The sequence below is a fragment of the Tetrao urogallus genome (genome assembly GCF_951394365.1).
Source record: "Tetrao urogallus genome assembly, chromosome: 1".
NCBI lineage: Eukaryota > Metazoa > Chordata > Aves > Galliformes > Phasianidae > Tetrao > Tetrao urogallus.
In genome coordinates, this window is record NC_136813.1 from 169,136,698 (window position 1) to 169,280,876 (window position 144,179).

At 40.7% G+C, this 144,179-nt stretch overlaps 1 protein-coding gene across 2 annotated transcripts; it reads left to right on the top strand.

The window, feature by feature from the left end:
* Positions 1-51,252: 51,252 nt before the first annotated feature.
* On the top strand, positions 51,253-120,677 carry MET (MET proto-oncogene, receptor tyrosine kinase; the record flags this gene model as incomplete). 2 transcript variants are annotated; one of them, XM_079549530.1, is made up of 20 exons in its annotated part: positions 51,253-52,464; positions 66,214-66,405; positions 79,214-79,348; positions 80,730-80,903; positions 86,256-86,416; positions 87,602-87,704; positions 87,913-88,049; positions 90,199-90,363; positions 91,221-91,320; positions 100,307-100,525; positions 106,011-106,157; positions 108,178-108,334; positions 109,118-109,258; positions 111,495-111,725; positions 114,016-114,096; positions 114,715-114,896; positions 116,523-116,632; positions 119,122-119,287; positions 120,177-120,313; positions 120,467-120,677. In XM_079549530.1, the coding sequence occupies 20 exons, from the start codon at positions 51,265-51,267 to the stop codon at positions 120,675-120,677; spliced, it is 4,149 nt and encodes a 1,382-aa protein (XP_079405656.1). The 2 variants fall into 2 exon arrangements, with proteins under 2 accessions (XP_079405656.1, XP_079405655.1); XM_079549529.1 differs by having other exon boundaries at positions 51,265-52,464; positions 90,178-90,363.
* Positions 120,678-144,179: the final 23,502 nt, after the last annotated feature.

Below are 144,179 nucleotides of genomic sequence, written 5' to 3' on the forward strand. Positions count from 1 at the left end.
GATTTAAAACCTCGCTGTGCGGGATTTATTGCTGAGGCCATTAACTGCTATACTCAACTACAAAAACTAATGAGACCATTAAGGAGAAAACTAAGGAAAGAGAGACAACTTGACTTTAGTAACTTACTGCTTATAACTGCTTTGTTAAGTTGTTAGTGTTGCCACTTAGTACACATTTGCTGGATTTAGGCAATCTTGTTTGGACTTTGGAGCCATTAGTGCAAGGTAACAGAAGAAACTACTGGTCAACATAACTGAGCACAGTCTGCTAGGAAGAAAGAAGAGCCTGAATCTCTCACTAAGAATCATGCTAAGCGATGATTCCCATGTTGAATGAAATGATAGGAAATGTTTAGCTAATGAAATTCAGATTAGCAAGCTATCAACAGACAGCTTTGGAAGTTGTTTGCTGCTGAGTATAAAACATATCTGACAAACAGCTGTCATCAGCACTGATTCATAGAACAGTGATAGTGCAGCTAACACTTCTGCTCATATCATCCTCATTTCCCTGAAGTATAAGACTGCAGTACTCTGACAAAATCCCGTGCAACTGTAGATTGCAAGCTGGGTTCATGCTTGGAAGTTTTTCAGTGGTATCTCTAAGAGGTCTTTTTAGGACATCAGCAGCCCAGGGCCTAAAGAGAAGATTCTGCAGCTGTTTTAAGAGCCTAGTGATTCTCAAAAGATTCATACTGGGTGCCAGAAGGGGCAAACATAGACCTAATCCTGAACTTCTGGTTGCAGTCGTTGCATACAGGCTTTGGTTGTATCCTCTACAGTGTGGAGAGAGAATAGCAATGAAATGTCAAGGCTTTGTCAGGCACTCGGAAGACATCTTCTTCAGATCTTCTCTGTGGTGAGATTTTTGCTTTTGGTCCTTGAGCTGCAGAAAAGATAAGAGGTGACAGGAGCTGCTGTCACTATCGGGTGGCTGCTGTGCCAGGTCAGTGCTCCAAGCTCAGAGGGCAGTGCTCAGGCTTTGCTGGCGCTAGGGGGCAAAGCTGAGGCCCTTCGCTGTCTCAGCCTGTATCTTCAGTGAAGAAGGGTTCAGCTGCTCTTTCAGAGATTTTTCTGCATCTAGATCACTGCTCTTGGACTTTTAGGATTGCTCCAGGTGTCAGTGAGAACCAGGGACCTCCAGTAGCCAAAGGGAGTGCATTTCATTGCAATTATACTGTGGCTGTGCTTCAAAGGTCAACAATGTGATCAGTTTGTGGGACAAGTGTATCATATTTTTAACCACTGTTATGAACAATCCAATGTTGTTTTGCTGTTGATACAATTGGCAGAACTTCAAAAAGTGTCATGCAAAATTGAAAGCTTGCAAAAGAAATTTCCTTCTATGTTCACAAAATTTGTGAAGGAACATTTTACTTCTGTGTTTCCTTAGAATGCTAAGGTCCAGAAAGTTGTCCCTATAGCTAGGAAAAGTCTCATGTGCTTTTAGAGAGTGGAGCAGGAACAATTCTGAAAAGAAGGGCCACTCTGTGAGCTGTTTGCCAGCGCTATCGTATCTTAACCCTTTTCTTATGATGAGAGACTAACTCCAGTCATAACTGAATGGGAGCAGTGAACAGTTTAATCTTTAATGCTCCACAGTCTGTAAATGTGTAGATCTCCCTTATGCTAGCTACCATCTTCTGGCTCTAGCAGTAGGGATTCACAGTCTTCAATCTCTGCAGAAGAAGGGCATTCCTAGGCCATCTCTGACCTACATTTTAGTATTTCATTTCATTTCCATAGTAAAGAAAGTGACCAGCTTAGAGCCTCAGCATTTCTTACAAAGCATCAAGGACAGTGTTATTTATTGTCTTCAGAATTCTTGAAAGGTATTTCAGGTTAACATGAAACAGGCTTTTACACGTAGTTAGAAAAATGCTATGTATTTGCCTAGCTAGGGCTATAGTTCTTCAGCAGATCTTCTCCACTTATGAACTCAATGCAAATGTAGATTTTATTCATGCTTACATGAGGACAGATAGGCCAGGTAGCCTCTTCTCTTCTCCCTTCTGGTGGATATCAAGCACCTGTGCTTAAAATTGATTCGTTTTAATCTTTCAAGCATGAATATCTTGTGGGTCTTTGATAATCTTATGAATCACAGGCTTTTTGCCTTCTGAAAGAGTGGTGAGGTTTTTTTTCCCCACCGGTAATTAATAAAGGAAACACTCCTCAGCAACTGAAATGCACTTCCTGCCAAACAATATCCTCTGTTACCTTGCTGGTCATCCTGCTACAGAAACTGATGATAGAGTGTTGAGGTAAATCCTTAGTGAAATGTTTTATTTACAGTGTTTGCAGGCTGTCTTTCTTAGACACCTGAAGAATAAAAGCTTTACCAGAGGACAATGCCATGCACTTCTTCTGAAATACCCTACGTGGATTACCAACATCCAGCAAATATGCTTCAAAATTTCTCTTAAGAACGAGAATTTCAAGGTCAAATAGCCCCAGGAATCATTCTCAGGATTCAGTATTCCAATCACTGTTGTATATTTTACATCAGAGAGCTTCAGATACATCAAAATATTCTACAGGAACTTTTTAATTTCATTGGAATTGTAAATCAAAAAGACAGCCACAAATTAATTTCTGTGGTGTTGAAACAAGTCAGTTATCATTTCAGCTTTTCTGCTTCATATAACATGCATTTTCAAATGTTTTTCTGTGATCTGTTGCCTAAAATTATGAAAATTCCTACAGATCTGGAAGTCCTTACCCTGCCTTTAGAGTTGGCTTTAAAATGTGTAAGATAGAGAAATCTTTGCATGGATGTCTCTCTCAAAAAGTGTTGTTAGTTTTTTGGGTTTTTTTTCAGAACTTTTGTAAACAAACATAACATCTATTAGGCAGTGCTAGGACTGAAAAATAGAACAGGATAAAAATATTTGAATTACAGAATTACAGAACCACAGAATGGCTGATGTTGGAAAGGCCCCCTACAGACCACCTGGTCCAATGTCTGCTCAAACAAGGTTCTTTTGAAGATTTCCAAGGTGTAGATTCACAGCCCCTCTGGGGAATCTGCACAGCACAGAAATGCTTTCTGGTGTTCAGAGTTTCTGCCTACTGCTTCTTGTCCTAGCACTGGATACCACTGAAAAGAGCCCGGCTCCATCCTCCTTGCATCCTCCCATCAGGTAATTATATATAACTCTCACACATCCCAGTGCTGAGCCCTCAACAGCTGACCCATACAGATGCATCTGTCCCACTTTGGGAGTATTTAGAAATAGGTAATAACCCACTAAGGCTGAGGAGAGAAGAAAATTCAGGCTTTACTGATAGGAAAGACTCGCATCATGGGGAGGCAGGGAGGCTGTCAGAGCTGGGATGTGTCATAAGAATTTAATTACAAGATCTCTGGCTATCAGTGTCAAAATTTTGATTGATTTGTCAAGGGAAAAAAATGAATGTAATTGCTGTAGAATTAATGCTGTTTCAATTTGAAATAATACTTTGCTTATTTCATTAAATTAAATCATTAAAAAATGATAAATTGCTCATTGCAAAAATGCCATCATTGTTTATACTCTACCAAAATATTTGTGCCTGAAAGTGAATAATACTACAGTAATAGTTGTTCGTTACAAGGTACCTTATCCGTAGGTCTCAGCAGTGTGACCCACTATGAATAGGATGATCTTACAAAAGCACTTGAAAATGTTTATTAAACATTAATGAGTTTTGTCCAAAGCCCTTAGGGGGAGAAACGTGGTCTTCAACAATTTACCTATTGGATAAAGTAAGGTGGGTGATCTACGCAAATTATTAGGGGTCAACACAGGAAAATACCACATCTCTCATCTTGAATGCATTTGTCCTCAACAAACAGCTTCCGCACCCTTTGCATTTGTACTTTATTTAATTGAAGTTACAAAGACTCTTCTTACACACTGCTGCCACAGCTGCAAGCAAGGCAGCATCTGGGAAAATATGCAATTGATTAAATATGAATACATTCAAAAGGGCAAAATACAAGGCAGGCATCATGGTTCTGCAAGTCCCTCTTCAGAACCATTGGAGGCTGGGCATCATAGGTTATAAAGCAAAAAGAGGAATTAGCTGCTGATAACAGAAAGTTCAGTTCCACATCTGCCTTCTTATTTCATCCTGTATTCCTCCTTTTGTTGTTCATACATAAAAAAAAAAGAAAAAAAAGGAAAAAAAAAGAAAACAAAAGGAAAAGGAAAAGAATAGTCTGCCACCCAAGCTTAAATTGGAGCAGGTCAGTGACAATCTGCTGTGCAATCTCTTATATCCGGAATTTCTATATAAATCAGAACCATGGGTGGCTATCCCATTTTGCTGCTTTACAACAGCAGGTAGGGTAGAAAGGCTTTTCAGACATATTTTTATAATAAACAGGAAGAGGCAGAGTGCATGGATGCCTACATACGTGCCAAGCAAGAAACCCTCCATGAGGGCACTGCTGCTGGCTGTGGGGATGGTGGCAGGGCTGCAGCACAGGGCCCTCTGCTCACAGCCTGACAGATTGCTTGAAGGACTATTCTGACCTGTAAATGAAGTTATGCTTTTCATTTAGGCAGAGCTAACAGGCCTCGTTTCTACCAGGCAGTTTGCAAGGTGTTGAAGCACTGCTTGACAGGCAAGAGTGGTGACACTGCTGAAAGATTAGCACATTATTTATTTAGTATTGTACAGAAGTTGAAGGGGCTTTCCTGTGCAGGGATAAGTTTCTCTCACAGATTCAGCATTCTAAGTACTGAATATCAACTGGATTACTAGCAGCTGGAAGTAAGAATTAATTTACATTATGTACACTACAGTAAGAGTCTAGCAAGAAAACCTTGCTGATTTTTTGTTGAATATTCAGTTACAGATGCTAAGCCTAGAATATAAGCAGCAAGCAATTAAAAATGTCAATACTATTCAGTGATAGTCTCAGTAGTTTTATTTTCTTTAAATCTACCTAAGGAGTAAGGGTTCATGTCATGATTTTTAAAACACAGTCCAATTAAACATAAATAGATTAATTTTAATCTTCAAGAAGTTTTTTAGCAATTTTTTGTTTGTAATTGTTTGGAGACAATGAAATAAGCATCAAAAATGTCTAGGGGTTTGCTGTTACTGCAACTTTTTGGAAAGCAAAAATCAGCATTCTTATCTATGTTGGGCAGAACAGATGACTTATAAAAGTGCTATCCAAAAGGTTTGTCTGTTCTCCAAACTATGCCTGTACAGTAAATACATGGGTCTTTATGTTATTCAGAAAATGCCATGCTCTATTTAGCAGATAAATAACTGCTTATTTCCTAATCCCAATTTTTTACCGCAGAACCATTGAGGCACCTTCAGGGTCACGTAACTGTCTCTGCTCACAGCAACACAGCAGCAGCACAGCTGTTCAACAGGCTGCAAGTGCAGAATACGTGCAGGATTCAGGAGAAAGCAAACCTGTCTTGTCCATGCAGAAGGAAAAGATCTAGGTCTTTAAAGCAATTAGCATCTCTGAATGTGGGATTTGATCACACGTGAACAGAGAGAAAAAGTGGGAACTAACACTGCAGCTCCTGTGCTCACGTTTCATAGTATGGATGCCGGTTTGCTTACCTTCAGCCAGCCAATTCTAGCTCCTTAAATCAAAGGTAGATCACACACAATGTAGTCATGTATAACAAAGGAAGCCAGACCGACTGTGTGATAGATAAACCAATGGGCTTACCTATCTGAAAAGCAATCAAAATGAGTATTGTAAAGCAGCTGCTTCCAGAAATATCCTGAAGGCATCAGAGGGCTATTTTTCCTCGGCACAATATAATTACACAATACCACTATGAGAAAGACAGTTCCTGTATTTAAATTATCCTGGAAGATGTAGATTTGCTACAGTAGCTTTATTAAGGCAATCAGAAACTAATACTCTAAGTCATCTCAAGAGCCCAATTCAGCCAGGGCTTTCATCCCGTTGACATCAAAGGAGTCAGTCAGTGAGTGTTGTCTGCTCCATCAGTCTCAAAGGAGCAGGAGGGAGAAACAAAAGACTTATGAGGTACCATGGAAGGCACGATGGCTTGTTTATAGGATAAATACAACTAACATGCTTAAACTCCATCAGTCCGATCTTGGTTGACCTGAAACCTTGAAAATTTTACTCTTGGCTTCCACTTACCAAAGAACTCCTCTTCTACTGCTGGGGAATTAGAAAGGAGGGGCAGGAAGAAGTGAGAGTACCTCAGCAAACAGCTCAACTGACACTGAAAACACGTTTAACAGAGATCAGAAATGCATAAAGCGTTTCAGATAAAGCCATGAGGCCTGGCAAGATGTTTTGTTACAGGTGGAAAATCTTTCATTCTCATCGATGAAGCAAAACTGGAACTGAGCATAATGTACACAAACGCATTTTGAATTCACAGTGTGTATAGAACAAAATTTCTCCCCATTTTTTTCTTCTTGGCACTGTAAAACTTACTTAAGTGCCTGATTAAAAAGAAAAAAAGGTGAGGAGGAAAATCCAGAGAGTTTAACTCAGACAACTTAGAGACTTGCAATAAAGAGCTTGAATGCTGGAGAACATCCTATTTGTGCAAACAGCAGCATGAGCAACCTGAAGAGCAGATTGAACCTGGGAGAGGAGGGTAACTGGAAGTGCAACACCAGAACTGCTGCTGAAAGGCAGCTGAAGTAACACTGCAGGCTCTGAGTTAAAAACAACATATTTCTTTTAACGAAATCTAATAACATATCACACCAATAAGAACAAATGCAGAAAAACATTGATGCTATTCAAAGACAGTCATATCAAGCCCTGTAAAATTGTACCCAAGGAAGTTTAAAAAAAGAAAAAACAAGCATCTCATGCAATATCTTTAGGTCCATATGCCTTGAAAAAAAATCACTCTGAAATTGTCTGAAAGGAATTGTGGATTGTGTATAATGCTCAGTGTTACCAATCAGCAAAGTGGTTAACCTGCAGGTTCATTACACAACAGAAGAGTGAGCACACAAAAGCTGGTGGTCAGTTCATCTCCTAATTTCCATTGTGTTCGGCGCTCTGTTCATGTTTATTTCAAGTGCAGCCATTTATAATATCATAAGCATAAGTCTTACAGACATTGTTGTGGTTCAGCATAGACCAGCTCTATGACAGAATTCACATGGCTCCCTGGAAAGGAAAAGCAATTATTGATATGCAAACTCTTTTTATCACAGTTTTCTTATAGTCAAAATTAATTCCGTTTGTGTGAGAACTGGCCATTCACCAGACAAAACTAAATGTTTTTTCAAGAAACAGATTACCAGAAATCTAATTACTGCTGTGTTGGTTTTTCTTTTTTTTCCCCTTAACGTAGATTACCAGAAATCTAAATCATCTTTCTTTCTTTTTTTTCTTTTTTTTTTCTCCTTAAAAACCGAAACATCTCAGGATTGTCCCTGTGGTGGTTCATGAAAACTGTAGCTGTCTCCAGCCCCCTCTGTTTCCCAGGTTTCCTATCTGGGCAAGATATAATATGATGAGTCCCACAGCAGGTCAGTAAAAGGGAACAGTACACCAAGGGAGGAGCGGCTTGTTTAAGAAGCCCACACAGCTGAAGAGTTTGGAGCATGAGGCATGCAGACTACTGGTCTCATGAGACACTTGAGGTAACAAAACAAAACCATTCTCAATTGAAAACATGAGCTTCATTTTTCATCATAAAGCAGAATTTTCATTAAGAAAAATAATTTCCGAGCAGCTCCAATAACAACAGTCCAGTGGCAAACACAGTTCAATAGCTTATTAAAACTGAAGTGAGGAATTTACATGTTATGAAATTGGGGCATGGCCAGGATGTTCTCGGAAGAAAAGAGCTTGTGCTAATCATTAACAGCCACAAATGCCAGTGATAACACTTCGTCCAAAACCTGTTACCTCCAAAGCCCTGCACCTCCTAACATCTTGTGAAGTAGGAAATCAGGAAGTTTCATGGAAAACTCAGCAACAAATAAATGCTTACTTTCGCCAAAGCTGAGTAAAACTCCGTTCCTTTTCCAAGAAGCAAATTATTCAACATGCATACCTCATTCTCTATCAGCATGAGATGGAGCAGTCCTTCCTACATGTAATTGATGGTGTTATTAGTAAGTACTGAATCAACAGACAAGGTGCATGTTAGCATGAAAGGCATCACACTTTTTCAACACGAACTGAAGCAACTTCCCAAAGCACAAGTTTGAAGACCCAAATGCGTGAAACACAGCCAGTACTTTTAAGATTATTAAAATGCCTTTGTTCCTCAGCACTGGGCAGCTTGTAGTTGTTTACTGCCATCAGTTTATTGGCAGCTGTGAACTTGTGAAGGCTGTCAGAAAGCGGGCACTAGCTTACGGTCATGTTGCAGCATCGTAGAGAAGATTTTTCAGCAAAATATTTGCTACCCCATGGCTCTAACATTAGGAACCATTCTCTTCAGCACTCAGAGGGTCTGTGAGAGGTAGGATGACAGGAAATGGAGCAGCCTTAAGCAGCACCACCAGAAGGTGGGTGATAGTTGTAAAAGCAGCATGCAGAACTGGATCCAGCCCCAGCAGCTGGCACCCTGCCTGAGCACCGCTGTCTGCAGAGAGCTGTGGACAGACACAGCAGGGACAGACAGACAGCCACAAAGCAGCTGGGAGCACATCTGTCATTGCTACCACAAGCCCAATGCTTCATCAGCCCCTGGTGCGGAAGGGCCAGCTGAGGGCCTTAAGAAAGGGTCAGATAACAGAGACAGTGTCTTGCCAGGAGGAAAAGCCCCATGCAAAGAGGAAAGCCTCTCATAGCCAGTCAAATCTATATAATAGGTCTACAATCGGCAGGAAAAATGCCCCATTAAAGGATTACTGTCTGGTAAGAATATTTGAGCTGTACTATTCTGTCATTCACTACAAACTTCTATTACTTTTTCTAGGCCCTTTCAGTCTTTCAAGGTAGATGTTTTAATGACAAAAGCAAAAAAACAAACAAACAGAAAAAAATACCAGCAAGAAGCAAATGAGAGAAAGCGTGAAAAAAGATATTAGCCCCCAAAAGTTTATTTTCCAATCTCCCTGTGTTTACCTGTGTTGCATTTTTATGCCAAATTCATGAAGAGAATAATATATTTATAGTTTATAGTGCTTAGCTCTATTGCTTTGCTTTCATTCTGCCTTGGACCTTAGAAGATGTTACACTCCATCTATTTCACAGGACACCAGGCCTGTGTGAGGGTGTGTGGCCTGCACAGACGGTCAGGCACTGGGAGAGCGATTCTTCACAGTGTGCAGCACATCACTCAGCCACGCTCACACCTACTGCCTCAGGCAAGAGCAGGATTCTGAAAAATTCACTTTATTTGCAAATGTGCATAGAGCAGATTGACCAGGCACAACAGAGAAAAGTATTACGTGGGCACAGACCATCACAGCTCCTTGTGTCTGCCTAAGTCAACAGTAAAAAGTACAATGGTTAGGTGAAATTGCCGACTCCCTTGTATCTTGGTTTTAAAATATAATGCCAATATTGACTTCAGATCTTGCTCGATTGACTTTAATTTGAGCCAGGCCTCTACAGAAAGCTGTTGCCCGGGTAACAAATGCTGTGCACCATAATAAGGCAAATTGCTGTTGAAATAAATAATAATTATGGCCCAGGTTTCAAGAGTATTCTCTTTCCTTTTATTTTAAGCTTGCCCCGGGCAAGGCTGTAGACACTGGCTTTGCTGGGAGGTAGAGAATGTACTCCCCCTCTGCTCCCATTGCACCCCTGGTCATGCACATATGGAGACCTTCAAAATTGTATTTGTTTCCTTAAGGGTACATCAATACCAGGTGCAAACACCAAGAGAAAAAGCTGCTCTTATTTGAGCTCAATGTCTCTCACCAGAGGGTTCACAGAGAAGTACTGCCAGCCATGGCTCACCAGGACCTCGAGTCCTCTCCTGCACCCTGCAGGGCTCTGCCCTTGTGCACCAGCTCACAGCCCTGGGCGCAGGGGCTGTTCAGCACATGTGGCTTTCCATCTAACAGTTCAGTGATTCACAGACAAGTATGAGCTCGAAGGAGGGCAAGGGGTGACATGCTGTCATGCCTAGCATACATTAATTTGCACTCAGAGTATTTGTACTGGAAAAGCAGACGTTGAAGGGAATCCGGGTGGATGTTTGCACTTTTTCCCTTCTTCCCCAGTTTTTGTTGAGTATGGCCCTCTCATCACCTAACATAACCAGCCACTATCTGGATAATCTGTTGCTGAAAAAGGAGTGGGACAGCACCAGCCACAGGAATCATAGCTTCACTCACAGACCTGTTGCAGCCCCACATCCCATCTTGCTTTTTCATCACTAGGGATCAGAGCAACAAAGTCAACTGTCAAGTGTATGTGTGATAAGTAAGCTGCCATGAGAGTGCTCAAGAGACAGTATCCCCTCATTGCTGGTGGAAGCATCAGCAAACACCTCCACTGTAAGGCAGCGCACAGCCTCCATGCTTGGACCTGGTACCAACATCATGTAAGAACCACGCTCAGATTATCACTCCACACAGTTCCTCTACAATCTACGAGGTTTTCTTCTGCAGAGAGTATGGCACGGAGGACAGTCCTTCTATTCAGCTATAGAAAGTATCTGTCCAGAAAGAGTGATGGCAAGTCCACCCCTAGATATTTTTGCTGGCTTTTACTGACAGCAGTTCTACTGGCTTGTAATGAATTTTAAAAGTGAAGCCATGGTCCTCTAAGCCTGGCAGCACTCTCAAGTGGTGGCACTTTTCAAAATATCTCTCAATCAAACTATCTTCCCATATCTGTCAGGACCCTGAGCCTCTAGGAGAGGGTGTAGGGAGTGGTTTCTATCCCACTGTAACAGTGGAACAAGTCCAAGACTTCCTCATGAAATCGAATGTGTATAAGTCCATGGGGCCAGATGGTGTCCATCCTAGAGTTCTGAAAGAGATGACTGATGTGGTTGCGAAGCCACTCTCCATCGTATTTGAAAAATCATGGCTGTCCAGTAAAGTCCCCAGTGATTGGAAAAAGGGAAGCATTACTCCTATTTTTAAGAAACGGAGAAAGGAAGACCAGTGAGAAAAGGAAATACAGTCTGGTGAGCTTCAATCTGTGCCTGGGAAGATCATGGAGCAGATCCTCCTAGAAGCTATGTTAAGGCACATACAAGACAAAGAGGTGATTCAAGACAGCCAGCATGGCTTCACCAAGGCCAGATCGTGCCTGACCAATCTGTTGGCCTTTTATGATGAGTGATGACTTTGGTGGACAAGGGAAGGGCGATGGATGTCATCTATCTGGACTTCTGCAAGGCCTTTGATATGGTTCCTCACCACATCCTTCTCTCTAAATTGAAGTGATGTGGATTTGAAGGATGGACTGTTGGATGGATTAGGAATTGGCTGGCCGGATGCAGCCAAAGGGTTGTGAACAATGATTCTGTGTCAGGGTGGAGGCTGGTCACAAGCAGTGTCCCTCAGGGGTCAGTCTTGGAGCCAGCCAGCTCTTCAACATCTTTATAAGTAACATAGACGATGGCATCGAGTGCACCCTCAGCAAGTTTGCCGATGACACCAAGCTGAACAGTGCTGTCAATACATCGGAAAGAAGGGAAGGCATCCAGAGGAACCTGCACAGGCTGGAGAAGTTGGCCCATGAAAAACTAATGAGGTTCAGTAAGGCCAAGCACAGGGTGCTGCACTTGGGTCAGGGCAATCCCAGGTATTTATACAAACTGGGGGAAGATTTTCTTGAGAGCAGCCCTGCAGAGAAGGACTTGGGGGTCCCGGTGGACAAGAAGCTGGACATGAGCCAGCAGTGTGTGCTTGTAGCCCGGAAGGCCAACGGTGTTCTGGGCTGCATTAAAAAAGGGGTGGCAAGCAGGGAGAGGGAGGTGATTGTCCACCTCTACTCAGCTCTTGTGAGGCCCCATCTGCAGTACTGCATCTAGGCCTGGGGCCCCGAGTACAGGAAGGATGTGGAGCTCTTGGAGCGGGTTCAGAGGAGGGCCACAAAGATGATCAGAGGGCTGGAGCACGTCTGCTATGAGGAAAGGTTGAGGGAACTGGGCTTGTTTAGCTTGGAGACGAGAAGGCTCTGGGGAGACCTCATTGCAGCCTTCCAGTACTTGAAGGAAGCATATAAACAGGAGGGGGAATGGCTGTTTACAAAGGTGGATAGTGATAGGACAAGGGAAAATAGTTTTAAACTGAGACAGAGGAGGTTTAGGTTAGATATTAGGAGGAAGTTTTTCACTCAGAGGGTGGTGACGCAGTAGAACAGGTTGCCCAAGGAGGCTGTGGATGCCCCATCCCTGAAGGCATTCATGGCCAGGCTGGATGTGGCTCTGGGCAGCCAGGTCTGGTGGTTGGTGACCCTGCACATAGCAGGGGGGTTGAAACTAGATTATGATTGTGGTCTTTTTCAACCCACACCACTCTATGATTCTATCTATCTATCTATGATCTTCCTGTGATTTCCGTGGCATTTCCACTTCTGTTATATGTTTGCTTCTAGAGCTTACAGTCATTCTGCCTGATAAACTACTATAGATCCAATATTATTAACAGTGACAGCAGTGAGGGAAGTGAGAGGGTATGGAGAGAAACATTCAAAATGCCACTTTACTGAGGAAGATGTTTTCTTTCTTTTAGGAGCAGCTAAATGAGGGTGGACTTGGCCTTGGGAAGAATGTGTAAAATCAGTCCTCTTCCTGTCTTATCCAGCCTCAGAAGGAGCTGCGTCCATATGGAGACCCTTGCACAATTATGTCTTCACATCATATTTTCCAACATGATTCATACTTGGTCCAGATTCCTTTCAGATGGAGGCCAGGGAGATATTGTGTGCATCCTTACATGCCTGTTCCCAATAAAATTCACACACCTCTTCAGAAATTCAATAGGAGCTTTGAAAGCAAACTGAGCTGCTGCAGCTTACACTGGGCTTATGCCCAGACAATGTGTGCTGCTCAGTCAGACTTTGAGAAGTCTGAATTGAAAATAAAAAGATCAACTATGGAAAGTGAATTTTCACCTACTTTAGCTACTTTTTGAGACTACCAAAAATGCACAGAACATGGATTCACTGCCCCACTGAGAACGAATGACATTTTCTACAGCTATCAGCCCAGCTTACTTAATGAGCCCTGAAACCACTTAAAATGTGCGGGTGTGTGCATGCATGCATGTCCTGGAGGGCAGGGAGGCAGAGGGAACCAGAGACGTCTTATCAGAAAACACAGTCTGTTTGGCACACACAATCTTATCTAATTATTCAGAACATTTAACATCACCTAACTCCAGATAAGAATCTCTTTCCTCCTCCACCACCCTCTCTTTGCTGAAACTTAATACACAGAGACTAACACAGCACAAAACCATCTCATTGAACTTGGAGATGCAAGACGACAACTCATGACCTTTGCCATTGAGTACCAGCCAAGTTACATATGTCTGGGAGTCTCAGGAGGCCGACATTTGTCACCACACTGACAGTGAAATATGGCTGAGCCCATTGTTTCACAGAAGTGCAGCAGCAGCCTCAACCCTGGCTAGTGGCAACAAGGGGCAGCTTGCAGGCTGTCACACAGCGTTCCCTGGGAGACCCTGATGTGCTGTGCACCTAGGACAATTCTTTGGGCCTGGGAGAGGACACAGCCATCAGGATGATGGGAAAGCTCAGAACGTCTTTGGAGACCAGGACCTTCATCATTGCCAGCCCTGAAAGGGTGAACAAATGTCATGCTTTGAGAAAGGCTATTACAGCTCGGAAGAAAAAAGTCCTCCCTCAGCAAAGCAGTGCATTTCTGCAATAGGCTGCTACTTGTGAATCCTGTGTTCTTCAAACTGGGGGTTGCTGACTCTCCTGTGCACATTTCATTTAGCCAAGGGAAAGAAACTCTGAATCAGACTGTTTACTTGGGTGTAGCTGCTCTTCCACTGTGATGGCCAAATTTGTCTTGGAGACTTAGAAAAACAGCCAAAGGCCAAGCAGGCTGCCATATAGCTATTATTCATCATTTGGTGGCCACAACCAAATGGATACAACTGCAAGGACATTTTGCACTATGTTAAATAGACATGCACAAAAACCAAGTAGCAGGATGCTTAATCTGATTTCTGCTGTGTGGGAAAGCTCTGCCTCCAATTACTACCTTACAGCAAGGACTGAATTTAACTGGCTCCTGAATTAATCTCTCAAATCATTTGAATTTGAAGATATGTTTTAAAACAATCCTGCCTTTCCACATTTCTGCAGATGAGAATACCAGAACCACCTAGATTTTGACAACGCTCAACATTTGCGCACACATCTTTCACTTAAAGAGTAACATTGTTCCATTCTGGTACCAAGAATGTTGTGCCCTTGCCCATCATTGAGGACTGACAAGATAATTGAAAACATTACAGAAACCATGCTGTGATAAAGACACCAGAAAACACCATTAATGGGGATGCATTATTAATTTTCATTTTAAACACCTATCTGCAGCTATCTGTGATGACAGTAGTCTTTTTCTGTAAGCTAAAGTAAAGCTTTAAGTAAAGTAAAGCTTTTTTTCTGTAAGCTGAAGTAAAGCTGCAAGCCACATGCAACCAGATCAACACTCTGTTGCCAGCCGTATTTTCCCAGGCAGTGACAATCTCTGCCCCTGCTACTCTAACAACTACATTGCTGGATAATAGAAAGAAAGGCTCTCTTGCTTCTCCCCCATCTGAGGATACTTTCGATCACAGTGACTCCACAGGTTCCACCCTCACTGCTCTCCAAAAAAAAAAAAAAAAAAAAAAAAAAAAAAGAGAAAGAAATCTCTCTGAGCTGTTCATGAGAAATGAAATGGGATTATCCCAGCTCTTGTCATCACCAAGCTTTTCAGGCTTTCAGACACCAAACGGTACCATGAAGTTGCACTTTTCTTCCTTTCAGCATCCCGAACTGCCAGGTTTATCTCACTTCTGATACTGTACTTGAAAATATACCAGCAGACATGCAGTGATACAAGAAAAAAAGCATTAATTCTAAGTGCAAATATTTGCATTTCTGCTTCTAAGCACTGTAGTATTTGACTCTGCTAAAATTGAAGACCCAAGTGTTCATCCAAGGCTATGGTAGCACAGTATGAATACAAGCTTGCTTCTTTGTTTTTGAAGCAACCTTAATCATTCTCTTTCTAGAAGCAAAATTTCTTTTATGATTTTCTAATCGTAGATGCCTCTATGATTTCTGGCTCACTACAGGAGTATTGCTGTGATAAATCCAGTAGGAACACTCTTTTTTTTTATATGTAAAAGACTGACAATTCTTCTTTTTTGCGTTTAGCCATATGTCATTGTAGAGTAGAGGAACAAGGGTGTTGTTTTCACAATTTTTTCTTTTTTTTTTATCTTGGTCAGCAGACTTTTTTAAAAAAGAAAACAAACAATTATTAATCATGCTGAATTTTTTTATTCGTGTTTTTATTTCTGAACTCTAAAAATAGCTCAGTGTGTTAGTCCCCTTAAAAGAGGATTTCAATACTTTAACTGTAGAGTAGCAATCAGAAGAATACAATAAATAGTTCCCCGTGCATATAGATGGGTACACCCAGTTCAATATTCCGTCTGACAGCAGAGGCCTACAAAAGGGACTAAGACAAAGTCAGTGTGCAGTAATGCCCCCTCAGCCTCCAGCAATTTGAAGGTGCTTCAGTTTGTATAACGTAGACCTTGGTGGGTTGGGTGTTTCAGGAGGAAAAGTCATGCATAAGACTGGAAAAATACACTGAGGAAATGAGACAAACATCAGAACTCTGCTAAAGTCAACAGATTTACATTTGAATAAAACTGGTAGGAGAAGAAAAGTAAAGGTAGATTTTAAAATAGTCTGTGAATAAGCAGAAGAATTTATCTTGACTGAAAACAACAGGAATACATCATGGTAATTTTTATCCATCTCTGAGCCAATTCTTAGCTTCAGAGTGTAAGCTCTTATTACTCTATACATTTCTTACGTAGTGTTGAACAACTACACTATTCCATTTCATTTCACTTCAGTACATTTGGGACATGTTCTTCATAGGTAGAGATTAGAGCAGGAAATTCAAACCATCTCAAAGGTAGGAAGCTCCAGTCTACCCAATACAAGGAGATGCCTTAGTAGCGTATCACACCCCTTACCAAGCAGGCTAGCCACTTCTGGAGGGTGGGTGTGATGGCCCTGATATCTCCACCCATTTGGCGTTGGATGTCTATGAGAAAGCAAGGAAGCAGTGAGTGCACACTGTGTGTAATATTGTCTTGAATGTTCTGAGAGGTTCAGAATGGAGGCAAGAAGTCAGGGAGCCAGGGATGAGACAACCTGGAAGATAGCAATACAGGTCAGATCTAATGGTTAGATCTCTGCCAGCTCCCATGCCAGGATTCTCTGGAGGACCACCTGCAATCTGCTACTTTCTGATGATATGGTTGACTACTGTCTTATCCTTTCTCCTGAGAATTATCCAAGCTAGCAGAGACATGCCAGAAAAAAAACAGAAGGTCTGTGTAAAAACACAAAAATATTTACTTTTGGGTACAGCACTGAAATATCTACTATCACAGTACAAAATCAAACTGTGTCCTCCTAAAATTCCTTTTATATGTATGTGATCATATTAAAAAAAAAATAAATTAAGTAACTCCTGAGAAAAGGATTAATTCTGAGTGTCTTGGTGATGTTATAAGCACAGGGCACATCTCCATTGTCCTCTCTAGAAGTCATTCTAAGACTCAAGGGATGTTTCCAAACTTGTTTTAACTTAATTATGCTGAATACTGACAACAACAGAATTAAGGAAGATGAGCTATACCAAGTCAAAGTCCTTATGGTTCCTACTCATTTCAAAGTTCATGATGAAGCTTATTACAAGAACAGCAGTTCCTTATTGCTGAGAACACTAGTCATAGAACTGTGTAAACATGAAAAGGTTCAGTTCTGGGTATAACTATCCACCACCTGCTGCTTTCCAAAACCATTTCAAGAGCCCGGTTCCCAGTGAACGTGTCCATACCACAGAACCAGTCACACCTTGTACCTTCTCACATCTCCCTTGAGCACTTCCAGATGGGACACCCCTCTGCTCTGAGGCATAGTTCTGCCTGAGTACTGCAGGTCATCAGTGCAACAGTATTACAGAGGATGTAATTATGTTCTTCAGAAAGAGAGAAAAAATCATACTTACAGTGACATTGCTTCAGGGAGTAAAATTTGAAACAACCCCTCCTTGTTTCAAAGGTATAAATAACTCAAATATCTTACCTTTTGAATGCTATGAATGCTATAATGTGCTCCTCTCTTGCATTTCTCACAGTAACAAAAACAGTGCTTCAGTGAAGATAGGATAAACAACAGCAGACAAATCTTATCTGTGAACATAGTTGCATCCTTACAGCTGAAAAGTAATCAGAACATTAGTTATACAAATAGCCAACAGAAAATAATTGCAGGATTTGATTATGTACCTATATGACAGCTCCTCTAGCCCTCATATTCAAACAAAACCAGATTGCATAAGCAATGATCCAGTGAAATAAATTCCATCAGAGAAACAAGTATATGTTTATAGATTTGGAGATCAAAGCATAAAGATGATTTCAAGCAGAGAAACACTGGCATGTAAACACGATGAAAGTGTTCCTTCTGGTCTCAAGCAATGTCTTACAACACCCTTTGCAAACCTCTAAAGGAATACCTATGTGCAGGCCTGTTGGTGTTGTTTCAAAGAAAAAGAAACAAAAGTTCTTGTTAAACTGACAAGACTTGCCTGTGGTAAACAAGCAAGATGTTGAAATCTTTTTCTAATCCACTTCCAAAATGATTTTAAACTCTGAGATTTCTCCAAAATACTCTTGTTTAAAGCCTAGTTGTCTCCAACATAAAAAGAAAAAATGGTTATCAAGCCCTGCAATACACGGCTTATATGGTTGTCTAATCATAGAAGCCCTTACCGTTTCATCAGAAGCATTGCATCTCTTCAAATAGTCAAGTATAGTTTTAAGATTCACATCGAATTTATTTCACTTGGTTTTGGCTTTCACTTTTGCCGGCAGACTTCTATTTATTTGGTTAGTTTCTTTCTGTAATTTTACCCTATCCAGATTTTTCTGGAATTTATGGTGTCAGTCTGCCTCCAAACAGACTTTTATAGCATCTTTCCAGTGCCTGAAGTAGGATGGCAGTTTCTTCAGTTTATGTGAAGCACTGCATTCACCAGCTACTTTCTGTCTAGCAGAGCTGGACGCTGAGAGCAGATGTCTCGAGGCAAGGTCAGCTGTACAGAGCCCTCACAAAGCCCCAGCCTAAAGCACAGCCACACAGCTTCTGAGTATTCCAGTCCCAGCCTACTGGCTGGTAGGTAAGGCGTGCCCCAGGGGAAGATAAGGAAGGCAAAGAGCTGGAGTTTTATGGGGGTGCTTCTCACTGACCTCACCTCATCCTGCCTCTGAACTTCGAGCACGTGCCCAAACGTTCACACACCTTGCCTCTGGGAAGTAAGCTCTGATTCTGAAAGATGCTGAGAGAAGGCTGAAGCTGCAGGACAGTAAGAGCCAAGCACTATGTTTAATATCTGCTCTCTGAGAATCGCTGCTGACTTACCATTTTAATTTACATCTTTCTTGCTTGGACCTTTTTTAAGGCTGAGTTCATAGGTTCCACAAATATAATTCAAACACCACAACCACAATCTGCACTGGGCAGTGGCTTGATAACAGTTATGACTGTCCTCCCACTCCTGAGTTGTGTAGATCAGCTCAGAAGCACAGTAAAGAGTTCACTCCAGATGTCTTGAGAGGAATAATATGACTGGCAAGGTTGTCTCAGGTTTTCCCTCAGGCTTTTTCTTTGTGGAAGCAGCCCTGTCCCTTTAAAATAACATTGCTTCCTTTCTGAATATTATTCTACAATAGTACTCAGGATGGAATTGAACTGGCAACAAACTCTAACTTTCTAAAATGTCAACACTACAGCTGTTGTATGAGCTGCTGAGGCACGAGGAAAGTGAAATCTAAAATGGACAGAGTGGGTGCTCTCAAGATGGATCCATCCATCTTTCACTGACTACTGATAGGATTTCACTAGTTTACATTACATACCAGGCTTTCACACTCTTAAAATTAGGTGAGGTGAATCTCATTTTCAGCAATTACAGGAGCTTGAGCTTTATGTTTTGAATTCTGAGGTGATGAGCTCTATGAAAAACAGCTCATCAACAAAACTGGGGGTCTATGGCAGCTTAACAGCACTGGTGAGTGTCAACAGAAGGAAGACCCAAGCATTTGGTTTCTTCTGATTCTGATTGTGAATGGTGATTTTGACCAGCTCTTTCTGTCTTTACTCCATCTTTTATAACAAGTGAACAAGTGTTCTCTGAACAACCTTCATACTGTTACTAATCTGAGAAATACCAAGCACCAAATATCAAGAGTAATAACAGCAGCATTTTCAAAAACGTTGCAAAAATCTTTGCCAAAATATTTTGCACAGCAGAATAAACCAAAACTCTTACCCAGATGATAGCTCTGCTATACACATACAAACAACAAAAAGTTTTTTACCCTGTTATGGTGGTGCCTTGAGAGTAAATAAATTATCCCACTGCAGGCTACAGTTAAACCCGTTTTCTTCACACTCGTATTTTGCTGTGAAGGTGCTGACTAATTCAAGAAAAGCTGGTAGCCTGCCAGTACTTTCCCATAATTTCCCTTGAGGGATAAACAGATTCTCCCCAAATTGACTGAGAAAGTACAGGGCAAGGAATTATGCAGCCAGATCCATGCAACAAATTGTAAAAACAATGAAGAAACAATTACGCACATGTGAGAGCGCAGTTCACACCCAGCGTGCATTAATTTGTGTTCTGAGACCTGAGAGACCAACTCTTTCTCTGAAACTGAAATAAAAACATCCTGTAAGGGTAACCTGCATGTCCTTGAAATTTGAAATATTGTATCATTGAGGAAAGCTTATTAATTCTGAAAATACCTGTTGTCAAGGATTTCTGGGACTGTCACTAAAACACGGTAGAATAGTTCTGTCGAAGAGGTTTTGAATACAATGACAAGGATGATGTTCAAAAAAGAGACTAAATCAGCTGGGATTTACCAGCCTAGAGAAAGGACAATGAGGGCAAAATAGAAGCAGCACAAATAAGTGTAAGTATAAAAAAAAAAATACGAAGAGAGTTGTTCGTTATTTCTCAGAATGAAGGAATGAGAAAAGATCAAATGAAATAAAGAGGCAGAGGGATTAAAACAGGAGAATATGGGCTCTTTTCATGTAGATTCTAGTTAAACAGTAGAACTCATTGATGGCAAGAAGTGTCAAAAACACAGAGAGAGATAAGAAAAAGTCATGGAGAAAGCATCCATCAGGAACAAATGCCTGGGGAACCAACAGATGGCTCAGGAAGTCTGGGCAGCAAAACTAGGGAAAACATTCTTACTTGTTTGCCTTGTTCGTATGCTTTTTCCCCAAACATATGCTCTGGATGATTGTCAGATTTTGACAGGTTTTCTGCATTTTTGTCCTGACCCAATACAGTCTTTTTTTTACACACGTAATCAGTGTCTATCTTCGGATCTCTCTTTCATTGCTCTGTTTATAAATATTTTTTGAGGTTTTGCAGTGTAATATTACCTTCAAAGTGCATTTTTGTCAAGGCTGTTTTTTTAATATTTCATATGTCCATGTTTCTCAAGTTATCTGTTGGGTCTTTGTCTCCAGAAATTCACTGACTTTGTCATATTGAGGACTCTGATCTATATTTCTTGATAGAAGCTTTCAGACATAATGAGACTTCCTCTTCATGTGTGTTTTTTCTTAAACCTAATCAAAACAAAATTAATATTTTTTTGTGAGCAAAATAGAAAAAAATATTTAGAGACATTCTTGCCAGTATTAAACAATCAAACTGCAGTAATGAGTAAGCATGTTATGAATACCAAGTAAGGCTACATCAACGATTAAAATAAATAAACAGAAAACTCTTTTCAGCAATTTGAGGACCATATTTGATGCAATGCATTTTTTTAACTAGCCATCAGAAGTGTGAGTATGAGTAAGATGCAAGAGCTAAAAACAAAAACAATGAGCCAGTGTTCAGGCTTACAGAAGAAGGAAGTATGAGCGAGTTAAAAAGCAACAGAGAAGTGGTAAATAGGCAAAATAATAAATGCAAATAAATCACAGCTGCAGAGGGAATTACGGAAAGTTAAATGTTTGATGATGTGAAATCTAAGTAGTTTAATTCTATGTGTTAATTATTTTGAGTGCCTTTTGCAGCATGCTGAGTCTAGTGCAACAGTATGAATCACTGTCTAGGCTTAAATGTGAACCACAATGGATTTTATGCCAGTGATGGAGTCTGTTTTCCCATTTTAGTACTAAGCAAGTCTTCAGGAATTGTTTATTTAAGGCCCTTTGCTTAGCTTCTGGTTCATCTTTGTGCACATCAACAGTTCTCTTTTCACAAACGCCTCCATATCTCATTTTGAAACAGGCAAAAGGGCTATTTTTTCATTCCCCTAAAGAGGCGAGCTGTCTTGATACAAATATTGATATCACTGTCTTGCTACAGCTGATTTCAGAATGGGCTCATGCTTCATATTGCATCGCATCAATGTTCTGTGAGAAGCACTCCTTCAAACTCTGGCTCCTACACGTACAGGATTTTGACATCCTGGTTCAGTTCCCCGCAAACTCAAAACACAAGGAGGACACTGAAGTTGCTATAACGTATTTTGTGGATTTTTCTGCTTGTGCTATGATTCATTAGTTAGTAACTGATGATGAGCTGATGAAGTGGTTCAGATCCTTCAGGAAAAAGGAGATCTCTCTGGGTTTTTTTTCCTTTTTCTGAATTCACTCACTCCAATACAATAGGGAATTTCTTGGTCCATGTTATTTGTACGTCAACACACCAGAGCAGAAAAGATTTGAAAGATGCATATATCACAGACTTTCTTAGAGGTGAGTTATGGAATTCAGTTTAAATTACAACTTACAACTACAGGTTGTAGTGAACAAGTCCTTTAATCCTTGTATTAACAGCCTTCAATGAACTTCAAATTTATTCCCAAGCACAATTTACAAGGATCACTACTTCTCAAGATAGCATTAGCTTTCAGGGGTGGTAAAGTGGAACTGAGTGAGTAACACGTTTAGACTAATATTGCTTTTAAAGCACTGCTAACGTGCTTTAAAACAGAATGTGCTAAGAGCTTAACTGATGCAGGTGCTTACCACAAATCATAGCAGGATTCCTATCTATATCGTTAGTTAAACTGAATGTCTTAGTTTATAAAAATCTATATTTTTATATGCTATATTTTCTGTGGGAAAGAAACGAGCTATTAGTTGACCACGACGTGCCACACACATTTATGCCAATACCCAAATAATGACGGTATGATGTAGATATTATCTCGGAATCCACCAGGTGGCAGTGTCATGGTTTTCTTCTCATCGTGTCCTGAAACATTCGTTTTCTTTTAAAATATCTAAATGTCACCGGGAAATTTATCATCCCAATTTTGAAAAATCTGGAGAAGTTGTTGGGACATCTGCTTTATTTCCAAAAGCCAACAATGAGAAATGATTTTCTTAAGAAAAGGCAGAAGCCATTGTGCAAGGACGAGGAGCCTGGCTTCTTGTGAGGCATCTGTCGTGTTTCTGGGCACTCAGCACTGGGTGCCTGCACAGACTTGTGCAGGATGCTGAATTTAGGCGTGATCGTATCCTGACCAGAAATCAGAACATCATACCCTGAAAGCAGGCAGTCCTCAAAACCCATTTTCATTTTCAGTTGTAACAGAAATATTAAAAAGGAATGGCAATTTCTCTCTGTTTCTGTTTTATTTAGAACATCTTATCCTGGCTTTGTTATTTAGCAAACCTACCAAATGGTAGGCCTATGTTAATTTATATCAGATTTCTCTAATAAAATGCATCTTATTGGGAAAGTGGGATGCAAAATAAGACCATGAATATGCTCATAAAACACTGCAGTATATTTTTCAAAATGTTAGAAATGCAGAACAACTAATACCTAAAGAAAGACACAGCCTTGTCCTCTTCTAGTCTTCCCAGGGCAATACAACTTCCCTATTGCAAATTAAGGAAAAGGTCATACAGAATTTAACAAGTGGCTTCACTTGAATCCCCTGACTCATATCACCTTTGCACTCGTGCTGTGAGCAATTGCTTTCAGTGCTGGCTGTGTGCCAAGGCAAAGCAGGATGGCCCGTGAAGCTTCCATCACATGGGAAAGGTTGATGCCATTGGGTAGGTCCCATCCATCAAGACCTGTCTTTTCTCCTAGGAAGATGGCTAACTAATGCAATCTTATTCAAACACAATATATCAACTCCAAATTTTTGTACAACCAGCATGAGCTTTCCTCCCTTGTTCCAGCAAGCCCTGCAGCATCCACCAGGGATGTGAAGGCAGGAATACACAAATAGAGTTGTTCTCAGCAAATGCTGTGCTGCACTGCTGGCTGGCTCGACCATCAGCTCCTTGCCAAATGACAAGCTAATAAGCTCCATGGTAGTTAGACACTAAGGACATCCCCCTCCTGGAAAGTTTCTGATTGAAAAAATGGTGATCTGCTTCATATAAAGCAAATGTTAATCAGGTGCTGGAACATTCAGGATATAAACAGCAAAAAGAAACAGGATAGCCCAGGTGTCCGTTTTGAAACAATCTCCAACACCACAGTGGCAGAAAGTAGTCCAAAAGGACCTCATTAGCCCTGCCTTTAATGAAAACTTAATGAAGCTGTTAATTTTCACAGCCAGTAACATTATCCATACAAATTTTGCTGCTCCTTTACTCTGAAGAAGGAGAAAGGACTCTAAGGTGAGGGGTCTAATGTAACATTTCATAATGGAAAAAAAGCAACAGATGTTTTGAGACAAGAAATTTAGGAGAAAATTAGGAGCTGCGTAAGAGTTGGGGTTTTGTATTTTCATTTGTGGGTTTTGTCTGCTCTCTTTTTTGAAATAAAAATGATCTACTTCAAAATCTCTTGGACTAAACCACAGATAAAAAAAATTGAGCAAGAATATTTCTACTGAGTCTTGATCCAGATTAATTGGTTTGAAATCTCCATCTCTTGCATTTGCCTAGGTGCTTCCTTCACAGTAATCAGGCAAAAAAAAAAAAAAAAAAAAAAGCAGATTCTTCTTTTCTAACTACCAGTATTCAGCTGACAGATCCAGAGAAGAAATATGTATGTCATGTATCTCATGTGCAATATACGAAGAAAAACTGTTTTGTGTTTTAGATGAGCTGAATTACATTTTCAGATGTTAGATGTCAGACGTTTCCCTCTGTGCTGCCATTAACTATAAAAGGAGGCCAGGCTGAGGATTCCAGCACAAACACACCTGAAAGTGTGTTGTGAAAGTGTCTCCAAACACACCTGAAGTGAAGTGAGCAGAGTCTTGCCCAGGTGTGGGGAATGGAGCAAACCCCCTCCTAGCACAGAGGCCACCCCATGCAGGGGCAAGACTCTGGAGACCTTCCTTTCCTTCCTAAAAAGGAGCAGCCTTTCCTTTTAATCTCCAGCTACACCTCCACCCTGGCCATTCCCCTGACATGTTTGTGTTGGGATTAGGCCTCTTCCCTGATTAATGCCAATAGGATGTGTGTGGTGAGACACTTTGCAGTCTTCTAAGATAAATAATGTTAACAGTTATTACATCATTAGTGTCATTAAAGAGCACTAGCACATACCAGCAAAACATTGGTAATATGTTTTAGCTCTGAGAAAAGCATCAATAACTAATTTGAGATGTAAAATTTCTATCTATCGTTACACATTCAGAAACTGGAAACACCCAACCTGTAGAGAACATTTCCGGGGGGGGGGGGGCCTGGGTGCCTCCTGGTGTCCAGCTGAGCTCAAAAGCCAGCTCGTCTGAGTGACCAAGACGACCTGCTGCATTTGGTGACCAGGTGACCAGATGATCCAAATAACTAACTTCTTCCCTGAATCACAAGAAACACTTACAAACAGGCTATATAAGCAGCAAGATGCAAACAAGCTACTGACATACAGAGTAACAAGACAAAACAGAAGACTTGGCAAAAGGAAATATTTTCAGAATTGGCTGTGTAACCAAATGTCCTAACTTCCAAGTTGCCCTTTTAATAGTATTTTGACATCAGGCTTCCTTTCCTGACCCATTTAGGCAGTGAAAAGATGTTTTCTTTAGGACTGTTGGACCTTCAGAAAGAGAATTCTATGTAAGACCTACTTTCCTCTCCCTGCTTCTCTAGAGGTTGCCTACCTGTCTTGTTTTAGACACAGCAGTGGTTTTCTCTGTTCTGCAGTCCCTCCTTGGTAAAGTGAAGATGATAGTGCTTCTTATTTCAGAAGTAGTTCTTGGGGTAGATTAAGACAGCAGGATTTTGAGATGCTCTTCAGTGCATTAACATGGGAGACAGATATTGGTGAAAGAGCTTATGTAACAAAGAAGAAGAAAGAGTAAAATCTTGTCTCTTACCTGGGAGTCAAACTTTGGGAGCTAACGTGGGAGTCAATCAGAGCTGGATTTGTCCTGATGGTAATTGCAGCTTTTAGGGGATCATTTAAATTGTCTGTCAAATGAAAATATTTCTGTATAATGAGCATGCTATTAAAAACATCCCTGGCAGACCGAGGGCAGACACAGCCACCATACCTATGAGGGGCTGGCACAGGCACACGGCTCCAAACGAGTCGTGTGGGATGGCTGTGCCCAGTGCCTGGGCCACTGCCATGGGTATGCCTGATCCTCCACAAGCATTTTTTGTTCATATCAGAGGTAAAATGAAGCCAAAAGAAGTGACCAAAATCAGAATGCTTGCTCATTTTTTCCTCAGAGTTTGCCTTGAGACCACCTGCTAGAAAGACTCCACGTCATCAAGTAGAGGAAAGCAGAACATAAAACTACACTGATGGAGTAATCTCTTTTGGTTTGGCTCAGCATCACCTAGAAACTACTTATTTGATTTGAAAATGCTCCTAACTGCAAAATGAAACTTTAAACTCACCAGAGTGCTTGCTGTTGTGTTAAACGTGCCTTCTCTCTGGATGTCACACAGTGCTGCTAACAGCTCCCAGTGGAATACACAGGGAAAGTTTCATCAGCAGTACAGGGACACTCTGATTTTGTGTCTATTTGTAAAGAAACATTCCCATCAGTGTGGATGTATTGTTATATGCACAAGTATTTTCTGGCTACACTAACATGGGTGTGCTCCTGCCTAATTTTAAATAATGGGATTTTAACGTTGACTTCATTCCCTGCAGTATTAAATTCATAATCATCACATGAGTATAATTACATTATGAAAGTTATTGAAAGGAATAATCTCCTATCAAGATTCTTATGAGCTGGGCTCTATCCTAAACCAGCCTTATGAAATACAGCTCTTGGCAAATATCATACGCTTACATCATGACAGAATCAACAATGTTATTCTAAAGCTCACTTAAAAAATGCAGATTCTTTAATGATAATGGACAAATCTAGTCCTGACTTGCAATTGGCTTTGTCACACAATACTTTTCCTTAACTTTTAAAAAAAGTATTAAAGCAGGTATGTAAAATGTAACACCTTCTAAACCACATCTGGGAAATACCTCATATTTAATGACATTAAGTAAAAAGCATTTTTATAACTATGCTCTTCATGGCCAGGAGACATTTAGTACAATTTGATGCAGACGTGTGCATAAAGAACCAGATTTTATAAATCAATAAGTAATTCTGCATATAAGACCCTAGGGATGGTAAAAAAAAAATGCTGATAACGTGGATACAGCTCCCCAAAACAGGCAAATTCCCACTAAACTAAAGCAGCTGGAGGTTTTGCCAAAAATCTCCATTTTGGTCATTGTGGACAACTAAGACGCAAGCTCTCAGGACTGCAAATATTTATGGATAAGATTAATTTAATTCCTAAATGTTCTCCAACACTTCTTTTTCTTCTCACTTGAACGTTTAGCCAAGGAAACAAAAGTCAACATAGCATCTATTTTTCCTGTATTCCCTGGAATTTTATGGAACTTTTATAAGAATAATCTGTGTTTTAAAAGTGTTTTCCTCTCTCTCCCATATTGAAATAGCATAAAGAGCAAAAAAAAACTTCCAGTTATTCCGATGATAAGTAAAGTGCTATAAATGCAAGAAGTAAATGTGAGGAAAATAAAATGATTTTTTTCTCAAACTTTTCTGGGTTTTACCCATCTGGGATACTTACAGCAGCATTACCTGAGGCAGCAGTATCCTGAGATGCTTTCAGATAGAGGAGATATCTGAAGGTGACGGTTCTCTAGAAGCTTGCAGGAACTCAGTGAAGGGGCTAGGTGTGTAAACAGCGCCCTGTGGAGCTGCATGGTGAGCTGTGAGATTTGGCACAAGCACAGAAACCAGCCTGCAGATGCCCATGACACCATCAGACCCAGGTACGTGCCTCACTTTAGGTGTATGTGAATCTCTAGTGAAGCTTACATCCTTCCTGAATTGGCTGAACGAGGCCAAGCATCAGTTCACCCATGCTTACACGTTAGTGCAGGCACAGCCTCCCCCTGCCCACCAGGTGCACACATTGCTGGAGGCAGGACTTGTCCCTCTGCTTTTAAACAGGCAGATTTTCTATTTCCAGCCTGGTCAATGATCTGTCTGCTGTGACCTTTGTAAACACAAACGGCAAAGCAAAGGGAAAAAAAAAAACCAAAAACGCTGTGCTGCAGTCACAGCAGTCAGGATGAAAGGAAGCTCATGGAAACTTTCTAGCAGCCAGTGCGCAGAAAATCCTGCAATGCTGGAAATGGCACAAGTAGTGATTTTACTACAAGTGCTATGTCAGAATAAGGAGGGAATTTGTTAAAAATCTACTGAAAAGTATGTTCAGAAACAGTTATCAGACTTTTTAAAGACAACTGAATGCGTAATAACGCTGAAAATATGAATCTGATAGCAAATTCCTCACTGTGTAAACATCTTGCTTTTGACTATCATAGGGTTTGTTTCCAGTTAAATAAACAAATGAGCTACCAGAGTGGTACATGTATGATATAGGTTTGGGATTTTTGCCTCGTCTGTCTGAGACAGTTCACATGCTAGAAAAGTCTTGAAAAAGGCTTGAAAGCCTTCTCTCCTGCTGTTTGAGCTCTCCAAAGGCTCCGAGGGCTACTGCAGCTGAATCCATTTCAGGGATGTGAGCATAAAATCATAAAGGATATAGCTTTTCATCCATTAAATGATTTCTTGGTTTTGTACACTCAAAGATACTCATTCCAGGATTTAATGTGTTTCAACAGAGCTTGGAAGGGAAGCACAGCCGAAGTGGGAGCGGGGCTGCAATCCACACCATCTCCTCCCAGCTCCCTGCTGCTTTCCAGAGGGCGAGGAGCCACCACGCTTTAAATGCATATAAATCTCGGCTGCTGCGAGCCCACCCTCCTCCATGGTCCCTGACCCCATCCCTTTGCAAGCACTAGCACTCATGTTACTCATAGCAGATGCATGGAAGGAGCTGATCTGCCTGTAAAATAATCTTTGTTCTTTCAAGTGATTAATTTCTCCTGGATTCCTGAACTCTGTGTACCAGCTGCTCACATGCTCATCGAGCCCTGGGGCTGGTACAGCAGTGGGCAGACCCCTGGCCATGCAGTCTTCACGTGCAGTGACCACAGTCATACTTTCCTCTCTTCTCAGCTTCGCTGATGCCTGCACTGCTCGGGTTTGGGATTCACTCAGTTGTGGTGTTCAGTAGCAACATTAAATCTGGAAGGATAAACAAAGAGAATAAACATCACCACAAAAATTAAAAAAAAAGGTGTTTCCCTTTGCTCCATCAGTAAATGCAGAAAAGAAACCACAGGTGGGAATGTGTTCAGCTACGATCTTAATCTCAGCCTGGTGATTCCATACCAGTCAGACCTGCCCAGGGTAACTCAGTGGCCAGAGATGAGGGTTTCCACCTGGGGACATCTGCAGCCCTCAGCTGCAGGCTGAAATTCTCCTAGTGCCACTGTTGATCCTCTCACAGACAAACATGCAATACTTACTAAGCTTTCATTATCCATGGGCTTAGTTAATAAATACCTAAATAATAAATAAATAAATAAACATGAAGTGCAGGGATAACCAGATCTTCGGAAACTACACTTCAAAGTGTCAGTTGTGACACTTTATTTGGTAGGTGCTCTTGTCCCACTCTGAGCTGTGGTCGTGCTTCCTCCAGTGCCCAGCCCACGTGGGGGTTTTAAGCCCAGGAAGTACTGAAGCTAAGGATAGATTATATCAGACTGACTTGAAGTGATGAAATAATAGGAGGAAAATTTGCCTCAGGTACAACTCCTCCCCAGAGCTGCCCCGGAGCTTCACCAGCCTGCCTTGAACTGAGTGAAGGGCTGCAGCTATGACAGTCCCACATCACCCCACAGGTTGGCTACAGATCACTGTTCTGTAGGGCAGTTGGGATTAGTGCAGTCACCTAAGGCTCAGTTTTGCACCTTGAAGGGTGCTGCTGCAGGAGGCTGCCTGATACCCACCACTCAGCTCAGCTCTAGTGATCTTCTCCCATATTCTTAAGCTTTAAATTGATTCATTCTCACTGTCGTGCTCCTGGTGAAATCATTTACCCATGAGAAAGCCCTGCTAAGTCAGAAGTCTCTGGAGTCTCACAATGACATTTACATTTTATATTCGCTTCCAGAGGTGTGAGTGATGGCAGCAGAGGGCAAAGACTGAACATGCTGATAGTGCTGTATAGATGTGGTGCCATATAGCGTGATTTGGTTCTACATAAATGCATTTTTTTAATATATGATTGGTTTAAAAAGGGGGATAAGTCCAGATTCAGAGAGACAGTCAAATATCTTGTCCTTATTTAAATTAAATAAAAATCGAGTACCAAGGTGAGTCTGGATGTTATACTCCATCTTACCACCTGCTCTTAAGATAACCAAATCTTAAGCTCTGAGTAAGATATTCGTTCATAATCAGACCTGCTGGACTGAATCTGTCCTCTTATTAAGTTCCTGGTGCACTATTGCTAATGCACTGAAGTATAAATTGCACTGTTTTCTCCTTCCTCCTTGCATCTGAGAGATCAGCGTAAGCATAACCTTACAATTCATGTCTCTAACTGTACGACTCTTTTGTTGGACAAGTTGTTGTACTCCTCAGCTCCCTATCTCTAATCACATGAGAGCTGCATGTGCCCAGACTCCCACGGGTGAGCTCTGGCTCTCTGCTGAACACATCACATCGGCTGATGCTCCTTTAGACTTTTGAATTGCTTTCTTCCAGTGCCATCATGTTTCTGAACTGTGCCACGACCGCTATTTCTACCAGCACTCTTAGCAGTGTGCAGATGACCAGTCCTTAGAGACAGGCATGAGGGAAAGTTGTGGTGAAAGCACAGTGGTGAATAGCGAAGTAGCAGAGTAACTGCTTCACCTGAGCCTTGAAGATGCCTCGAGCCTCCAAGAAACTGCTCATGGTGCATACATACCACCGCAGGAATAGTAAAGGGAGGATTATCAGAGCACTGCTGCAGTGTGGCTGTCTCATGCAGCGAAGCTAAAATAACATGGCACAAGCATGGTCAGAATGGAAAGGAAACATCTCTTTCTCCCTTGTACATGAGTGACAATCCATTTGTTAGCTGCAGAATAACACTGGCTGTCCCACTGCTAAGGGCTGCGCGCTGGCTGCCCACCCCAGGCAGGTGTGTCAGTGCTGGGAGCAGAGGGGCTGTCCTTGTGGGGAGGACACCAGGCTGAGAGCTGTTTCTTTACCCCATTCTTTCAAAAGCAAGACGAGGGATTCATCCAAATTTGGTGTAACAGTATGGATGCACACTAATGACTTGATCAGGAATCAAAACCCAGTGAGCAGTACTATGCAGCCATGCATTTCCCACCATGGGCTGACATTCTGCTTCTCAGCCTTTCTTCTCTGACTACTGTTGAGTATTAATGGAAGTAAAGGTCACCAAAGCATGGACAGGTTCCCAGTGCCTCCAAACAACAGGATGGCATCACTGGGAACATTGCCTCACTGGTTACTTGTTAGCAATTTCAGCTCTCAGGGCACCGAAGAGACAGGCTTTGTTTTCTCTTGGTGTAGCTTTTCTGTGTTGCTAACTCACACTGGACAAGAAGACAGGAAGCACATCCCTCCTGTAGGCACTGCACCACTTTTATTGCCACGCGCTCTTTTTGCTATCTGTTGTCGGTAACAGATACTGAGCAGGAAGGATTTCACAACTTAAACACGTAAAAGGTTACACACTGTCTCAATTACATGTTTGCCTTTGCAGATAAGTTTAGTATAAATTAGTTATAAATTAGTTTATAGCTTCGTTCCACATCTTTATCACCACTGCCAAAAGCTCATAGGAAAAGGAGACAAACTGCGAGTGCTGCTGCAGCAGATTGGTGGCAGGGTGGCTCGCTGCTGCTGAAAGCACCATGCTGATGTGCAGCTCTGTGCACACACACATCACACGGACAGCCTGGGCCTACAGCAAACACATGCAATGCTTTATTTGATTTCCCTTTCAAAACGTTTTGAAGGAAGGGCTGACATTTTTCCCATGGTTAATCATGGAACTGGGCACCGCTTCATGCAGTTCCTCTCACTTTACTCATCCAAAACATTCAACGGTCCAAACGGTGTGATTAAGGGAAGGAGAAACGGGGCCAAAAAAGGAAACATGAGGAGTGAAAATAGATGTCTCCAATAACTTCTATCAGAACATGAAGCCCTTTGCTAAAAATCTGCTTTAAATCAGGAGCTGCTGAAACCCATCAGCCCGGGGAGATGGCTCTTGAGTGAGAGCCAGGCTGTTGGCCTCTCTCCATGCCTCAGTTTCTCAGCACCTGTGGGAGACACCTCGTGGGCATGGAGGGAGAGCCCCAGCGCCGGGCTCGGAGACTGGGGAATGACGTGAGGAGGCAGCTCGGTGCTGCGCGCCTGTGCGCAGTGAGGCCAGTTACACCGAGAGGCAGCTCGACAGCCTCTCGGGCGTTGACGCCACGACGCGGTCGGTGGGGGCTCAGCTCTTTTGCCGCCGTGCGGAGCAGGAAAAGGAGCGCAGGTGCCTCGGCCTTCCCTCCCTCCCTCTTGCGTGCGATTTTCTCATCCCTCGGACGCAGTCCCCGTCCCTGCCGGGAGAGGAACGGGGAGCGCCATCCACACGTGCGGGAGCCCTTTCCCTCCTTCCCCCCCGCCGACAGCCGAGCCGCGCGCCGCGGTGAGTCACCGGCAGGTCAGCCCCGCGCCTAGGGGCGGAGAGACCGAGGGGACCGCCGCCGTACCGCTGGGAGCCGCCACCAGCGCGCCGGAGGCGCCGGAGGGAAGAGCCGCCCCGCAGCTCAGGTGCCGCCGGGAGGCCCTCGCCCGCAGCACCGCAGCCCAGGTAGGGCGGCAGTACGGGCAGCGGGGCTGGAGAGGGGACTCAGAGAGGAGCGAAGGAAGGGGGCAGTCCCGGGGCGCGTAGGTGTGCCGGGCTGCGCCCCGCCCCGCCCCACCCGGCCGGGCTGGGCCGGGCCGAGCGCCGGAACGGGGAGCGGGAGCGGTTGCCCGCCCGCCGGCCGTAGCGCTCGCCCCTCCGGCGGCGGTGCCGCTCCGCAGCGCTGCTCCAGCCGCCGCGGTAAGCGCGGGGAGAGCCGGGGGGACCGGGAGCGGGGTGAGGTGGGGGAGAACGGGAGCCCCGCGAGGAACTCGGCGCTCCCCGGGATACGGAGCTCCGCGCCGGGCGGGGCAGGTGAGTGGGGTCGGGGCGGCTCGGTCGGTGCTCCTTCCCAGCCCGGGGGCGCGGGGTGTGACGGCGGCGCGGCCGGCGGGGCTCCGCGTGCGGTGAACGCGCCGGTGCGAGCCGCTGGGGATCCCGAGTTGTGCGGTTGTACTTCGCGGTTCTTCGGCGTTTGCGGTCTTTCTCGCGGAAGAATTGCTTCGGTTTTATTTATTTATTTTGAAAAGCGGGATTTGCTGAAAACGGTCAATAACTCGCGGCGTACGATAGCGTCCCCCAGCTGCTTCCGTGCCGGCATTGAATGAGATGGTCGCTGGCTTGAAAAGTGCGGCATACACTCCTCGGGAGCTGCAAGTTGCACGCGTGCATCTTAAACCGGGGACTGCTAACCGAGGAGCGGTGGTGTTGAACAAACCGCGTGTGTGTAACCTGCAGGAGGCTCCTCCGGCTGCGGCGCCTGCTCTTCCCAAAGAACCTGTGCGCGTGTGGTGCTTCGTCTGCCTCATCCCGAAAGCGCTTTTTGCATCGTCCACCAGCGAGTTCCTATCTTAGTTTTTAAAACGTGAGCAGTTCGTGCTCGTAGCCGGGCAAGGGAATGCGTCTCCCACGTCTCGTTAAGAGCCGGCTCGATGTTTACAGATCGCGGGCTGCGGAGCAAAAAGGCTCTGCCTTTGGCAGGAGCTGCGTGTGGAAAACAAAGTAACTTGGAGAGTGACTGTATCGTTTGTTCTTTGTGTGCCCTGCTGCCTTCAGAGCTGCGTGCTTCCTTCTCTGCCTGTCTCCTAAAGCAAACTGAATCACTGGGGGAAAGGAATACTCTGTAGAACACTCATCTCCCTATTTACAGCACATAAAATCAGTGTCCTACCCTTTCTGTTCAGGAGGGGATTGTCTGCTATCCTGTAGGGCTCTTTTTCCTTTCCATGTTTCCTTTCCCCAAAGGATGAGCACTGTGCAGCAAGCAGCACCTTACCTGTAAGCCAGGTTGCACGTGCTGGGTTGGAGGGGGCTCCTGGTGCAGCTGGGGGGCAGCGGTGCAACCTGATGGATGGAGAGCGCTGATTCGGGATGGGCAGCCACAGCCTGAACTCAGCTGGGTCTCAGGGAACAGCTCACAAACACAAAACCGAGCAGACCATGTCGTCCTGCTAGATGTGCCTTTCCCATGCTGATTTTCCTGTAGCTGTAGCTCTCTGGTACCCCTTAGCTGTTGGCCTGTAGCTTCCTCCCACTGACCCAATGCAGTGAAGAGAGCAGCCCGCCTTCTGTGATCCACAAGTGACTGCGCTGTACTTTCCAGCTTCAAGGGGAAATATGAAGCCTTGCGCCTCCCAGAGCTGGCTTGCAGGACCCCAGTGAGCAGCTCACACACTGGCTGTGTGCATAGCCACCATGAGCACCCATTGTTGGCCACACATGGGGCTGGGCTGGGGGAGAGTCCAAACTTCCCATGGCTGTTCATGTTCCATGGTGCTGGTGTGTCCAGACTTTGTTCCCTGCAGACAGAAAACGAGGGGACAGGCTGCATCGCCATGTATGTTTGTGCAGTGTGTAGCAGAGGGGAAATCCTGCTCAGGCTCTCTCTGCTCAGCAAAAGCATGCATCGTTTCTTGATTGGGAGAGCAGCAGTGTCCTCTGAAACAACCTGGGCAGAAAGGTGATACCCAGAAGGGAGCTACAAAGGAGGTGCGAGGAAGAGTGCTGCTGTGTGATGCTTCAAACGAACCTTCCTGAGATTATGGTTTGCAACCACACCTTGGTGGCTGGTTCCTGTGAAATCCTTGTGCCCAGGCTTCCCACCCCCACCTCCCCACCTCTGCCTCCGAGCTGCACTCCCAGCAGTGGAGCCATCAACCTGTACATCTTGTCTGCTGTGGCCACAGCCCATGATTGCCTCCCACATGCAGGTTTGCAGCCCATCGTTAAGCCCAGACAACTCACCACTAGTGGTCACACCACAGCAGCTCCAATGCAGCCCCATGTGGCATGCCACTGCTGCGACCAGGACCATGGCCCTGTGGGAGTACCCAAGTGGTGTTTCCCTGTGTGGTTTGCCTGACCCCAATGGAACCACCGCACCAGGAAGGTTTCTGTTGTTCCCTCTTGTAAAATTGTGTTTTTCTTGGCAATGGTTTTAACGAATCTCTATCTCCTACATGCTGAGTGATGCCAGCATGTTACCAGAAGCCATTTTTAAATCAGTTTCCTTACCCAGGGGAAATGCAGTATAGACAGGGCCTTCAGGAAGCGAATAATTAGGTGACCTTTTCCCCCCCAGAATATCAGGTCTGTTTTATGTAGAGCTGTTTGAAGTCACACAAATTCTCATTACTCTCCAAATCTCTAACCTTGCCTTGTTTAAGGTACCTTTTAGGAAATCAAATCAGTGTTTCAATCTAATTTCTGAAGGCATTCAAACACGTGGTATGTGTGCTAACTTGTTTCCTCCAGCATTAAAAAAATCTAGCAAATTGCCAAGCTATTTGCCTTCAGGAAAGCTATGATGTTGTACAAGAAGATAAAGTACTTTTTCCTCCAATTTCAAGCAGTAAAAAAACAAAGGAAAGGCAAAGTTATCAGACTACCTTGGCCTGGGATAGAACTCCTTTGAAGGCAACAGCACCAGCAAGTGGATGGACACCTGGAAATGGAAGCTTTTTGATCTGTTTTGGAACTTTTTAAATTGTTCTGCAATCCCTTTCTATCACTGGATGGTGACCCTTGCCTCAATCAGTCTTTCTTTGAATTGTCTGCGATTGAGGACACTGAATATCAGAGTGGGAAATGGGAGCAGAGGGAAAGGTCGGGAGGGTTTGTAGCAGGGCTGATGTCAGTGGAGGCAGAAAGTGAAGGCAGCGGCTGCATGTGTGCGCGTATCAGAACTTTTCATTTGTCAAGCAGGTGTCAGCAGTAGGAAATGTTCTCTAATGCTCAAAATACTTAAGCAGGATTCTTTCCTGTGCATCCTGCCACTCTGTGCTACCCCTTCTGCTCGTCCCAACAAAATTAACATGGTATTGCCCTTTTGTGTGGAAGCTGGTAGGAAGGGTCTTATTGGAATACATGATCAATTCAGTTGCAAATGGATGAGGAAGGAAAATTGCTTAATGCTTTTGGAAGATTTTCATTTTGCTCAAGCGTTTGCACCATGGCCATTGCCACGGCATTTGATAGCTATCCATTTTGTTGTGTGTGGTGCAGCTTTAACCTCTGTTTGAGGGGTCACATCAGCCTATCTTTTTTTCCTGTAGTCACAGAGAAATAACAATCCCTATGTAAGTTGCTTTTCTTTACTGCAGCTCCTTCGTTTTGACGTTTATCCAACCAAACAGTATTGAAATCTTGACAGGCACTGGTATGATTTCTGAGAACGATCAGTGACCTAGCTTGACAAATATAAAAAATCAGCAGTGTAACTAAATAGGTGACTTTTATTGAAATTCATTCTTTGTCATGGAGCTACTTTCTTTCAAAAACATTGAGAATAGCAAGGGATTGTGGATTCAATTTGATTAAATCTACGGTTGTTACCATTTCCCTTCTGCAAACTGATTCCCCCCCACCTACCTCTCAGCCCGATGTGCTTATTGATTAACAGCCCTGCCTTGGCTCAACATGTGATGTCTGTGTGCTTGTGCCTCCCATGCAAGTTGTGACAGGCTCCGAACCCTGTGAACTGACTATGCTCATGAGCTATTGGAATTGGAAGGTTACTTAGCAATTGTTTTACGCTATATGATGACACATCTTTGAACCCCATTGTATGAAGGAAAAATACCTTCTGACTGGAGAGAGATTTCCTGTTTATGTGTGTGTTTGCTGGAATTAAAGCTTCCCCTGTGTGTTGGCAAGTATTTTTTGTAATCCAAAATGGCAACACGGCAAGTCACCTACAGAGTTTATTTTTTGGACAGGATACAGGTCTTTTATTTTACAAAATAGAGTTATGATGAAGCATAGGGGCCTCTCAATTACAATTCAACAAACAGGCTCGATTAATTGAGGTTCCGCAGTTATAAAGACAGATAGATTTAGGCAACAAGTAATTAACTTTTATTGACATTTTTATGCAATGTAAATTGTTCGCTTCCCACGTGGGAAGTTTTTTTACTTCAGGCAGATGTTCTTTCAGCATAAGGATATGATATTAGCCAAATATATGTTCTGTGAAATGGTTAGAATGATAGTTTTGATTGTGACCGAAGGGAGTCCTTTAAGATCTTCTAGTATAGAGCAAAAAGTGACCCAGTTGCTGGTGTCCAAGCAAAGGCCAGTCTGCAGGAGGGCTGCATGCAGTACTTGAGTCTTCCAGCTGTGTGGACATGGAGCTGACTGGAAAACAAACCCTATGCGATGCTCCTGTCCCACGTATGTTGGCATTACAGCAGGCCTCAACACCCTGCATGCCAAAGTCAGACCTCCTTGAGGGAGGAGAGCTGCTTCCATAAGACTCAAACCAGGCATTTTGCTTCTAACAGTAACAAGACTGGACCACCCTGAACTTCAGCAGTAAAGTTATCATTATTTATTAAATAGTCTTTTAAGGTTTCTGGTTTGCTTCAACTGATGCTCATTTTAAACAACTGTCTGGGACTGGGAGAAACCTGAACTAATGTGCTGATTACGCGGAGTGTTCCTAAAGGCCGAGAGCTGTGTAGCCTCTAGTGTGGGATGTTCTGGGCCTAGCAGTGCTGCCCATGCCCTCACATGGCAGAACACCTTCCCTGGCAGAATTCCATCCCTTCCACCTCTGCCCCAGGCCTCAGACCCACAGAACGTGTAGGTCTCCAGCATCTTGCTTTTTCGGGCGGTGCCAGTTGCAGGGTTCTGTGAGCGAGGCCCCACAGCTGTCAGTGTGTGCTGTGCTACTGATTGTGGGTTCCATGTTTGCTGCGTGTTGGGTGTGTTTGCACAGTATTTGAAAGCAGATTTCCTTTCCTTCAGTGTAGAGGATTGAGGTATCTTTCACCATATGAAATTCCTTCAGCTAATATTTGTACAAATTGATAATTCCTGCAGGAATTATTCATTTCTATTTCCAGAAAATCTAGATTGATATCTTTTCTGAACATGTCTAATTGAGCAGTTGAAAATACTTGCTAGCTACATTTAGAATTCCAAACTTACTTATTTCTCCTTTACTTTACAATGAGTGTCCTTTTTTCTTTTTCTTGTAATTTTTTTAAGCTTGTTTGAACTGTATATCGAACTTCTCCTTTAATTTATACTTTTTCCCACATTAAAGGCATTTTAACTAGCATGATTTCAACCTTAATATACATCTGTAGTACCCTGTGAATGCCTAGTTGCATACATTTTTTTTTACTACTCTGTTGCTACATTTATTCGGATATTAGGCTTTGCTTCCCCCGCCACAAACACCCTCCTTGGATGATCTTATGGAGATAAAGTTAGCAGCTTTATGAGTGACCTCAGGCTTGGAGAAAATCCCCGAATCTGTGGGCTCTCCAGCAATACATGACAAGAAGACAACATGGTTTGCTCTGCAAAACTGAAGTAACTTCACAAGTTCATCATTTCTTTTCAGATACATGCTAGCATAACTAAGGCTTGGATTTCTATCTTCAAGGTTCTTACATAGTTAAAATTGTATTAGGGAATTGTATACCCTTTCACATGTTACTATATCTGCAATCATTTTATTATATCATTTTCTTGTGTGTCTAGATGACATGTCTTCTCATCGGAAAATACCAGCTTCTGTTAGCAACAGAAAAAAAGGGAAGCAGTTTTGCTGAAGACAATGAATGGTGTTGGTAGTTGAATTCATGTCAAAAGTAGATTAATTCCTCTTTCCTAATGTCATTGAAAATGTTAAATGAATTACTGGAGTTATATTCAGTTTTCCTGTTTACTTCTGTAAAGTGGATACTAATTTTAAGTATTGTATATTACTGTCTTTCAAAATGTTTGGTTAAAGTCTTTAGGATTATTGCTTTTGTTCTTTAGATTATAGACTAATATTTTTCTTAGCAAAAATTGATTTTTGTTAGTACACCATTCTTACAAATTCCCAAAGTCACAGAAAAAAAAAAAAAATCACAATATTAATAATGCTTTAAAAAAATAGGTAGAATGCAAATGGTATGGAACTCCATTGAAGCACTGAGCCAGTGCAGAGCTAGCTCACTGTGATTAAGCTCATCTGCATCAGAAAATATAATTCAGATTCCACCCTAAAAAATGTGCTTAGCATCCATACAAATCGGTGGAAGATACTGTTTGTTCGAGGCTGCAATTTAGCTCACAGTAGCTGATAAAAATTTTTATCTTAACTGTTGTTTAACCCCTGTGATGAAGGGATGCTTTGGCACACATGTTGCTGTTGCCTTCCTGTATGTGTTCAAGGACTGTGTTGTCTGATAAGAGTTTTATCCTTGTTTGTGTCTGTAGGGCTTCCAGATGACGAATCAGGTTGTTCCCCTAGGTTCTTACTTAAACTCAGGGTGTCACAGAAGCTATGAAAGTGCTGAGAGCAGGTTAGAAGACCCACATTTGGTCTGGGGCTTCACTTCTATGCGTTGCTTTGTTTTCACTGTTTCTTAGTATTTAGAGCTTATTAAGCATATGTGTTTAGATCTGAAATTGCCAAAAGTCTGCTTTTGCTGATATTGGAAACACTGCCCTTACAAATTCACCAGAGAATGTGGCACAGCAGCAACGTTTCACAGTGCCCTTTTGCCTTCTCAGAGGATTAAATAGTTACTTGCCTGGGGACGTCCTCTTCTGTGACATTCTCCAGGTCCCGCCGAGTCTGCAGCTTGGCTCATCAGACAGATTTCCACAATAAGAAAATCCACTGAATCTACTCAACGTAGGAACCTTACTGCAAGTTTTTAAACCATCCTATAAAATTTAATACTGATTCTCTTTTAGCTTTAGGATTGCACGATGTTAAAAACTGTGTTACCCTTTATGTTCTTTTAAAACCCGTAGAATCCAGCTACTCATTGATAAGATATTCCTTTGGATTTTGTCTGTATTGTCTTGATCTTGTATATATGAGAGAGATGGATGGCAAGGCATATCTGTTTGTGAGAAGGGGATGTTTCCCTCCCTCTTCTGCTTAAATTCAGGAAAACCTGCCCAACCATAGCCATTGTTTTCCTGGGTGACTCTGGAAGCCAATGCAACAGGAGGAGCTCTGAAAGCAGAGCAGAGTAACAGAAATTGGGAGAGCAGAGAGCCAGGCAAAAAGTATGTGAAGTGTGCTACTGCATGAAGAAAAACAAAAATTAAAAAAAAAAGATAATAATAAAAAAAAAATTACAGGTGATGTTCTAATTGCAGAAAATGATTCCTGTTTTTCCTGAGGGCTAAAAAAAGGAGAACACTGTACACAGTTGTTATCAGTCAGAAGGACTGTTTGCCATTTCCCTGGAGTTTTATTTCATTCCGAAAACACATTTACAAAAATAAGCACATGTTTGTTCTTCCCTAGATGTAAACTGCCATGATAAAATCAGCTTTCGGGTAGCTCAGAGATGTCTTTGCTGCTTCCTGAAAATTATTACATGTTTTTTCATTTGTTTTTCGCATTGAGTGGTTTTCATACAACATGCTTTGAAATAACTTCTTTAATGCAAATAATACCACAGTTCTCTCATAAGCCAACCACAGTCTGGGCCAAACTCTGCCTGCAGATAAGCATGCATGGCTTATAAGGTTCCCCTGACTTTATTAGGAGTGCTTCTTACTTATCTGAGAGTATTAGCCTAAAATCCCTTCAGGGCACACAAAAAAGGTAACAAACAGTGAATTGTTTTCACAGTACAAAAAGCCTTTCAGGAAGCAGCACTGAGCAATACGAGATGGTAGAAAATAACAGCATCCGTTTCCCTGTTGGAGAGTTGGTGTATCTTCTATGGTCTTTGGAGGTGAATCTGAACATAGGTTATTTAATGAGACCTCTATTGCAAGCTATTAATAGGGCTAAAAACCCACTGTTGGACTGGGCATTGTTTATTGGGATTTTAAAGACATATGAAAAGATAATGCCCGTGTCCATTAGTTCCTTGGAAATGCTGTGTAGGTTAATTCAGTATTTCTTCAAAGCGTAATGATTTTCTTCATTAACAATATATAAGATTTTTAAAGATTTGTCTTCTGCACCTATCACCCTTGTTAAGTTATGCCTTCTGCATCTCAGTGCTTATTCTGTGTCATCTATCGCTCATTTTAAATGAGGTAATATTGAGATTCTGTCATGTCAACAGATCTTCTGCCTTTCAGGCTCCTTTAAGCACACTGTTTTCTAGTCCTTACTCTAGCTAAACCATTACAGGAATCGATGAGAATATTGTTTGCATAAAGACTATGTGGAGTCCAGTCTTGGGAAAGGTGGCAGCTTCACAGTAAAGGAATGTAACATAGCCAGACAAACTTCAGGCCTGAAATGAGGGTTTTGTGCAAAAATCCAGGTGCGTAACGACTTAGATTTGCCCTACTATCAGTCCCAGCAGCTGTATCCTGTTCAAATTTCAACTGCTTGGGTGAGTAATTATTAATCATGAGTAGTCTGGTATTTACACGGATCTAAATAAGCGCTGTAAAGTAATTTGAATATTTTAACAGGAACAGGGATGTAAAAGTATGATCTTGTTATGGCATTGGCCTTTGTTGAGTGCCTGAAGTATTGAACTTGGTGCAGCAACTGTTTAAACAAACCTCATGCTCAAGAGTGATTGCTGCATTATAAAGTCCAAGATTAAAAATGTGCATTAACTGACACTTCCAATTTTACCACTGCCATTTTATTTTCTTTTTGGATAAGCAAATCGAGCTTAAAGTTATGGGAAAGATCCATGGAGGTTACCTTTGGAATCTTAAATGACGTTTAGATTGAGTTTAGGGCACAAGTCCAAGGAAGGCATCCAAAAACCCAATGCTGCGCGGCCACAAAGCCCTCAGGTGCTTAGATTAGCTGGTGTCTGCTCTTGGTTCTGAATGTTCCCTGGATCCCACCTGAGCTTAAGTTCCACAGGAGGAATAACCATGTGGAACAGCCAGATGCCCTGGGCAGGTTGCAGCTCCTGGCTGAGCTTGCATAAAGTCACGAGACAGGACAAGGTGCAGACAGGTCCTGCTGCTGACAGCATCCAATCCCACACAGTAGTGACCCTTCTCCCTTCTTCATAGCCTGCTGGACTGCTTTTAAACTGCACCCTTTGCTAAGGAGGATTCACAGCCATACAGCTGTTTGATTATCCCACTGCCTACATCTTCAGGACAGGAGGAGAGGAGCAGCGGTGGCTTCCCAGCCAGCACCTGGCACCAGCACCGCTTCTTGTGGCAAAAGAACAGGAGAGGGAAGGCAGTGGGGGGAAAGCCAGGGCCTGGTCAAGGTTTAGGCCTTTGGCCAGCTTATTTGTGAGGGAATGAAGGTGGTGGCTCTAAATCAGGCCACTTGTGGCAGGCACTGTCCTGCAGCACTACTGCCAGCTCTGTCCCAGGCCCTGTGCTGTTGTCAGCCTGCCACCAAGTCCTTCATGTCTAGGAGGCATTAAGCAGCAATGAGCTCACTTATCCTTTTGTCTCCCTTGTGAGAAAGGTAAATACTTCCTGGAGATTGGAAATAGGCTCTTTTCTTATCTTGCAAGCTCCTGGACTCTGGCTCCAGCTTTCCAGAAGAGCCACTCTGGGGTCCAAGCAAGATGCCTGAGTGATTCCGAGACCTGTGAGCATGCCCTGTTAAATGAGAAGCCCTGGCTGCAGTGCCAGTGCATGTAAGCTCTTCAGCTGTCCCCGAGATGAGGAGAGGGAGAAGCATCAAGAAAATTCATTCAGTTTAAAAAAAAAAAAAAAAAGGGCACGAAAAACAACAACGAAAAACCCCATTAGCTTGAAAAAAATCAACCATCAGTTGATTTGACCAACAGTCTTCAAACCACTGAGCTTTTCAGCATCTTCTGAAGGTCAGCATGATATTTCAGAATGAAAGCTGGGGCAGAGAAACCCTTACTGAGGGAGATCGGCCAAAAAAGAAGCTGAGGCTGCTCCAGATCAGGCACTCTGCTGATTACAGCTGTGACACCATTGCCTCTAGTGAGAGCCAGGGTGTCAGATAGGCTGGTTCCAGACCATTTTGGGATTTATGAATACCAGTACAGTGAAGTCCTTGGAAGCAGATCATGAATCACAGGTTCACAGCAAGGCAGCAGTATAGCCAATGAGCCATCATTAACTTAGTTTCTAAACTGAGTGAAAGTAGGGCATCAGTTAAAGTGCATTGCAATAACATAATCTTGCAGTGACGAGAGCGAGGTCAGCATTAAAAAGAAAAGGTCATAACCTCCTAACCAAACACAGATGTGAAGTGAATGCTATCCTTGACATTGCTGTTTGATTATCAGAAAACTGCATGAAGCTAGGTGTACAATCAACTTATTAACATGACTGTCAGATACAGGATGTATTCTGCTAAGCTGGTAGCTCATTGTTTCCACTAGCTGTTTACAAACACAGACAATTCAGCTTGGTCTGTGGGGTTAGCACATTTTTTACATTGGGCAGAGTATTAATCTAGTGTTAGACAGATGCAGTTTGTGTTTGGCAGGGCTAGTTATCTCTGATAAGTTAAATGATTATGATTTAACTGTGGTGGAGGAGCCAGACTGGACATGGAAGGTGTGCAGTCTGCTTTTTAGCACTATGCTAAATATAATACATGTGGGCAAACCACAGTATCAGCACAATAGGCTGTGCCAGGCCAGCTTGGCTCTGCAGCCTCTCAAAAGCTCCAAGGTGCAAGGAGTGGCCTTGGGGGCAAACTGAAACTCTCTGTGCAGTACTCCAGAAATCATGCCTTTTCCAGATGTCTATTGCCTGAACAACCCAAGCCTCAGCAGAGGAGAGCTGAGTGACCCATTTCAGCCCTTGCGTGAGATCTCTGAACCTCGGGGCTGAACTCATCCTGAAGATTGCTGATCTCACAGGGACCCACCACGATCTTTGACCACAACACCTTAGCTTGATGAGATACGTATCAAGTAGGGTGTCGGCAACCTATTGGAAATCCTTGACCCTGGGTATTTGTCACTAACTTGCCCTGTGGCCCTCAGAGACACATTGACAGAGGAGGGTGAAGCCATGGCACCCAGCAGCATGTTTTATGTGTGCTGCAGAGCAGAAAAGCTGCTACCTGACACTCTTCTGTCAGCTCTCTGTTACACACACACACACACACAGAGGAATTGAAGGACCTGTTGGGGTTTTGCTGCTATTACTATACTTAAATATTTACTATGACATTAAAAAGAAGCTTGATGATATGATGAACAAATAAATATTTTGGTACAGATTTCATGTCCTATACTTTGTCATCCCTATCTAATGGTGCAAATAAATTTTATTATTATTTCTTTAAAGAAGATTAATGTTTGGCTATGGAGAGGTATCGTCTCAGGGACACATTAAAGCCATTAGCACCAAATAACAATTAAACTGCAGGAAATGCACTGCGTCGAGATCATTTATAATTGCTGCTGGAACATTTAGATCAAATCTGTATGCTGTCTTGGCTACTCATTGCTATCTGCCTTTTAATCTTTCTCATTTTATGACCCAGGCAATTCCTTTAATTATCACAGTGTGGAAGGCTGTTAGTTTTTACTACAAGATAGGAAAGGCTTCCAAAATTTGTTCTGCATTTCAAAACATGAATTCAGGTAAATAGATGATATAACCATAAAACACAAAATCTAAGTAAGTGCTCAGAGGGTAGTCAAGGGAATGGAGCTAAAAGTGCTTACAGCCAGACTTGCCAACTTGGCTCTTTAAGAAAGGACAAGCCACATTCCAAGAAAATTCCACTGTCCCTATTCTTTGCAGACAGCCACAAAATGCTTAGACTAATGCTAAAATGTTGATCAATAGGATCAGCTCAGAAAAACTGCTTCTTCCTGCTCTAAGGTGTTATGTTTTTATACTGACCAGTAAGGTACTTGCATCTTTAACTGAGGTTGTTTGACACCCTCAATCAGCCAGTGTACATAGAATCATCTAGTTTCAACCCTCTTGGTATGTGCAGGGTCACCAACCACTAGACCAGGCTGCCAAGAGTCACATCCAGCCTGGCATTGAATGCTTTCAAGTTATACCTCAAGTTTCCCATTTAAATGTTATATGTTTAAATATTTCCTGAACTGCAGCATATCAGCATGGGCATCTGTACTTCTCTCAGCTGGCTAAAGTCAATAGAGAAGTTGTTCTGTTTATGCAGTAAAAATACATTGAGATGCGTTAGCTTGTCCAAATGAAAGAAAATTTGAGAGTGAAAGCCAAATGTCTCCATATTCACTCAACTGAAACAGACAGCAACTCTGCTATGGGTTACTGGCTATGACGTGTAAAATAACAAGTATTGCGTGTTATCCTGCCCCCCTACAAATCTCCTTCTCTACTTGGACTAAACGTTTAGACTAAGATGTTCACACAAGGGTTACCAGACAACTAGTTGATGCAGATGCAGTTTAGGTCTGTGTTAGAATTGAATTTCTATTACTACTGATAACAGCGGTCAAGAGCCATAGTACCACCCTAAGTATTTTGTTAATGAAGATCTACATTTTCTGACTTGCATCGAGATGAACGGAGCAGATCAATAATGCTGTGTTGTGCAGACTCTAATTTCTATTTTCCCACTATTGCCAAACAATACAATTATTTCAAAGAAGTCCTTCCATCTGTATGCTTCCAGATGTGGAAAACAGTCCTTCTGAACATAAAGATCCCAATCCATCTTGAAATATGTGTGAACGAGCAACGATAGATCTATCTTATTCTAGCTGTCTCTGCCCTGTTCTTCAATTGTTCTTTGTATACTTTGAACTTCTTTTTTAGTTCCTCTTAATTGTGAATTTGATTCCTCAGCCCTTAGAATGACTTCCTCACTTGGGAAATTTCACTGAATTATGGCAAATCTGTACTCCACCTTTTAAAGTAGTCTTCCTGAACAAGGTGTAGCTCTTGATCTTGTCCACTCACTTGTAATGTATCAGTGAGTGTTTGCTGAGGTTCATTATGAAAGAACCTGCTCATCATATCAAATGTTAAATAAATCCAGTTGTGCTGCACAAGCAAGATGTGTGCTGGTGTTAGAATGTTAAGATCTGCTGCAAGTTTCAAAGAAAACACCATGCACTTTATTGTACTACAGGATACTTGCAGATAATTAATAATAAGGAGTATAAGAATAACATTTTCTCCATTGCAAAGGATACATTTCGTTTGGTTTTTTTTTTCTGTTTTGATGCTAGTTAAAACTGTCAGAAAACAAAAATGCTTCTGTTGTAAGCTGCTGTGAAATATAATGGTATATTGGACCCAGTAATGGACCATGTATGTAAGAGTATATTTTATGTAGGAAGACTTTGGATTTCTCCTTTCTATCTGAATACTGTAAGAGCTTGCAGATCAGTTGAATGTGCTAATGAAAGCAATTTATTCTGGCACACACCACCAAACTGGAAAAGATTATTTAATGGTAGATCCTCCAGCAATTGCCTAGGCTGTGCCCTGCCCACCAGTTCTTCACTCAAATCCATCCTACAAGTTTGTACTCACTACAGCTACCTCCTAGCATACCATGGAAACTCCTGGTACTTTATATGACTCTTTGCAGTGGGGAACTGAGCTACATTAGGGTACATATTACCCTGCAGAAAAGTTACTCATCTCAGTCAGAGTGAACAATTTAGATAAGGAAAATGGGGTGAAAACAGTACTTAGGACAAGGGAATATGGATTTGAATTCAAATAGTTAATCCGGGTTAAACTCAGGGATCAGCTGTATATTCGATACTGAGTTGCTCAAATTTCCTTGTTCTCTCAGTTATTTTAACTCATGGTAGTTAATTCAGATTAACAATTCTAAATTAAGAGCATTTTCAGTCTGTGGATGTTGGAAAGAGAAAATCAGCTTCGATCCTTTCTGCGGTTGCAATTGGTTAATTGAAAAGTCTGTTGAAGACATGCCCAGTGTGAACTTGCTCTGTTAAAGCTGGTGCTAGTGTTGTGATGGTGTTGTTTGCTATAACAGATAAAAATTGGATGGATGGAGCTGTTATCATTTCCCCCTCTTATTTGTCCTGTCCTTTCAAATGATGCTGCTGTCTCCATGGCAGAGCATCTGATGCATGGGGAATCAGGTCCTGAACTGACACAGTTTTCAGTTTAGGACAGCAAAGCAAACTGAACTCTCAGGAACAGTAATCAGTATGGTTATCCTATAAGTATCTGCCACCATAAGTCCGTCAGAGCCCATAGTAATAAGACATACTATTCTATTGGGGAAAACAAATAAAAATATATTACCAAATAGTTTGTTTTAAAAAATGGGAAAAGGCTACTATTCATTTTATGTTTGCTAACAGTAGGGTTTGTGAAGTAAGAATGAACATGTTTTTGCTGTACCTAACCTGAAATAACCTGAGGAGTCAGCGTATTCTTGTAAAAGCATGCCACTCTGCACTGGATGTACAGTGATATCCTTCTCTGTGATATGATAAGAAAAGATGAGGTGCACTAAGGAATCTGCCAAAGTCTTTCTTTCGTGTCTGTGTGCTGTCTTAAGTTGTGCATTTCTATGGAGTGCTTTGTGATCAGATTTAATGGGACTTGTGTTGTTGAATTGAGGGCTGGGAAGATACATACAGCTCTGTTTTCTGGGCTTCTTGGCATAGGATAGCTTGAAAGTCCAAGCCTGACTTGTTGGTGCACTGGCCAACACCAGTATGGAGAGACATGATATTCAATGTTTACAAATTATCATTCAACCTCAAATTAGGGAAACTTGTAGAAAAGAGATTGCCATTGGGAAACCATTAATGGAAACTCAAGACCAAGCCTGATGAGAATCATTACCCATAACACTTGAAGTTTCCAGGCACACTAATATGACACATCATTACTAGCCATGGTTGCAACGGTTGACCAAAATCTGTTTTCTCATCAGTTATACAAGCTACTGCCTGCTGAGAGATGGAAAAATGAGCACATCATGACACAGGCTTTGAAAATATCTCTTACAAAAGGCACAATCCATCCACAGCTATTGCTTGTTGATAGTTATCACAGGCCAAAGCTTCCAAGTCTTCTGTAGACACTCATGGAAGTCACAGAAAGGTCACGAAAGGATTAACAGCATCCATCATTCAAATCAAGAAGAGAAACAAAGAGATTACTTGTTTTCCTTTTGCAACTCACAGACAGCAAATAATTATTTGACCTGAATTCAGAAAGAAAAGTATATCTTTTAGCATAAGTATTTTGGTTCAAATTCAGCAAAATGCTAAGTGCTGAAGTTCAGCTGACATTGCATTTGTGCATGTGCTTAGGAGAACTGGCACTGCTGGACATTTGAAATATGTGGTACTAAATTCTTAGTTCTCCAGAGTTTTCCTGCTCTTTAGGATGTATTCAAGTGAAGTATGTTTGCAATTACCTGATTTGAAGGTTGCAGAAAGCAACTCTATGCTGGAGGCAATGGTTCTGTAACAGAGAAGGACTCTGGGTCAAATTAAGATAAAAAGAGGCACTGAATATCACAGGCCTGGACACAGTACTCCAGATAGGGTCTCCTGAGGGCAGAGAAGAGGGGGACAATCACATCTCTTACCCTGGTAACCACCCTTCTTTTGATGCAGTGCGGGATACATACAGAGCCTGGGATTCCCACGGTGGGAATCTGCGTATTTCTGTCTAGGAGGTTGATTTAAACACCTCAAAAACATACAGAGGAAGACATAACGATGGCACTCAGATATGAAAGCAAAGATGACTTATTTATCACACAGATTTTCCTTCCCTTTGTTGTGAAATGCAGTACCTATTATTCCTGGTATCTGCTGCATTATACTAAGTCTGACCCTAGTTCTTGCTACTAAACCTTTTGTTTTGTATCTCATTTGCAAAAAGAGTCAGAGAAGGAATTTTTCTGTCTCCAGAGCACAGATTCTAACCAGAGCACAACTGAATATAAGCTGAGGATATTGACCTCACACTCCAAGATGTGGTTTGAGGGAAGGAATATGTCAGTCTGTGTTTACTGCTCTGAATCCCTCTGTACACACGGAAATTTACTGTTTTACAGTGAGGGATCCCCTTTTTAGAAACTGGAAGAATAGGTGAAGTCTGAGGGATTGTATATGGCCATAGTGGTTGGGAAATGTATTTAGGAACATACTAAAACAAGAGCATAGAACCAAAAACACTGAAAGGAAGGAGGTGCTTGGTTGACAAGTAACCCTGTGTCTTTATTCCTGTAATGGTGTTAAACCATCATCCTCATCTAACTCTAGTCCCACTTATTGTATTTCTTCCTCTTTCAGAGTTACCTCTGTCACTTGGGTTAAAACATGTTGATGTAAAAATTATATCTGCTTCTGTGTTGTGTCAGAAAGAGAGTGCTTTTGGAATTTTCAGCTTAATCTATTATTTGTCAGAACATGTTGACTTGTCAGAACTGAATGCAGGAATGTATGAGTTTTAGCACAGTTTCTCGGGGTGGAAGGGCTGGCCAAAAGGAGGTAGACAGTTGGACTGGTTTCCCACTCCTCCCAGTTCAGCCCTGATAGTGCAGGGACGTGAGCACAGTTGTTCTTGGACCACATGAGGCTTTTGGGTGTTTCACACAAACTTAGAAAGCTCTTGGTTTCATCCCAGTACAGAGCAGGAAAAAGTCTGTAACAGCAAGAAGTTTCATGGGATGAGAAAAGAGTTTCCTACCCTATAAAATATAAAGTCAGCACTATGTGTACTGTGGCTGTTTCCTAATTACAAATTCCTGTTCTTTTTAGTTATTATTATTTTGAAACTGTGTTTGGTTATTTTTCAGAATTGTTATCACTGATTAACATAAAAAAAAGTTGTTGGAAAGAAAGACCTTCATTTCTCAATACCAAAGGTGTGAATTGTCTTTACCAGCTAGTACTTGCAAACAGCCTGTGTTTCTGATATTTACCCAGCTCTCAATTATGACTTTTATCAGATAACAGGGAGGAAGAACAAGTCCTTGTTTCCAAAACCTATTATTCTGTGTAGTTAATGAGCTAAGGCAGAAAAAGAATTCAGTAGATTCTGAAGTATAATGTCACAAGGAATGCAGGAAAATTATCGATGTTTTAGTCAATCATATAAAAGCACAGAATTTATATATAGCTGAAAGAGTTCTGTCTGAATGGCATTATAATTCAATATAGCAATCCTGATTTCTACTATTAGTTTGTAATTTTCAAGGTCGTCTATTTTGAATCCTTTAAGCATTTCTTTAGTAACAATTGCTTCACTATAGCCAAACTGTAAGTATTTTCCCAAAGCATGTGATCAGATTGCTGGTAGAATGCATAATTGTTTTCTCCATGAAGGAGCTAAATTTGGCTTAACAACTGTGTCATGGCATTAACAGAAAATGTCTGGTGTGACAAGGCATAGTGTGGACGCTGCACCAAAAACTCATAACCACAGCTCATTCAATTGATCTTCCAGGGGGGTGAAATATCACACTAGTCATCTGCCTTTGGTTTTCAAAGCCACATCAAACAATTGCGTGGAAAAATAAAAAAAGAAAAGTGCTAGGTTTTTTGATTTCATCAGTTAATGGCTCTAGGTCACTTGATATCCCTTTGTTTGTGATACAGTGATATGCCTGTATCTTCTGAAGGTTCACCAGAGTGACTTATTGCTGTGGTACAAGGCCTAAAATAAAACTTATGCATGCCAGGCACCACATGATGCATAAAATATTCTAACAATATATTACAAAACCTTGTCAACACTAGCGAAAATTACTATTCTAAGAAGTAGAGCTGGCTGAAAAAAACATTCTTCTTCCAAAATGAGCCCTCAGGAAAGATCTCGAGGGAGAGAGGAAAGGCGTTCTTCCTTTGTTCTTATGGAGAAATGTCTCTTCCATGGTTAATCAAAAATGCAACAGAATAAAAGAGAAGCCCAATCCCAGCTCAGATCTGTATATTATTTAATCTCTCTATTTCTTATTTTTGAACAGCTGTGCTAAGAACCATTCCAGCCCCTTAGGGTACTTGCCAAGTATCTTATATCCACACACTAAAGTGCTATAACTGCTTTGTGTGCATTGTGAATGTCCTGGGCACATTTGCTTTCACTTACCCATGCACTATCCTGTTCTAAATCCTATCAGCCAGCTGTTTTAATGCCAACTGAGAAGTAGTCATCTCTCTTCTACTGTTGTACGATACACCAAAAGTTCTTGCAAAATCTAACATCGTAAAATCTTGCTGTGAACTGTTCTGAAAGCAGTGAAATGAGTGCCCACAAACGAGAGTAATCACAGCAGTTCTTAGCACAAGGCTATTAAGGACACTAAGCAAGATTATGACACTTAAACTGTTAAACAGTTCAGCTAATATTCAGTCTAGAAACACATTTCTGTTGGCTGATAAACTCATGTTTTACTGTGTGAAACATAACCGCTCTTGTTTTTAAATGTATTTTGACAGATTAAACCTCTGACAATGAAGCCTGTTACTGCCTATCCTTCTGGGATTATCCTATTCCTGTTTGCGTTGCTGCAGAGAAGTCATGGACAATGCAAAGAAGCAGCTAAAAAATCAGAGATGAACTTGAATGTAAAATATGATCTTCCTAACTTCATCACAGAGACGCCAATTCAGAATGTAGTTTTATACAAGCATCATGTTTATATTGGAGCAGTCAACAAGATTTATGTACTAAATGAGACTCTCCAAAACATTTCTGTCTACAAGACTGGGCCTATTTTGGAGAGTCCTGGCTGCGCACCATGTGAAGACTGCAAAGATAAAGCTAATTTATCTAACAGTGTGTGGAAGGATAATGTCAACATGGCGCTGCTCTTAGAAACCTATTACGATGATCAGCTCATCAGCTGTGGTAGCGTGTCTGGAGGTGTCTGTCACCGTCACATCATTCCCCCTGACAACCCTGCTGACATAGAAAGCGAGGTGCACTGCATGTATTCACCGCAGGTAGACGGAGAGACAGAAAACTGTCCTGACTGTGTTGTAAGCACTTTAGGAACCAAAGTTTTGGTGACTGAAAAGGACAGGTTTGTCAACTTCTTTGTTGGGAACACTGTGACATCTGCATTTCAACCTCCCCATGTACTGCATTCAATATCAGTTAGAAGGTTGAAAGAAACACAGGATGGATTTGAATTTCTTACAGATCAGTCTTATATAGATATCCTCCCTCAGTTCCGCGACTCGTATCCCATTAAGTATGTCCATGCCTTTGAGCATGACCACTTTGTCTATTTTCTGACTGTCCAGAGAGAATCTCTTGACTCCCAGACTTTTCACACCAGAATTATCCGCTTCTGCACTTTAGATTCAGAGATGCGTTCTTACATGGAAATGCCTCTTGAGTGTATTTTTACTGAAAAGCGGAGGAAGAGGTCCATTAGAAAGGAGGTGTTCAACATTTTGCAAGCTGCATACGTAAGCAAACCCGGTGCAGCTCTAGCCTATGAAATGGGCCTTGGATTGAATGACGATATTCTCTATGGCGTTTTTGCACAAAGCAAACCAGATTCCTCAGAACCAACAAACAGATCTGCTGTCTGTGCTGTCTCTGTGCGAACAATCAATGAGTTCTTCAACAAGATTGTTGACAAGCAGAACATGAAATGTCTTCAGCACTTTTATGGGAAGGATAGCAAATACTGCTTGAACAGGGTAAGTGACAAATTTTTTATATTTCAGAACTCTCGGTCTCTCTTTGACGATGCCATTGTTAAATAGCTGTCCTCTCGTCTTCAGTCACAAAAAGTAAGACCCTTGGTAATTTCAGATTACCTAGCACTGCTGATGATTCATCCTTGTAAGAATGAGTTTCTGTAAACTGACTGAAAATCACTGAGGTCCTTATGGTGCTAAGTATTACTGGAACTGAGGGGAAAAACCGCAACAACAACAACAACAACAAAAACCCTCTTTTTTATTCTTAAGTAATTGGTTACTCTGTGTTCTCTACAGTCTGTGCTGAAGATAAGTAGAATGTTTAGGGAATTATTTCTTTCATTGTCTTAAAGAAGCCTTCATTAACATTCGTATCCATGTGCACTGAAAAGTCCCTGAAAATATCACTCATATTTTAGACTCTGCTAATGCTGAATCACTGCTCTCTTTAGAAAAAAAAATGAAAGTGCTGGTTTGGAACATGCCACAGAGAGCCAGATTGTAATACAGTTACTCATACTTAATACATAAACAGTCCCACTGAAATCAGTTTTCTTAATGAAAGAAGTATCTATTAAAAGTGCGTCTGAGTGAGGATGCCAGTAGTCTCAGAAGGGAAAAGTGGCTGCTCTGTGCACCACGTGTTCAGGTGACTGCTGAGATACTGAGGTGAAGGAAGCACAGGAATTATTTATTCCTTTCTGGTCAGTGTCTGCACCCCTGGCAGCACTTGGAAAGGAAATACAGAATCCGAAATAGGATACTTCTAAAATTTATTTCGAAACATAAAACATTCTCACTTTGAATTATGCAGCAGGGCCTTACATGTGCTCTCTGTGGAGATTGCTTTTTGCAAATAAAAGGAAATTGGAGCTGCAAGGCAACATGCTGCCCTCTGCCCCAGGGCAGGGCCAGAAGGGCCATGAGGAGGCTGCTCAGCCCGTGATCCCAGCCACGGCAACAGCTCAGTCTGCCTTTGGGGAAGGCTTGGGTTGAGGATGGGCACTGCAGGCTTCTGTTGCTCTGGTGGGACCAGCTCAGCACGCTGCCCAGCCCAGGCCATCCAGAGGCCTGACCCCATTAGGAGCTGGGAGCATCTGAAATGAGAGGACTGGGAGGGGGCATCAGTGGACAAGGAGCTGTCACACAGATGCTGTGGCTTTTACCCAGTAGTGGAAATGGCTCAGAGGTAGGGTCCAATCCAGTCAGAGCATCACCAGCTCATCACAACAGCCTCTGCATTTGGGACTGCCTGCTTATTGCTGTCCCCAGCTCCCCACTGGCATTTCCAGTGGATGCTGGTACTGCACCCGCAGCAGATGTAGCGTCTTATCCCCTTTTTGAGGAGAGGGCAGTCAGTTTTCAGGAACTAAAAGCAAGAGAGCAAACATTCAGTACAGTGACTTTCAATGCATTATTGCTTGTTCTAATTTTTCATTTCAGGTCTTAATATCATTTTATTTTCACATTTCAGCTCATTTTTCACAATGAACGTTGTTCTTCTTTGAAAGTGCTTTCTTTCCCCCCTTATTCCCAGGGTATTTTGTTTGTGAGTAACTGTCTTATGGCCTTTAACTTATCTCATTCTGCTTTTGCCTGTAGACCCATTTCACAAGGTGACTTATAGCAAAGTATACCATTAAAATATTGACAGAATAATTTGCCACTTTTTACATGCTGGGAAGTACTTTCCTGTTACAAAAGCTTTTCCAGAGTCTGCTGCTGCTTTGCATATCAGAAATGAATGTCTTATACTCCAGACGGTTTATTATAGTTGCCCGATTTCAAGAAATGTCATCAGAACTCTGATTTCTGTTACATTAAATTGATAAAGGCAAAAATGTTGCTGTGATTTCCTGTGGTTCCTTTAAATGGCACAAAGACAGTCGGATTTTTTTTGTCCTGATTGTTTGCTTAACACTGAGATATCAAGATTGTCAAGCTTTGCTATTTCATTTTCTATATTTTATTCAAGAAGAATCACTAAAGCTCCAATAGAAAACATACTTTGAGCTTTTTCAGGCTTCATGTGGCCAGAAAAATAGGCAAGAATTTGCCTGGCATCCCTTATGCACCTGTTTTTCTGAGGTATGCAAAAACAGATCTGAAAGTTTGAAGAGCAAAGGAAGGGAAGGAACAGGCAGAAGAAGGAATGTTTGTGCTTGTCAGATCTGAACTCATTGATTTTGCTGGAGATCAAAACAAAACAAAATCCCAAACCTTTCAACTTGTCTTAGGTTGAGTTAGGTTTGTAGATTATTAAAATGCACTTTGTAAGTCACCTTCAACTTAAAAGAAAGCTTTTATAAACTATGAGAGTTTGTCACAGTTTATTTTAGCAAAATTAAAAACTTGCTTTTTGTAATGCTGCCAAGATGACCTTTCTTTTTAACATTGACAGAATGAAACCACAGGCCACTGAAGCAAGAAAAGGCTCTGACCGCTATGAGAGTTAGTCATAGGACAGTGAAAACAGTCCACCAGTGAATAAGAGTTACCACCATCTTCAAAATTAAAAAGAAAAGAAAAAGCCTTTAGCAGTGTTTGCAAGAGACTGCTATGCTATCTGATAGTTTAGTTGCAGTCATTGATGTAGACCGTTTCATGTTACCAAAAAAATTCCCAGTAGAAAATTATACATAATTTGGCTGGACTTTGAGGTAGTCCATCTTTCTGAGAGGCAATCCCTCAGTACTGTTGAGACTAAGGGTGCTAAAGGATGCTAGGGCTGCAGAATAAATTAGAATAAAGCAACCAAAACACTTCCTTAATCCTACCTTCTCAGATTTTGATCTTTTTAAAAGCGCCTTACACTCATCTTGATGTGCTTAATAAAATTTGTTAGCTTTTAGCCTTGTTTTCTAAATCAGTGTTATGATATGCCTGTCTTTCTGTTAGTTCTCCTGACAAATGCAACCTTTAGAAATTTTATAGATGTGAATCCAAGTGTGACTCTAGAGACAGATTCAATATATGCTCAGGCTGTGGAAACTGATGAAGTGCAAGGAGCCCCTTTATAAACAGCAGAGGGACTAACTGGGACCAGAGAAGGAATTGCTCACCCATGGGAAAAGTTTCTGTCATAGCTCAGTGGGAGAGTGCAGTCAACCAACCACAAGATGTAAATCCAGGCTCATCTGTGCTTCACTTATTCCAGTGCTTGTGGAAAGCATTTCAAAATCAAAATGAAACATTTTCAGTTGTGTTTAAGTGGCATACTTCAGAAGGTGAAGCCCGAACTCACTGAAGTCAGGAATAGAAAAAGTTAATCTGATGGTTAATCTGTCTGATATCAGATGTACTTCAGTGGAGCTGAGACTAGTTAACAGTTCCTGAGAATTTCTGTCAGTGAAGAGCTGTCTGTCACTTGGGTGACAGAAAGGAGGAAATTGAACTGGTTTCAAATTAAAAGTAAAATGTGGAGTTGTAGTAAAGGAGTTTTCTTGCCAAAGTCAGTAGAAATATATCCGAGAGGTAGCTGCTGTAGAAGGTTTTGAACCACTGTTCAGGAATCCCCTCACCCACAGCAAGGAAACTGGATGTTGGCTTTTAGTCACTTTCAGCCGTGGTATTGGAGTGGAGGTGTACTTAGCTGAGGAGACAGATACTGCTTGTTTCATCTGTGGATGTAGCCTGGTAGTCTCAAACTCTGTCATGAATTGAATGGGACTCTCCACGTGAGGAAAATGGTTTGAGTTTAGCCTTGGCAATCTCAACTATATATATCAACTGTCAGATCTTATGGGTTTTGTTTAGCTTTTGTGTGTCTGTTATTTACCAAACTATTGTGAGCCCATTTCTCTGCTACCCAGTTTCAATCCCTACTGAGTTCTGTGGAAAAGCATCTTTGAAAATGAAATAGTCTCTAGAAGTTCCTTCTATAGGGACAGATGAGAGGCTAACATACTCCATTTACTTTCTGGGAAAAGAGAAACCACACATAGCTTTTACTACATTTCCCACAAGTGTCCTAAAGCAAGACAGGCTGGTCACCACTCCTGTCAAATGAAAGGCACAAAGAGATAAAAATCATACTGGAAGAACACGAAATGAAAACAGAAAATCACCAAAACAAGAGATAAAATTACAGTAAAATGAACACATGCCGATGCTTCTTTATTACTATTACATATCATGATAGATGAGTAAAATTGGGTTATGCTTATATTGTAATGGAAGAAAATAATTGCTGCCTTCTATCAGGAAACCACAAAGGCACTTATTGATCTGTCATCCTTAGGATATGTCTAGGAATATTTAATAAAATAAACAGAGACAAATAACTCTTCCAAAGCCCTGTAACTCTAATATCCCACACTATTTGGCTTAAAAAAAATATTAGCAGGCTTAAAAATAGCACCATGTCTCTCTGGTTAGGAAGGGTAGATGTGGCTTATTTGGATAATCTCACAACATAGATAATAAGTTTATTTGTATTGTGAGTAGAATGTGCCTAGTTCCCTCCCCTAAAAGTCAGGCACCAGGATCCATCTGAGTGATTCAGTCATTTATTCTTTTTTTTAAAATGCTACATCAAATGGGACACGGAACTCTGCCTGGGCATGAAGCCTGCTCCTAGCCATACAGTTTTTGTGCTAGCTACTCTATGGGTTCTGACATCTCAAAAGGATAAATAAAGAGCAATTTAGTGATGAGCAATGCACAATGACACCCTTTAAAACAGGCTTAAATCATGCTAGTAAAATGATGGGCTGCATCCACATTCCTGTTCTGCATTCAATTCCTGTCTGCTGAAAGTCCAGGAAATAGCCTACCGGTGTCACTTGAGTCCTTCATGGCACCAAGTGCAAGGCAAGGTGTGCTTGCCAAGCCAAGATCCTCCAGCATTAGGTACAGTGCCATCTACCCACTCAGTCTTGCAAGGCATGTCTGGAGAGAGTGTGATGGCTGCAGGAACAGTCTGAACTGCATGAAAGAAGAAGCTAGGCACACGTATGGCTATGGTTATCTCAGGCTGGGCCAGATTCATCAGAGGCATAAACCATTGACGTGAGGGCTGTTTTGTCCCTGAGCTTGCCCAGGGACAAAGGCACAAGAAAGTTCCCAAGAAAAAGGCAAGGCAAGGAAAAAAGCATGTCAAGGACCTTCTTCGGAAAGTACCATGTGGGTATATGCAGACTCTTCCAAGCTCCAGCCTATGTGGGGCTTGGGGGCTGGCTGACCTGTTAATCTAAGTGTTGAAAAACTACAGAGTTTTTCGTCTCCTGATCTCCTGTTAAGGACCTGTCTTTGGCTCCCAGTGCTGCTGCTTGGTATTTTATCATCTTCTTGTTGAAAGCTGGATTTCTCTGTGAAAAAGTGGTATCCGTTAACCTACCATTTTCTGCAAAGGGCACTGCTTTATCATCCAGAGTTACTAATAATGTTCCATTTCCAGAGTTTTTAATCAAATTCTTCCACTGCAGGCAGGGATCCCTGTTGGCTATTAATGTGGGAGAGTGATAGTACTGCATTTCTCTGGAATTTCACAGAAATCATTTCAAGCAGAAAATGTTTTTTAATTTTTCACATTGATGTCTGGATATTCTGGTCATGTGTTTTTTATTCCTCGGAGTTTCTGAAACCCTTTAAACTCTAAAGACTAGAGCTGGGCATAGAATAATTTTCTGATCCTGTGTAACTCTGACAAAATGTGAAAATCTTTACGGTCCCACAGGAAGAGGTTTCCAAAATTTAGACTAGTAGGCATGCAGCATTAAGTACACTCACTGGAGACACAGTATTCAGATTAAGTCTATTTTCCTGGGTGCAAAGCAAATTCTAAGGTTCCTTTCCTCTGCTTTAAGTTTCTCTCTAGTCTGCAGATGGATGGTTTGCAATGGGACACTGTCACCCCTACTGAGAGAGCTGGTTGGGTTTCTTTGTGCACAAATCCACATTGCAGAGAAAAGGAAGCTGATTCTGCAGTGCACCACGTGCGTATCTACTAAGTCTGGGATTTAGCCCACCTGGCTTTGATGGTTAGCTGAGACATCTAAGTCAGGAATGAATTTCCCTCAGCTTCTGCTGCCAAATGATGAAGAAGCATATCCAGAGGGCATCCATCTCAGATACCACAGTATTGTAAGCGTCTAACAAGCTTTCAGCCTTCCATTTCTGCCCATCTATGAAAGACAGTTTTTTATCCTGTCTGCATTTAGAACAAAAGCCCTGACAAGGCAGACATCTGCCTTTCAGCTCCTTCAGCACCACCCTTACCTCAGCAATTTCTCTGCTCACAGTTTGATCTGACTCAGGACCACGTGTCACCATCTCCTGCACTATTGCTCACTAAAGCAACAGTAGGCAATTAGTATCCTGGAGACTGTTGTGTCACTTGGACTTTCTAGGTTAAGAACTCAGACAGTTTTCCATCTGAGTGGAGTTACTCCTAAATTTCCATAGACAGAAGTAAAATCAGAGTCAAATCCCATGCAAAATATATATTTAAAAAAAAAAAAAAAAAAAAAAAAAGTACTGCAAAGGAATAAAAACTATTGAATAAATGTTTCAGAAAGTAAGAGCAGGTCACAAAGAAATATTAGTTCTACTGGATATGCAGTGAGTGAATACAATGAAATGTTAGGGGAAGAATGATCCTGGGGGACGTACTAATGATAGCTTCATTTTCTCAAGGCCTATGCAACTCTTCTTTTTACACTACTAGAAATTAGGGCCAATTGTATGATTTTCTCCTACTTTCTGGACTCCTTTCTATCCCACACATCTCTTGTACCACTGTTCTGGCTGCAAGTGCAGTTGTTGAGCAATATCCTCTTGGAGTAAGAGTCTCCACATAGCATTATTTTAGAATACCTGATTTACATGAAACTCACAGCTTTTCTGCATCGTCACATGTTCCACATAAATAAGGATTTCTCTGAGAAAATGCACCTAATGTACTGCATAAATGTATACCTAAACTGTTCATAGCAACAACTCTTATATCTTATTTTATTTATTCACTATCTGTAATTAGTCAACACCTCTCATTTGATAATCTGTATACTGAGTTAGCTGTTAAATTAATATAAAGGAAATAAGCAAAAAGCGAAGATTACTTAGGTCCATTTTATCTCCCAAATCAATAAGATTTACTTAGTGCTAATGCACTAACCAAATTACAAGAACTAATGCAGCACTGTTCAATGACAAAAGCAAATAACCCTTTGAATGATCTTGACAATAGAACATATAATCATCTTAATTTGTATTAACTAATTACATTTAACGGGGATGTCTTTTTACCTTATTACCTTAAGTGGAGCATCACTACTGTAAACCTCCTTCCCCTCCTCATTTAACAGTGAAGTAGATCAAGGCAACAAGTGTAGGAGTTAGTGGGTTTATATTGTGTAAAATTTTACTTCAGTGGAGTTCTTTAAAGATTTCTCTTTTTCTGGGAGTCATTTGCACAATACTTTCTTTGACTTAAGTGAGTTCCAGATCAAGTCCTGGAAGCTCAAAGTGTAGCTTAAAGATCTTCCAGTAATTTCCTCTAAATTTTTCCTTCTTTTGCAACAAATACTGTTTTGAAGGGTTAGCTTCCTGTGTTACTGTGACCATGGCCAGGCAATAGTAATGCATAGTATTGGCCACAGCATAATTATGGTTGCTTAATGGTTTCTATCTTGCTTTTTCTTTAAGTCTCTTACTTTGCAGTTGAGAATTGAAATTTTATTCTCAGAAAGGGAACACACTTCCCCTGTATTTTATTAAAAAACAAAACAAACAAACAAACAAACAAACAAAAAAAACCACTTGACTTGCATTCAATACATGAGGAATAATACTAAGAAGAGGAAGGAAGAGGGAAACAATTCTTTGTTTAAAACAAAAAGAGGAAGAAAGTCTTTTTCCTTGTAAAGCTATGTTACAGTGCTCCAGCAGAAGTTCTTAGAAACAGAAGAACCCAGTCCCTCACCACAGCTGTGTTCAGTTCTCAGGCAACACTGGACTGAGTTCTCAACACCTACTGTCTCATGAAGTGACCACATACACGGTATATCTTCTTCTGTAGGAACTGTTTGGTGAGAAATGTGTGCCCACAAGTGAAACTGGCTCATGCAATTTTTTATTGTTTTTTCCCCTCCTTATTATCACAAGAACAATTCTGCTTTGCAAAACTATGCTTTAAAATTCACATCACTTTTTGTATGATGTGTTTTAAAATACATTTTTGTGATGTGAACTCTGAATGATTTCTATTCTTCCCAAGAGCATGGATATAGGTAGCTGCTTGATAGAATGAATAGTGCTTGAAGATGAGCATATGTATCTAGTAAGCTATCTACTACCTATCACTGCCTCATTAACATGGACATTATATGTCTTTCTGGGCTGTGAGAGCAACAGGTGGGCTGTGCACAGCAGACTGTTCCAGTATGGTTTCCATTGGGTCCCCACTGCAAATAAAAGCTGACTTATCCATTTGGAATACTTCTTTCCAACGATATACTGAGCCCATTGATATAAATATGTGCAATAGTTCAATATGAAAGACCAAAGCTCATCACTGATAATATCTAACAAAGGAAATGAGAGAATATGATCTCGGTAATCTTGGTGCCAATGAAGAATGTTGTCACTGTATATTCAGCCTGCTTTTAAACAGTACATACAACTAGCATGGCTATATGGACATCCCTGTTTAGATACACATAGTTACTTCTTGGAAATGCAGCAGCAAGTTTTGGCAATTCACACTGCTGCTGTGTTGATCCAACAGGTGACAATTCCAACTATAGAATTGCAGTCGATTTTGCTGGCAAAAGCCAAAATGCTGCATCCAAAGAATTTCTGTTTCTCATATTCCTGCATTCTGACTGGTTTCACTGTACTGCACTGAAGTTTGTTCACAAGAGATTCTTCTCTGTTCAGTTGCTTACAAAAAATGAATGTCCATAATTTTTCCTTGTATGGTCACTGATTATGCTTATAATCAAAGAATTGAGACAGTTGCACTAAGGGAGAAAAACAAATGTGAGTGTTCCTTTTTAGAATTGCTAGCAGTGAAATTTGGTCAATTTCACAAATTTTTGTTCTTGCAAATTGCAGAGGAAAAAATACTCCTCCATGGGACCAGCGTAGAAAGCTACATATATATATATCTAATTTTCTTCCTTGTGCTTTAATCCATCCAACCAACTATGGTGTGAAACCACCTGGAAAAGGAGGGGAGATTGTCCCTTTCCCAAGGGAATTGAGAGAAAAAGGCGCAGAGTGAACAGGGCCTCTAAATGTGCTGGAGGCCAGAAAGGTTGCCTCGTTATTTTTCTCCTACTTCATTTTTGTCAAGGAGTTATAAGAACAAGGATCTTCCCTAAGTTCACAATTGAAGAGACAGGTATGTGAGCTGGGAAGATTTATGAGGTTTATGAAATCCAAGAATTCCTTTCAAAGATAAGAACATTAGACAGGCCAGGTTCATAATGTACCTCACATTTTTTAATTTGGGGATGGAAAAGAGATGGTACAAGTTCCAAATCTAGTCTTCTGGTAGACCTCTAGCATGATGCTGATCAAGTCACTCGTCCTTTTCAGACAATATCTTGGCTTCACCAATGTTACTGGAGCCAGAATTTTACTTCTTGTCTTTCATATGGAAGGATAGAGTGATCAAATGTGTTTCTCATCTGGAGAGAGATACTGTACGCTACCCAGAGAACATGGATGCACTGCAAAACAGCAAAACTTTGTTGGTGAGAAAACTCAAGAAAATTGAGATAGGAAAATCTGAAGAGGTTCTTTTGTCTTCTTGTCACTTACTGTTGCTGTTCACCCTGTTATGCATGTAAGTTCTTCACAATTATGTATTTGTATATAAGAGAACACACTCCTGAAAACTGTAGTTTACTCATCTTGATTTGCTGACCTCCACAGCAGAAGAGATAAGAAACTATTCCGGTGATTTCCTAAATGTCTTCACACACTGTTTCGACTTTAAATTGGATTGGGAATCAATTTGCTATGTAGAATCATCCATTCATTTTCTTTACAGCAGCTATTCATTGAAAATGGATTTTGCCATTTGTGTACATCAGGCTCCAGCTATCTGGCAGTAGCTCCTTTCTCCATGGTCCATGGTAGACCATAGAAATGCTCAACAGAGAAATTCTGTAGGCACTTCTGAGTGTCCATTTCTCTTCCTGGAGACTCTCAGGACCTACAGCATGAAACTAAAGCTGATATTAGTAATTTGATTCTTGAGAGACAATGAGTGAAAAGTCATATAAACTAACCACTAGGAAACAAGACTCCCACCTATTTCCAATGTACTTGAATTCTCCTTCATAAATGTAGTATTTTACACTAGTAAATCTCGTTACTTTCAGTTCATTTCTCCAATTTGTCAAATTAAATTTAAATTTTAATGATGTCCTCCAAATTGCTTGCAAGACATTATGAGATGTTCTGCAGTGATTAAGTCATTAATTTCCAGTTTATTCAAGACGTTAAGCATCAGATCAAGACATAATAACACTATCTAATTGAGCACTGCACTTAAATAAGAAGAGAGGTTTTGGCCAGCTCTAGAAAGACCAGCCTGGAGAAATGCTTATTGAACTGTTTCTCCAAATAACACTACTGCAAATGTCAGAAAAGCTCACAAAAAAGTCCCTGGTCAAACCTTTTGAGACTTTTTGTCCCTGAGTCTACCTTTTTAGACTAGATACAAGGCACTGACACTGACTTTCTTTAACAGTTTCAAGATTTTCTCCATGCTTTGCACTTTGTTTCACACATGCAGCTGTGTCCAAAATATTATTTTTAATTCTGATAATGGTGTAAATCATCAGTTAACTGCCAAGCAGCAACTGATTTTGATAGGCCAGATCAAAGATTTCTGGAGACTTCTTTGATGTGTTTGTCTTCCCTGGACTGAGATCAAGATAAATCCTGAAACATCAAAACTTCTCCTATGAACAAGTAAGATAGCATATGTTATGTCCTACCCTTCTGGATGTGGACAAAAGACAGGACTTGCCTGCACCTTGTTGCATTCCAGTGGCTCACCTACAGTAGCTTCACAAAGCCCTCACTATGAATCATGTGCAATTGGCACTTCTCATAACACAGGAGAGGCAGTATAGCCCAACCCAAGCACTTACCCGTGCTCTAATTGTCCATTTCAATATTTGTGTGATTTGTCACTGGAACTTGGCATAACATCCCGAGTGCATCATCTGACATCAGTTATTTTTCCACATTGACAGCCAAGAGGATACTTATGTGTACTGAGAAACAGAGGGAGAGAGAGAGATTCAATCTTCAAAGAGTTAATTTAAAGCAGCTTCTTTGCTGAAGTTTTCTGTGTTATCAATCTTTCTATGATTTTCTAAGTAGCCTTTTAATCTCTCTATTTCTACTCAAGGATCAAAGCATTTGTATTTTCTGAACAGCTTATCTTACACTGTTGGTCCATGAAGCGCCGGGTTTTGTAAGAGAGCCATATGTGGAACAGTCTGAAGGTTCTTGGGCAGATACCCAAAATTACAACATCTCTGAGGAAGGCTGAAATGACTTTGTGGCTGAACTGACTTCAGGGAGGCTAGGGAAGGTGTCAAGGCAAGTAGGATAATCTAGCCACTTGTTAAAATGAGCTTGAACAGAGCTTCACAAGGAGCGTCAGGATGTTCCAATCATGTTGAGATGAGCAAAAAAGAGGAAGTGCTTTCTTAAGGTTAGCGCAAAAACATTGTCCCCAAATTGTTTTTTGTTCGTGGAAGGAAAGGAATTAAAGCAAAGAGCAGATGTCCCAAGGTGGGGGAGGGTACACTCAGAAACCTGCATCATTTCAGAAAGCATGAAAAGTGCACATCTTTCTGCACTTGAACTACTCATACTCGTTGTATGAGTAATTTTTGCACAGATGTTTCAGAATTATTTTTCAACTGGATAGGATATGAGTGCAAAAGAGCAAAGCCTTTAGCTTGTTTGGAGTCCAAAACAAAGAAAAGTTAAGTTTGTCTATTGTTGATGATTTAACCATGTCAAATACTGGGTTAAAAATATGTATTCAGCGAATGTTCAGTGTGCTTAAATGCAAAGTATTAGCTGATTTCCTAACATACATTGATTAATATCAAAACATATAGAGAAAACATTCTAGCACGTGGATAACCAAACTGAAGTGATTGCTATATCAAATCTAATGTGAATGTCCTCTTTCTGTATCATTAGATTGTGTGTAGAGATCTCAGTTGTGCTTGTTTGGTCTTATGCAGCGTTTTACATAAATAACAGAGAGAAATGGCAGGACACCTGGAGGAAAGCTGGCTCTATTGCTGAAAGGAACCTCCAGGAATCACAGGAAACTTCATTTGCCACTGCTATTGCTGGACACAGTTCAGAAATACAACAGTTTCATGGCAAAGGACTGAATCATTACATTGAACTGTTTGCTAGTAGCATTTTCAATGCATAGCTTTTTTTTTTTTTTTTCCCAGATTTCACCAGTGTATAACCAACAAGAAATTTGGGGTTAATTGTGTTCTTTTTCATAATACTTTGATTATAAACAGTAGAAGGAAAATCATCCAAGAAAATAAAAAATAAAATTTTACTCCTACTTGTTCTTAAAGTACAAGATCCAAATCTTTTTAGTTTAGTGGAAAGAATCTGTCTTTAAAAGGCTAAATTCAGGCTTTTAAAAGGATTTTAAAAACATGTTTGTAACTACAAATCAATACAAAATCAGGAAAAACCTAGCTCTGAATTGATTTTGACAGAGGGAATCATCATATGATCCTTTATAATCTTCCTACATGTTTATTCATAAAGTATGCTACAGTGGGAAGACACTAGATGACTTCCCAATTTAAACTGGTTAGAGATCCTTTAGGGGGTTCCCGGTTATTATTTGTACAAATTCACCAAAACAGATGATATAGTATCAATAGTAATGGAATTTTCAGTTAATAGATTACTATTGAATTATCAGAACAGCAGGTTATTCTTCTCTAGAGATTCCTTAAGTGTACTCCTCAAGAATTTTTCAAATAAAAATTAAAAACATGTATTCTCTGTTGCCAAACCGAAAAAGAAGATCCCACAAATACAGCAACTATTATAGTTCACTCAAGACATACAGAGATTGGACAAAATAATGCATAAGCAATAGATGATCAATATAACAGCTTAAGTAATTATAAAAATCTGGCTTCAACCTCAGCTTCATTAAAATACACAATCAGAAACACATTTTTCCTGCTCTATCTCGTTCTTCTTCATCTTTTTCTTTTCTGCCTTGTTACTGAAACAAATGTGGGGAATTAGAGAACAGAAAAATGTTGGAAAATCTTATTTTTAATGCAGAAAAAAAGTGGGGAAAAAAGCAAAGTTTTTTACAGAATCGTATTCTAGGAATCAGTGTTTTAGAAACAAGTGTGTTATTGGTCAAGCTCTGCAATCAAAGAATTCTGAGAGCCTTGCTGAAGAAGCATTATGGAATTCACTATGAGAAAGGATACTTTGATATGTGTTCTTATACACATATCATCTGGTTAAATAAGGACCCTATGATCTTCTTCCTAACAGACAGAATGAAGAAGTTAAAAGAAACATTCCCATAATGTTAAGAAGTCATTGCCTTCCTCAAGGAACACCATAACTGATGAAGCAATTAAGTTTGAAATGTTTTAAAATACTTTTGGTCAAATGCATTTGTGCTAAATGACTTCACTCTGACAAAGATCTATTCTTACTCATAAAGACAGCAATCATCTGTGCTTCATTTTCTAACAGGCTTTTTCAAGAAATGCTTCATACTGCAGAGCACAAGATGATGAATACCGCTTAGAAGTTACGACTCCTTTGCAGAGGGTTGACTTGTTCATGGGCCAGTTCAACAACATCCTCTTAACTTCGATATCTGTCTTCACCAAAGGGAATCTTACCATTGCCAATCTGGGAACTTCAGAGGGACGCTTCATGCAGGTAAATATTACCTTCACACTAAAAAAATGCTCTGGAGTTTTGCGGAACAGTGAAAAGTGAGGACCAGTATTATATTATCCAGTTTAACAGGGTGTTAGAAAATTCAAATTGTTGAGCAAAATAGAGCCTCTGGAACATAAACAAAGCATCTAATGCAGCATTCAGCATTTTAAATGTTCACATGGGATTTGTGGTTTGGGGCAATGGTTCTGGATCAAATTCCAGCACAGTCCATCTGGTTAAGCTCAGAGATCTTTTTTGGTCCATACAAACTAGATTTCTTTCAAAGGACAATAAACTGCACTTTCTGTCCTACATACATACTGAATATACTTCAACCCCAACTCGGGGTAGAAAGGTCTAAAAGAATGACTGGTTCTTCAAACTGTTTCAGACATGTGCTTCATGTTGTCATTTAACCTAGAAGATCAGATTAAACCTAACTTAAAGTAAACTGCTCAGACAGTTTATTGTGCAGAAACAGGAGCGTTAGTTGTTTCTAGATACTGATCCACTTTTACGGCACCAAATTACTTGCTATTGTACCCATACGAGATTATGACTCACAGTTGAAGAATTGAGATTAACTTCTTCCCCTACACGCTTACAAGTATCTCTGATTGCATCTTAGATTTTACAAGACATTTTCTTCATACTGTTCTTTTGGACAGCATTTCTTCCTGCCCTAAAAGATGTTTTCCATAATAAGTGGTAAATTATGCTCCTGAAGTCTGTCTCCCGCCACTGAGTGCATAACTGATCTAGGTAGGCAGACTAGCCTGCATGCCTTCTTTGTAGGTGAATAATGAAATAAATCTAACCCGTAGGGCCAAAAGTCTTTTTGAAGTTTATCAGTCACACATAAGAGGAAAAAATACTTTGAAAGCCATGAGGACTGCCTCTATCTACCCATCTCACTTCAAGCACTGCTAGCCTGCAATGACCACCTGGGAGAACTTGACTTCTAGAGCTGCCAGAGGGCCCAGTCTGGGTGTGTATGTCTGGATCCCTCTTGTATCCAAGTGCCTGCGTCCTCTTCACTTGGACAGTATTACTTGTCCTGAACTGTTGGCAGTCTGAATATCCTTATTCCATGGGCTGATGAGTCATAAAAGATAGGAGTGTTATCCATCAACCATTGTTAAATTACTCTGAATAAGAAGGCCATCATGAGCTGCTGTGCCCTTCCAGCTTTCTTATTCTGACAATCTTCCATCAGAAGACGGTTGGGCACTGCATCTTTTTATAACAATCTTTGTAGGGTGTAAGTCATCAGATAGTCTAAATAACATGCTTTCTCTTTCTTCTCTCCCTTCCCTTCATTCTCTGTTCTTAATACACCCCGTAGGCAGGTGTGCATACTGTCTCCAGTATTTATTAACCCACAGTTGGCACCTATTTCTGTCAAAGGAAAGCCCCTACTATTGCCTTCTGCACAGACTGGATGCGGAACCTATCCCACAACAGTCTGTTGTGCTCCTGCAAAGCAGGAGGTCAAAGTAATTTTCCACGAAGGATAGGTGGAAAACAGGAGAAAATCAGAGCAAATTACATTTCTCCTTTCCCTCTAACAGATAGGAATTTAACAAAATGTTCGGTGACAGCCCTGCCATTTTTGCCTGAACTTCCTTTGACAGCTTCGTTATCTGTAAGCTGCAGGAAGTCTTAAGGCAGGAAAGGCAAATGCTAAGAGCTACATGCTAAGCACAGGAGCAACCTACGCTCTGCTCTTAAACATAGATACTGGTTCACACAGCGAACATGAGCAATTTGTTTAACCTTTCCAAAGCCATTTCCCTATCTGAAAAATACAGTTGGTAACAATCAGTATCTTACTCACTGCATTTGTTTTTGGCTGTCACAAAGCTTTTAGGGATCTTTGGTGGAAAGCACAAGCCAGCATTATTTTTATTTGCAAGATTCCTTAAATTATTCATTCAAGCCCTGAACCACACATTTCAGACGTCTACCCAGTTCATGGAACAATTAACATATTTCCAGGATATATTTCCCATTCCAGGTTCAGCTACAGATCAAAAGAAAAGCTATCGTGTAAACTGTACATTGCCATTAGAGAAATATTCTCATCATTGAACTAGATTGGCTTGAGTTACGGAGGGAAGTTATCATTGGTCTTATACTGTAATAAGAAGGAGCTCTTTCTATGAGAGTTTGGTGTGACCACCAGCAGAATATGCATACTAACTAGCTTTAATGACAACATCTCCAAATAAAATCCTTTGTGTTTTTCACTTCTTTTAAATGCTCTTGAAAGGAATAGTAGGTCGCTAGGATGCAGAAGATGTGTCTTTTTGCAGAATGTAATGTTCACTTCCATTAAGTCTTTCATTTTTTTAATACTTATAGATATCTAGGAAGTGCTAGGAAGTACATGTTCATCAGCAAATGCCCAACAAAAGCAGATTTTCAGTGTTTCTATGGAAATGTTGCTATTAACTGCAATGAGATGGAAATCATTAAATACCGAGATATTAAACTAACACTACTGAAGTAAAATGGATTTAAAAAGTCAGGATAATCTAACAGTAACTTAATTCATCAAAACAATATTCCCAGTCACTTCCCCATACATTTTAGCAAAGAAATTTAACTGTTCATTTTTTGTTTTGTTTACAAAACTTCCGTAATGTGTTGCAAGGAATCCTCTGTTGTTTCCCTTATTGCACACCTACCTTTTGCAAGTGCATCATACCTTTTGCACTAACATTTTTAGCTCTTCATACAGGAAAATGTTGGATTTTCTCGTACAATTTACTTGTAACTTGCAGCTATTCAGAGTTGACCACACCTGTTCAGAGGGAGATTTGCTTTCAGAGAAAACGACTTGCATGGTTCTGTCAGGGCACCTGTTTTATAACAGGTTATATTGTATTAATATCTTCATAATATGTTTACATAGAAATTATCTAAAAGGAAAAGAAAATATATATATTCAAATATGGATTTCTCCTAATGAATGCAGCTCCTCTTTGAAGTACTAAATTTCAAGTCTATGTTTAGACAATTTAGTTTGTGGCATAATTTCAGCACTAGGAGTTATCCACGAGATTAAGAGTTGCACAGTACCTCTGTCTCTGGCAACTGCATCCATTGGTGCAGTAGCAAACTACTGATTCTCAACTCAAGAAAAAATCCTTTCACATTCACCTGCTTACACTTGATCAGTAGTCAACCATTTGATCCTCCTTTTCTTTCTTTGATTTCTTTGATTTTTCTTTCTCTTTCTATCTTCTTTTGTGCTTCCTTCTACCGTTACTTTTTGCCTTTCTACCAATGCCTTATCTCTGAGCCTGTTTCCACTTCCATTTTTTTTTCTCTGTTTACCATGTACTTAAAGAACAACATCTCTGCAGAAGTCAGGAGAAGGTTTAATAAATAGTTTCTGAGAACAGTTTTTCCTTCCATAGATGATGGCTAGCTGATTCTAGATTTCTGATGTATTTAGAGCCAGATCATGTTGATGCGATTCAACTGAAGGTGATGGCTGTGCTAATGACCCAGCGTTTTTCAGAGAATAGCCTGTATTTTGCTACTCTAAAAAAGCATCAGAGGAACCAAAAATAATGAGATTGCAAAAGCTGCTATGCTTCACCCAGTCAGCAAATAGTCACCTGTTATTTGCTGCTTGTGCTTTTATTTAGATTAAAAAGAATTATGCTCTTTAACAGCTCTGGAAAGCACCATACACTAATACTGGACAGGAAATGCAGCCTCCTTTACTAAACATATATTTTTTCAGCCAAAATCTAAAGCTAATCTAGATGGTCCAAACTCAAAGATTCATGAGCTCTTTTAAGGAAGATTATTAGGGCCAGAAGGTGAATTCCAAAGCTCTCCTGGAGCATAATTGCAGCCCATTGACATACTGAGCATGTTTTGGCTGCATCAGAAATGTTAAATTTTTATTTGGCCATGAGTAGATTGGAGTTTGTAGTTTACTAAATATTGTGGAGTTTCTGTTACAACACAGAGCAGTAATAATTTTTCTAAGACAGCTGACACGCATGAGACGGACAAGAAAAATGGTTTTACTTCCTTCCTAAGCTGGAGCCTGACAACAAGCTTTTTTTCTCCCTCCTTTTTTTTCTGTTGAGAAGTTGCAGCTGTTTCGACCTTTCTTATTGTGCTTGTTTTCAGAGTGTGACTGGGAACAGAGGCTGAAAGTACAGCTGTTGGGTGCAAAGTGAATCAGGTATTTCACAGTGGTTATTTGATTAAAAAAACAGCACACAGTCACACTACTGTAGCTGTGGAATCAGATTTACAGCTGATGTAAACCAGTCTTTCTCCCCTTCAGTTAGAGAAATTACATTGAGTATACTTTCATAACTGGAAAAGACTCATTTATTACTAGCCAGCATTTCAGGGAAATTATAGTTTGTCACAAATAAATAAGGAAATAAAATCTATGCTTATAGTTTTGGTCAGCTCCAAGGTGAAGCTTTTTTTTTTTTGTTCCTGAAATGTTATATTACTTCAGAGAGTGAGTTTTGAGTAATGAAGGAAAGAGCAAAGTTCTTCAGGAAGGGGAATTCTCTCTGATAGCTCTGGGAGAGTGGGATACGGGAAAGTTTTAAAAGATCCTGAGAAGTTCACATTCAGTTTGGTCTTAACAATGAACAAGAGGCTGATACCTCTGATGAATGCAGAAGCTGGTTTTCAGCATAACCCTGTTTGGAAGCAGAGCAATGCATACACCTGAAGCTGATATCACTGAGGTCAAACTCAAAACACTGTTTGTTGGTTCTATGCTTCAGGAAAAAGGATGGAAAAAGTCTTCACACAGCTTTACAACTACTATGAGTAACAACTCTCTTTAAATGCAATTTTGGCAGTAGTGTCAGATCACTTAGGGACCTCCTGACTCTAGGAGTAAAACTTGGTGCAGTGGGGGGTAGCATTGGGCTATGCTTGAGGTGAGGATCTCCTGCAGGTGTCCTCTCATCTCTATGGGACAGTAGGGTGTCAATCCTGTTGTTCATGGAGGTAAGAGCGTCTTCCCCTGGGTTTACATGCACCCTGAGATGCAGTCAGTCCCTCATTGGCTGCAATCCTGTTCAGTCTGTCTGGGTATGAGCCAGGGCTAGCTGAGTTACCAAGTTGCCAACTCCTGAGTTGCCAACTCCTTACCAAGAGTTGGCAAGGCATGGTCACACACTGTCACGTCTGTGCAGCTTCAGGACTGAATATAACTTGGGGCATGAGAAGCAAAACTTGCTAGCATAGATAGTGCTTGTTGGCATGGAGAACATCCGCTCACCCTTCTCAGGGCCTCTCTGCACTTGTTTTACTCAAGACAATAACAAATAGGAAGCTTTTTTTTCTAGAGACCCACTACATCTCAGTATTTTTAGCCAGATTTTTCAGCTAAGAAAGGAAGTATGGGGTTTGAATGAAGAGTTCAGGACATACAGGGGAGATGTAATGAGGAAAGCAAAAGGACAGACCAATATTTCTCCCGGTAGTCTCCTATGTCTGGTACTCAGTGGCCCAGAGATTTCCTGAGCTGGAAATTGCACCCGTGCCTGGTGTTTAATAGTCCTTAATAGTCTTTTAATAGTCCATAAAGGAATTCTTTTCCATTAATTCTGCTTATTGGTTTTTGAATTTATATGTTGCTTTGCCCTCCACAGTATCTTGTGACAATGACATTATGCTTTGAATGATGAAGAGATTCCTTTGGGATTTCCTTTATCTGCTGCCTTATCTTTTCATTTAGTGCACCCCATTCTGTCTGATGAAGAACAGGGACTCAGCTCACGCAGATCAATGGTTTGGGAAATTTTCACGTGCAGAGCAGAAGTCTGTTGGCTTTCATATCCGAGTGGAGAACACTTGACAGTCACATTCATTTCACAGGAATACTTATGATTAGAAACAAACACCACCACCAAACTATAACACACACATCTCATTTCCCTGAAAAGAGAAAAATCAGTATGTGTCATAGCTGCTTTCATAGACTACATGCCAAGCAACACAATGCATGTTACAGAAATTAGTATAGAAAAATTAATCACATCTGCTTTTTATTTGGAACTGCACTCAGCGCTTGGAAAATTGCGTCCCAGAATTCAGCAAGAGAGCCAGGCATTCAGCATTGCTCTCCTCTTGTAAACAGCGAAATGGCAAAGCCTCGCTGCTTCAGGAACTGAGGCTCAAAGCCATGGTGCCTATTAGCAAAATGGTTGGATACAGAACAAGGGAGTACAGAGCTTTGCATCTTTCAGTTATTCAACTCATCTATACCACGGCACAGTGGAAGCCGTTTTCCCCTTTGAGCTGGTCAAACTTTTTTTGACCTAATTCCCTTCCTCCTAGATAAATATTATTGTAATAAAACCCACTAGTGCAAATGGCAAGCCTTGTTGGAAGCAAGTGCAAGGAAGTCACAGATAAATGAGTATGAACTTTAAATCAGGCAAAGCCAGGAGGAAGAAAGAGAGATGGGATGCAGGCAGCCATTGCAAAAGCTGTCCTACTCAGTGCCCACTCCTGTTCTGCCTTTGTGGAGCAGAAATTCAATACTGCCAGTCTGGAGTGTTCAAGCTAAATGCAAAATATGTGTGCATTTATAAGAATGTGAATTGTTGCAAACCTTCCCATTTTGTCATTTTTCAACCAGCAGAAATCCATGGCAAAATCTACGTCAATGATGCTTTCATCCCTGTATCTCTACTTTTAACAGCTTTCTGTTGTAAAGAGAGTATCTTGATGATCCTAGAAAAAAATGCAGAACAGTGCATGATGCAAAGTCTGTACAGTCAAACTAACACGAACTCCTGCTGACAAATATTTTCAATATTCCATTTGAATAGAGAATCTTGCACCCTTTAGAGATGATCCATTATATTCTCCATGGATTAAGATGATATACAGCATTTAGAGAGCTACATATGTGCCCTTCACAAGGTTTTGCCAAATATCCTGAGGCATTTGAGGCATTATAGTAAAGTTAACCCTGAGCCTGTTTCTGCTGGGTAATGGCCTCCACCTGCCAGACATCTAGGGAACAAATAACAATATGATACTTAGATGTGATTCCTTTAAGAAGGTTTCTCATTTTTGCAGAAGATATTTCACAATTCATACAGTAACATTTGTAATTCAATCCTGCTGACCAGCACAACTGAGCATCAGAATTATTATTTTTAAAAGCCACTGCACACTGTTTTTCAATTCAAATTATTAAAGTATTCATTTGCCATATTATCCATAAATTAACCTAGAGTCTTCTGACTTAACATTAATGCTCATGGTAATAAAATAATATTTAAATGAATTACTTTGATGTTCATGGGCATAAGCGATCACTGGCTTCCAGTATAAAGGATATATTAAATAATATATTGGTTAATTTATTAATTAACCATTGGCCCTTATCATTGTGAAAGTACTTAGAGTTACATGCAAAGATTGCCCTTTTTTGTGTTTTTCTTAAAGAGAGAGACATAAGTATTGTTTTTGCTTTAAGAAGGGCGTCTAGGGTTGTGTGCTGCTTGGGATGATTTTTAGCATCAGAACAGACAGATGGGTTCAAACTGAGGGTCCATGTAGGTCAGTGCTCTATCTCCAGCCATGGTGACAAAGGAACACCTAGGGAGCAGGGCATCGTGTGTAACACCTTCTGCTTCAAGCCTCCAGCTATGTTTGGTTCTAAAGTTCTGAGTATTTTCTGAGCTGAAAAATTGGGTTTTGTCTGTTTAGCCCTTTCATGTACAAGTAGAATTTCCCTTTAAATGCACATTCTCATTTTTGCCTTTTGATGGAATTCAGTTCTTCGATTGGAAGAGATTAAATGGGCAATCCCTATCCACTATCTCCTTGCCACTCAGGATCCTGTAGGTCTTTTTCATATCCCAAACACTAAGTGAGTGCTTCCATATTTAATCTACTCAGTGACTGCTTATGTCAGCCTTTTGATTACCTTTGTTACTTTTCTCTGAACCTTTTCCCATTTTAAAGTATTCTTTTTGTTATGAGATAACCAGAACTGCACAGGGAGTTCAAGGGTTGGACCAATCATGAATTCATATGAAATAAAGATCTTGCCTGATTTATTCTCTAATCTTTTTCTAATAATGTCTAAGTTTTGGGGTTTTTTGACTTCTGTTGAGCAGAGAGATGATATTTTCCAGGAACTATCTATCATGTATCATTTTAAATTTATCTTCTTTGTTCTGTTTCACCTGCCATTTTATTGCCTTGACATGCTGTCTTGTAAAATCCTCCTGCCATCCTTCATAGTCTGTCCTCATCACCTTGAAGGCTTTTGGATCCTCAGCAAACTTTGTCGCTGGACTGCTCATGCACTTCTCAAACTCATTTATGCATGCATTAAACAGCACAGACTCTTGCACAACACCCCTGGTGACTTCTGACTATTGCAGGAACTGACCATTTACATCTAGCATCTGTTTGTTCTTTTTTTGTCAATTATTTATCTGCACAAGTCTTCCTTCTCTCTTAACTGCTTGAGTGCAGGTATATAGGTATACTTTCATTTCTTGTATGCTATGAAGAAATGCTTGGTATCTCGTTAAAATGTTAGAAAATAAAAATGAAAAAGGAAGGAAGGAAGGAAGGAAGGAAGGAAGGAAGGAAGGAAGGAAGGAAGGAAGGAAGGAAGGAAGGAAGGAAGGAAGGAAGGAAGGAAGGAAGGAAGGAAGGAAGGAAGGAAGGAAGGAAGGAAGGAAGGAAGGAAGGAAGGAAGGAAGGAAGGAAGGAAGGAAGGAAGGAAGGAAGGAAGGAAGGAAATGGACAGCACTTGGGCAATCAGCTTTAAAGCCTTTGCAAAGAAATTCCTTCTGTAGTACTGTTTTCATTGTAGAAGGATCCCATATGTGGTAGTGCAGCCACATTAAAACAATGCCAAACAGTATATATACCAGCCCAGTTCCAAGGAATAAAAATCAGATGTATCTGAGAATAACACTGGAGTCCTAAGTAGCCTCTTCTTCGTCCTATTGAAACTGTCTTCAAATCGCCTCTCTTTTCAGGATTATGTTGGATAAGAGCAAGATAGAATTTCAAGGACTGGGTTGATGCGTGCAAAAGTGGCACAGTTGTATAGAACAGAAAGAGCTTTTCTGCACTGTGAGTCTGTTACTACAAAACTATAGGCTGGCAAATTAGTTCTAGGAAAACAGCAAACTTCTACTCCACAGTCCTGAATGAATTAGGAAGTGTAATTTGAGCTCCTTGTGTGTCGTGAGGTCAAAGTCTACTCACTTGGGCTCTGTGCAGGTGATTTCATTATCAACCCCAGCACAGCAAATATTTGATGTTTAATGTACCAAATAATTTTCCAAGATTGTAGAGATAAGGGATCTAAATTTACATGTATTGTTATGAAGTTGCCACGCAGATGTCTTTAAAGGGTTAACACTGTGGCTCAATAAGAAAGAATGCTTGGCAATAAGAGGAAGCCTGGATTAATGATAGAAAAGAATTCTTAGCATTTTATAGCAGTGGGTATTCGAGATGAGACATGGCTAATGATCAACTAAAAAGGTATTTGCAGCTGTGGTGATACCTCTCCCCATAATGCCAACATTAATCAAGCTTTTCCATGCAGCTTTGCAGTCTGTTCTATTTTTCATTGTCCTGAATATAAAAACAGAGCTTATGCCCTAATACACTGAGTCAGAGACCATACTTCTGTGTCACTGAAAATGATCAGACCATATCGATTTCTAAAAGTACTTTCTGTACTGTGAAACAAACCTATAGCAAATTCTTCAACAATGCCAGTTTCATTTTAAGGGCAAAAAAAAATTATTGTAACTGCAAACTGTAAGTACCCCTGGGATGTGAAGCTTTTATCACCAAAAATTAACTGCTCATATATTTTATTTAAGTCTTGAATTACAACAAAACATCAGCTGTAATTACAGCATCTCTAAGTCGAGTTTTGGAGTCAGCCATCTTGTTGAAAGACTTTGGCAATGGGAAATTGCCAAGTGAAATTGTGTAAGTCAATGTCCTGGCTGTTCTGATGCTGCCTTGAGAGTCAGGAGAAAAGCTTCATTACAGGAAAAATGAAACATTCAACATACCAGTTATTTTCAGAATAGCTTCGATATTGTTAGATAATGAACTCCATTGAATCTCAACTTCTCAACAAATGCTGATATTCTAAATTCCTTAAGTAAACTGCATGTGATGCAGATTTTGAAATATGAACATGATCTTCCCTTATGTAAACAATCCTCTGCCTTTGTTGTCTGCTTCTATCACACTGGGTGCACATCCTTCTGGATTGCAGACCCAAGCCTATAAAGTCTTGCTATCAAATATCCACCCCAATCTGCAGATGCTTTATGCCTGTGCTTAACAACCATGACTCATCCCATTAAAGTCAACAAAGTTACAGTAGTAAAGTCAAGCATGTGTTTGTAGGAATAGGCCCAATTTCTCAGAAGTATGTAGGTAACTTAAGATGAAGAGAGATGACTAGTGGGGGAATTTCATACTGGTGTGACTAATCTCCTTAAGATCTCCTGAAATTGAGAGGGCCCTTAGAAAAGAGCTTCAGGACAACTAAATTAGGCTCCTGTTTTGGAACATCTTCTAGAGAAGCCTCCAGTACTCCCTGCTGTTTAAGAGGTGCTGAAGATTGTTCTGGACACCCACCTCATACATAAGTCAGCAGGACATAGAACTTGACGTTCCCAGTCTCATCTTGCCAAGGGCCTTTCTGCAGCAACAACCAGTTCAGCAGCTCTGGGAATCGAGCTCTGTCTGCTGAGCTGCTCTCCATCATATTTGGAAAGTCATGGCTGTCAGGTGAGGTCCCAGATGACTGGAGGAAGGGTCACGTCACTCCCATTTACAAGAAAGGGAGCAAGGAGGACCCGGGGAACTACAGGCTGGTGAGTCTCACCTCTGTGCCTGGGAAGATCATGGAACAGATCATCCTGGACGACATGCTTGATCACATGAGGAATGAGTGTGTGAACTGAGACAGCCAGCATGGCTTCACCAGTGGCAGGTCATGTTTAATCAATCCAGTGGCCTCTTATGATGGAGTGATGGCATTGGTGGACAAGGGGAAGGTGACTGATGTCATTTACCTGGACTTGAGCAAGGCCTTTGACATGGTCTCCCACCACATCCTTATCTCCAAACTGGAGGGATGTGGATTTGATGGGTGGACCACTCGATGGATAAGAAACTGGTTAAAAGGCCACAGACAGAGGGTGGTCATCAGTGGCTCTATGTCCAGGTGGAGGCCGGTAATAAGCGGCGTCCCCCAGGGTCTGTCCTGGGACCAGTGCTCTTTAACATCTTTATCAATGACATCGATGATGGAATCAAGTGCACCTTCAGCAAGTTTGCTGATGACACTAGGCTGAGTGGAAGGAAGGGATGCCATTCAGAGGGACCTCAACAGGCTTGAAAGGTGGGCCTGGGTGAACCTAATGAGGTTCAACACAGCAAAGTGCAAGGTTTTGCACTTGGGCTGGAGGAATCCCAGGCATCTGTACAGATTGGAAGGAGAAGTCCTTGAGAACAGCCCTGCAGAGAAGAACCTGGGGATCCTGATGAATGAAAAGCTTAACATGAGCCAGCAGTGTGCTGGCAGCTCGGAAAGCATCCTGGGCTCCATCAGAAGAGGGTGGCCAGCAGGGACAGGGAGGTGATTGTCCCCCTCTACTCTGCTCTTGTGAGGCTCCATCTGGAGTACTGCATCCAGGTCTGGAGCTCCCAGTACAAGAAAGACAGAGAGCTGTTGGAGAAGGTCCAGAGGAGAGCCATGAAGATGATCAGGGGACTGAAGCACCTTCCCTGCGAAGACAGGCTGAGGGAGCTGGGCTTGTTCAGCCTGGAGAAAAGAAGGCTGTGGGGTGACCTTATTACAGCCTTTCAGTACCTAAAGGGAGCCTACAAACAGGAAGGAAGTAAACTCTTTGAAAGGGTAGATAACTGCAGAACAAGAGGAAATGGTTTTAAGTTGAGGGAGGGAAGATTGAGGTTGGATGTCAGGGGGAAGTTCTTTACTATGAGAGTGGTGAGGTGCTGGAACAGGCTGCCCAGAGAGGTTGTGGATGCCCCATCCCTAGAGGTGTTCAAGGCCAGGTTGGATGAGGCCTTGGGCAACCTGGTCTACTATTAAATGTGGAGGATGGTTGGCCCTGCCTGTGGCAGGGGGGTTGGAGATTCACGATCCTTGAAGTCCCTTCCAGCCATTCTGTAACTGTGATTCTGTGATTCTGCGATTCTGCTTGTGGCTTCATAGCACCGCTCATGGCCACCACAATCTGCTCCTGCCATAGCTTTGCACTCCAACAGCACCAAGGCCAGATAGTAATGACACATGGTATAGTCTATTTTTCAAGCTGAAGGACAAAGGTGAAAATAAATGAAAATACATTTGACCTTCAATGGTCTGAAGTCTCCTTTAACTAGACATTGTAGCTACAGTTCTTTTTTTTCTTAAATGTACTCTTAAATCTACAAGACTGGCTAAGTGACCCATCTTCATCTTTTATGGTTGATTTTTAAATACTTGAAATTACAGGAACTGAAAGCATGCACTTCTTCATATTTTAATAAACACGATGCATTTTGAGGATCCCTCAACAACCATGATTTTGCTGTGTTAAATAAAGTGGATTTTATAGAGGCTTAATCAGATCATGATGAAACATTATGCAAAACATTATGCAATGTAATGCGAAGTAATTAATGCAAACAGAAAAGTGGCAGCGATGTGAGAAAGCCAAGCAGGATGCATTTGTGTCACATGTCGCCTGCTGATTTTCTGAATTTCTGTCTTTCTTAGATAGTGGTTTCCCGCTCCGAGTCCACAGCTCCACACGTCAGCTTTCAGCTGGACTCCCACCCCGTCTCTCCCCAGGTTGTTGTTGAGCAGTCAACAGCAGCAGATGGCTATACTCTGGTAGTGACTGGAAAAAAGGTGGGTGGTTCGTAATCTCATCATTCCACACCCCATGTAAACCTGCACCCAGAGCAGTGATTTTTGGTAAGGGCAACTATTTACACTGTGGTTTTATATCCTGCATCCTCCCAACCTTACTATTCCCCTGGGAACACAGAAAGAGCAAGTTTCCTCCAAGACTGTTTTCCCTCCTTAACAAACCAACAGACTAAGATTGGGAAATATTAAGTAATGTAAGAACTGTGATATAAACCAACAAAAGTCAGGAGATGCAAATCTCAGGCTGAATGTCTGTCCTTAATTCAAGTGCTTGCAAAGAAAACTACACAATGGCCTAAGAAAAGAAAGCATGCAGAATTTCCCTGACTGTTGTTCATTTGTGTTACAACATCATAACTTTTTGAAGAGAGGTGTGTGTGCAGGTCTTAGGTGGGTGTGTTTAAAATTGGAGATGCTGCTCATGGTGAGGTTTGAGGAATATTTTCACAGGCAGATTACAAGGGGTTAACAAAACATGAAAAGTTGTCATAAATATGCTATTGTCATTAGTAGGATATGCATTGTAGAATGAGCTTAAAACATTGTTGCATTAGCAGATAATATTACAGATAATCCTAAACCCTAATCGTAAGCAATAATTTGACTCCTTGAGTTCTGTAAGAATTTAAAGAAATGAATCAGCCATTACTAAAGATGGTTATTAATCATTTACTAGAAATGTATTAGATATTTATAAAAGTCATTTTCAAAGAGAATGTACCTAAGAAAGGTACTGAAGTATGAAGTATACTTATCTAACGATGCAAATATATGCTAATATTAATATTTTGAGCACGGATAACATATATTTAGAACTACTGTTATCATACCTATTGTGATATTTTGAAATATAGCATCATTTCCAATTTATGTTTTAGATATAGGGTAAGTTTTCTGATAATAAGTATTAAATACTGTATTTGGGCCATTGTGTGACCAGTGTGTCACGGCTGCCAGTGTAGCCTCACCAGAGCCAAACAGCTACCATGACTGGTTTTGCAAACATATGAACTAAGGCATACTGAGACACACTGCTTTTTCCAAGAATTGCTACAGAACTGGGAGGAGCACACTGCTGTTTCCATCAGCAAAAAAAAATGCTATCTTGCTGTAAACACCAGATGCTGGTAGTAACTGTATATAACATTAAGATGCCTTTAGGGTTTCTCCCAAGTGAATTTAAAATCATGTCAGTTAAATTACTTATAAGATCCTATAATTATCAAGCTAAAGAGAAGTCGAACCACAACTTGCACAGCTGAAATCTGAGTAGCACCACAACACAGCGCATAAATTGAGGCTCCTTGCCAGCAAGCGTACACATTTGAAGGCTCTGTGTGCCATCTCTTTCCATCGACAGATAACCAAGGTGCCGCTGAACGGGCCGGGCTGCCACCACTTCCAGTCCTGCAGCCAGTGCCTGCTGGCACCTGCCTTCATGCGCTGCGGCTGGTGTGGCCAGAGGTGCCTGAGGGCTCCCGAATGCGGCGGAGGGACCTGGACCCAGGAGACCTGCTTGCCAAGAGTTTATGAGGTAAAACCGCCTGCTCCTGGTGTTTACATACCACAGGTAGTGCACAGGGGCTGCTGGCCAGCCCACAGGGTGAAGGGCAGCCTGCCCACTGTCCTTCAGAGCCCATCGTACCCAAGAATGCCCACGTCATGATCATTTGCAACACTGCTTTAACGCTGCCTCACAAGCCTGAAGGATTGGATGAGCCTTTAGGGTAGGTATATAGGAGGAGGTGCCCCCAGATGCTCAGTTGGTGAATATGAGAAGCAAAGGAGGGAAGTTTCCTTGCTCATTACAGCAGCTGGGTTCTCAGGGGCGGGGACAGCCGGAGGCTGCTCTCCATGGGCTATGAGGGGTGTTCAGGGACAAGGCAGATGAGCATAGCTCCACTGTTTGTCCCTGTTTCCAGTTAGCCATGGTCAGTGTGAGATTTGCATGGGGTGACTGAATGTTTAACAGAGCTATTTTTAGTGAGGTCTGGCACAACTGTGAAGGCTGAGGTTTTAGGAGCAGCGATGGACCAGTAAGCTGAGGGAGGAGCAAGCATAAAGCTCTCCAGTAGCACTTGCACCCATTTCCTTTTAACACATTTAAACTGTACTCTGCAGCTAAAAAGTACATTTTCCTCTGAGTATACAGCTTATAAATGGAGATGAAGTTTTGACACTTGAAACTCCCAGAGGGAAAGGGACCAAATGTTTTCTTCTTTCAACCAGACTGATAATTTCATGGACAACATTTTAAAGAGGCAAAACTACTGTAAAACTTTATATTTGCTGGTAATCTGGAAACACATTCATACAGATAGGATTTTTTCATATTTCAGATGCAAAATTTAAAGCTAAACCAGGAGAAAACTCAGTGATCAGTGAGGCGTTCTAGGAATCAAACTCAAAATGTATGGAGAGCTGTGTGCATGCGGGCACACCTGTAAGTGAGTTTGTCTTGCCTTCTACCTTTGGATAAAGGAGATGTAAAAAATTGCTAACTCCAAAGGTGAATCATTCACTTTCACTTTATACAAGATCACAGCCATCTCAGAAAAGCTGTGGTAGATGATCAAATAGTCCTTTCTGGTCCTCACTTTTAAGAAACGATGAGTCACCAGTGCAAAGACATACACTGAGAATTAGTCCTGGCCTATTTTTATATACTTCCTCAGGACCAAACCTTCTTTCTTAGCTTGTTTTGGCTTTCCTGGAGCTCAAGCACAAGTAGTAACCCTCAACATTTTTTCTCAGCAAAACTTTTCAGCATTAGCAGTGTATTTCCATGCATCCAAAAGGACTTCTAAGGCTTGGAATTGTTTTGTTTCTGAATTTCAAAGGTGCTGAGCTACAACAATCCTCTCTGATTTCAACCAACATGTGCTCAGCAACTTTAAGAAGCAAGTGTCCATGCACAGATACTTAGACCAAGAAGTATATCCCCAAAGCCACCTCTGGTATCCCCCTGAAGCTGCTGGGAGGATTCATTTGGTGGAGTGTGCCTTAGATGTGGGCAGCAGGCAGGCATGGTGCCAGCCACACGCTCCCCTTCCCCATGCACTGCTCTCAGCCCTACCCGCTCAGCACAAGTCCAGCCTGCCCCTGTAATGGATATGGATCTGTGACACTGTTAGATCTTGAAGGCAATCTTGAATTACAGTGTGCTAACACTGGTGGAAGTCTTCTAGAAGGTCTGTAAGGAAAAAAAAGCCCTGAGTACTCAAATCCCTTTGGATTGCTGGCTGTTAAGACAGATTTCATGCTCCGCTGGACCATGACATTTAACATTATTACTGAAAAAAATGTAAAACAGATTATTCATCATCTTCTGATCTGTATTTAAACCCATATGCATAAAATATGAGAAACAAGCTTGTTTTGTTCCTAACAAACAGAGGATGACCTGCTTTGCATAGTATTTGAAATTCAGTCCTACTTCTCGAATATTTTGCAGATTTAGTGAGGCAGATTGCTTACGATATGTCACATGAGCACTTTAACCTGAGGGGAGCACCGAGGGTCTGATCCAAAGAATGTTAGATGAGTCTTCAAATAAGTTTTCTCTCATTATTGGACAGAGCAATGTGCAGTGGAAAGAGAAAGAAAAAAAAAAAGATTAAAAAAAAAAGATGAGATTTTCATCCCAGGAAAAATGGCAGAGAGGAAGCACGAGGTTCTCCCATTGGAGTCCTGCTGACATGTTGGCCCTCTGCCCTGCTCTAAGCATTTTTCTTTGGAGCCATTGGGCTCTGCCCCACAGCAGCACAGTCCACAGATGTCCCTCCACCAACCGCCCCGCCTGCAACCAGAGCATGATTTGTCAGCCTGAGTGACAGCACTAGGGGAGCTCTTGGGGACTTGAAGGATTCTCATTTGGGATAACTCCATAATGAAACAAATTATAGGCATCTGCATGCAGAGTTCAGGTCACTCTGAGAGGTGAAGTGCGTGAAAGGAAAAATAAACTGGTCTCCCTTTGGATTCTTTGTTGTGGCTAAAAGCCTGGGATGGTGTGTTGTTGTTTTGAAAGTGAGTCATTTATTTAGCTTTTGTTGCAGAAGTATCAGGAATATCAGACCTTCTGCTGCCTGCTTAGATTGGAGGTTTTGCTGGAAACTTCAGATGTGGCCTCTGCATGTTCTTCACTCTTAATTAAAATGAATGGGCTGTTGAACCTTTAATAAATAGCTATTTTAGCTAATGGTGTATAAAGTACATGAGTGGATATTAGAAGAACTCAAGGAAAAGAAAAACAGAATCTTTTACATTTTGGAAAAAGCTTTCTGCCCTACAGCCCAAAGCCAGGGAGCGGCAGCGACATGCAGAACTGCAGCCTCATGGCAGGATGTGCTGCAGGCTCTCAATGGGTTTCCTGGCTACAGAGAATTGCCAGCAATTTTCAAGTCCTGAATTTCATAGCATTTTTTTGCACTTTGCTTATTTTCTGTTGCTACCTGCATAATGTAAGCCCACACAAGATGCTTGAGTGCCTCAGTTCAAAGTCCGGTAGGTTCTCTGCTCATTACTGTCCTTTCTCCCAAAAAAAGATCTGGGCAACCACATTTGACTTTCATTGGCTTCATCATAAAGGCCATCTGAAATAAAGGAATGAGTGAAAACATTGTAGAGGAATTTTTGTAAAGGTTAAGTAAAAAAGTGTAAGTTTTGGTGTGTTTATTTGCTATCTACTTCAAAATCTCACCTCTTACAGAACGTAGTAAATACTTTCATTCTTCCTCAGTCAAGACATATGGGCTGCTATCACATGTCCCTTTTGGCTAATATCTCTCAAAACCAGCTAAGTGCCTTAGGTTTCAATTTTGTATGGCTTTGTGAAGCTTGATTTCAATGCCTTTTATTGCTAACTTAATGGATTATGGGCAACAAGGCTTGTGAAGGGCTTGGAGAATATGCCCTATGAGGAGAGACTGAAGAATCTGAGGCTGTTTAGTCTGGGGAGAAGGAGCCTGAGGGGGGACATTATTGCTCTCTTCCAATATCTGAAAGGTGCTTACAGCGAGAGCGGGGCTGGTCTCTTCTCACTGGTGACAGGTGACAGGACGAGGGGAAATGGCCTCAAGTTGCACCAGGGTAAGTTTAGGTTGGATATCAGGAAACACTTCTTTACAGAAAGGGTTGCTAAGCACTGGAATAGGCTCCCCAGGGAGGTGGTTGAGTCACCATCCCTGGATGTGTTTAAAAGCCATTTGGATGTGGTGCTCAGGGACATGATTTAGTGGAGGATTGTTAGAGTAAGGGTAGTAAGGTTAGGTTGTGGTTGGACTGATGATCTTTAAAGTCTTTTCCAACCTGAGGAATTCTGTGATTCTATGATTAATTTCAGATTCTTCAAATGCCAGAAGTCTGTGCGTTACTGTGCAAAACAACTTGTACCCCCACAGAGCAATTTCAGTTCTTGGTGGGGTTTTTGTTACTCCTAAAAATAGTGTGCTGAGATACTGAGTGGAAAACTATGATCTGAAGTCAATCCAGATTTTGAAGGAAATTTTTTTTAAAAAGGAAGGGAAACTGAAACTTGGGAATGGCACAGGCTCCACAGGGTGCAGTACTGCTCCCCACATTAAACTGCAGCACTGGGCAATGGAAGGCTGTGAGAGCATATCTGCTTTTTATGGGATTTGTGCAGAAGCACTGTTCCTGCACGGGTTCCCTCTTCTGTGCTTGCTGAGAGCTGATCCAAAGCTCATTAAAGCAGGAAAGATTCCTCCTGACTTCAGTGCATTTTTGATCAGACTCTTTGTCTGCTTTCTAATGGTGGCAATAAATTTCCCCGTATAGAATATAGGGTATAATTCTTTTGAAGTATTCTTCAGCTTCCTTTCTATCTACAGTAGTTCATTTATGATAGTCCTGAAGAAAGTTGAAAAGAAATGTGTATCTTACTGGATTTCCAGATGAAATAATAGCCAAGTATCTCTCAAACACTTGCCTTTCAGCTTGAAAATGAAGTCAAGTCCTTTGAAAGGCACAGCTGTGTTGCATTTTAGGGGCAAAACTACTCTTACTAAAGCATTAAGTTTAAGACATTCAGGCAGTACAACCACAAATATAAATTCAATCCTCCATGCTCTGTTTTTTGCCCAGCAGCACTAGCAGTTTTGCCCAATTTTGCGGTATTGTTAAAAGTCCCCATAAACCCTAAACCAATATCTCTTTTATATTTGTTGCTGGCAGTACTGACCAGCACTTTTACTGAGTTCTGCAAGACTTCTATAGTGTTTCTACCTTTTTCCCACCATTGTTATATTTTACAGGACAATTTACAATATACAGAAGGGGGAAAAAAAAAAAAAAGCATTTCCTTTGTAGATTGTCTCTGTGTTTCTGAGAGGTAGTTTATTTTTAACTCGGAATTAGAGGTGACCAAATGTAAAAGACTGAAGGAAAGAATAGCAGAAGTCACGTTAACTTTATCACAGCCAATCCAATTTTGGATTTAGGTGTCTTTGAAGCTACTTCACTATGAACCTGACTTTCATCAAGCTGACAAAAAATGGTCATTTGGGGGCTCTTTTGTGTTCAGCATTCAGCTTCTAACAAAATAAGTACATTGTATGTTTAACATGCCAGAAATAAGATGTGAAAGACAAGAACGACAGGACTTAAAAGACTATTACAATGCACAGCTTGTTCAGTGCCCCTAAACACCATCCTTCAAAGCTTTCTAGTATAGGTTTTGTTATTTATTGCTGCTGTCAGAGAAAGCTCATAATGTGACGAATGAAAGGTGAAGAGCAATTAAGATGAATGGTAGGACATAAACCGCCAGAAGAAATGCTTTCCTAAAATTATTCCTTTGCACATTCTTTGACTCTGTTTGAAGTTCAAGAAAACCTGATGCAAGTGACAAAATATTTTTTAACAGATTCTCCCAAGCAGTGCTCCTTTAGAAGGCGGGACAAAACTGACACTGTGTGGATGGGACTTCGGATTCAGCAAAAATAATAGGCTTGAATTAAGAAATACAGTCGTCCATATCGGAGGACAAATCTGTGTTCTGGAAGCAAAATCTAGCAACAAAAACAAGTAAGAAACCTAAAATACAAAATTTCCTTTATAAAGATGTTCTTTATGTGGAATGGATTTACTAATGGTACAAACATTCGGTTTATAAATATTATGCTTTCATTCAGATTTTCAAACAGAAGATTTTGGTATTAAACAATCTCCCATTTCGACAAGTTCCCCAGGAAAACTGCTCCAGAGAGCCTATAAAGCTGGTTAATGCCGATAGCTCTTGCAACAGCTTTTTCTAGTTTGCCTACAAAATGCTGTTCTACACCCATGGGAGCTGGCACAAAATGAAACTGTTTAAGGGTTTGAAAATATGGCAGGCTCCTTTAGCCAGGGTCCTGCAGGGCTCAGATATGTCATCTCCATCTTCCTCATCTGTGAGGCTGCTGGAGAGGAATGTGAGAAGAGGAAGGTATTTGGTCATCAAGCTGCTCATGGCCCTTTGCAGGCACTCCTCTTCAAAAATACATATTTGAGACAGTGGGATAATGGCTTAAATTCAAGACAGAGGATATTCTGGTTGTTATCGTGAAGAAATAATAAGTTCAATGAATATCCTCTCTCAGATCAGAGCGTATGATTACTAACACAGCAATGTGCAGAGCATGACACGGCTTCCCTACCCGCATTTGTAGTAGCAGAGGTCACCCTCCAGCAGTCTTGAGCTTGTGCCTTTCTGCTGCTCTGAGCAGTCTTAATGCAAGCTAAATGATTTAAAGAGAATGGCTCATATATGAGACTCGGAGAATGTAATGTAGTTAATGGACACATCATGCCACAAAAGTTCAAGTTTAATTTTTGGCAGTATTTAAACAATAAATATATATAGGATGTAGTTTTCCTAATGCTGTTGTCTGCCAAAATTTGACACAAGGGAAAATTCCAAAAACCAAATTAACCGATTGATTGGAAGGCATTTGTTTTCTCCAGCTTGCTTTTTTTTCAGAAATATATTTGATTTATTAAAATTATTTTCTCTGTCTATGTATAAACACCATGGCATTTGTAATTAGTATTGAAGAAGACCACAGTACTTCCTACTGTTTTTTTTTCTGAAATATACCTGACACGCACAGATTGATGACTAGTTCTGTATGGGTTCAGCATTGTTATGAAGTAGTCGTGGCTTTATTTTAATATGAAATGATCAACCTAGGAAAATAAATATAATGCAGTTTTTTTCTTTGCTTTCCAAAGGCTGGAATGCACAGCTCCTGCTGCAAAAAATGCAAGTTTTAATATATCCAGTAGTGTTTCTGTTGGACATGGAAAAACACTATTCAATACATTTTCATATGTGGTAAGCACTATGATTAGAATTTTAATGTCTAATTAGTTTCAGTGTGAACTGAAAGAAGACTTTTCATGAGTCCAATTCAGTATGATAATTCTATGTTATTGTTTATTATTACTTCATAGAAGTGCTAATAAATGTGTTGAGATTATTCTTCTTGAAAATACAGAAACATATCTGAACAGTCCTCTTTTCTTATTTTTACCCCCCTCAGAATCCCATAATAACAAGTATCTCCCCCACCTATGGCCCCAAATCTGGAGGAACATTGCTAACAATAGCTGGCAAATACCTAAACAGTGGAAAATCCAGAAGGATTTTTGTTGGTGAGAAACCATGCAGCTTGAAAAGGTAATGTATAAAAAAAAAAATAATAATAATGTAAAACAATGCTTTAATATTGGTTAAAATATCATGGAGTTAAAAATAAATTAAAAAAAAAAACACACTGCTCTCCATCTCACATATCAGGGAACAGAGACTGCAGTAAGCATTCATTTCTGGCTTAGGTCCTGAGTGTCTAGAAGCTTCCTAGAAAGGACTGCAGTTCACTAGAAGTCTCACTGCGTGATGCATCACAGCATCATTTCAGCACTCTTCCTGATATGTATAAAATAGTTTTAAGGATTAAGCCAGAATTTCTTCATGGCTCTTTACTGGATCCAGTAGGAACTCAGCCAAGAACATTTGACATGTGAAAATGCTTTGAATCTTATCTGAATGTCAGTGTTTTTAAAATAATAAGTACAGATTCTCTGTAATAGGCAACCAAGCATTCCGAATTCAGTAGCCGTTTGGCAACATTGTAAACCTTGTTTGGTCCTCTTTTGGGTAGAGCAGGCTGGCTCCCATTGGTGTGAACAGAATTGTCACCTCCACTACCAAGGGCAGAATCAGGCCAACTGTGTTCCAGGAACAAGGTGTTCTGCAATTTGTGTACATTTTAGGTCTCTCCTAAAGATTTTGAAAAGTTATAGTGATGAAAAGTCATACTTGCAGAGGATGCAAAGAAGGAATAGCTTATTAGTTAATGTCAGACTTGAAGTCAGGAGAGCTGAATTTTATTCTTTGCTGGTAAATGATTTATGTTATGTTCTTGATCAGAACAGCTAAGTCTCCTGACTAAATCAACAAAGGGATTTAGGTATTCAAACTCAATATTTAATCACTACCAAGATCTTCAGCTGCTACTTAATACTTCAGGGTAGGCTTTATTGATATCATCTGATCAGCTATTGGACAAATACATGGAACATTTAGGAATAATTCATTTAATCCATTTGAGATGCCTATTGTGGGGGTGAGATGACTGCCCCCTCAGAGGCAGATCTAGGCTTCAGGCTTATCCAGTAGACACTCCCAGCACTCCTCTTCTTACAAGCAAAGTTGTATAGATTCATATACGAAGGTCTTAGCCAGTTTTTCAGGTTAGATATTTCTCAACCCAAAGTGTGATGTTCCCTCTTGGGAGTAATGCCCGCTTCTGAGTATAGCTGGATCAAGAGTGAATTTTATTTTTGTTTTCTTTCCTTTAAAAGATGGTAAACATTTCTAGACATTTATGAATGAATCACTACCACCTTACTGCACACTGCAAACACTACCTTCCTGGAAAGCTCTAGAACTAGTAGAAAATGCCTGTTTATCTGATTTGGAAATATCTTTTGAGAATGGTCTCACCTAGAGGGCAATTGAATGTGGTTTGGCCCAAATCACTGAAACCACCTGCTAGAATATTATTTTGCTTTTCCAATCAATTTTTGCACTTGCCTTTGTTGTGCCCTTGTGGTCGCAATTTACGTGCTTCAACCTTCAGGATCCTTCACCTCACCCAATGATCTCAGCACAGGAAGACTTCCAGGGCCAAGCATGAGAGAAAGAGGGAAAGGTGAATATCTCCAAGACTGCTGCTGTGCCGGGTTTGGCCAGCTCTTTATGAATTTTCGCCTACTCCTCCTTTCTCCTTGCCCTCTCCTGCCTATCCCTTGTTAGTAAGTGGAGCCAATAGATTCCCCCAGTGCAGAACATCTCTGAAAAGATGGTGCATATCCTGCCACCCTTTTTTTTTTTTTTTTTTTTTTTTGAGTTTTTTAACACAGGCCCAGTCCCGTGCATTAGAAAGAGAAATATGTTGTTGCCTAGTCACGGCAGAAAAAGTCATTCTCCTTGAACTTGGTGTCATTTTCCAGGCTGGAAGCTGCCTTTGCACAGGGCAACATGTGCATTCACAGGGCTATCACTGGCACTGAGGAAATGCTTTTCACCAGACAAGGTGCACGGCAGTCAAATTAAGGTGAATCTGGAGCCTAAGAAGCGTTGTTGCTTTTTCTACATTGTGCTGTGCTTGTTTTCTGCAACATGAGCCTTCTTTGGTGACTATCAGTAACATTTCTTTTTCACACGCGGATCTTTAGGTGGGTTTAGGGCTTACTGAAGGGTAAGATTTTAAACAGACTATGTGTTTTATAACACTAACAAGCAAGCCTTTCTCTGTTTCCAGCACATCGGAAAGCACTGTGGAGTGCTACACTCCAGCACAAGGAATCCCACAGGAATACCGCGTGAGGGTGGGAATCGACGGAGCTATCAGAGATGCAAAAGGTTATTTCACCTACAGGGAAGACCCCGTTGTTTTAAAAATTCATCCAGCTAAATCTTTTCTTAGGTGAGTAAAAATTACTCATAGAAATAAGAGAAGAAATGAATGAAAGAAGCGTGGCTGTGCCGTGCAGCAATCTATCAAAAGAAATTGCATTTTTATCTCTATCTGCCATGCCAATTGCTTCTATTATGGTGCAGTTGCAGAGGGCAGATCATTTCCTTTCAGAGGTGAAGGAGAAGGGGGAAGGGCACCTCTGTTCTTTGTGTGATTTAACTCCTAACTGCTGCTGAGTGTACCTGTGATGTCCTGCTGAGATACCTACTGTACAGCTAAGTGGGTTTCCTACGCTGTGTCTGGACATTACACTGATTAGTGAGGAAAATCATTTAATGTGACAAGTCAGCGGTACTAAAGAGAGCAAATGGATTTTAAAACCGTCTAAATCCAGAGAATAATAAATATGAATATATACGTATGGTAGTACGTGTGTATTTTTACGTGACATATTTATTGTATCAGTAGCTCTAATCCAAGCCATCTGCCTTTGCCAAAAAAATGTCAGCAGTAAAAAAGACACCTTTTTCAGCACCACTGAAAGCAGCAAGTAAGTTAGAAAACATTAAATTTGCTCTCCTTTAAAATTCACACATTTGTTTTACATCCTGGCACACCACAATATTTAAAATTAATTTTCTTTTCTTGTATATGGTTAGTTGTTATAACAAGTGTAAAATTTGTTTCCCAGAAAAATAATCTTGCTGCTCAGAGCTATGCATTTGCATTCACCCTGTATATCCCTAGTTCTGGCTTTGTGTTGTCATTTAGTTTAAAATATAATTTGTAATTAAGGTTATCATAGCAGATGCATCATTATCCTACTTACATTTTTTTCTTCTTCTTCTTTTTTTCATTTTCCCTAGTGGTGGAAGTACAATTACAGCTCAGGGAATCAACTTGAATTCAGTGTGCTTTCCTCGGATGGTGATTACTGTACCTAAACTGGGAATGAACTTCTCTGTGGTGAGTCTGTCTTGAAGAAGGCAATCTACTATCTTGCATTGTACATGTGGTGAATGGCACAGAATTTTCAGTCAAAACACTGACTTTTGCCATAAAACTTCAGGGCTTTCACCAATGCTTTCTTCAAAGACTTTTTCAGTGAAAAAAAATAGCTTTACATAGGCAAACTGGAAATTAGAGGAGGAGGAGAATAATGATTTTCAAGAAAACTGTTGCAAAGAGATTAGGCTTTCACAGTGTCCAATAACAAGGTTTTTATATCACAATTTAGCAGTGCAGTTCAATGACTAAGCACAGAACAACAAAATACTTGTATGCCAGATTTACCAGACAAGTTGAAATGTGTTAAGTAGGGGATATATTTCAGTGGTGACTGTGAATATAAGAGGAAAATGAAAAAAATATCAAAGAAAGAGGAAAAGTATGTATAAAATCGAGAGTAGGTGTTGTTTTAAAAAACAGCTAATTGCTGAATTACCTGTTTGGTAAGTTAGAAAACATTTACCCCAAGTTGAGTAACTCATATTGAGAAAGGTTTGGGCATCTGCAGTTCATGAACATAAATTCAGAAGTTTCTTTTGTTATTTGAATTGATAATGTACAGTATCTTAATCTAAATATGATCACCAGGTATAGTCATGTGATCGACTTCAATTTTTATGAGGCAAGATGACATTTATGAGCTACTTGGACTGGAACTGTTTCCTGTAACCTTTTGCCTACACATTTGTCTTACATCTCTGACATTTTCTCATCTTCTGTGGTCTGTTTAGCCTAATTGAAGTTAAATTAACCTACACACATTATAACACGCTACACTACTGCTCAAATTCTTAGCTTGTTTCTAATGAACATCATATGCTACTTCCTGTACTGAATTCTAGTATGTTGGCAAATTTTCCGTTTTTTATATTTTCAAGGTCGTAATATTCTTCATGATCCTGATTTGCATAATATTTTCAGTGTTGGAACCTGAATTTCAGCTGGATGTAATCATGGCTTGTAATTTAGTGGGTACAGATTTAAATCTGGAAATCAGTGCCCCTGCAATTTAACAGTGCTCAGTGTTATCAAAAATGTACTTCACACGAGTTGGGGAATAAAATATTTTGGTGAAATCAACCAAGCTCGGAATTTTTTTATTCTCAGCACTGTGGGCACAATTATTTCTAAGTGCAAAAGATTTGCTGAAATCAGTTCTTTAGATTTTGCTTTGGATATGAGCTTGCTTTCTTTTTCACTCTCTTGCTTTCTCTATTCCCCTGGGAGAATATGCAAAATTCTCCCTCTTCAGGGACAGATTTTGCATACCTTGCTTATCAGATTTCCAGTCAGTAAGCACAGACAATATTTGGAATTTGCTGGAGTTCACAATCTGATTTAGTGTGAGAATTTTAACAATACATGATGTAAAAATATATTGTAACATCATGTTCTTCAAAATCCATGAAGAGAATGTGTCTGGAGACTTTCTCAGGACTCATACAGCTTTAAAAAGATCTGAAGTAAGGAAGTAAATCCATGCTCCAGCAGTGATTGGCAACTCCAGGCAACCAATACTAGAGAAGCAAACAATCCTTTGAGCAGTGATTTCTTCCTGTGCTGCCTTCTAACCTGCTATTTTAAAAAAGGCACAGGCATGGACAGTCACAATTAATCTCCCATATTCTTTTTCTTTCATACCTTTCAATGTGCATTATATTTGTCAACAGACAAGAGGAGTTAAGTCTAAGCCTCCTTGTCCATGAGGGTATCTGTCCCCTACCACTGTCAATATCTTTATGTAGCTCTAGGAATATGAGCCAGTGTAAAAGCAGCTGTGCATGAAGTCACATCCCCCTGCATGGAGGGCTGGGCTATAACCTCCATCAGATTGTAATCAAGAGTGTATAATGCTTTGACACTGCCCAAGTAATATATTTTGTTCCATTGCAATTAAAGGCCTCTGGAACTCCATGGCTTCCCTCTGTGGCAGCTCAGCTCTGCCACATCTCTACCTCAAGTTTATTTCTCCAGGATGAATATTTGTTCTTAGGAGGAAGGGGAACACATAGAAGGAACAAAAAAAAAAAGGTTGCACCATGTAAGTGAGGAAACTGCTTGCAAAGGATGCCTATGGCTGCAACCTGTTTCATTCTGTGTGGGAGATTCTGGGCCCTATGAATGAGCAGTATACCAAAAAACAAACTTGCATCCACTCATTACAGAAATAAATAATGATGAAGAACTCTTTCCAGTAGTGATCCAGAGCAATGCAATGGACAGCTATCATGTTAACAAAGGAGAAAATCAGTTGTAGCCCTGAATAGAGCTAGCCCAGACAGACAGTGCAATGTAAACCAACATAATCAAGTTCTGCAGCTGAGGCAATGTATCTTTTCGCTTCCTTAGCTTGGGAGAGGAGAATGAACTGAGTCATTTTTTAATTGTCCTTTAAGCCCTTTTTCTTTTCAGTTTTCTCATCAGCCTCCAGGAAGCTGCTTTTGTCAGCATTCAGAAACTCTGGCTCTTGGGAAAACTGAAGGCAGCACTGAAACACATCCCAGAGCATCAAAGGAAAGTGCAGCTGGGAGGTACCACAAAGACCTTGCCTGGCCCGCTTCTTTGCAGCAGCAGCAAACATACTCAGACCACTGCCTGACAGATATTTGTCTAGGCTGTTATTAAAGCTCCTTGAAAAGGAAATTTCACAATCTTACTTAAAGAAGCTTTGGAGAGAGCTGCTCTACCTGCTTACCTAGTGGTTTGGAAGTAATTCTTTCTAACAATTAACTCGAATCCCAGCTGCTAATTAGTTTAACCCTCAGTGGACACAAGCAACAGATTACCAGCCCCTCCTGCTAATTTTACTTATTTGCACTATGTTATGATTCAGCCTTTCTCTTTGTCATTTGAAAAAACCAAACCAAACTCTGACCTTACATGATAAATGTAAGAGCTTAGAGCTCTGTTCCCCCTTTCTTCCATCTCCCAGATGCTCTCTCATTTGCTTAAAACTGATGGTGCCTGACTTAAAAGAGCTCTCTCCTTTTCCTGTCATCTATCTGTCCCCAAGCCATTAATTCATTCTGCCAATCTTAATTGGGGCCTGAAGCGCCGATGTAGTTAGGGTGTGAGTGCAGGGTCACTTCAGTAAGCAGGAGGAGCTGTTGGGAGTGCTCAGCATCTCAAAACCTCAGGAGACAGAATCAGCTTGTGCTTCTTGGGGCATCTGCTTCTTTCCAGATGAGCAATGGCTGACACGCCTGAAGGCTGTGTTGCCATTCAGCAAGACCTAGATAGGCTGGAGAGCTGGGCAGAAAAAAAACGGATGAGGTTTAACAAAAGCAAGTGTAGAGTCTTGCATCTGGGGAAGAATAATTGCATGCACCGGTACAGGTTGGGGGATGACCTGCTGGAGGGGAGCTCTGCGGAAAGGGACCTGGGTGTCCTGGTGGATGACAGGTTGGCCATGAGCCAGCAGTGTGCCCTTGTAGCCAAAAAGGCCAATGGCTTACTGGGGTGCATTAAAAAGAGCGTGTCCAGCAGGTCGAGGGAGGTGATCCTCCCCCTCTACTCTGCCCTGGTGAGGCCTCATCTGGAGTACTGCGTCCAGTTCTGGGCTCCCCAGTACAAAAAAGACAAGGATCTCTTGGAAAGAGTCCAGCGGAGGGCCACGAAGATGGTGAAGGGCCTGGAGCATCTCTCCTATGAGGAAAGGCTGAGTGAACTGGGTCTGTTCAGCCTTGGGAAGAGAAGACTGAGAGGGGACCTGATCCAGGTCTATAAATATCTAAGGTGTGAGGGGCAGAATGGCGAGGCCAGACTGTTTTCAGTGGTGAGTGGAGACAGGACAAGGGGAAACGGCTGGAAACTGCAGCATAGGAAGTTCCGCACAAACATGCGCAAGAACTTCTTTACAGTGAGGTGACGGAGCACTGGAACAGGCTGCCCAGGGAGGTGGTGGAGTCTCCTTCTCTGGAGATGTTCAAGACCTGCCTGGATGCCTACCTGTGCGACCTGCTGTAGGGAACCTGCTTTGGCAGGGGGGTTGGACTTGATGATCTCTGGAGGTCCCTTCCAACCCCTACAATTCTGTGATTCTGTGATTCTGTAATAGAGCTGGTAATTTCTATGGAAAAGCAGCCCATAAGAATTGCAGTGTCATTGAAACTGAAAAGCTCTGGGAGCAGATGCCAGCCTCCTGTAGAAGAAACATGGAAGTTGCACACATTTGCACTTCAGTATTCCTGAAAATTTCTCTTCTGTAACATAAAAATAAGTTGCTTCAATTTCATAATTTTCTTTTCATATTTATTTAAATGTCATTGAAATTATTCAATACTATGTTCATATTAATTGTGTTTATATTATGTTCCACTAACACTGTCAATATGTCTTGCCTTCTTCAAATTCATCATTTCAACAAGTGGAAAAAATGTTCTAGCTATTGAACCATATGTTTCAGTATTTGCAACATGTTTCTTTTTAATTGTGGTTTCATGAGTTCTTTTGACCATTTGTTCTTATTAAGTGCAAAAAATATGAATTTGAGGAGTGCTGCATGAATTCCTCTTCCCGAGAGCTCTAGACAGTGCATAAGCATACACCAACCCTCTTACTTCTGCTCACACATTCAGTTCCTCTGTGAGATGCACAAGGAGGATAGCAACTCATTCCTTCCTTTCACTTTGCATTGTTTCTGTGTAAAAGCAGGGCATGGTGGGGGGTGGTGTTTGATCAGGAGCCTGTCTACAAAATAAGTACCTTGTGACTTCTATAAGTCCTGCTTGATGATTCTCCTGCACTTGAAGGTCTTGAGACCAATATTTTCTCTTTGAAAGGCTGTAATAGTAAGTTCTCAATAGTGAGTTGTCATCTGAGGATCCTTTGGAAGAAGAATTAAATATTAGAATCTTTATTCATAATACCTGTCAAACTAGCTAGAATTCACCCACTAAAGTCTTTCATAGATTTATTTAATAATAATAGAAGAAATTCTCTGAGAACTGTGGATGGTGAGTGCGGGATTACTGAAGTTATTCCTGATTTTATATCCAGAACTACTTGGGGTCAGATCTTCTAGCTATGTTCACTCTGTGGAACAATGCTGCCACAGAAGCTCAGTAAAGATCTTCCCTCACAAAGGGGAAACATGGCCTTTCTTTCCGTGCTGCATCTGCATCTCATGTACATTTCTCACAGAGAAAGGAATTCAGTGGTCTATCAGAAAAGATCCCATGCTGCAAACTCATCGGGTCCCTGGTATTGTTATCACATACATTAATCATCCTGAGCCCAAGGACTCCCAGTCAGTATCAGTCATATTGTGTGAAGAGCTGGCTCTCAGATGCAGGAGCAAGAGGCACTTTCTGGCCCAGTAATTTGATAAACTGAAAATATCATCTCCAGTGTTTACATCTAAGAGACAACTGGAATTAAAATGTTGCCAAACCATTAGAACCAACTGAAATGACAGCAAAAGCCCATGAGCTGCCTGAAAATCTTCAAGATACTCTGCTTGAGTGTCACTGCTGCATTTCTCACCTACACATAAAAGCCTTCTGAATGGGCTTTCCTCAAGTTCGACCTGAATTCTCATTTCTCTCTTCTAAGAAATCATTCTTGGCAGAGACAGGTGGAGAGCCTCTTGGTCTGTCTTTAACCTCATTCATCTTTCATTTCTCACTGGAACTCCAAAAGTTTAGACTTCTTATGAAAGGACAAATTGGTGTTTTTCTCCCTTCTGACTGCTACAGATCCTGTAATACACATCCGACTGCCCCTCTCTTATCTGGGTCGACTGCTAAGAGACCTTTGAAGCTCCAAGGTTCTCCCTCATGCTTTTCCCGTAGTTGTGTCAGATGAAAAAAAATTGAATTGGGCATTGAAGTTCAGATTCTGTAGGTCAGGTTTGAATTAATTGCCTCAAGGGTCATATTTTACGAATGAAGCAAGAATACATACCTTTAAGTGATGAGTCATATGCATTGTGCAATGGATTATTATTCCCTTTGGGGCATAGTATTTATTTATGCTTGTGAAATGCTTCATAATTTTTACATCTTTTCTTCCTTATTGTCTTCAGATGTAGATTATAGTCATAGGAAGAACACAGGTTTGGCTTTTAAAGTGAATGTACTCTAAAGCCTAATTAAATAAAAGTTAAAGGTGCTGGGTGATAGGCAGTATCTTAATTGAGTAGGCAATAGATTGAATTTGTTTTTTTCTTATAGATCCTCAATCCAATATTTCTTGAAAACTAAACCATCATATTCTTCAATTGCTAAAACCAATTTCAAGGTAAAAATGTCATGTCAAATCATGTACCAATAAGGGCATTGCAAATAAGATTTTTCTTGACCTTACCAATCAGTCACATTGCATCCCCTCCAAAGAGTATTATTAGATTTTTATCATTCTCTGAAAGCATCCTCTTCAGAGACCAGCCTGATAAAGTAAAGTATCTGATTCTAATAGATAGCCACAAACAAAGTTATGAATACCACTGCTATTCATTTAACAGACATCACTGGTCTACAGTAGATAAAAAGTCTAATGAATTTACATTAATCAAATAAATATAATGATTACCTAGGACATAATTGGTTTTATAATTATATATATATTTCAGTAATCTCTTTCTAGAATTGACACATTATGATATATAACTTTACGAATATTCATATATCATGGAAAATCTGACTCAGTCATGCATTATATTAATGATGCATCCAATTAATACAATACTGATTCAAATGAATTTCTACATCCATGTGACATAATAAAGCATGAGCTGTGATAAATGGTCTGTAGCAAGGCATTCAAAAGAGAAAGAACAAAAATTCTCTGATCCCAAAAGAAAACGAAGGGAAATTCTGCCTTGACTCGTGTCCTGCAGATTGCCTTTTTGTTATGGGACAACTATTCCTGAATTAGGAATCCGTATGAGCTGTTAGTTGCATGGGTGCAAGTTTCCCTGACTTTAATGAGAGCTACTCTGAGTTATTTAACTGAGCATAAAACTCACAGCTCACAGATACATAGATCTTGTGATAGAGCTCCAAATGTCTAATGCTCAGTTTCAGAACCTTAAACGTGTTTTTCTGGGCAGACTTAAGATTTCATAATATTATGCAAAGAAAGAGAATTGCTATGGTGATAAAAAAAAAAAAAGCACTGATTTGCAGTTATCTAATTTAATCTTACTTTTCAAGTTAATATGAGTACATAATTGATATAGCTTGAAATGTTATGTCACTGATTGGAAACAAAGCAAAATTACATTGCATTAATTTAGCATATTAGAGAAAAATGTAAACCAATTTCACAGCTTCTTCAGACAGCATTTTATAATGAGAACCAATTTGATTTGCAAGACAAAACAGAAAATATATGTATATATTGGCCCTTCCTCAATGCACAAAGGTATTCAACAGCACTGTTGGTTTTACAGGGAAATATCATGTAGATCAAATGTAAGGTTTATGATGACCAGTATATAAGTCCCATTTTTACGGGGCCACATGTCAGCCACTCTATTTAAAGCAAAGAGCAATGTAACGTCTGCTTTCAGAACAGGGAACTACTTATACAAGGCTTACACAAAACTACTGTGGAGCTGAAGCAACTGTGCCAGAAGTCCTTCAACCGTATCCACTGCAGGAGGCATGAAGGGGAGGCACAGCGAAGGGAGAACACAGCACAATCATAAAAGAGCCTCTTTGCAATGTGTGTGATGCTGCCCAGCACCCACCACGCTTCCCATCGATGCTTGTAGATGTGCTGTTGACAATATAATCCAATTAGTTATCTAGAACACCCTGAAGAGAGAAAAGTTGATCCTTAGAGAGTGCTGCTCATCAATTTAAAGTTATTGTATCTAGTCATATCTATTACTATTATGTTATTATTATAAAGTTATATCTGTTAAAGTCTAAAACAGATCAGATGAACGTCTCCTCTTCTATCAAGGGAATTCAGAGAACTAACTGAATTCTGGGTGTCTGCATGCAGGCTGGATGAATCTCACCCGCAAGGATTCGCATCTTGTCTGTCTTGGGAAACCTGTGTCAAGGTGCTGCTGGACGGATGGAAGCACCCTGGCCACACATCTTACTCTGATTCACTCCAAAGCACAGTATATTCCCTAGGAGGTCTTCTGGAGCAAGAGTTTCATCTTTCCCCTGAGAAGCATTGTTTGGTCCAGAGCACACCATTAGTGGGAATAAGTGCAAGTGAAGGGAAAGTGGTGCTTCACATGTGACGTCAGGCAGCTTTCACACTGCACTGAGAGGCAAACCTTCATCCCCACTCATCCAGGGATGTACAGCATGAAGCAGAACCTTCCGTCAGCACATCCCAGAGGAACTTACTTGTGTTATACCTAAGCACCAAATGCCATGATTCTGGGGTCCTACACCTGCTGTTGTAGAAAGAAGATACGTTTTGCTGAAGTTTCATAGGCCAATGCCCAGCTACACCATGAATAAACATAGCGTACTTTTATTTTCTACTGTTTTAGTCAGATGCATTTGCCTTATTTTTAATTTCTCTTCTGATCTCTTGCTATTGCTTTGGTAGTATAAAAGGCAGAGAAATCCATGTTGTGTTTGCTCTGACACAGGCTGGATATTGGAGTTATGGCTGCTTTGTGTCCCCATACAGGCCAGTGAAAGGGTAGCCTGCTGATGGTCTTTGGCATTGGAAATAATTTTCCAATTATCTTCAAAATATTTACTTTAAAAGTGCTGTGAACAATCAGGCCAGGAAGCTTGTTTACTTGAACATTTCCTCAACGAGAGTGCAAACACCACTGAGTTTTTACACCCTTCTCCCCACTTAAACAAACGCTGAGTAGCCTTGATCAGGATTTTGCTTTGGTTAAAGAAGAACAAGACTTCTGGTGTTTATTTTTTCAATATATGTGTATTGTTAAACAACTGCTATGTTTATCAGTTACTTCCTATGCACGTACTTACTCCAATTCTTCCTTTCTTTCCTATAGGCATGTAACCACCGTTCTAGTTCAGAGATAATCTGCTGTACAACTCCTTCCCTAAAAGCCTTCAATCTTCAACCACCCTTTGTAACCAAAGTATTCTTTATTTTTGATGGTGTCAGCTCTCTGTACTTTGATTTTGATTATGTAAATAATCCTGTATTTAAACATTTTGAAAAGCCAGTGCTCATCTCAAGGAGCAACCCAAACGTTCTGGAAATTAAGGTAAGAAATGCTGAAATAAGTTTTTAAGTTATTCATTTTTCAATGGAACTACTCATACCTGCACTGAAAGTTGTGAAGTGCACATCAGCGCTGTACTGTGGAACAGACCTGTTGATAAATTAGAGGAAGTCCCAAGGAAACAAAGGCAGAGAGGAATGGAGCACAGTGTTTTTGGCAGTGCTTTCTCCCAAACCTCACATTGTCACAACTTAAAAGATAAAGAGGTGAAACCAAAGGCGTTCCGGGGCGGTTGCTGACATCAGGTGGGGAGGGAGAGGGGCTTTCCCCAAGCTCTGAGCTGTGAGTGAGACAAGTGTAACAGAATCTGACTGCTACAGGCTGTGTCACCAGTCTAGGATTAAACATGGCCAGCAGCCCAGAACTTGAAGTGTGTGGTCTGTGTGTGTCCCAGCTCTTACTGTCATACAGTTTTGTGTTCTTCCTCATGGATGATGTGGAGTCACCTTTAAGAAGTGTCCCAGCAGTTTTGGCTTTCTAAAGCCGAGGGAAATTCTGGTCTGTGCACAGTCACTGAAGATCAGCCACCAATGTAGCCTAAATATTTATGGATCCATGAAAAATGCAAAGTTAATACTGACTGCTAGCTAAAAGAGCTCTGAAAATAACCTGGTGGGCACTCAGGACCATCTCTCAGGAATTTGGGGCCCTCAGAGGCACAGTCTTCTTTGTACAAGAGTACTGCAGAGAATGTTAAACTAATTTGGGAATCTGATTTCCTGAAATTTAGTACTTTTCTGATTTAGAGTGTCAAAAAGAAACAGGATAAAAATACAGGGAATTCTAACTTACAGTGAATGAGTATGAAAATTTATTGTGTACATTTCATTTCCATAGAATATTTATAATTTATATGGCACAATGAAACTTGTAGATAAAAGAATCTCCCTCAGTGGTGTCCCTGCTCCATTGCTCTTTAAGCCAAAACTCTTTTTCCCTATACAGCCATGAAATCTAGGAGCCCTGAGGTTTTTGACTTCAAGATGGTCCAATGAGCCAACTTCTAACTGCAGAAAAGCAGAAGGGCTTACTTCAGGGACTGTCACGCAGGGTCCCAGTCAAACTCTCTGATATGACGTGACACCAAAGTGTGGTGGGCAGATTCCAAAGAATAATCAATCTAGAGTTTTTTGTTATTTTGTTTTTTCTACTTGGAAATCCTGGTCAACCAATCACTCCTTCCTCACTGCAGAGTAACTGTTTGCCTTTTCACAGAGACATACTAAAAAGAGTGCTGGTGTGCAGATTAGCGGAGAGCTGGGAATACATAGATTCTGTATGGCTCAGTGCCTCTGTGCAGTGACAGCAGCAAGTTCCAGTTGTTTCCAGGTCACACATATCAACCAATTGGAAAGAAAGAAGACTAATTTAAGAAGAAACATTGAATAAATTAGATTGGAAGGAACCTCTGGAGGTCTTCATAGTCTAACTCCCTTGATCAAAAAGCAGTGCTAAGTTTAAAATTAGGTCAGGTTGCTTATGGCTTTGTCCAGATGAGGTTCGAAATTCTTCAAGGATGGAGATTTTACAGTTTAGAAAAAAAAATAATCCAGTTCCCCTAACGTCACTTTGTGCATCCTGTGCTGAATTCAGCCCCTTTTCTATATCAGCAGCCCTCTGTATTTTCCTCAGTTTGTCATTATTTCTCTTTTACTGTGTGGCCCAACATTCAATACAATTATTCAGGTGTGGCCTTGCAAGTGCAGAGCAAGGATAACAATCACTTCCTTCCATCTCAAGTATATGCTGCTACTAAAGTATGTGATGAGCTGTTCTTTTGTCCAGGTTGTTGATGAATATTTTAAATGCTATTGGTCTCAGCATCAGCCACTGAAAAACGCCACTTGTTAGATTTGCAATCTTTAAGTTGATGGTACATTCATTTTCTTTACCCAGTCTATACTCCACTCATCCAGCCTGTATCAAGTGAATTTGTTTTCAATACTAGGAGAGATTGTGTTGCAAACCTTGCTGAAAGCAAGGTAAACATTTTCAAATGCTCTCATTTCATCTGCAGAACCAGTTATTTCCTCACAGGGGGCAATCAAGCCACTTACGCAAAATCTGCTCCTGGGAAGTCTATTCTGGCTATTCCCAACTGCCTTCCTGTCCTTCATCTGCCTGGAAAAGCTTCCCGGTTAACTTATTTCATAATCATTCCAGGAACTTAGGTTAAAAATCAGGTGTTTTGTTGGTGTTTTTTTTCCAAACTCTCTTCTTTTGCTCTTGGATCTTTTACTTTGCCTTAAGGAAAACTCCCTGGTGCTATTTATTGACAGGAAGAATCCACTGAGATGAGGGAGGCTGGCTGAGAACTGTTCCACTGACAACTGCCCAAACTAACAATTTTGTAGTACTGATGTCACCCTTAGTCAAGGCACACAAGGCAAATGTCTACCTAAACCTAATGCCCTGATTATTTCTTGGCAACCAACTGAAGAATGACATTGGTGAAAGTTGGTCTCCACAACAAAACATGAACAAGCCCCAATTTAGCATCCTCTAAATAGAATTAGTTATAGTGGGATGCTTCTATCAAAACAGTGAGGCAGCTTTCAGAAATTATATTAAGGAGCCAAAAGATCATTACAAGCCATATTGCCAACACTTTTCCCTCATCCCATACCCACATACAAAAATACACACATACAAGTTTACATGCCTCATGGTCATATTTTGTGCGGTAATTAAGCAAGCTCAGCATGAAATTAAATGGCAGCTTGCTTCAGTGAACAGGCTGTTCTACCAAACCAAAGTTCTTTTATCTATTTCTTAATTAGTTTCAGAGAGAAGGAGGGATCTTTTATCACAAGTTTTTCAATCAGACTAATCTACTGTGACATATTAACTTCCATCAAATGATTGTGGGTCCTGATTAAAAGGTACTATTTGGTTTTCCCTGATGACCAAAAAACATTTTTGTAAGAAAATGTTATGTGCAAGAAAACATTGTGTCTAGTGTCTAAAATACAGTCAGGGCACTATGCACCATAAATGCCAGCCTTCCTTGTGTTCAGTGCCAGCCCTTTTGTCTTCCACACTACCACATCTCTTAAGGACCCACATCATCACTGTCTTCTTCTGCCAAGTATGTGACTCTTTGAAGTCTCTCAGTGCCCGCCATGCCCCGGTCAGAACGGTCACAGCAGAGCGGCTTGAAGCACTTCACTGCTTCAACACCACAGAGACGTTACTTTAGAAGAGCTCCCATCTCCTGCCAATATAGGAAGCTCACAGAGTAGGAAAAACTTGCTGTCAGGGAAGAGTGAAGAACAGAATCTGCTAAAGACTCTGCTCATGGCCTCCCGTAAGAGCTGCTGATCTGGACCAGGAAGGACCTGATAGCTTTTCAGAGCACTGACTCCTGCACTCAGTTCACTTTGTGCAGTTGGGAACTTCTGACCAAAGTCATGTCAAGAAAGCCGCCTGTCTGTAGGTACTGCAAGCAGTAACACACTGCAAAGACAGGGTAACCCCTATATCAGTATCATTCAGCACCCCACATTTGCCAAGGAGAAAGGTGCCCTAATTCTGCCAGGGACATCGCATTGGGGCTCTTGAGAATGTTCTTCAACAGCCTCTTGGTGCAGGAATGACTTCTGAAGTACTGCAGCAGACCGAGGTTTTGGGACTGTGTGCCAGGTCAGATCTGAGGGCTGCAGCAGCAATTGCACAGCTTGCCTCTGCCCAAGCCTGGAGCAGTGGTGCAAGCAGGGCAGACAGTGGTGAAGAAGGGGCCTTGCTTTACTCCTGTGTCACTTCTTTTGTTTTGCATCGTCTGGCCATAGCCTGAGCCGCACACAATCTGCAGAGGCCTGGCCTGGTCAGGAGTTGTGCTGATGCGCCAAGCCAGTGCCAGGTCTCTGCATGCTTCCATAAGAGGCCTAGGCCTACATGACTAGCACGTATTTATAAATTTTTCACCAGAGAAATAAGCAGCACAAATGTCATGTTTCACATCACATTTGAGATCTTGGATGTTCTCTGCCACACCTGTCTTCACTGTAACTGACTAAGGACCGCACTGGGAAATATCAGTATGATTATTTCCTTTGGCTAAGCATCAGTTTTGGTGGAGGAAATTTCCTAAGATCTGGTGCAGAAGGAAAACAGAGGCCACTCATCCACATTCTCCATGACCATACATTTGTCCTGAACACAGGAGACCCAAGTTCAGGTCTTTTAAGGTAATAATTCAAAGGATAGATTTGAACTTGAATGGTTCACAATCTGCAGTAAGTTTCCAGACTAATGAGCACTAAAGCACCAGTCAATGCCTGGCCCACTGAATATTCAACACCAAACAGAATGGCTCCAAGTAGATAGAAAAAAAAATAGCAAAATGGACTTTTTTTGCCAGCAATTAAAAAGCACTCACCTGGGGTATGGCTTTGCCAGTCAAAATAGGTCATTAAAGTGGCTATCCTTTATTTTTATTACAATTTCCCCAGGGGTCAGCCTCTTTCTGCAACAGACCTAAAAAAAAGCATTTTTCAAGGTAACATTTATTTTGCTCTTCGGAATGGGATTCTTATTTTCTTTTCAGTAGACGAGGCCTCACAGCAGTGTCAGGCATGACTCTTTCCTCCTGTCTTGTGAAAAAACTCCCAGCCCAGCCCACATCAATAGACTGCATTACTGTTACTCCCCGTCTACCCTTCTCCCCTTTTACTCCCTCATAATATGCCTGTTCTTTCATCTTATCTTAAGCTGGACTGTAAATGGGTCAGGGCAGCACTGTAGCTTCCTAAATACCAATGTAGTCCTAAGCACAAAAGATCCTGACCTTGGTCTTTGGACACCACTATCACAATACCAGAAGGAATAATATTTCATCCAGGTCTGAGATGTGAAGGCAGCTTTTCTGTGTAGGGAGTGCACTTTTCATGCTGTCATCTTTAACAGAGTTTGTTCTTCTTTGGTCTGAGGAATGTCATTTTAACAGATTTGTGCATTTTTTATTATTAAAATTCAGTCACTCCTTTTTGAGGGCTTCACTCCCTCAGCCATAATCACTTGCAAAACAAAATATTTGAGATGCCTTTAGTTTGTGGATAATATAATGTTCATTTTGTATAAACAACAGGATCACATAATGCTTTCTTTCTTGTGAAAATTATGCAAAAATCTAAACAGGAGCAGCAGAAATTATTCCTCAAACATTTGGATTTTAAGAAGTCCTTATGGGCTGTGTGAGTAGTAGTGACAGGAGATTTTATCCTTAAACATTATTATCCCCCCTTCGCTGGCCTGTCTGTCAAACTCCCATTTACATGAATAAATCTGATATACACATATTGACTGGTCAGTGTAAACTTGTATTAGTCTGTTTTATTTTACAATTGTTGGTTGGGTTTTTTTTTTTTCATTAAAAACATTTTCTAAGGTAATAAAAGCCCTTCTCCCTAATTTTTATGAGAATGTTATGTAATATTAAATTGATTTTTTCTTTTTTTTTTTCCCCAAGGGAAATTATATTGATTCAGAAGCTGTTAAAGGAGAGGTGCTAAAAGTTGGAAATAAAAGCTGTGAAAACCTTCTCTTGCAGTCAGAAACAATTTTGTGCACAGTTCCAAGCGATCTCCTGAAATCCAACAGTGAGCTAAATATAGAGGTGAGGCAGCTACAATGCACATGTGATATTAATATCACCTAATTATCAGTCCCAGTCACACTATTGAATTTACAAACTTCAGATATAAGCCCGATCCTCTGTTTTCAGAGATACCTCCATCTCAGTCTCTGTTTGTTTGGGATGGAAATTCAAATAATGTCAACTATTTTAAAAGAAATATTATCATTATAATTGCCATTACCAGTTTGTACAGAGACTTTTGGAGCCTCGGGCACAAAGTAGAACCTAAACTAAGGACCGCAGAAATAAAATGCTAGTTCTTAATCCAAAGAGAAGTGATGCCATGTGGTGAAGAACAAGAAATTGTAATGGAGTGGGTTTTCTTAGGAGCTCATAAGTCTTTTTTTTTTTTAAGAAAAAAAAAAAAAAGACAACAACAAACTGTGATACAGACAATAGGATTGGATTTCTGAAATATTTTTTCCTCTTTTATACATATATAGTCTCATTAGTTTTGCGAGATGCAGACACTGAGACCAAATGTTTGAGTTTCATCTTTGTTCTCGAGTCATTCACAATTCTACCACAGATTTAAATTGTAGATCCACTGATTCATAGAATAGAACAAAAATCTTTCAACATGTCTGTATTTTTAAAAATATAAATATGTAAAATCACAGGGGAGGGGGAATTTCATTTTAACAAATTAAATTTGTTGAGCATGGACTCCAATTCACTGAAAACAATGGAAACACTAACATTAGCAGTCATCTAAGTTTGACCAGGATCATAGCCTGTGTAAACTCTTTGGAACAGGGACCATCATTTTGTTCTGTGCTTTAATGGCACTCACCTCAATGAGACTCTGTCCTCTGAAAGATGTTTTTATGTGTTACTACAATCTTAGTAAATAGTAATTATTCATTTTAATGCACTAAATGTTAATTTATTTTAATGTACATTTGCTTTGAAAAGTAAGAAATCAAAATCTTGGGCATATCAGACAAATTGTAGAATGAGGTGCAGCTCCCTTCTGGCACATCTGTTTCTCAGATTTGTAAGTGCCTACTTTCATACAGTATTTGCTCATATTTTACATTCTGTACCTATTTGTATTTTACATACTCAATCTCATTCAATCTGTTCTACTACGTGACAGTAGGCCATAACCTCTAAGCAGCACATATGTGCGACACGCATTCCATATGTAGAAAAGGGCACAACACAAAGGGGTTAAATAAGGTTTCTGCTTGTTTACTGGCAAGGAGCCTCAGAAATTGAAGTCTGCCCAGCGAACAAGAAAATTTGCTCTTTTGACGGGCAAATCCATCATTACAGTACCCAGAGGAATGAATTCCACAGGAGAAGGAGAAAAGATGGCCAAATGCATTCCAACTGACTGAGCTAGTGCCGTGTGATCTGAAACAGTTTTTCCCCGTTAGCTGCTTGGTGTTTTGCTCAGTTGTTGATTTGGGGGGTTGTTGTTTTGTTTTGTTTTGTTTCTTTAAACTGTCGACAAGCTAGAAGCTGGCAAGGGACAGCCTCACGTGACCTTGGGAACTCAAATGCAGGCATGCTGTCAACAGAAAGACAGTTTGATGTTACAGACTGGCTATGCCAAAAGGACACATATCAAAGACATTTGGGCTTTTTTTTTTTTTGTAAGCACACATCTCAGCTCATGTATCCATAGGCCTATCCATTTGAGTGAATGTATGAATTTGGTATTTTTAATCTGATAACAACATAACCCTGTTGTGCAGTGTGTGTGTGAGAGAGTGCTGTGTGTGTGGGGTGGCACACACTTAGCTGTGTCCCCACCAGAGCTCCTGAAAGCAAGTAAGGCATCACAAACACAAAGATCTGATTTCACAGACACCAATAAAATCACTTCTGCACTGCCAGTGTCTTATCTCAGTAGAGCATCGTAAAATTGAGATGTATTTCATATGGGATATATCAGTTTATATTCAGTACTAATAATCTGTTTCTTACTTGTCTTTTGAAATCGTCACACTACTTTTTTTTATTTGTTTTTGTTTGTTGTTTTTTTTTCCAGTGGAAGCAAGAAGTTTTGTCAACAGTTATTGGGAAAGTGCTGATCCGGCAAGATCAGAATTTCACAGGACTGATTGCTGGAGTTGTTTCAACATCTGTTTTAATTTTTATCTTTTTGGTATTTTTTCTCTGGAGAAGGAAGAAGAAACAGATTAAAGGTCTATCATAGTAAACTCCAATCAATCATTCAGTTGTTATACCTTAGATTTAAAAAAAAACATTAATTTATGCTCTGATTAAGTGCTGTGCAGTGCCCCTCCGTAACCTGTGAGCTGAAGTTTCACAATGTAGTTCAATGTTTAGATGCATTTCAGCCCTTGGCTGTTGCCTGATCTGGGTGAAGGGCTGCACTGTGCCTGAAGGGGGAAATTCTGAGTTATTAGGGAAACACAGTAACTTCTTTTTCCCAGTCACCTCTACAAGAGGGGCAAGTAGATGGTGCACCCGGAACCACATGTTCTTCAGCTTCCAGTGTCCTTGTAAGTCCCCACACTGAGCCTAGGTTGTGCAAGACAGAGCACTGCAGTATCCTGTTCACTCAAATCAGGGCCTAGGTGAAAGTTTGCCTCCTTTCTGGCCCCTGTGTCTGACTTTACTTCCAGTGGAAACTGCTGCAATATGCAAGTGGGAAGGAGGAGGGAGCTGCTATAGAACCAGATCTTGTCCTGATGTGTTGTCACAGTGCAGTCATGAAGCTGTCCCAGAGGCTTCAGACCTCCCTTGGATCTTTCAGTATGGCCAAGAATGAGACACTAACGCATTACATCAATTCTTGTCCTAGTCAAATAGCTGAAGTTCAGGTCCTGCCTATATTTGCCTCAGACACAACTGACCTTTTTCCTAGCTGAGAGGAACATCTAAAATTAAACGAATTACTAAATTAATGTTATCATTCAGTAAACATGAGGGTGTTACAATATTTCTTTCTCTTTCCCATTCAGATCTGGGAAGTGACCTGGTGCGCTATGATGGCAGAGTGCACACTCCTCACCTGGACAGGCTGGTGAGTGCAAGGAGTGTCAGTCCAACAACAGAAATGGTCTCCAGTGAATCTGTAGATTACAGGTCAACATTCCTAGAAGGTATGTCTGTACTATGAATCTGTACTGATGATACCATTTTATGCATCTTGCTGTTCCTCTGCCTTCAGATTGCAGCCATTTGGGCTGTTTGACCATGTCTCCATTGTACAGGATTATCACATGTTCACTGGTTCACTATTTGAACTGAGCTTCTCAGGTGCTTCCCAAAATTAAGGTGAAAAGAATTTTTACTTTTAGTCTACTTCATTTTCAGGAATTTAATAAACTACTATTAGTAGAAGCTCACTGTAAGCATCTTCCACAATTAATTAGGAGCTAGTGGATCTAATGATTTTGTATTATCATGATGTTTGCCAGACTATGATGAAATCCAGTCTGAAAGTGTGATTTTAAGGATGGCAAGTAGTTTTAATTTCAGCGTGTATCAATGACTTTATAGAGTCATTATAAAGCAGATCTGTCAGCTCAAATGGAAAATGAAACTTTTGTAAACTGGTATTCTTTGGTCTGTTCATCACCTTTCTATAAATGGCAAGTTCTATCACCTAGAAATATTCAGTTTAAAACTGAAGATAAAGGGCTGTACAGATTGTCACAGTTCAAATGGAGATCCATGTGTGCTAGGATGCCAGCCTCAGAAAACAGTGTTCCCTGGCAGGTCTAGGACTATAAGGGAAGATTAATCCTGTGCTAAATATGTTTCTGCACTTGTAACACCATTTTAGAGTGGACATTCTTCAGAAGAGAACTCTACTGCTCTTACCAAGCCACTTCAGAGTGAACTTGTCCTTTAAGAAATGTGGAGTCCATGTCCTCTGATTTCCATTAAACAGATTTAACTATTAGGATCTACCATATTAAGATATTTGAGATATCACAGATTTTTCTTAGTAGTTGGGCCAGTTTCCAGCTTCCTTTCTGATTTTATATTTGCTGCTGACAGCTGGCACAGGAAGCTTCTTGACTGAAAGATTCCTGAAGGAAAGGAAAGTCTGTGCCAGTGTTAGAAGGGAAGGTGATACAGGAGACAAAACTGTGCAAAGATCCTTAATAGAACATAAATCTGCAGTGATCCCAGGGTCACTGTGCACTGGCAAAGCACCACAGAGAATGAGGTTTGTTCACCAAATGTTGCCATAAGGGCATTCACTTAATTTACCATAAAAGAATAAAATGACAGGAATATTTTAAGACATGCACACTTACATGCAGGAGCTATAAAAATTAGTTCACGACCATAGCTAATTTTACCATGGCTATTAAATAGATACTTGCTTTTGGTGACATAACTGGAGCTTGTAAATGGAAGAGTTTTTGGTTTCGCTTCTAGGTAGAGCAATGGTGAGTTTTTCTCATTACCTTGTGTGGCAACAATGCTATGTGAATACCTCCCAGGTCTTACACTTAAATATATAAACCATGTCTGTGCAATAAAATAGCTAATAATTTCTGTTGTTAAATTTATTCCCCTCTTTTCTTTTTGACCTTCTGCTAAATTCTGTTCACAGATTCCACTGGAATCATTCCAAACTGAAATTAGTGTAAATTAAACTTATTTCCTTGATTCCATTACATAGAATGCCAGGAAAAATCCTTTAAACAAAAGGAATTTAACATAGTTGGACACAATGTTGACAAAAATAATTTTCTCAAATAAATACTTCTTGCTTGACTGAAACATTTTAATTTCTGCTATTTTGAATCAGCTGGCTCATGTTATTTTCATGAGTAGCACCAACTGTATTATCTTCAGGAGCTACAGGATATGAATCACCTCTCGGCATTTCCCTGGTTGAATATTTACCAATGGATAAATATAGCTAGTCACCAGCAGTTTGGAAACCTGCATGAAAAGTAGAGTTACCTACCAAATTAAAACATGACAGTAGGTTTTGTGTTTTTAATTGTCCACTACTTCCTTCTCCCCCATCTCTATCATTTTTCCCATTTTAATTCTATTACTCACAGTTACTAGAAACTGCCCTTGGCAAGAAGTGACAAGATCTTGTTCTGTTCCTTTCTAAAAGTGGAAATCTTGTCCATTTGCTTTCATAAAAGTAGAGCTGAGACAAGCGTAAGTTTCTAGTGACATGGTTTCCCTGGAGTCTGGCAGATTAGCAGTGCTTATTTTCATTTTCCTTTGTGAGAAAATCTTTTGCAAAAGCAAGCTGCTTTCATATGGTAAAGTCAAACCCTTGCTTATCAGTGAAAGAAAACTTTTCATTTTCTAGGGAAAAGCCTGAAAATACTATAATATTTTATGTTCATCTTGCAGATCAGTTCCCAAGCATGTCTCAGAATGGATCGTGCAGACCTGTCCAATATCCTCACTCTGACCTCTCTCCAATTCTGTCCAGTGGGGACTCAGATTTAGCCAGTCCTCTTCTTCAAACTAACGTCCACATCGATATCAGTGCCTTAAATCCTGACCTGGTCAAAGAAGTCCAGCACGTTGTTATTGGTGCTGATAGCCTGATTGTACATTTCAGCGAAGTAATAGGAAGAGGTGGGTACTGTGACTGCAAACTGTCGGTTTTTTTGCACATCCAGTCATCATAAACCACTGTGAATCAGGTGTCTACATGGGAGTTTTTCAAGCTTTTTTCCTCTTACGGTGCAGCATCCCATACACCAAATCAAGAGGACAGCCAAGGGGGTTCTCATTTTGAAGTCATATGAAGGGTTGTGTGCTAGAGTTGGAGAAGACCACAGAGAGGGAAGTAGCCTGACATTTAATGAGATTCCTTTGAACTCAAGAGACTTGCTGATACCCCTCAGCTGCCTCACTCTTGCCTTCTTCCAGGCCACCAAAAAGCTCAGTCTGATCTATGAGGCTGCAGAAAGGGAGTGAAGCTACAACAGAATACTGTACAAGCTGAAGGTGTGTGCCTAACTGGCAGGATCTGCCAAGGAGGAGGCATCAGTGAGTCTTAAACTCCTAGCATGAGAGCTGTGTGGGTTGCTACATGGCACTGAAATGCCTTCAGTCACTAAGTGCCTTCAGTACATGTATGTGTACATGTACATGTTGTCCACAAGTTTCCCCCAGCTTTGAAGAGTTCACTGTTTCCTTTTACTGAAGTCTCTCTCTTCCTCTCCATTCCTTGCTCAACCCAACAGCAAGTTGAGCAAGTCTCCCATTTTTTCTGTTTTTTTTTCCCATAATCCTTATTTCTCTACATCTTCTTATGAATGAGTTCTCTCTCACATTCATAGCCCAAGTCAGTATTTCTGTTAATGACATTTATTAAAATCTATGCTGTTGAGTACCAACAAGTACCAAACCAAGTGGAAGCTGGATTTTCAGTACTTCTACAGATCATGCTCAAGAGATCTGTTTTTGAGTACCAGAATCCTGATTACAGAACTGTAAGTGATATTCCTAATGTCCTCTCTGCAGGAAAATAGCCACAAATCAAACATACAGTCAGTGTGTTTCCCTTCCATGTATTACACTTCATCATCCCCAAAGCAAGGGTGGGCCTTTTGCTTTTCTTTCTTGTTTCAGAGAAGGCCAAGTAATTTCCCATTTTTGAATGCTGAAAAATATCAGGAATGACACCAACATAATTAACCTGTTTTAATTTTCACCTCCATAACTAGAAATGGGCCAAACCCAAAAATGTTTCAGACACACCCAATCCAAGCTTTAGGATTTGTGCCCAGGCTCCAAACAAGCTGTGGTCTGATGGGATTTGAGTTGTTTTTATAAAACAAACTTTATATTAATTTTACCCCAAGCCAAAGTCAAAGCCAGCTGGGCTCCAACCAGCACTTATGGCTGGAACCTAGTAAAAATAACCTTGTTCTGTCTGAAGAACTTGCAAAAAAAAAAAAAACAACCAACACCTATTTTGTTTTTTGACTGCAAATATTAGTGTCTTAAAAGTGCCCATTAAATAGTACATCCATGAAGAAAAGTCACCATTATATGTACATAATTTGATCTGGATTATTTAATGGATGTGCCTGAAGCTTGAAGTTCTCTATGCTTCCCAAACAAGTTAACTTCTCACAGTAGGTCTTTCCATTCTGCAGACTATTCAGTTTTCTCAACGGAAAAACACAGGTTCAGAAGGATTTCTGTGTCCTTACCAGCTTATTTCACTGCTTAGTCTTTCAGCAAGAAGGCAAATTGTGCTCATCATTTTTCGTGATATTATGCACTAGAAACGAGACCACAGCAGAGACAACAGACTGCCTCCTACCAATATGGCTAACCTGTGGAGTGACTCCCAAACCTTTCATGGCCAATACACTACTTTTAACACTCAACGTTTTCCATGAAATAACAAGATCAGAAAGATTATAAGCCCACAGAGCCTCTTTATTCAAATTGCCATTAAAGACACATCACAGCTGTGCAGGTTAAACCAGACCCTTGGAACAACTGATGCAGTGGTTGAATCAGCTCCTTCTAACTGCTGCTGCCTTGTGCCTTCCAGTGCCCCCATTCAACTCTGTCCAGTGGGACAGTATGGTGGGAATGGGCTGATGTATTGTTTTGTGTGCATGGTCATTAACAAGAACATGAAGCAGCTGTGGTGCCAGCCTTGTCATTATTTAGATACTTCATCTAGGACAAGAAATATCAATTATGTTGCAGATAGTTTTCATTTATGTAATGATGGCTTCATGTAATGACTGTTTTATGTGTTAGTTCCAGTCAATATTACAAATGTTGGGAATTGGACAGAAGTAGAGTGTGATCACTTTCTTAAAGTTTAATTGCTACCCAATGGAAAACAACAGAAGACTAATTTTACTAAAGCTAATCTTGCTCATTTTTTACACAGGTCATTTTGGGTGTGTGTACCATGGAACACTGCTGGATAATGATGGCAGGAAAATTCACTGTGCTGTGAAATCGCTGAATAGTGAGTTACATGTTTGAGAGTGCGACAGTACCATAATTCCAAAGACAACTATGATGACCTAATCAATTACAGTGAAGTGTACTGTCACAAACAGAAATTCCCAGTTGCAGCTGGATTAAATTTATCTGTAGGGCAGCTCCAGTGACTTTAGATTACAATTAGGCATTGCTATATATTTATTCATTGAATGAGATGTCCAAGTTTTTCCTCTACAAAGAATAGGATAGAGAAAAATGAGGGAAATATAGTGTCATTTTTTATTCTACTGACTCCTTGAGATTTGCTTTTGGAAGTTAAATTGATAAGCAGCAGGCAAAGATGCTGGAAAATCAGGAAGAGACTATAACAAAATTTATTAAAAGCTTTACTGGAGTCTTGTTATGCAATTCATACTAAGCAAAGGAGAAATTAATTAAAATTAATTTAAAAATTTGAATTAAAAACAGCACATTTGGTCATTGTAAAAGAACTATGCACATAGCATAGCTTCAATGTGGGAGGTGAGGAGCGTATTTGTAGCTTCTCATTATCAGTTTCATTTGTGCGATGACACTGTAGAGAAATGAACTGTAGATTTATTTTTTTTTAATTATTACATTTTGATGCTGAATTTCTTAGGAATTACAGACCTGGAAGAAGTAGCTCAGTTTCTGAAAGAAGGAATAATCATGAAAGATTTCACTCATCCCAACGTTCTGTCACTTCTGGGAATCTGTTTACCCAATGAAGGATCCCCCTTAGTGGTCCTTCCGTACATGAAACATGGAGACCTTCGAAACTTCATTAGGAATGAGACTCATGTAAGTACGCAGTGATGTCAGTGGAACATTAATCAAGTCTACCCACACCCAGACCCAACACTACAGGTTGATAATTACATTAGGTATGTAACTTGCTGCTGTTACTACACCTTAACCTTTGGCACTTGCCTATGCTGGCAGCAAGCCCAACCACAGCGCTGCCACTCCTTCCCTTCCCCCTCAAATTCCTTTCTACAGTGTTTCCCAGAAATTATCAGCAATAAGTATTTCTCATTTCCCATCCATAAGCCTCTTCATAAACAAATGTCTTTATGAGATTCAAGTAAAGGGGCCCAACCATCTGCTGGTTTAAACTTGCATGTCTCCATTGACTTCAGTACAGCTGTCAGTTGTTACCATATGCTCTTCCAACTTCAAGGTAAGGGATCTTCACAGCCAGCTAGAGAATGTCACAGTCCTGATATCAATTTTTTTTTCTTCTTATCATAACAGAGTAAACCAGTAATTGTTATACAAACTGTGAGTACTCTCTTATCAAAGATTTTCTTAATTCTTATTGAGATTCTACAGTTTTCTCACATGGGCCTCACTGGCCCACGTTAGCAGGACATTACCAGGTCTTGCCTCTAGTAGTCTAAGCCCATTGAATATTGTGAATATTGTGAATATTGTAGTATTCACCCATTTCATAGTGCTTGGGCAATAGAAAGTGATTTCTGAGCCAATGAGACTTTGCTCTTGATTCCTAGTAGCCAGGAATTTAAAAAATAAAAATAAAATAAATATTTTTTTTTTTTAAAGAAGGCATTTTGGAGAATTATTGCAGGAGTTAAGCTTTATAGGGTAGGTACTTCTTCTCTTTTGAACTTATTTCATTCTATGAGCACCAGGAATCTTGTGTGTGAGAAGCTCTATGTGTCTTCCTGAAATGAACAGAATAATAACCACAGCTGAATAGGATTGTTGCACAGAAGAAAATGGTATGGAACAATGCCAACACAGTTATCTGCTAGACCTTACTACTTCACAGCAAGTTGTGTTGTTGGATAAAAGAATTACAGGTTTATTTTTATATTTATTTCCATATTTAACTTTTTTTCTGTAGGGTCTCACCAGAGTGTTGTAGACCAGCTGTTTGCAGGAAATGTTTCCCTGAAAGCTGCTAAGGTCTCATCCATCTTTTCCTTAGCATCATACTGATGATAGCTTGCACTTATTTTGCCCCAGATAAGATTCTCCTTTTTTGGACATTTCCAGCTGACAAGCTCCAAGTTCACAGTTGGTATTTTCTACTGAGTTACACGTTATTACTCTAAGTTCACAAATGTGAACTGATATACATATGTGAATTCTGTGTATCAGCTGTACTGTTGAGGTTTCAGCACATTGTTCCACTTCCCAACCCAAGTCATGCTACTTATGCTGCAATCTTCGGAGTCTGTCAGTCCTTTTCATCTCCTCAAGCATGTTTCCTCAGTGGATGCAAGAATCTGACCTCAACTTAGGCCATTTTATGATAAGCACTAAGACACCTTGCTCAATCTGGTGGCAAGATATCTGAATCAAAAACTGAAAGTCACAGCAACAAAAAAAAAAAACAAAAACAAAACAGTCTACTATTCAGGTTTCTGCATTCATTGCATTACAAATGTTTATATTTTACAGAATCCAACAGTTAAAGATTTAATTGGATTTGGTCTTCAGGTTGCAAAAGGGATGAAATACCTTGCAAGCAAAAAGTTTGTCCACAGAGACTTGGCAGCAAGAAACTGTATGTAAGTACAAGCATCTATTTCCAGCACATTATCACACTCCTTTGTGTAAGGCAGATAGATGAGATAAATAGAAGTTTCTGGGATTCTCCCTTTTTAGTCAAACTAGATTTTTTCCACCGTTCCACAATTACACTGATGTTTGTCTTGCATACTGCTGAGCTACTCATCTTGCTAAAGACTCACTCGTTACACATAAGCTTTTTGAGTGTGGGAAATAAGGAAAGTTGAGGTGAAAGTGAAGTCTCTCAAAATCATTGGTGAGAGAATTTAAAAGGCATCACCTAAGGGAAGTTATACTGCTGCTGTCTCAACTTGCTGTGCTTTCACCCAACCTCTTCAGAAGCAGCACGTCTCTGCAGCCGCACCTAGCAGTAGGGAATTTTGTGAGAAAAACAGGAACACAGAAACAACAGTGAGACTTCTTGACAGTAATTTTTCATTATATGAGTGTAAGCTTAATTTGGCTCAATTGCATACACTAATTTACATTTAAAATTGAGTATGCAAAGAATCTTACCAGTCACTGCATAGCCAGGCAGTTCAGTTCACACAAAGTCTAACTGATACAGTAGATGCCAATAGTATTTTGCTGATTCATCACCTGTGTTGTGAACTAATGAGATACAGCATTAAATATTAGAGCGTTGGATTTTTTTAATATGTGGTAATTTGGAGCTCTGGCTGCAAAAAAGGCTTTTTACCTATGACATCAAATTTCTTTTTCTTTTTCAAAGTCTGCGTGCTTGTGTAGTTGAATGGCCTCTGGAAAAGCACATTTTCTTGCAGCTGCTGTTTAAGTATCAACCAATGTGATTTTCAGCCTTTCAAGAACAAAGGAATGACGTTAATGGATAAAAATCTTGGTTCATATAATCCAAGTCCAAAGTATAGCAATGGGACACTTTCCTCTGAACTACTGCCTCTTTCTTATGGGAGGAGGAAACAGCTATCAGGGTATCTCATATTGCCAACTGAATGGCTGCTTTTGTACTTTTATGTGGCTCAGCACTTCAGAGTCTGGAGAGCTGCTACCACATGGGAGGAAGATACAGGGTTGAAGACCCACATTCCTCGGCAGACGTGGGGAATTCAGCATTCATAAACAAAGCTCCTTCTACACTGGTGAAGTCCATCAGAAAGAAAGTCAGGAAGCAAATATAGTCCCTACAAATACTTGACTATTCTACAAGATATGCAGGAAAAAGCTATGGCACAGTTACCCTCCTGCTAACCCATCAAACTTGCCTTCTACTCTCTTCATTGCTATTAGCTTAGTTATTACATCAGTAAATACAGCAGATTGTTCTTTGCCATTCAGAGAAACCTCAGCAGACTAAAGAATTGGCCAAACAGAAATCTCATAAAGTTCAAGAGAGAGAAATGCTACATGAAAAAGCTGAGACAGCTGGCGTTGTTTAGCCCGCAGAAGAGAAGGCTCAGATGGTGATGGGGGTCATCCATACACATAAATATCTGACGTGGTGGAGTAAAGAAGCTGGTGTCAGATTCTTCCAAGTGGTGCCTAGTGACAGGCCAAGAGGCAAAAGGCCCACACTACATACATGACATTCCATTCCATTTAAACATAAGAAAGACTTTTTTTTTTCCTACAAAAGTGGTTATAGACATGCACAGGTTGCCTAGAAAGATTTTGGAGTCTCCATCCTTGGAGTCACTCAGAACTCAGCTGGACGTGGTCTTTGGCAAACTGCATCAGCTGACCCTGCTTTGAGCAGGGAGATTGGACTAGATGATCCTCAGAGGTGCCATCCATCCTCACCCCCCATCAACCCCCAAATAGGCACTTCCTGTAGCTAGGCCTACACATAATGAAGGATAGGATTAAGCATGCCAACCCCCTGCTCTGTCTGTTCTTTGTCAATAACACTGCTTATCAGGACATACTCCAAACTTAGGAAGACCAAAGCTAGGGAGATCTGGTGAAATGACTGAGTTACAACCCCAGCAGAACTCTGCTTATGCCACCATTCTTCACCAGTACCCATCTCATTACAGTCACACATTCTTAGTGACAGGATTGCATTATTAGATACGAGTAGTCACTGAGATAATGATAGGTCCTTCCTTATCCAAACTGAGAGTGAATAAGAAAGGTGATGTTTGGATTTGGAAATAAAAATGAGAGGTTTCTAAGGTTACAGAAGAAGAAATAGCTGCGGAAGAAATGACGTAACAGCCAGCCAGGATATATAGGCTATTAGCAAAGTTTTTTTCTACAAAGTAATTGTTTTAAGAGAACTGTAATTTGAGTTCTATTATAAAAATAATATTAGTAATTTCCTGAGTTCATTCACTGTTGTTAAATGCGTATCAAGTTTTGTTTCACTGTAATATTTGTTAATAGTTCCAAGATAAAATACTGCCTTCCAGACTCTCAGTCTGAAAAATGCAAGTCACTCATTATAATCAACCATCATTGTAAATGCTGTCTGCTCAGATGGAGATAACACTTTTTGTCATTTCTTCAGGTTGGATGAAAAATTCACTGTCAAGGTGGCTGATTTTGGTCTTGCTAGAGATGTCTATGATAAAGAGTACTACAGTGTGCACAATAAAACAGGAGCTAAACTGCCAGTGAAATGGATGGCTTTAGAAAGTTTACAAACTCAGAAGTTCACAACAAAGTCAGATGTGGTAAAGTACAAATATATTTGTATCACTTATTAATTTCTCTCCTGTCACTTTCTAGCATTTAATGAATGGACTGACTTCAAACCAAAACTTGTATTTGAATTTAACTTTAGTTCATGTACAGTAGGAGACTGTTTTTATATCCAGCAAAGACAGATGTCCCAGGCACAAAGCAGCAAGACATGACCTGACTGTGTTACTACTCAGTAAAAAATTAGAACTCAGAAAAGAATTAGGAATTTAATTCCACTTCAAGGTATTCTAAGGAGCCAAGTTGGAGCTGATCCCTACTATAGGAGGGACTCTACAAAGCTTGACCAAGCAGCTTAACTTTGATATCATAAAATGCAATGGGTCACAGAAAGACTTTATTTGCTCTATAAATGCTTACCTTCTGCCTACAGCAATCTCAAGTACTACCTGGCCATTTAAAAGAACAAATTATAGGGTGAAGTCATTAGTTGGCTGGATCACCTTGTATTTTAGCTCTCTTTTCAGTCCAGATCCAAATTAGCCTGTGATGCGTAGAATTTTCACCACTTCAGTACTTATTTACACAAAGTCAGTCAGATCATCAGATCATGTAAATTGGCAGCACTCCATTAACCTCAAAGGATGTCTGCCAGTTTTTACCAGCTAAGTAGCAGGCCTATAAGCTTTTATTTTCTTTCATTTATTTACTTGAGTTTCTCTGGCTCTAACTTAAGTGGCTCCTCGAGTCCCTACAGCATTTATTAGCCCACTTAAAATGAAGCTGAATGCAGTAAAATAATAACTTTTCAAAGGGAAAACCAATGCATTTGAATGTTTATGTGAGTCAAGCCATGTTCTAAAACTGGAATGTAAAGCTCTCCAAGCCTATCACTTGTTATTTATTTCTTTGTTTTCTTAGTGGTCCTTTGGTGTGTTGTTATGGGAACTTATGACAAGAGGGGCACCACCTTATCCAGATGTAAATTCTTTCGATATAACTGTTTACTTATTACAAGGAAGAAGGCTGCTCCAACCTGAATACTGCCCTGACCCACTGTGAGTAAATAGTTTGCAAAACCTTCTGCTACTGCTGATATTGCAGTAACTTCTGATATTACAGTATATGAGACTGTGGGGTAGAAGAGGTGTTGTTTTTTTTTCCTTTTTTTATTATTTCATAATTGAACACTTCTTTTGTTTGGATGGCAGGTATGAAGTCATGCTGAAGTGTTGGCATCCAAAACCTGAGATGCGTCCGGCATTTTCTGAACTTGTTTCAAAAATATCAACAATCTTCTCCACTTTTATTGGGGAACACTATGTTCACGTCAATGCTACTTACGTCAACGTGAAGTGCGTTGCTCCCTATCCTTCCCTTCTATCAACACAAGACAATACAGACATGGATGTAGACACATGACGAGGATGTCTGAAATAGAGGAAAATCCATTCTTAGTTGTATGAGCAGAAACTGAAACATTTTGTCCACTAGTTTTTACTGCCCGATCTTTGTGAGAACACTGTTGCACATGTTTATGTTGTTGCCCAAGTTGCACTAGAACGAGGACATGATATCATCTTTTTTTAAGGCTATGGGATTCTGTAAACCATCACAGTAATTTCCAAGTATTTGGACAACTGCATCAATTTACTAAATAGAGATATTGTGTTCTACCAACCAGAGCTACTTCTCACTAGTTCTCATTCATGTGTGCTGAGACTCAAGAACAAAGATTCATCATCAATGCCATGAAGGAGAACGTAGAATACCAATCAGAAAAGCTGGAAGGACTATTATTGTTGCATGTACTTTAGGATAATGAGCAGTGCAGAACGGTTTTTACATAAAGACAAACCATGAAATGTACAAGAGTTTAAAAATATATTTTCCTGCCGCACAGTCCAAACTTTGGATTTTTGCACTATGTCAACAAGGTTTTTCAGAAGATAGGCAGCCAATAGCCAGCTTCGTGGTAAAAGTCAACAGCAGAAGTCAACATCACAGTAAAATAAGTGCACAGTAAAATAAATAAGTCAGCCTTGCCAGGCCCCTGGTGTAGTCAGACGGTACATAAAATGAACAGAAAAGCATCCAGCTTAAAGCATTCCTAGTGTTAACTCAGTTCCAACATTTGATAAATCTGCAGATATCTCACTGAAAAAAATGCGTAGCCTCCAACACTTTCAGTAAAGAAGTAACTGCTCTCAGAGATGGAAAACTTGAAGGCGCCCATACTAAATGCCAGGCTAATCCCTGAGAGACAGTAACATGGGCTGCGTTATTCTGGAGAGGAAGAGGAGACAGGCAGGCAGGCTGGCAAATATACAGAGCTGCTGTCTGATGAGTCACACAGCGAGCAGCTGAAGGTGTGCCACCTATCCTTGGGTGGAGCTGCTGCCAAAGGTGAGTAAAGAGCGGAGGTGTTGCAGCCAGCCCTGACCTAAGAGAATGCCATAGCAAAAATGTTAATCACTTTTTCACAGCAGCCCTAAGGAGCTCAGAAGACTGATCAAAAGAAGAAACAACACCTTTATGGCCCCTTATCTTTTCTTGGATCACACGACCCAGTGAGTTATGATACCTATTTTTATTTCTAAGTTATGCCCAGAAAAAGAAATGAAAAGAGAATGAATAAACTGTCATTCATTAGAGAGAAGTACTATAGCTTTAGGGCAAGCATCACATGTCATTTCTGTTCCTGTGGAATTCTGTGCATACTACTGTATAGCTTGTTTAGAATAGAATAGAACTGGGTTTGTTGGTGTAAACACATAAAGTATTCTATTTTTATATTAAAAAAAAAGTTTATTTTTAATGACATTTACAAAGTTTGGTTAGGCCACAAAATACTGCACTGTGAACATTTCAGAAAATGTATGTCAGCGTACGTGATTCATAAATAGTAGCAACCTGAAAAAGAATACTGTGTAAATACTAGAAAGGAAAAGAACTGACTGCAAACACACTCCACCCTACCCTAAGTGTAATATCTCCATTGCTGCAAGCCAGCCATTTTAAGATCTTCAAAGAGAGGTAGTGTGGGTAAGGAACTGATATAAGAGAGATAATGTTGTTCTTGGGAGACGGCGTTATAAATGAAAGATTTATAATGAGGGCAGAGTGTGTAGGCAAACTATGAGCAGATAATATTGTACTGTGTTTCATCACCACTTTCATTTCAGAAGCAAACTTTCATGTCTGCTGAGAGCAATACTAATTGTAGATTGCTCAAGGACAAAAGGCTTTGCTGCAGGCAGAAAAATCATCTCTATGGTTGTTAAAACAGCTAAGGAAATTTAGATTTGGAGAAGATACTCCAAACTTGTACATACCTGCTTGAGGAACGCTGCAATGTGAAACAGATGACATTTTTACTATTTATGAACTTTTGCTCAATAAAGTCAATGTTGTGTCTGGGACACCTGTAAGAATATGTGACTCTGGTAAGATTTGATGTTAGTAAGTTCATATATCGGCAAAAGAGCTGAATGGTACTTATGTTTATAGATGTTGTTATGACCTAATAAACATGTTACTAAAATGAACTTTTGTAATACTTTCTGCCCTGAGTGCTGTTATTACTGTTAACATTAGACTATTAAGCTGGTACAAGTCTGCATGTTTTTCCTGACTGAGGCTGGAAGAGCAACCAATGGAACTGCATGAAAGAGAGCAAAAGAGAGGAAAACTCGGAAACATAAAAACACAGAGAGCGCTCTGATAAATCAACACGCAGTTCATCATTGCAGTACTATATGCTTCAAAGAAAAGTGTGAACATTCTGTAGCAAACAATTTTGGCACAGTCTGTTTGGTTGGAAAGTCTACTCTCTATTCACAGACCACACCCAAATCAGCCACAAGAAACTTCAAGCAAAAAGTGCATCTGACCCCATCGTGGCCAGGAGGATCGTGGTCATCCGTCACACCTCGTACCAAGCACCTCGTTCCTATGGGGTGCTCCGTATCTGTGATGCCTGAAAAGAGAAGGCACCCCAGTTCCCACAGCCCTTAGTTCTTTTGGAGGAACAGGAGTCAGCCCCACTCTTCTCCTCCGTGTTTTCTAGGGGGCAAATTAGACATCTCCCACTGAACTCATCGGTTCGCTTCTGTGAACAGAGTTCTGAGTTGGTACCTGGTGTAGGGAACCTGCTTTGGCAGGGGCGTTGGACTCGGTGATCTCTAGAGGTCCCTTCCAACCCCTACAATTCTGTGATTCTGTGATACCCAACAAACACTGCAATGTTCAGTGTCCTGTGCTACTCATGAGCATGGCAACACTGAAAGCTGCTTCCTTCCACCACTTACCTGGCTGGCATTTTATACTGAATTTACTCAGAAATATTCCAATGCACAAAGTCAAACTGGTTACAAACAGCATTTATATGCTCTTATAATTTCAAACTATCGAGGAAATCACTTTTTTTTTCCCAGACTTATTTACTTCTTAACGTAAAATGTATTTGTTTGTTTTCATCTCAAAATGTTGAAATATTTTTGGGACAAAGACATCAAAAATAGCAGCTCTTCTTTGTGTCACAAGCACAAGGCAACCAAACGGTCTGTTATTTTTATTCTATTTATTTACATCTAATTTATTTGCCAGTGCATTTCCAAAGTTGCCCTGAAAAGCCAGTAAAACATCCCCAAGTTTTTATTGCAGCCTGTTTTTAATACCAGGGTCTTCAGCATAAAACAGAAAAATGATGATCTGAACTTAAATACCAGATTTGTAACACATTCCTCCGATTAATTCTCATGACTGCAGGGGATGTCATGTACTGCATTTGTGAAAGAGTCAACAGAATCACAAGCCTCCCATGCTCAGTTTCTCATCCCAGTAGCTTTGTTTATAGCAGGTACACCCTGCCTCAGCTGACTTAAACTGGCAGCAGTCCCCTGACATCAATGTTAACAGGGGATGGCTCATGGTCAAAGAGTTACATAAGAGACACCCAACACAAAAGCCAAGAGATGAAAAAAAAGGGAGGGTATACTCACCACACAGAAAATATGCTGTTGATTTCCCCCAAAAGTTTTAATTCATTACTAAGTCAACAGTTTTAAACAATTCCCTCTATTAAAGGGAGTTTTTAATACATCTAACTACATTAAAAGTTTCTTGAAAAAAATAGCACATTGTATAACTGGGTCTTTAAGGTTTTGCATATTACAAACTTTTTGTATCTAGTGTTAAATTCAGCCTTGAAGAGCAGACTTAAATGGCTTTTGTAAACAGATAAAGAGAAAAGGTGCATTACAATCTCTGTTACAGAAGCAGGATCACTGAGCAAAGGTAAAGCGGCATGCAAACAGTCATAAACCTTGAAATTAACCTCTCCTTTCAAAAATGCAATCTCTGGCATTAAGCTATAATATTATATCTCAGGCAGAGATAGAAGCTGATAAATGAAATACAAATCCTAATGAGTTTTTTACTCATTAAACCGAACATCTCTTCCTCAGACATTCCAATTTCCATTATTTTAACAAATAGGTCATGAACTAAGTATTCCGAGCATCGAAGAAAGACACAGGAAATTTTCAGGTTTTGCCAGATCTGCTAATAAAAACATTTACAAGAAATCCTGATCTCATAAGCAGCAGGGAGAGCCCAGAGCAACTTGATGGATGCAGCTGACACCAGCACGACTGTGAGCAGCATCTGGCCCACAACCTGTGCTCTGGGACATTCACAGGCAGTTTGCCTTTTGAAATCCCCCTTCACCTGCTAACACTGACAGTGCAGCCACCCCTAACAAGCATGCCAAAAGGCTGTTCTTCCAACTGAGCTCAGGCGTTGTTGCCGTTCCATGACCTCCTGAGGGACAAGGTGGCCCGGAGAGACTCTCCCGGATGCGAGGCCATCAGGGCAGGGCAGAATTGAGGCTCCGACATGCAGACCAGGCTGGGCTTTAAGTTTTTCAGTTGTTAGTTTATTTGAGAGTAGATGGAGGGTGAGAGACACATTCTAATTTTTTTCCTCCCTCTGTCACTTCATCTCATCCTTCTCAGCTCTGAATTCAACACAGGGAAGCAGGTTGGCCTCCCGCCTCAGCAACCTCACAGGATCCAGCAAAGGAGCAGGGATATATGTAGGAATTAAAGCAAATACAGCCAGAAACTGTATGTTGGACCTTATATGATTTTGGTTATATAATCCAAGCTAGAATACCAAAGAGGAATGATTCATTTAATCTAGTTTTGCTGTGTTTTTTTTCCTCTTGGGGGTAAGTGCTGTGCTGCAGCCTGGTGCCACCTCACTGTAATTCTGACCATTTAACAGAAAAGTTTTCCTCACTTAGGCCTCCGAGGCCCTATGGGTCTCTCTACAAATACTATATATTAATATCTGCCAGACTTCCAGTAACCAAGTACACACTGAGCTCCTCTCCAATTTAAATGACAGCCGAATATCCTCTTTTTGAATATAAAAAGTGCCACTGCCAAAAACTTCAGGGTGCATGACCAAACATGGACACCTCAACTGCCACGAGTCTGCGGCTCTCTGTGGCTGCTGGCGTACTTTGTGAGTTTGACAAATCTGAAAACAAACACTAAAAATACAGTTTGAAATTCAGTTAGCAAGGGGGAAAGGACTTCAGACACGGGTGCTGCAATCTGTCTTCTGTAAGGCTCAGGAAAAAGGAAAAAGCAATTTAAGAGAGCTGAGCTGTGGTCCGGTGAAACTCATGGATATGCTGTGAAACTTGAGGCAAACACAGAGTGATGTGAAAACAAGCACACCTGAGTCAGCAAACAGGACACAGCAAGGAATGAGTCACAGCCAGCCCCAGTCACATGCTGGTGGTTTTCTCAAACGTACAAGAGGTTACTGCTGGACAGCCAGCTTCAGAAGTCACAAACATTCTGTAACTTTTGCATTTTATAGAGCAGTGTAATGAAACGAATAGCTCCTGTTCTGGAAACTTATCTACTGAACTCGGCTTTTGTATCAAACTGCTGGCCAAGCAGTGCCACAACAGCCACAACAGGACCAGGAGTACTTCCCTCTGAGTTCAGCAGGTCAGTAACTGTATGCATGCTCCAGCACTGCCTGTGTCCTCCGTACATCTCTGAGGCACTGACCTGTTGTAGCTATCGCCAGAACCTTTGAACATCAGCTCTGAATCAGACAGAAAGAGGGTAAGGGTTTGTCAGGCCCACGCAGACCCCAGTAGCACTTAATCATGCTGGTGAAATGAAAACAAACTCACCTCACTGCAAGTGTAAGCCTTGGCTGCTGAATGGAATGCAAGTAGAGGGCATCTATAGCAGCGCTACTCCTGCTTCTTTCTGTGAAGATTAAGTTTACCCAAAAATATCCTGGAAAGCTAACAGTATGTCTGCAACATACACAGTTCTGAACTGTATTTGCTAGGTATCCTGATATTAATTTATAGCAGCGTGGTTTTTCTAAGATCATTAAAAAATTACTGAGTGAATTATTTTAAAGTATGTTTGAGTCTACATCATAAATCTAAGAGAATGAATATATTCAAAATAAATCTGTCAGCTTACTTGGATAAACAAAGGGAAATCCCTTCTGTTAGCTCTTCCAGGCATCTTGAAATAGGTTTTGTTTCTTCTTAAAATTGAAGTGGTTTGGAAAGAGTCCAGGCAAACTCATTTGGGGTTATCTGTCAGAAACTACAGAGTTCTCTGCAGTACTTGAGGGATCTTTCATCCACCAGAACTGATCTACCAAGTACTTCATCTTCTTTCTTGTCTTTCGTTCTTCATAATCATAGTGTCATAGAAAAGGGTTGAAAAGGACCACAATGATCATCTAGTTTCAACCCCCATTATGTGCAGTTGCCAACCAGCAGACCAGGCTGCCCAGAGCCTCATCCAGCCTGGCCTCGAATGCTTCCAGGGATGGGGCATCCACAGCCTCCTTGGGAAACCTGTTCCATTGTGTCACCACCCTCTGAGTGAAAATCTTCCTCCTAATATCTAACCTAAATCCCCCCTCGTCCTATCACTATCCACCCTTGTAAACAACCATTCCCCCTCCTGTCTAATATCAGAAAGCATCACAATGTGAAGGTTCTCTGTGCAAATATCCATCCAATATTATGGTCTGTAGACAATGCTGACTAGGAAGACAACATCTGAATTGTGGTGATCAATACAAACAAATCCTTATCGGTGGGCTGAACAAACTGATATCAACACAGCACTCCTCCCATGCACTCTCTTCTGAAGTTTCTGTAGTACTCACCATCACTGCCTTAAAATTTATGTAGTCTTACATTTTAGTGTGTAAAACGTGAAATGGTGTTAGAATAATAACTTCACTGCAGGGAAATTGGTGGCCATGAGGGTTAAGAGCCCATGCTGAAAGCCACTAACAAATGTCCTTCCTTAATGTAATGCTTTTTTACACTGTATTTTTCATACTGTGCCTATGCACCACTCTGCTGAGCAGATATCATAAAAGAGACCCACTCATTCATAAAGTACAACATACATGAGCAATACAATGGTATCTTTCAGACAGGATTCAGACTGTCATGTCCTCATTTTAGTGAAAACTAAAGAAGTCTCTACCACCTGAATGACAAACACAGGAATTTTGTTCAACATCCATACATTCACTTACAACCAGTAAATCAGAGACCACAATGAGACCAGATAATTTTAATGCTCAATCTACTCAATATTTTCTACAGAAGTTTAAAATCACTCCCCCCCACCCCGTTGCTTAGTTATACACTACCCTAAGAGCTGGGTCAGATTTTATGAGCAGCATTTCTGAAAGCTGGAAGAGCCTTCTCTGGAAAGAAGCCACCTGCTTGAAGCGCTCAGCTCCTTTAGATCTGAAATGCTTCCCAGTGTTTTACTTCCCAGATGTATTACAAATCCCAACTATTTAAGCATTAAGTGATGGACTGGTAGAATCTCAAGGGAACTTCTATTTAGTGCTAAAGCATGGCTGAGATGTAGACTGCGTCAGTCAGAGACAGAGAGCACTGCTGCTTTGCTTTATCTGCGGTTTGTGATGCCACTGTTATATTTTTCATGTACATGAAAGGTATCCAAAACTTTTGATGTTTATGTTGTTGAATGAGTTTTCTTTAGATATGGAGGGAATACATAATGCATCCTCTCACAGATCAAAGCTACACTAGAGAATATGAGCGCTGTCCCCCACTCTACAATATTTATATTTCAAGACAAGGGGATACTGATAAAAGGCAGCTTAAAGAGGCAAATGCTAGTGCTGTGATCAGCTGAGATAACGTCAGTACATTGTTCAGCGTAGAGCTATTATCCAATAACAGGCACAAAGGCAAACAACTCAAAAATCAATCACTCTGAGAGAGACTGGTTGAGGAAATTAACACCAAAATCACCCATGATTAAGAAACACTGCAATACTGGCAGAATTCCCCAATAGAAATATCATCACAAAAGCCTCCTTCGTCCCTCCTTTTTCTGCTGCTTCTAATTGAACACTGCTTTGTTGAAGCAGCTAGTGGTAATTGTCTCCCACTACGATAAGGCCTAATGCCAAGAAAGCTGACCAGAGAATGAGCAGAAAGGACCGATTTAGGAGATTGGAGCTTCCCTTTGTAACCACACTGGTAAATATAATAAATACTACTGCCTAGTTTGGAAATTGGATTCTTTTCATCAATACATTTCAGAGCACTCCAACAGACATGTAGGGCTGGAGGAAATGTCAGAAAATGACTTGGCCCACCCTACGTCACTCAGACCAGATGAATGCACATAAGCTGCTTTAGCAAATGTTTGTCTAGAATGTTTTCTTAAAAAATAACTGCCCAAGCTACAAGGATTTCAAGACCTCATTGTTTGTGTAGCACTAATGTTCTCCTGGACAGCTTTTCCAGATCTCCCCTGCTGCATAAGGGTTAGGGTCAGGGTGCCAGCTTCTGTTTTGCCTAACTGCCTACATAGCAAACAAACAACCACCACATTTGCAGAGAACTTTTAACAAAGTATATCCCATATTAATCTTTTCTAAGGTAAAAGGTTTTCAACTCTCACTTATATGCTGTCTTTTCTGAGCAAGTTAGCTTTCTTCTTGCTCCCAGTTTATCCACACTTCTTCAGTGTGGTGCCAAGGATGAACTCAGTACTCTCCATACTTCTCACTGCCTCATAGAGCGATGAGGTCAGCAGCTCTGGTGCTCGTGGCTTAAGAAAACCACCAGTGATATAGCCCAAGTTGTCTGGAAAATCAAGGTGCTACAGAACACGGCTTCTTTAGAAGTTTTGTTCACACATACATACAGATCAAAAACTATTGCAATAGGTGTTAGCAGGGCAAATTAATCATTTCTTTGAGGATCTTTCAGGTTATACAAGTTAGATGGGTCTGTAATTCTCTGAGTCCTCTATTTTCTCTTATTAAATATACATCCTACACTTATCTTGGGACAGCATGCCTTCACCAACTCATTCTTTTGTGCTCACCTCAGTTGAACCATAGCAGGCAGGAAAATTGCCTCACTGGGAGGACAGCTTTCACCAAGGAGAGTGATGGCAAAGCCAAGAGCTGGGACTCAGTTGCATCCCCAGTCCATATGTGCATATGCATTCTGTTATTACACACTTGTTCTGTCTCTATTTTAATTAAGTTTGAATAGCTTGCATAACTCAACCAGCCAGTTGCAGAGAACCAGAGATTTCTGGTTTTTAAACAGTGCTGCAAATCACAGAATTTCTTCAGCACTCTTTCGTGAGATGGGTGAGATGGAGCCCAGGCCAAGGGCGAGGAGCACAGCAGAACCAGGTATACAAAAGAGACACTGACTGTGCCGTAGTAGGAAGTTAGAATATTTTGAAAGATGGAATCATCAGCCTTTGGCAGGAGGTGTGCTGGGATTCACTGTTTGCAAGGTTACGCAGACAACATTGCCAGTCTCTCCCACACATCAATCCTGACGGGGAAAACATCCATGGGCCCCAGCAGGAGACTCTCATTTGCACTGCCAGAGGCATCAGCTGTGATGGTGCTCAGCAGGTGAGGGATGCAGAAGCAGACCTCTCAAAATCACGAAAGTGAATCTTTCCTCTTTAGTGCCTGCACTGTGCTAAGGAGTCATACAGCAACAAAAACTCATGCCCGCGCTCGCTGAACATCAGCTCCCTCTACTGAAAGGAGATCGTTACACGCCACTGTCCCATCCCACCACCTCCCGAAACAGCCAATTTTACCCAATGTTCATTAGAAGCGCTGCTCTGAAGCAGTGGAAAAAATGCATCCTGCAGAACAGACAGGCAGAAAGACAGCATGGATTTTTTCTTTTCAGATCTTGTGGTTGTAATAATTGGGTTTTCAATCTTTCTGTATGTTGCAAATATCTGTCTCGAGTTCGTCTCAAAATGAGAATAAATTTCATGATCTTAATCTAATATTTTACAAACTACTGTAGACTGCAGTCCATGGATGGCTCTGCTGCAAGAACTGCAGCCTTGCCTTTATTAGTCGCAAGATTTATTGGTGACAGGAAATGTAATGGTGTGGACCCTAAACCCTGCTGATCGTTATCCTACTTAGATGTTTTGTCTTCCTGGAAAGGTTAAAAATCCAACAAGGCTCAGTAGCTGGTGGCCATGCCTATCTGTATCGAGGGCTATTCTTGGTTCCAGCAGAAATTAGAGATGTTTGCAGTGCAGCTCAGTAACACAGTCCTATTAACTGATAAGATTTACTCAAAAGTAGGACTCAAAAGGACAGAAATTGCTGTTCAGTCCAGTCTGAATTTAATTAACAGTTTAAACCCAAAACTATGAAATGTTGGGTTTGTTCAGAGAACGTTAATTATTTTTTTGTATTAATTTGGCTTTATTTTGTAATGTTAGACTATACAAAAGTTTAATTTCAAATTAAATTATTGGTTTTACTTGGCATGAGATCCAATTAAATGATCAAAGTATCAGTCAGCCAAGAGATGAAGGAAGATGAGGAAAGCAGAGAGGCCCTGAGACTTGCACAAGGATGGACAGCCAGAGCCTCTATGAAATCATAATGTAACGGAGAGCACAGACACCAGATAAGAAAGAATACCAGCAACTGAAGAAGTGATCAATAGCCTATCCATGAAAATGGCCCATTTATTGATTGTAAAATAAAACAAAATAAAATAAAAGGAGCAGGAAGAAGATATTAAAGTAATAAGACAGGGATGGAGATCTGAGTGTTGGGACTCTAATTTGTTGGAATGTTGAAGAACAGAGAGAAGGTGAAAGATGAAAGAGAGAACGGATGAAAATATGATCAAGACAGGTCAGCTCAGAGACAAGGAAGCATGAAGGGCTGGGCTGAAAGCACTGGGAGTGGAGGCAGCATACATCTCAAAGTAAGGCAGCTGAGAGGTGGTTAGAGCTACCCTGGGCAGGGGAAAGGAATAGCAGCCAGGAGCCCAGCTCACACGTGGGGCAGAGGGATTTCAGAATCCCGGCTTCTTGCAGCATCCTGTATCCCCTTGTACTTAGAATCATAGAATCATAGAATTTCCGGGGTTGAACAGGACCACAACGCTCATCTAGTTTCAACCCCCCTGCTGTGTGCAGGGTCGCCAAACACCAGACCAGGCTGCCCAGAGCCACATCCAGCCTGGCCTTGAATGCCTCCAGGGATGGGGCATCCACAACCTCCTTAGGAAGCCTGTTCCAATGCATCACCACCCTCTGTGTGTAAAACTTCCTCCTAATATCTAACCCAAACCTCCCCTGTCTCAGTACAGAGGGTCACCGTTTCAGCCCTGTGCCTTCTATTGTCCCTAAAGGCAGACAGTGACTGAAAAGGGATGAAAAGCAGAAAGTGAATTTGATCAATTTCAAGTCGACTTTGTACCATGCCTTCGATAAGAACAGAACAGTCAAAGCAAATAAAGCTGCTTTGAAATAGGAATTGACAGGCCAAAATACAGCAAGTACAGGACAAGAACTTGATCAGAATTATGCCACAACTCATTAATCTGTATAGTAATAATGTTTTAAAGACAGCACCGGTGTTTCAAAGCAGAAGGTCTTCTGGATCTCCAGCAGCTCACTATAAACCCCTTACAGCTCATTGGGATCGCTGAAATTAAACTGCCTCCACCCAGTAACTCTACTGGCATTTGATCTGCAATTGGCTCAAAGTTAAAAATTAATTACCCTTCCAACATATTGATTACACGACTATAAACATAAAAGCAGCAGCCCAGAACAATGTACACTGACCCTCTGTTGGAACAGCATGTTTGTTTTCAAAGGGAAGCTAATTAAGACAAGTTCCCCAGAAGAGGGAGACAGCGGTAAAAGCAAAACCAACAGTGCCATCTAGTGCATAGCTGTGCTCGTACACGGTGTGCTCCTTTATCGCAGGAATGCTTGAGAAGTGTGATTTTTCAACATGCAGGTTCAGCTGTGTGAAGGCAGCCGGTCTGGGATTATATAGGCTTTTTAATAGCTTTTAATATAATCGCACATAAAATCTCAATACTTGTCTGCTTGATCTATTCTTTTTTCTTCCCCTTGAAACTGTGTTCAAACTACTGCACGCTCCTTAAATTCTTTCTGCCTTATTTTATCCTGTCTGGGAAATCCAGATTTCAGTTCTTCAGAGCAGGTTTCTCTTTTCCCAATCTGCTGATACTTATCTTCACACCGGGAGTCTTGTGTATTCAGGATGTATGTATGACTTGAATGGCAAATAACTACCAAACAAGAGAAAATTGGGGAAATGGTTTCAAACTAAAAGAGAGGGGAGATTTGGAGTGGATATAAGAAAAAAGAATTGTTTGTTTGTTTGTTTGATAAGGGTAGTGAAGGATTGCAAGAAGTTGCCCAGAGACAGGAGGGATGCCCCATCCTTGGAGACACTCAAGGCCAGGTTGGTTGGGGCTCTGAGCACCTAGATGGAGACGTAGGTCCCCTGCACTGCAGGGCAGTTGAACTAGATGGCCTTTATGGTCCTTTCCAACTCAAACAATTCCATGTGTTTGATCAGTACTGTTGTTATGAATTGACTGAAATAAAGAGAAGTCCTACATCAACAATAGTTCTCAGATTTCCAGACTGCTGGTGCTTCAAGGCAATTACACTGGAACATTTATTGTTGTCTTTAGATGGTATCTTTATAATATGCTCCAAAATAGTTTGGATAAGAATCTCTGGATATCCTTCATGGCTTTTTATTAGATGCATATATACGGATACCAACAAGCAAAAATAGAAAGAAAAAAAAAAACAAAACCACTTTCTTTTCTGTAGAGTACCATCTGTTCAGGATCTGCTAAATCCAACATTGGCTAGTAGAGTTGAATCACCTTTTAGCAGAGAAATCTAAGCCATTAATGCTTTTCTGACCGTGTGTCACAGGCAAAGCATGAAGGGCTCGCTTGTAACTGTTCACCTCGAGCAGCTGGTTGGTGTCCAGCCCCGTGAGGAGTCCTTGCAGCAGTAGCAATTTCACAGAGTCGCTCAGATTTTGCTGTCACCTGATTTTATGCTTCATGCTTCATTTCAGACACGCCGTCTCTCTGACTGATTCAACATTTCCTCTTATTAGAAACTATTCCCTTTTAGGAACAGGGAACCCCGGCTTTTTTTTCCCAAAATTCTGTACAGTCTTCATACCACATCCATACCGGCATTGTTCTTGGCACTCAGTGCTCACTCACTGTATGTTCATTGCCAGCTCTCAGCATAGATTGCCTTATACTACAAAAGAGAGCCTCATAGAGGCCGATGTCCTGCAGCAGGAAGAGATTGAGACCTCCACGCCAATTGCTTCAGACTCCTTTCTGCCCCAAGGACTCATGTTTCACTGTGGGTTTCTGCATCCACAGCCTGGTGTCTCTGATCTTTAATCCGCATGAAATAGAACAAGGCACGTCCCAGATGACACTGGGCAAACAGATAGCTACAGCACCAAAAACAGGAGTGTATCTCTGGGATTTTGCAGTTTAGTCAAGACTGAAATTCTTCTCTCATCAGTTCCTCTCCTGACATTAGGGGAATTACTCTGCCCACACCCATTGCAACAACTTCACTATTTGTTTTGGTTTTCCTTTTGTTTTGCTTTGCTTGGCTCACAGAAATCCCCATACGTGTTAATACATAACACAAAACCCTCTGGGGCAGCCTGAGACTTGGCTCATTTCACCCTTTCCCTTCCACCTAATACCTGGGGCAGCAGTAGCCTCATGGCATTGACTTGCAGGACTGGCCACAGTCTGGCACTTCAGTAGCTCTTCCATTGCACATGTTATGAAACCCACCTTTGCCAGGCTAAGAGGGTTGGAATAAATTTTGGTTTGCTAATAGCCCATTCGAAAAATCCTTCCCTGGAATACAGCCCATGATCAGAGGTAAGCAGTACTGCCCAGAAACTGCAAGGTTCAATAGGGTCAAAAGAAAGAAAACGGCATGAGATCTATTGCCCCCCCTCCTCCCCACCCACCCTCTCATTCTTCCATTCCTTTCCTATTTCTTTCTTGTAGGCTGGCAAGAGCATCCCCACACACAAAGCAGGGAAAAATGGTGGCAGCAGCAACCTGGTGTGACTCAGAAAAGGTTGTGACTATAACTTAAGGCCAACCTCAGAAACAAATAAGCAGTGATGAAGACTTAAAAACTGCTAGAAACGAACAAACATAGGTCCAACCAGCAAGAGCTACATGAAGTAACAGACAAAATACAACATCCAGGATAGTGCTAGGATGCAAGAGGAAACTGGACTCAGCTACATCAAGTCTGCAAATACACCCAGCTAGGCTGAGAAACAGCTTCTTATGTCATTGTGTCAGCAAGCAGTACACAAAATAGCACTTCGTGTCCCACCACCTCCTGCCTGTTACCATTTCATATTTTTCATGCGGTATCAAAGTCCCACATCCTGCCACCAACCTGTCAACGTTCAATTTTCATGAAAGCTTTTTGTCTTCTCCTGCGTCGCACTTTAAACACCTATAAATGCTCCTTGATGGTCTCCATTTTTTTTTTTTTTTTTTCCTAAAAATGACTTTTGATATGAAGGCCACAGTAATTTGCAGAAGAGCAGTCAGAACAGAGATTCCTTTCCCGTGCTGGATAACATTACCTTACAGCTTTGGATATCCTGCTTCCCTTGGTATCTCTTTGTTATCTCATCCTAGTGATCACAACAGGGATAGGATTCTTTTTTTGCCAAATACCTTGATCCAATGTGAGAGACTGAAAAGAGAAGTTCAAAATCTTCCGCTGAGGCAGGAAGTAGCGCACTGTGTTTGCATTAACTTTCCACAGATTGAAAAGAGCCCGAGCTTACCATCTGGTGGGAAAGCGCACGAGGCTTTCCTTCAGACTAATGAGCTGTACCAGTCAGGGGTATCATTACAACAGCAGCAATGGATGTTAAAGCAGGTACGGAAATAGCAAGTATCACTCTCTAAAAATGCGAAAACTGCTTAAAAAGACACGTGAACTGCAAGTATGTGCCATTTCCAGGATAAAAATCTTTTTTTATTTTTTTGGCTCAGAACAGTTCATCTAGATATTGCAAATCTTTAGTGAGGTATTGGATACTACCAAATACAGTTCTGGTTTTAATATTTTCTATTGCTAAGGGAACTGTTCTGTCAGGGTCGGAACTGATGATTGAGCGCCTGATGAAGGAAGTGCCTGACCCAGGGAGGACAGGTGGAAGCAATTCATCTGTGCTTCACACCTGACTAGGAGGGTCCACCCAACCCCTCCCTGGGCTCATTTAAGGGCTAGCCTCCAAAGGAAGAATGTCTTGATGGAGGCTGTTCCTTGACAAGTGGAGCTGTTTAGTCAGAGACCCTCCTATTAGTTGGGTGAGTTAACTTTTTCCTTTGTGTGATTATTGATGTTCCTGATGATGTTTTGCCTGGTTTCACAAAGATTTAATCAGAAGCAATTTCACTGCTTCCAAGAACCACCAATTGTCAATAAGCTCACATAAAATGTGTGTTAAGGAGCTGGAAAGAGCTGACATTTTTTCAGAGTTAACGTGTTTTACTCCTGTATGTGTATCTTGAGCAGGAAGAAATGAAAACAGCATAACCTGACCTTTAGTCTTTTTTTTTTTTTTTTTTTTTTTTTTTTTTTTTTTTTGTTACTTTTATTCTGAGTTACCATTCTTGGCCAAAAGATTATTTCCTGGGGGTGCTGCAATGGGATGCATTTCCTCCTGTGTTGTATTAAACTTCTGTCAGTTGGTTTTCTTACTTGTTAAGGTACAGGAAGAAGGCAACTTCCCTACATACCAACTTACTGCAACAAAAAAGCTGTCATTTTTCTGTTTGTTACATACTTCTCAGGAAGTGATCAAGCTATTATCAAAATAGATTTGTCATAGACATGATCAATAGTGGAAATACTCCAATGGACTTTTGTTCCATGTAAGCTGTTGAACAAAGTCTATCTTCATGAAGCCTATGAAGTTGCCCAGGGTGGAGTATGAAAGAAGCATGAAATGCAATGATGAATAGTTCCCACACTGTACTCTGTTATGCCTGTGGTATTACTTGTGCTCTTGCAGCAGGTATCTGCACTACTATATAACTCAATTCTGTGTAAAATGGACCTCAAAGCAAGAAAATATTATTTTTTGGAATCAAACAAGATGTTACCTCAAGACAACATATGGACACGTAGAACTTGCATTTGCCTTTGCACACACACACACACTCAATTGTAGCCTCCTTCCTTGATTTCTGATGATCTAGTCTTAACCAAATTGGCCTATGGCTATCATCACTTTCAGAACGCAAGTGGGTGAAATCCTTATTCTCTTACAGTCACATAGAGGCCCTCCAATTTCCAGAAAACTGAGAACCGTGCAATTATAGTCATACATTAGAGTACTTTGGGTAAAGGACAAGGGAAAGACAACATCCTCAAAATCATTTGTACATATGAGGTGTTTCCATGGCATCACTGTATCATCCAGTAAGAGATGAAAGATGTCCCAAGTAAACAGGTCTAGTGCTCTAAAGGCAAAGGTAATTTCTGCTGTGGAGTTTACACTCCTATTATAGGCAACTTGTATCACTCAGTCTTCTATGAAATGGTGCAGAGAAAAAAATAGGTGCATGAGACTTTACCAATACACAACATGGTTACTGCTTTTAAGGAATCCTTTTCTTATAAAGGACCGGGGTATCCTATGAGATGCTGTAAAGAGTTGCTTTCGTTCAAAGACAGTGGTTGTTACTGTATGTAGCAATATCAGAGAGCAAACCATTTTAGCGCTATGCGCATTTCATTTTTTTTAACACTTTTTTTTGTATCAAGCTCTTCCAATGAACATATTTGTCACTAGATGACACAAGATCAAATACGAAGGCCCCAGAGTGTCAGGAAGCTAGAAGTAGCATTGTTTTTGAGTGATGCAGGCACAGAAAATCTCAGCCATCGTATTTTCTTGTCTGGGTTATCTTAACTGAGATTTTATCATAAGAAATTCATTTCTATGGAGAGGAAAAGAAAAATGAACTTGGACTCCTCTAGTGAATCTCAACCTCATTATACAAATCAGCACACTTACTATTTCCTGTTGAAAGAAAGAATTGCTAAACAATGTCCCATTATAAACAAATCCACTTAGAATACTACACTTCTTTTTTTCAGTAGGGAATAACTAAAATATAAACAGGAACCAGGCTCAGTGAGAGGGAAGGAAAGGAATTTGTGTGGTTTCTCATGGAGCTTTTCAAATCCTGTTGTCTGCTCTACTCCTGTAAGAAGTTTATGGCTGGGGAGAGTAGTACTCCAGCTCCTTTGCTTTCCTCAGTTTTATTTGCTTTCTCTTGGCACCACTGCTGCTTTTTCCTGGACTTCCCTTCTCTTCCCAACCTATCAATGCATAGAGTAAAGACAAACAAATACTGTACACAAAAGAAAAGCTAGATTAATGTTTGAGAAGTCTGAGATGTTTTCACACATGCAATTAAAAGCCCTGTCCAACTATTATTGAATGTAGAACCCTCATGCTTTGATCCTCCCACCTCATAATCCCAATCTCCTCTTGCTTTGCTAATCCTGCTCTACCTCTGTACTACTCATAGCTACTAATAAGGCATTCCTGATGTTCAAGCAAGAGTTACTCTGCAAAGAAAACAAAAACTGTTACAAAGTCCTTAGTGGTTAAACATGGGATTTACCTCCTTGAGCATGAGTTCCTCAAGGAGCATAGGGTAATGGTGTATTAACTATCATCTTTTCTCCCTTTAATTAGCCTTGCAAATTCAGCCCTGTTTTGCTTTTCCCTCAGCCCATGTCCCCATTCCTCAGTCCATACCCTCTTGCCCCTAATCTTTTCGCACTGAAAGGGGATTCAGCTCTCATAACATAGGCCCCCATATTTAAACATCTGCATCTGAACTAGGCACCTCATCAGAAGCAACAGTCTTATCTTAAATCAGGCATCTTAACTAGGTCAAATGAATCTCACCCTTGGCATGCTTGTATCTCCCTGTTGATGTGATGGGAACCCAGGGTCAATAGCTCGGACTCAGAAGTTTACAAATGAGGCACTGAAAAAACTCCCCAGATAATCTCATACTCACAGGTCTTCTATTTGACTCTGACCTCTAATCTGTTAATGCCCATTTCAACTTCAGTAACTTCCCTGGTGCTCTCTTCTTTTTTTTTTTTTTTCACAGCCAAATCCCCTTTCACTTTGAAGGGTTTGTTGTGCTCCAGCTCTCCTTTTTTGGCTCTCTCGTGGAGCTACTTGAGTTTCTCTCCATCAGTTGTCAAGCTGGAGAATGGTGAACAGAATCATGCCCTACAACACCATGTGGGACTGCTTCAGGATCTTCCTGCTACCTTCTTCTACAGCACAGGCCATAGACTTAATTCCTTGCTGAACTGTAGAATTTTTCTTCCAGAAAAGCATCAAATACTTGCTCTACGTTTGCTGGACCCAGTGCTGTTTTGGCTAAATTGTCCCAATGATCAACTACTCTGTAAGTGAAATTTATGTCTGTCTGTAGCTTGAAAGTATCCTGTTTCAATATCTGGTCATGTCACACTCTACCAAAACATCCTATTAGCAACTTTCTGATCACATAAAACTTACAAACATTTAAGCTTTTTGTTGATAAAATGACCACATTGAATTGCTTGCATTTTCCAGTCCCTGATTATTCTTTCTGAACCCTTTTCCAGTTTATCAATGTTCTCGACACCCTCTAGCTGTATGTGCAACTCTATACAGCTAATTTATGTATCTTTGAAAAACAGCATGCTAACATATATGCATGTTAATATTCTTTCCAAAGTTCTGTCAAAGCACAAGGCTATAATATAATTTAGTAGAAAATCAGTAGCACAGACTAATGTTTAAATTAGAAACTTTTCCACAGACACTGAAAAAAAAAAAAATGCTAGAGAAAAAGACTCCAAGTAGTCTTTCAATTTTTTTCTGCAAACTTTGATGCTGTAATTTTAACCCTTAAAATTGACTGATACTGGCAATCCATCTGACACCAATAACTGCAAGAATACTTTTAGGATGCCATTTTACTTCACCATAGTGAAATAGATCATAATCAAATTATTAAGGTATTCTGTAATAAAAGAGGTTTATAAGCAGCCAATAACCTTCCTTACTCAACAGTGCTCCTTTTCTGCATTTCAGAAGGAAATCAGCATTCTGTCTGTCATCAGAGAATTTTGGATGAAGTGCTTTTGCAAATCTGACAACTTTATCACACAACACATTCAAGAAGTCAAAGGGCGGGTGAAGAAAAAGGGGGGCAAGTAGACAACATTTTTAAAGCTAACACTGTAGCCTTTAAGTGGTTGACACACTAGAACAGCAAAGATAACAAATGTGCTGGGAGAAGCCTACTGACACCTACACAGTGAGTGAAGAATACATGCTTCAGAATCAACAAAACATCCAATTTTTAGCACCTCTAAAAATCAACATGTAATCTGGATTATGTAAGCATTGCTTCTTCTAAAACATAGCTCAGAACTGCCTAGCTATTTCCTTGTGCAGCGTTTCATCCTCATCATCTTCTTGTTGCCTCCACCTCTTTGCAATTGCTGCTGCCACCATAGCCCACTGAGGCTCCCTTCAGAGACCTGCAACTTCCTCTCTCTGCTGAGGCAGAGTAGCAGCCAACGAGACAAAGCTGTACTTCCTTCCTTTTGTTAGCTGCTTTTTGGATGCTCAGCACTTGCTCTTTTTCACCCTCCATTTGTGCATCCCTATCTCCGAATATAGATTTTGTATCACAAATAATCCCACTCTGAATGAGTAGACTTCCTTTGGTACCTCTTGCTCTGGGGGATAAGTAAGTCTTGTTGCAAACAAGGAGCTACTGGTCTGCGTTTAAGGTGAAGCTAAGAAACAACATGGCTATCAACATTGGTTGCTCCAAAAGTAATGCCTCACATTTATTTCCAGGGAAATTATAACAAAGAGCACAGTAACACTATTGAACAGAGCAAATTCTCAGCAACAAAACACCATTTTTTCAATACAGTCACCACTGTATATTTTGCTGGTATATATTTTCGCCAGCAATAAACAAGAGCTTTCATGCCTCACTCACAAAAACCTACACCAGTGCTGGTGACCCACTGTCACACAGCTGCTGTGATGGTGTCACTGCTGAAACACACCACCCACTACCTTGCTGTGCTCACATCCACGGATTTCCACAAACTTACAGCAAGCATTGATGAATGTCAATGGGTTCAACTTTTTTCCACTTGGAGAATCCAATGACACATCTTTGCTACATATGCACTTCTATGTCAAATGCCATTTTGTCAGACTGCCCCTCTGCTGCTTGCATGGCAACAAAATTTAACAGAACATTGGTAGAAAGTTTCAACCTCTACTGCCATACCGCCACCTCTGGCTGTGGGCCAAACTAACAAAAATAGGAGACATTACTCTCAGAGCAGCCTTCATAATTCCTAAAACATAGATACATGTCAAAAGAAAGGCAAACCTAGGACTGTGAATTTGAATTACATAAGGCAAGATATATAGTCGACTATTCCTGGAGGGGGTGGGATGGAAAAAGAAGCTGAGAAAGCTCCCAGGAATAGAAGCAGAGTAGGAAGCCACAGAGCAAGCCTGGATCAAATCTGAATGCAATGGTAAAATCGTCCCCTAAAACATAGCAAAAAAAATCCACTCTAAATATCATGCCTGTCACCCAGATACTTACAACATGCATAGTCATAAACATAAAATACGATGCGAAATTTTAAAAAGCATTTTAAAAAACATTATCATTGTGAAACATAATGTTGTGACAATCTTAGAAATGTCACTGAAAAAATCAAAATATCCTCAGAAACAAGACTTCCACAGATGGTGAAGGGCTACTGAGTCATTCTCTTGAATACCTGCTGCAGCCTAAAAGATTGTGTTAGCCAAGGAGGAAGCTCAATCTAAAGTCTGAGCTAGAATTAGACTTCATTATAGCTTTCTTCCCTACGTGGCTTTAAGCATTTAGTGTAAGGATTTAGCATTCAACTCTTGTAGAATAAACCTGTTTGCTCTAACTGTTCAGGTTCTGTAAGGTAAAAAGAGTGAACCGGGAGGTTAGCCCGGAGATCAGATACTGCTCTCCTCTTCCCCCAAATATAGATGCAAATTGGCAGGCAATTCTCAAGGCCCTGAGATCTAATATGTATTTGGCAACCTCAGGAATTGAAGTATGCCTCCTACCAGCTCACAGTAATGTGAGGATTTGTATTGAAAGATGTCAGGATGAAGGGAAGTGCTTCCCACAGAGAGGGGCAAGTAGAAGGGACAGCCCTGCACACCATTCCAAGTGCTTCTCCTGTCACATAGCTGGAAGCAACATCTGAGCAGGTGCAAAGCTCAGCCCAAGTCCACCACTGACCTCAGAAGCATCCTCTGCATTAAACAGGTAGGTACCAGGTACACTTCTCATTGGTTTGTCTTTTGAGCACATGCAAAAGGTCAGCTATCAATCAGAACAATGGAAATGTATTATTATTTTTTCTTTTTCTGCATTACTTATCTCAGTCTTTGGGGTCAGTGCAGAAGCCAAGAGGAAGTGTGCTGTGCTAACCACTAGGTACCATTGCCCACTTGACAGTCTTCAGGATTGCTTTGGCACAGAAGCTGTTTCTCTGAAGCCATTTTGACTGCCCAGCAAAGAAACCTGAAGGATGGATTGCTGGGCTTTTTCTCCCAGTTCTAATCAAGGGTGGGGGTCTGGGCCTACAGAGTCGCTACCGAAAGAAATGACAGAAGCAGTGCAGCAAAACAGCAAGGCACTTGATCAGCAGCTCTACAGTGTTTGATTTAATTAAGTAGAACTCAATAGCTGCTTTATTTTATTTTATTTTAAATTGTCTTTCTCTCTTTGCACCAGTAAACCACACACTGCTCATCAGACAGACCGGGCAGCCCAGAGTTCCAACGTGGGATTAGAAATTCATTTAAACGTGGGCTGGCTAGTTAGTAATTGCATGTTTCACTTTATTGCATATAACTGTAGTGCAAATTAACCTTTGATCGATGTGTAGAGACAGTGGCACGTCATAGCATAAGAGCTAGTGGTTGGAAATTGAGTTCGCTCAAACTAAAACAGCAGGTGAGGAAATATAACTTCAGATAAGATGCAGACAAATTCCAAACTAACTCAGGCATCACTGCTTTATTTATACTGCAGTCACCCCCCGAGGAGATATTTTCTAAGTTACTTTTTAATCTTGGCATCATTAAGCTTCCCATCCTGCGATTTGCTCTGCATCTTCAGAAATATTTTTAGTTCTCCTTCCTTTAAACTCCCTCTGAAGTGTCCATATTCTTCCTGAAAAGACACAAAATCACTTCAAAACACTGAGTCATAAGGCAAGAGCAGTACTTATTTCCACATTATTCTGATTATTCATTTCCCATTAAGTCCTAAGGTCACAGTAAAGCACCTGCCAGTGTAATATACAGAAGGTTCCCACTAATATCTGTGATGACTAAATAGTCCTCTCCTGAATCATTCCTCTCACCATGATAAATTTCTGCAAATTTTAAGTAAAAATCCCTTGTTTAAACACAGTAAAACCAGCAGCTAGATATCGTATCTTATGAGAAAATCAGTCATGTTTATTTGCCAAGACCTACCTTCTTGAGTGACCCTCTTTTTACGTTTTAAATAAAGCAGTTTCCTTGGCAATACCCTAGCAGCTGGCAAATCCCAAAATCGACACAGACCTCCCCAGCTGGTTTAAGACTCCTGTGTAGAAATTATCGATTCCTGTTGCGTGAAACTGAATGCTACGCAATGCTTTCCTTGCTACAAACCATTAACTGTAGTTGTTAACTCCAAACAACAAGTAAGAGATGTTCCCAAACCAAACTACGTCAAGACATACCTTTCTTGTTTTATGCTTCACTGCTTTGCCTCTAGCAAGGACCTCATCACATATAAGGTTTGTTTGTTGTTTATTTTGTTCCCAACATGAACAGAGTACTGTTCATTACCTTTGTCCACCATGGCTACAGATATTTAAAATCTCTCTTCAACTTTTCCAAATCAGACATGTTGCCCAAATTGTACATTCACTGACTTTTTCATTTCCATCTTTTGTTTATATATTGATTTTCAGTGGCATTGTTCTTCCAATTTTCCAATGCCCACTTGACCTGCAACAACTATTTGCGCAGTATTGCTTTCTTTTATTTAAACACAACAGTCCCCTTAGGGCATCTGGAATGCTGCAGATACTGGGAATATTTTGCTGTACAGCACATGACAGTATTAAGCAATTTTATATGGCAGCTGTTGCAACAGGATGAACCTCAGAGCATACCAAGATCTTTTGCTAGAAGGTGACTGTATCATACCACTAATTGTAATTGACTTAGATCTATCTCGACATCTGTACATTTTCCAGTCAATGATCTGCTTTTCCTTGTCCATCAGAGCTTGGGTGAACACACTGTGCT